Below are 141,577 nucleotides of genomic sequence, written 5' to 3'. Positions count from 1 at the left end.
GAAAAACAGCTAAAAGTCACCCGAAAGTCACTGTTATGAAGCCGATGATGGAAAAATGAGAAGAAAGTAAGCAAGCAATCTATGACCACTAGAAGCCACTACCATGCACACTCAGAAGGATATTAGCATACATTAATTAGTTTTGGGAAAGAATGAATAAGTATGCAATATATTGCATATGTAGGTATTAACTATTTAAATGTAGAACTTGAACTCTAGGAGGGCATGCATAATTGGTCAAATCACCCAGTATGCATTGTAAGGAATAAAGGAATACTGTTTTCTAACACCACATTGGAGTTAGAGTTCTTCCTGATTTTGGATGACAACTGCTATGCATGGCCAGCACCTGCTTCAGAACAACCTGAGTGTTTGTGAAATGTCCTGAAAATCTCAACATGTGTGTTGGCAAACATGATATCCTCTGCCACAAGATAGAGCAAGAAAAACTGTAAACTGTGTTATATCATGTGATAAAGGGTTAGTGACAACTGTGGCCAGTGGGGGGGGGGGGGGGGGGGAGGAGGGGGAGGAATTCTTATTTTAGTCAGATAGTAATTTCCAGTTCCTTTTGAGTGAGATATTCTTCACAGCCTGTTAGTAGAACTGCAGAAACTCGTTTGCCAGCATCTTGTTCTCCCATCAGCTCTGAGGATTGAGGAAGTCACATGTTGCCAGGGTCCTAGAAGGGAAGGGCATTGGTACAGCTGCTGGATTATGGATAATTTAACCGGTGTCAATTAAGTATGAAATCAGCAGCAAGTTAGCAAACCAGCAAGGAGCTGGGAGCTGCAGTTTTTTATTTTATCTGAACTTACAAACATAGTAATTTGGTATTACTCTTCAGTCTTGGGTTAACTTCACATTTGGAAGTAACAGAACTTTGCTTTTATGTTTAAAGCAAGCTGGCTGTGACCCACAGAACATGTTTATGAAACTCAGTTTTCTATAGATTGGTGTCCTTTGCAACACCTCAGTAGGGCAGAAGCCTGGGTGCTGGTCAGCCAGTCAGCTGCCAGCATTGTTAATAGCAGCTGAGTTTTGCTTGTTTTTCTTTCAGTTGCAAAACGAATTTTGGTCTCCCTCCTCATCCAGCTGCCAGTTTTTCTCACAGCTATTAGAATAGAATCATCTTTGAGACTTGAGTGCTAGGAAGCTGGCCAAAGGGATTTAAAAAAGGGACTGGGGCAGAAGAAATGACAGACAGATGATCAGACAGTCTAATCAAAACCATGTTATTTTCTTAGGAAACCTGCTAAAGTGATTGAGTAATTTGACTACAAAACAGAAAACATTATGAATTGGACTCAGCAGTCTTCTGGCTCTTGTGCACGATGTCAGATACTTAAATTGACATTTGGGAGTTCTACTTCCACAGAGTAATTTTTAGACAGCCAACAGGCAGCATTATGGCTCTGCGGCATCCTTTCTGGAGGTGGCCTGGCATTTGAGGTGGGAATGCTGTAAAATGCAATTTATTTCCTCTTCCCCTAGTAGCATCAGGGATTTCCAGTATGCCTCCAGCAAAGTTGCTGGATACTTTGTGCCATTCTTCCTCTCTTATTTGTACAATATTGCTCCAAGCAAAAAATAGAAGAATGCCATCAGATACAGATAATTAAACAATTGTCAGCAGAAAGGTGATGCTCATTAAAGGAGGGGGCTCCCAGAGGTGTCCCCACGCTGCCCTGGGTGGCACACTGGGCCAAGGACAAAGCACTGGTGCAGCTTTTTGCCTCCCCATTGTGGCTTGGGATGGGACCATTCCTGCAGCAGGCCCTGTGCTAAAGGGCTGAGGCCCAGGGGACAAGTCAGGCAGGAAGGTATGTCATCACTGGTGTGCTTCAAGAGGATAAACCTTCTGTCCTGTTTTGGTTGGATATCTGGAACACCAAAATAATGCTCTTGGTGGAGGGAGCTTTCGTGTCTCTGGCTTTTCTACGTAGGTTTTGAGAAGTACAGGCAAAGATAGGGAAGAACAGGCAGGAGAAGCTGACCAGTGTTTATATAAGATGACTGAATGCTAAGGGTAACTGTTCTGCAAGAAATATCATCTTCACACGTTTAAATCCCATATCTTGAAAGGACACTAGTGGGACAGACACTGCAAGGCTATTTCTGCCCTAAGTAGAAAACAACAACTACTGTTGTGTGATCAGTCATCCAGAGCCAGGTTTTGTTCTACATTCTTGAAGGCTTTTTGTTGTTGTTATATTGCAGATATAAATTGCTACTATTTCAGTTTAATATGACTTTGGCATTATTTTATCTTCATAGTTAATCCAGTTAGGCTGTGGGGTAACCTAATTGCAGCCTTTCAGTACCTAAAACGAGCCTATAAACAGGAGGGGAATCACCTCTTTGAAATGGTAGATAACAGCAGGACAAGGGGAAATGTTTTTAAGCTGAGGGAGGGAAGATTTAGGTTGGATGTCAGGGGGAAGTTCTTTACTATGAGGGTGGTGAAGTGCTGGAACAGGCTGCCCAGAGAGTTTATGGATGCCCCATCCCTGGAGGTGTTCAAGGCCAGCTTGGATGGGGCCCTGGGCAGCCTCGTGGGGTATTAAATGGGGAGGTTGGTGGCCCTGCATGTGGCAAGGGGGTTGGAGATTCGTGATCTTTGAGGTCCCTTCCAACCCTGGCCATCCTGTGATACTCAATAGAAAACACCTCCTAAGAGTGCTCCCCCATAATGAAACAGAATTTCAGGTAGAGTGGGATACGATTGCTACAGGGGCTTTAAATCCATCAGTTCATTTTTCAGCTGACTGCTCTGCATTTAGCAATGTAACAGATCCTCCTGCTGGAAGATGCAAAACTCGTTTCTCACATCTCTCATGTGACCTGGTAGGAGTAAATCCCACTCCCTGCCTGTGCAGGGAAACACGGAAGACAAAGCAATCTGTGTAACAAGGGAAAAAATGTTGATCAGCCTGCTGGCATTTAAATCTTGCTGTTCTTGCTCTTCTCCCTCTGACATAAGAGCTGACATATTGCAGGAGGGGAAGCCCCACCAAAGCGCCTGTCGCATGACAGTGCGTGGTAGGTGTGCCTACCTTATTGTGCAGAACAGACTGAAAACTTGCAACAGCACTGTGGGTTGAATAAGTATACAGCCTTGGACTGAGTTACTGATAACTAGTCTTTGTTCTTCTACTTGGCTGTCCTTATCAGGGAAATCAAGCAATTGTGTGTGAGAGTTTCAGAACTGAGAAGTGTATTTGCTGCAGTTTTAGAGAGCTCATGTGCCTCTTTCAAGTGAATGGGGAGAGGTTCCCTGTTCACATCCAGAGCCCTCAGTCTTTCCTAGCAGAGCTGGCAGGTACTCTCAACACTCTGCTTTGCACCCTTGTCACCCTTCACAAGTGCTGGTGTATTTTAGTTCAAAGGTATCAGAACTGCTTGTGTAGTGCTTGTCTCTGGTCTCTGAGGACTTGTGCTGCTAGCCCTGCAGGGAGGAGTTTGTTTCCTATGTTTTACTTTTGGCCTGGCCAGACCTTAACAGAGAGTTAATTGGACTTCCTGGAGGGAAATCTGCTACCTAAGATGCCTCTGAGGAAGGACTTCAGTACTCAGGTTTACTAGTCCAGGTGCTTTAAAAATTCCATTTCCCCTCTTCTGAGAGCATACACCAAACAGGACAGCCATTCTATCATGCAGACTTACTTTGCTTTCACCACTCATTTCTCTGCTCCTCTGCTTCCAAGAAAGCCTTGCTTCTAGTTGTCCATCACTTTGGCTACTCTCTGAATTTCTAGTTGCCAAGCTGCTCTACAACAACAGATTGAAGTGCAGCAGTCCTGAATGGCTCAGTGATTGAGATTCCTGTATCTCAATCTACGTTTTCCTCATCTAAACAACTGCAGGTTCTTCTACAGACAGTACCCTACAACTCTACATTTTTTTTCTGTCTCTCTGTAGACATCTGTCAAAGCTCCGTTCCTCACCCTTGCTCATTCATTTGCGTTGATACCCTGAGGAGACAGCCCAAGCCGTGGCACTGGGGCCAGTATGGGTGGGACAGGATGTAAAGAACATCCTCTACACTGCTGCTGGAGAGAAAGGTCCCACTTGGAGTCTGTGGCAAAGAGCCTCAGGAGAGGACTAAAGCTGACCCCCCCCCCCCTGGGGTTCTGGAGTCGAGCATATGGGGGTCTGAAGAATGCCACACTCCAACTGAGAAGATCTTAGTTGTCTGTGAGGGGGTTCATGGCTGCTGTTTGAATGCTTTTTTTTTTTCTTTTTTTTTCTTACCACCTGACTTCCCTTCCCCATCTCCCTAAGCAACTGTGATTGGTAGTCAAGTGGTTGAGCTAACCCCTTGTTAGCTCAACTGCTTGTTTAAAGGAAAGGCTCCCCCCACCCATCATGCTACTCATGCCACTTGGAGTAAGTGGATTGTGTTGATCACACAACAATCTCACATGGGGAACCTCAGTAGTCCAGGAATCTTAGAAGTGATCACAGACTGGCCTGAGGATATAATGTTTGGAACAGTACCAGGAGAAGTACTACATGCTACAGAGTCCCCATTATCCAATGAATTGTCAGAAAAATTGAGGGGAAGCACTGCAGATGGAAAGCTGCAGTGTGGAGCCCCACACAACAAGTTGCAGAAGCCACTGAAGGTAAGGGAGCATTGAGCCAATTTGCAGAGGTAATGGCTATCCAGCTCACCTTAGGTGTTATTGAAGAGGAGGAGGTGTGCGTGTGGGGAGGTCCTTATACTTTATACAGTCCTTATACTGACTCATGGATGGTGGCAACTGCCTTATGGGGGTGGTTACAGCAGTAGCAGAGCTGTAAACAGCTGGCAAAGAGGGGATAAACCTATTTGGGCTGCTGAACTGTGGAAAGACAGTTGCCCAAGTAAAGGATATGGTTGTAAAGGTGCATTGTGTAGATGCTCATGTGCCCGAGAGTTGAGCTACTGAAGAAAACGAAAATAACCACCAAGGACATAAAGCTGCCAAAATTGAGGTGGCTCAAATGGATTTGGACTGGCAAAACAAGGGTGAATTATTTCTGGCTCGGTGGGCCCATGAAACCTCGGGCTGTGAAGGAAGAGATGCAACGTGTAAATGGGCTAGAGACCAAGGAGCGGGCTTAACTATGGATGCTACTGCACAGGTTATCCATGATTGTGACATACGTTCCACAATTAAGCCAAGAAAATGAAACCTCTCTGGGGGAAGGGTGATGGCAAAAGTATAAATATGGTGAGGTGTGGCACCTTGCTATGAACTCACGATGGTAAGCGTTATGTGCTTACTGTGGAGGCAACAACCGGGTGTCTTGAAACATATGCAGTACCCCATTCTACTGCCCAAAACACCGTATTAGGTCTGGAGAAGCAAGTCCTACGGTGACGTGGCACTCCAGAAAGAATTGAGTCAGAAAATGGGACCCATTTCAAAAATTCCCTTGTAAATACTTGGGCATTAAGTGGATTGATCGTATCCCCTCACATGCACCAGTCTCTGGTAAAATCAAATGGTACAATGTATTGTTAAAACTATGTTGAAAGCAACAGGTGGTGGAATATTTAAGCATTGGGAGCAGCATTTGGCAGAAGCAACCTGGTTGGACCATACTCGTGGATCTATCAATCACAATGGTTCTACCCAATCCAGCTCCCTACATAATGTGCAGGGAGATAAGTTCCCTGTAGTACCATGTACAGAACATGTTGGGAAACACTGTTTGGGTCTTTCCAGTTTCTGGAAAGGGCAAACCTCTCCGTGGAACTGTTTTTGCACAGGGACCTGGGTTCACTTGGTGGGTAGTGCAAAAAAAAAAAAAAAAAAAATGGGGATGGTCAGTGTGTATCACAAAGTATATTACTACAAAAAATTAAGAGACTAAATGAAAATTTTAGTCAAAGGAAAGCATTCCAATTCATTACTCCATCACAACATTGTTTATTGGAGGTGTCACAGAACAACAACTAAGACATTTATGTTCAGAATAAACTTGAGGTCTAAAGATAGATAAGGTCTATGGGTGGTGGTTTAAGAGGTATCTTTCCTAGTGTGAACCTTTTGGCTTCAAACTGTTCCAACTCTTCAGCTGTTAATTCACTCCTTGGTGTATATAACTTGTCTGATGTGATACCGTTTAGGACTGCAGAAGGTGTGGCTGTGACGTTATGTCCAGAGGCACTGGCAGTCTGTGCAGCTGAAGCATTGCTTGCACCTGAGTGAGAAGTTCCTGTCGCTGCATTAGGGGTTCCGGAAACTGTAAGTGGAGCAGTGCTTGAAGAGTTTGCAGCAGCAGAATTTCCAAAGCCTGAGAGTCCAGAAGTTCCAGAGCTACTGGTTGTTCCAGAAGTTTTAAATGAGAAAGAGGCTGCAGATGGAGCTGAAGAATTGCCAAACCCAACAGGATTGGGAGCACTGTGGGAGGATGTCACACCGAATGTAGGAGGATTGGAGGCAGCAGCAGAGCTCCCAAAAGCTGGAGCGTTTCCAGATGGAACACTGGTATTTGCTTTAAAGGAGAAACTGGTAGCGCTGCTGCTGCTGCTCACTGGAAAGCCTGCAATTATGAAATGTATAAGGATGGTCAGAATGGGTACACCTGTGATACTGAAATACTGCTGCATTTCAATACTGCAGAAGAGTATACATTTCTAATGGGTACACCCGTGATACTGAAACACTGCTGCATTTCAAAAACACAGAAGAACATTTAAAAATATCCGTTTAAGTGCTGGTTGTTTATGCAGAAACTTACTTGGAAAACCAAAGCTTGAGGCTTGCTGTCCTCCAAATCCAAGAGAAGGTAAGGGTTGAGTGACCGCATTCTTTAACTGAGATAGCTTAAAAAATTCCAAATACATAAATGAAAACTACATTCCAACACAGGCAAGTATCTTTCAATCAATGCTTAACATGAAAACGTATGTGTGCCATCCAATTTAACATTACTCAGACAAAGTTAATTAGACACTGATCACAAACTATTGCAACTATAAAGAAAATGCTCTCAGGCTACTCTCTGTCAAACACCCTAGAAGCATAAATCTGTTGACTGACAGGCAAAAAGTAATTGTAATCACCAAAATCTCTTGGAGCTCTTCTTCTCATCTCAGTCTGCTCTCTTGAGCGTTGCACAACAAATGTCTGTGCTGAAGTCTGAACCCCACCTTTTTAGCTTCAGAGCTGAACAGAGCAAGGGCTCCAAATCACATTACAGAGACTTCAATGCACTTCACGCAGCCCTCACCTAAATCAACTTCCACCATCTCCCTGATCACTAAATACTGGCTTGAATTGTTCTGCTGAGCGTCCTGTTCTGACACACCTGATTCACAATTGTTATATGACCAAGACACAGACTGAAAGTACAGGTATTTCCATGCGGCTTACAACTGTAGTTTTCCAAAACTGAGATCCAGTTACTGCCTTGCTATATTGGAATCACCCTGATTCACTCCTTTCCTTAATTAACTAATGAGATTAATTTATAATACAACTTGCAAACAACTCATTGATTTCATGATTCTAGAGAAAGATAGATTGAAGAACCTAAGCTGTGTTCACAGACTTCCATGTTCATCTGATTTGCACAGTGCTCAAGTATTCACTCAAACTCTTCTATCACCTATAAAAACACACAGAAATAGGGACAGTGCAGATTTCAAGTTGTAATTACTTCCTTACGTAATTCGTCCTTCTAACCTTTCCAATTTCTTTAATGCTCCCAGGAGCACTCTAAGATTACTCTCAAGATCTTCGTGCCACTGGTCAGCCAGACCCTTTCATGCCAGATGTTTTCTCATGGCTGCAGTGCCAGAATAAAACACATCAAAGTTGAGATTCTCAGAACAGTTCACGTATCTACCATTAGAACTGCCACTGAATGTAGGAATTAAACAGTCTCAAGCCTCGGGTGTTAAGGCACAAACAAGGATGCACTATCATATATATTTGGTAGTAAGTCTGTGTCCTAAGGTGTTCAGAGCAATACCTGTCACCTACGTTAGCAGTAAGACTGCAGGAAAATCCTTTGATAACAGTAGCAGTATCTATGGAGAATTTGCAAGATGTCTTTATTAAAAACAAGGTTGCATATTACAACTATCATGCCTTAGAAATTGTTTCATTAACAGCCTTTCAAACAGAAACCAATGTTGGTGTAACCAAGATAACTTAATCGGCTCTGACTAAAAAACTGAGAATTGTCAGAAAAACCTCCACTCAAGACTTAAGAGAAAAGCAATATTAGGAACAGAAACAATTTACCTTTCCTTAACACTTACCAATGATGCTTTTCCTGAGGCATTTAAAGACTTCAGCTCCTGCAGCCTGTTTCTCCATTGCTGCACTAACTGATTGACAGAGTTTATCTAAACATGGGAAAACACAAACATGCTTTTAAGTGTTATTAAAAAAAAAAAAAAAGAACTAGTAAGATAAAAACTATTAAGATTTAAAAAATTTCCTGGAGCTTTCTAAATTGAGGCTCTATCACTATCTGAATAGAGTGCTTGCAAAAGAATGCAAAACACACAAGTCTTAAATGTAAAAGAAAGATAAAGCTTTTCTGTTCTTGTTTTATTTCTGGCCCGTCCACATATGCGTTCAATCCTTAAGCTCGTGCCCTAAGTTTGTCTTAACTTCTATCGTGTCTTTAGAGAAACAACAGCCATTTTCAAAACATAACACTTCCAAATATTTTAGCAGAATCACCCTAAAATCTTCAGCTTTGCAGAAATGAATTCGCTTAATTTAAATCAGTCCCTTTAATGCCAACCAACAGCTGTACAAAACATATGCAGCAATAAATAGTAACCGTGCCTTAGTAACTATGATTGAAGTGCTACGTGATTAAAAAGTGATTAATATTTTTCAGAAATTTCCACACTTAAATTTACAAAAACACCACAACTGAAGCTCAGCCTAGCTGAATTTTCCTGAAAAAAAAAATAAAGTCAACTCATGTTCTAAATGCCTCCAAGAGCAAAGTGCTATTTTTATTACTGGATTTCTTAATTTTTCCAATAGAATCTTGTACCACAAACGTCAATAATTCTTTTGTGCCTAGTCACATGCTAAGAGATCACATTGTTTGCTATCAGCTCTTATAAAACAGACTGGAAAATACAGATTTTGCTCCACGTTATGAACAGAAACTCATGCTTTGGATAATACATTTTGTACTTGCATAATTTGTGAGGCCTGTGTCATGCAGTGATCAGAAAGAAGAAGGTAGAATCATAGACCTGTTTGAGTTGGAAGGGACTTTTAAAGCCATCTGACCCAAATCCCCACAGTGAACAGGGACACCTACAGCCAGATCAGGTTGCTCAGTTATGGCAAAACATTCAGGCCGGCAGGTCTACCTACCTTGAATGCATCCACATGAAAGGTCAGTTTTAAATACTTACGTAGTTCTCAGTGTTACTGTTTGCTCTGCAGTTATAATACTCCAGACGCACCTCCTCAGGTGAGAACTCTTGAAAACCTGCAGAGAGGCAAACAATCAACATGCTCCAAAGGAAATACAACAAAGATATAAAATTGCCTTCCAGAGTTTTACAAGAAACTGCCCTTGCTACGCCACCTGTGACAAGCCAGTTCTAGTTGGAGACACGAAAAGGACTCCCGGCACAACTTCGGAGGTGTAAACGCACAAATACCATAATCCAGTGCCCCTAACTGTTGCATCGCAAGGCAAGTTGTCACCTTGCAAGTGGTTCCATTGAGGCACAGCAGTGTGGACAAGTATAGAAATACATTCTAAACAGTAGCAGCGCTCAGCAACGCTAAAAACGTTACCTACCTGAAACATTAGGCTTATCTTTCATAGGTGAGTAACATGAAAACATCCACTGTCTAGAAGATTCCCAGGTTGCCATGTCTTTTGCTATACAGTCACTAGAAAACAAAATGTAGCAACAAAAGAAGAAATCACACAGTCAGAAGCAAAACTGTGAAAAGCAAAGTCAAACTCAAATAGCCAAAGCCATTCAAATTAATTCCATAGGATGCTGCTCAGAGGGAACAACTGAAGTATTCAATTATCTGTGAAAGTCACTCTGCTGGACTTTCCCTACAAAGCGTTGTACTGTATCATCGAACCGCAAGTAAATCACATCAGGTCTTTAAGAGAAAGAAAACCACACAAGGCATTTTTAATCCTTGGCAGCATACACTGTCACGGGTTTTTCCCTGAAGCTGTTTGACCACAGTAAAATTGAAAACCTCAGTACCAGCTAATTTTACAATATGAATGAACACGTGTGATATTAAAAAGCAAAACTCAGTAAAGGGGAGTGGAGATGAGAAGTTTTTTTCTTTTAATTTGCTAAACAGTCAAGAGCACTGAAATACAAACTTGGCAAAAGCACAACAACAGAAGCTATAGCAAAAGAATGAAAGCCCAATGGTTAAAGTGGAGGTTAAACTGCAGAAGCAGGTTGCTAAATACTAATTGCAGGTATTTCAGATGTTTGCAATACTACATTCATATTTACACTTCAGAAGCCACGTAAATAATTTGTTAAACATTTTCTTAACATAATCATAAAAAGTAACCGCAGGTGCTAGTGCTGCTCAATTTCCTGGTTCCAAAACTCTATTTCTGCAGGAAATCACACTGCTTGTTGCATCTCACCACGTGCCTGCTAATGGGTGCGAGCATGCTGGTCACTTTCAACTGGTCTGAAATCAGGTCTCATTAGATTCGATATAGGTAGAATAATTTGTTGTCTTTAATATCAGGGAAACGAAGTCAGCTAACAACTTAGATTTTAAAAGGCTGAAATGCCATTTAAAGTGCTTTGATCCTCTAATTTCAAGCACTGAAATCTTAGCTTCTCCTTCATTACACTCCTGTGGGCAGCTTAAACACCATACTGTCTTCCTAGGATCACAGCTGTCCAGCTGCCCTACCCAGCCTCAAAGCAAAGATTGCTTTCTTCCTGCATCGCCAGATCTCAAGATAATTAAATGAAGCAGTGTTTCCTACGGTTCTCCCCACACGTCCCAGCTTCCATCCCTCAGAACACGTCCTCTCCATTATCCAGAGGAAGCCAGCAGGCAGTTAAACAGCTCATCGCAAGCGCTTTCCAGGGGACAGGGTCATCACTTACAGAAGTCTCTGTTCCTCATCACTGAAGCCATCACCAGGGTTTGCATTGCTTAACGCAGAGAATCTGTTCTGTGAGAAGACCGTGCTTTTGTCGCCCGATGATCCGAAACCGGAGGCGCCAGAGAATCCTCCTCCATCACTGCCGCCACCCCACGTGCCGTGCTTAAATATAGGAGGCTGGATAACGTTCGCGTATCTCTGGGTAGCGGCACCCCGTCCTCCTCCGGCTCCTCTGACGGGACCCGCTAAGGAAGAAGGACGCAAAGCGTTTCAGACGGGACGCGACTGGCACAACACCGACGAGGTCGGAAACGAGACGTTCTCCCAGCGAGTCACCCCGGCACGTCTGAAGCGCAGCCCTCCGCGCAGCCCCGCTACGGCGTCCCCGCGCCCACAGCAGCCGGCCGGCCGTCCCGCAGGAGGCGCACACGGGGGTCCCGTCCGGGCGGGCAGCGCCTGCGGCAGCGGCTGTGCCGCTCTTTGGAGGAGCCCCGCGGCGCTTCCAGACGGTGGGCCGGTGCGGGCACGCCTCCCGTCCGGCGGCAGCAACGCCGTGCCGCAGCCGGCTCGGTGCCGCCTCTCGGCGCTTCTCCGGCGCTCGGGAGCCGCTCTCAAGTCACGGCCGGGAGGCACCAGGCGCAGGTGCCGGACACGCGCTCCGAGAAGCGGCACTTCGCGAACGACCGCCTCACCTCGCAGCCCGCGGCGACTTCTCCGCAGCGCAGCCCCACACGGGAGCTTTGCCCGCCCCCCCACTCCTTCCGTGCCCGACTCCGCGCCGCCCAGTACCTGAGTGGGGGCGGCCCCCGCCGCCGCGGGGATGCTCGTTCCAGCACCTGTCGCCGAAGCGGCAGCGACCCTGCAGGAAGAACTGACAGATGGTCATCGCTGTACGCGCGCGCGCCGCCGCCTCCACCAACCGCCGCCGCTACCTGCCCCGCCGTGACGTCAGAGAGAAGCGCCGAGCAGCGGGCGGCGCCGAGCGGAGCGTACGCGCGTGGCCCCGCCCCCCGAGCGCCGCGCGGCTCCGCCTGTGCCGGGCCGGCCGCCGCTGAGGCGCTGCCGGTAGCCGGCTTCGACGTAGGCGTTCCTACACCGAGCCGAGGTTCGGCTTCGCCGGTACGCATCTCCGATAAGCAGGGAGCCGGAAGGAACGCAACGGCGGAGGCTGGACAAAACTTCCAGTACGGCCCCGTAGTTCAGGTACCGATTTCAACGCGGCGCGGGCCCGTAGTAAACAGTAAGTCGAGGAGAAAAAGACCGGCGCAGGGCCCCTTTCCGAATGAGGAAATGTACGCAGCGTCGCCGCCCACAGACCCTGACAAGTTTACGCTGGAAGAACCACTGTCGTCACATTTAATTCGTGTTCGCTGGAAACTTTTACAGTCCAACTGCTTACAAACCAGAACAATAATCATGTGCAACTTCAGAAGACTTCTATAAAATAACTTTAATGACTTGGTTCATGCTATTTTAAAAACAGCCATTTTCAAGAAGAAAAATCAGTATGTTTCTGGTACTGACTTTGGCTTTCCTATTCTTATTTCCCTCTTTGCTAACAGTTTGGCATCCACGGTACACCCAGTCGTTTGCCTGGGAAGGTGTTCTGAAAATTAACCCCAAAGTTCCTTGCTTATACAGTCTACAATTACTGCAGACCTTCCCCACCCACCTCCATCTACTACGAAAGTCTTTTTGTGACAGCTTTCCAAAATGCCAAAGATGATACTAAGCCAAGTATTCCTCAGATCTGTGTGTATATATATATATACACACACAGATATATATATGGACTGTCTGACTTGAAATTCAATTTGCAGTCATCCAGCTGAAGATGAAAATCACTGGCATAAGACAGCTGTATATCACTACAGGAATGAAACAGCTGTTCTTGGTCTTTCCTGAGCAAAATCTTCACAGCATCCAAATATTTTTGCAGGTACGTATAAATGAGAAAAGTTTGTGTTCCTAATGATGCAAGATATATTTACTCACCTTTATCAAATGAAGAAATATGTTTGGGTGTCATTTAACCACAAATGTTATCTTTATCAAATGGTTTGAGCTCTTCTAAATAACTGGGTTGGGTCTATTTTTTTTTTGACAAGGCCGCACACAGAGTCCTTTAAAGGAAGATGTGACATGTTCAGGTAGGTACGTGAATTCTCAAAGCACATCCCCATCTCAAAACAGACAATAAAATGGGCATCACAAAAATCCATGTTATACAGTAAGACTGCATTTCAGTTTTTCCTATTACTCGGTATAGCAAGATTCAGTAAAACACGGAAGCAAAGTACCAATGGCCATCTTTCCCCAAGTCCTTGAAGAATCTGCATATTTAACAGGTCTTCAGGTCTCTAAAGTTTCTTCATTTGCACCACAAGTGTCTACAACACAGATTAAACAACTTGTCACTGGGAAAGCACGGACTTTGGAGTTGGCTATCCACTTGTCTGTTTCAGTATTATACTCAAGAATGTGCCCTAATCTACCAACACCCTGAAAACCAGCCAGGACATAAACTATGGATCCCACAGCAGCACACTTCACTGTTACACCTTTCCATGGCATTGGAGACACCATCTTCCATTCATTCATCTTGATATCGTAATATTCTACATTATCAAGGCCACCTAAAAAGCAATGAAATAGAGAACTGCTTACTACAACATACTGCCTAGAATGAACGTGAGCACAGAATGCTACATAAAACTTTTCAGAGTTTGCATTAAAATATATAACAGACAAAATCCTTCAAAGGAAAGGTCACAATTTTCTAAACTAGCTGCTACCCACTCTTCTTTATATACAGAAACAGAAGGCAAGAAAGACCGCAAATGAGATGCACTGCTACAAGTTTCACATTGTAAAGATTCTAATGAGTTGCTCCACAAACACAACAATGCCTGATTTCTCATGGATTTGTGGGTAATATCCAAAAGTTAGGAATCCACCTGAAAAATTCTCTCCAGTGAGGCCATTTCATTCTAGTTGGTTCATCAGCATACCTTTACATAAGTAGGCCACTTATTGATGAAATTTAAAATATGTTTATATCATAAAAACCTAAGTCATTTTTCAAGGGCCAACAGTTTCAAAAGTTATTAAGGAAACTACATTATGTGAAGTATGTAAGAATTTCTTCTTTAAGAAACAGGCTAGCAGTCACACTTCACAATATCTACAAACATCTTATTATACTTACTTAAAAATAAATGACTACGAGGCACAGAGAAGTTTTCACTTCCAGTCCTGAATTATTAGATCTGAGAGATTAACTTCTATAATCACAGATGATATTTCATTCCAGGCATAACTCTTTGCCATTATATTAAGAACAATTTATCAGTGAAGTTGCAGAATATGAGCAGCAAAACAATATTTTACTTATTAGTTCAGCAACACACATTCAGCAAACACTAAAACCTTGCAAAGTGACAGTTCTGACTATAACTGATGAAGTGCATAAAAATTATACATACTGATATTTTTGAATAGGAGTCAATCATGCTGGAATAGTTTTAGTGACTAATTAAAATACAAGCTATATTCTAGAACAGCATTAATGTGAACTTAGATATTCTAGCCACAATAAATAGTAATTAATAAACCTCATAGCTGAGAACTTTCATTTTCAAAAGCGCTTCAGAAACCCTATGTAATTAAAATTGAAGTTCACCTCTCCTGGGAAATCAACTATCACTCTAGTTTTACAGATGATGAGACAGACCATGACAGTAAGTCACATTTCATTAACTAGGGCAGTCATGAAAATTCTCTATTTTTCACCACTCAAAAATAGCTGACTAGCTTTAAATCTTCAGACTGAAGTTCCTAGAATAGTGACTACACTTTTACCTGTTTTGTTTAGAGGAATGACAAAGTCTCTCAAAATATACAATGAAAGACTTAAAGCAAATAAACAATCTAAAAGATTGCCTTTTGTTAAGATATTTGACTTGGTTATATTAGTATGGATGCATTTCTGAATTTTACAGTACTAAGAGATTGGAAAACAAGATACAGTGAAGTATGGAGGTGAACAAAGGAACGCAACAATGTCAGCAACAGAACATATTTTATAGTACTGCTCAAAGTTTTTCCAGCTGTAGAAAGCAGAATTAAGGCCCCAGCAAAACTTTTTAAGTCCAGCTAGAGAATTAAAAGAACTGGAGTACCTAAGCCATTCTGTCCGCCCACAGCAAATATTTTGTCCTTTACAAACACCAGTCCATGATTCTTCCTGGCTTCAATCATTGGACACAACTCAGTCCATCTGAAGAAACAGATGAAAAAAAACAAAATCACAGGAAAATTCACTATTTGATTTCTTAAAAAAATACACATTAAATAAATCCTGGAGTTAGAAAAAAGAAATATGAAAGAAAACTGCTGGTTAAAATTAACTTTTTAAGTAAAACTACAAATTAAGCTATTACTGCTTAATTCAGGAATTACATCCAATTTATCGAATCTTAGAATCATTAAGGTTGGAGAAGACAACTAAGATATCTAGTCCAATGCCAACCCATCCCCACTGACCATGTCCCCACCCACACAGTTCTCAAACACCTTCAGGGACGGTGACTCCACTGCCCCCCTGGGCAGCCTGTGCCAATGCATCACCACTCTGAGAAGAAATTTTTCCTAATAACCAACCTGAACTTCCCCTGGCACAACTTGAGGCCATTGCTTCTCATCCTATCAGGAGATACCTGGGAGAAGAGGCCATCCCCCACCTCACCACAACCTCCCTTCAGGTAGTTGTAGAGAGCATAAGCTCTTCCCTGAGCCTCTACTTCTCCAGACTAAACAATCCTCGTTCCCTCAGCCACTCCCCTAAGACCTGTGCTCCAGATCCCCCATCAGCTCCACTGCCCTTCTTTGGGCACACTCCCAGGCCTAGCTGTCTTCCTTCTACCGAGGGGCCCAATTCTTCCTATTTATCTACATTACATTTTGCAGGATGAACAAGAGCAACCATAAATATTCAGAGTTGACACAACACTTACGTTTCTGTGGCCGGATCATAAACTTCACAGGAATTTAGTACTCTTCCGGAAACATTGTTTCCCAAGCTCCCTCCACACACGTAAATGAGACCATTCGCCTCAACCATTCCATGACTGCAGCGTTGAGTCAGCATGCTGGGCTTTGTATGCCAGCTTTCTGTTCTCGTATCGTAGCATTCAAACAAATACAGTGCAGAATTTCCTTAAAGAAATAAGAAACCCACCGAAGTGGCATTAATTTTGATGGTTGTCCTCCAAGAGAAGAGACTAACAGTAATTATCAAATTGGTGCTTTGTTAGTTGAAAAGGGAAAGCTGCTTTCCACCTCTAAAAACAGAGCTAACCAACTTGAAATTTTGGACTACTCAAAAAGCACATACTTGTAATTCTTTTCTTGACTCTTTTGTTCCAAAAGATGTGAGTTTATGTAATTGCTGTTTGTGTTTGAAAACAAATACAAATGATACAGATTTATTTTGGGAGGGGCAGGGGGTAGAAAAACTGAACAAAGTTGTATATAAATTACAGATCAAATTTCCATCATCTCATGTTACTCAGTACTGAGAATCTATGTACAGAACATGGCACCTGTTCTGTAAACCTAACAGCTTCACCTGAGTCTCTCTAAGCAAAGTGATTCACACTACTCCCAGAATATTTGGTGCTTTTGGGATTAGATAGCTAAATTATGTTGCGACATATTCCTGAATTATTAGCAATCGTAAAACAGCTAACCTTCACCATTTTACTTTCTTTCTACTGGCAGATACTTGTATTTTCGCAAAGTGTGAGGTCTGTGTCATCCCCTCTCATGGACAACAAACTTTTCTAATGAAGGTAAGTGGGAGTGTCAAGACTTGTCCTTAAATAACCAGCCGTACTTAAAACAGAGCAGACTGGCCACAGCTTTCTCAGAAAAGAACTAGGCGTGTTACAATAGCTGCACTGACTGCTAGCTGGGGAACTGAGCTGAAAAAAATCACACGGAACAGCACTACTTTTCCAGGTTCAAAAATACAGGAGTAGATTTCTGTGAACCTTGTTTGCTTACTCCTACCACAGTGCTCAAAATCAATAAGAACTGTGGAATTAGCCATATTTTTTTCCTGGATGTACATACATATCCATTGCTTGGAAGCTGTACAAATTCTTATACCAAAGAAATATAATAAAGCTGTCTTTAATGTCTTTTTAAAGGAAAGCTGCTGTTTCAGTACACTGTATGTGGCTCTGGGCAGCCTGGTCTAGTGGCTGGTGACCCTGCTACAGCAGGGGGGTTGAAACTAAATGATCATTGTGGTCCTTTTCAACCCAGGACATTCTACGATTCTATGAATTACAGCACTTTTAAATTAATAGTTTCACATAATTGTTTGCTCCTGTTTAGAAAAATGTGAGAATCAGTACAGACAGACTTTTCTAGACAAGCAGTATTCATCGGATTCCAAAGAAAAAATAGACTTGCAAAATAATCTGTTATTAATTTTTAGATTTTACTATTCTGTCTTAAATATTTATGGAAAGCAAAGTAAAACAGCACATTACAGCAAGCGTAGACCAGAAGCAACTTTGAAGTTAGCAACACTGTAATGGAGATGTGACTAATTAAAATGCATTAGAGAATACACTGTCCAATGCAAGTTTGGATCACAATTCCTCATGATTTGGCATGTGGGGAAACTGGGAAGCTTTAAAAGATTTTGCAGTTTTGTAGCGTTCCAAGCCTTAACCTCTTGCAAATAATGGGAGAAATGTTATGTCACATTTACCACACTAGGTGGCAGCTACAAACTATCTGCTGCTACATCAGACCTCTTAAAAGATATTAGAAGTCAGATAACTTTACCTAAATGTCACAGCTTTCTATTAAGTGATTTATCAATTTTAGGCACTCCTTATGATCCTTTTTTCCTCTTCACTTCCCTCTGCAGCGAGACAGAACTCAGAAGGAACTACTAAAAATTTATCTGTAGGCATAGCGGTTTTTTGTTCTTGTTGAGGTTTTTGGGGGAGGAGGTAGAACTTTAGAACTGTTTTGGTTTTTTTTCTTTTTTCCTTTAAGCTCTGTTTCTATGGATATGGCATATTTACATTTCTACTTTTGGTTTGCTCAAGATGTATAATTTAGACAAAAATTAACAAAAGCTGTACTGCACTGTAGTGTTTCTTTACAGATGTTGTTTTTCTTTCCTGGGTTGGGGAGAATTCAATGGTCTTTCTTCAACTACAATGAGTAAATGACATCTAAATTCTCCACTTACTGAAGCAAACCATCAAAATAATTAACAGAAGATAACTTCTGTTCACTTGACAGAAACAAGTCAGTTTACAGGGACAGGTATGATTTCACCACCAAAACCAGTCAATTACAAAGCTTTTTATCATCCCTTTTTTTCCATTGATAATAAAAAAAACCTCATCAGGCTCAACATATAAAATGAATAGCATAATGCAGCTATTCTGGCCATATGTCACGAAATTTTAAACCACACTGAGATCTGCGAATCTGTGTTCAGTAAACTGATAGCAGAGTGAGACTTTCAAACTATATTTGCTCATCCCTAGTTAACTCCTAGTGTGAATAACACAATTTCAATCAGAAACAGAACACAACAGAAATAGGTTGTTGGATTTCGGGGAGAAGAAAATTCGAAATATGGGAAAATTAACTCATGAGGCTAACACAGCAACGTGCAGTTTCTTTTCAATAGAGTCATGCAAAAAAACAGAACATTTTCCAGGTATCTTTCTTTGTGCTTTTTGGGGGTTGTTTTTAAAGATTTTTAGTGTCTTACCCACTTCTGAACCACCAGATGTATAAATTTTGCCCTCAGCAGCACAGGCTGCAAGGCTATCTCGAGGTGTTGGAGGTCCTAGCTTGGAATACCAGCTATCCTTCACCACATTGTAGCAGTCCATTCGCTTTATAGGGAAGAGCTGGGAACCACCCAAAATATAAACTACGTTGTCCCAGAAGACACAAGCTGCATCCCTGCGCTTTTCAAAGGGACATCGGATGTCTGTCCAGCTGTAATCCTGCATTACAAAGAACAGGTAATGTCTAATAAATTGTAACACTTACCTGCACAGTGAGTGTTTTTCAAACAGAGTTTTTCATAGAGATCTAGATACGGTCAGTTTTAAATTTCCTTTTCAAAACAAACATGAACACTGTTTATTGAAGAATACTCCTCAGGCGTACTCTTGAAAAATTCACTTAGACACAGACATAGTTAGCTGCAATGAACCATGACATAATCAATTTCTATTTCCTCATTCCCTCTGTACACCCAGTACGGCTTTCCTGAAAAAACAGGGCTTTTTTCCCCTCAACAGAATTGATGCCCTGCTGCTACCAAGTCAGAAACAATGCATGTAATCAATAAAGCAGAATTACTTTTTCTTTTATAGAAACGGAAAAAACATCTTACATATACTAGAAAACTCTTACTCTCTAAGGAAAATAAATACAGAAAGTAAAACCAAACAAAGGCGATGGAAAAAGAAGATAATATCCCAATTGACAAGCAACTCAGTTGAAAAGCTCCAGTACATACTTTATTACCATGACAACTAGAAGCTTATTTACAGAATTTGCAAAACACAAGTGATCTATAGCTATCCACAGTTGATAGCATGAGAAATGGTGTAATGCTTTATCACAAATACTGGCAGTCATGTTGCCTAGAAACTGCTTTTGCATGGGTTGGCAAAACCAGCAAGTATCAAATATAGGCATTAATGCTACCCAAAGCCTTAAAAACACCAAACTCAGCAACTGATGGCAGACCAGGATAGCATACAGCACAAGAAACACTTCTTGAATAATTGCATCTCACATATTCCATGCCATCATAAGCATAGCTTTTATCTTATGCTGAACAGGAAAGTTTGGGACCTTAACTGTTATCTGTCACCTCAAGATGGTCTAGCTAAACCAGCTGCATGACCTTCATTGTAATGAATCACACAAGACATTACAAGATTACATTTTCTTGGCAAGGACATACTTCAAACACCTTGGTCAGTGAGGAAGAACAGCGACTTCTACATGGGGGTTCAAAGAAAGAGGCAGAGCATGTTATAGTCCAAAACATCTTACAATCTTTTCCTGTAGCATCCCCCTTAGCAAGAAGAGCTGGCAGGTGCATGTGGCCCTTTATGATGAGAAACGCGTCCTGGGGCATCCTAGAAAGGAAAGCCATACTACAGCATGGCAAAATAAATAGCTGCATAAATCTTAAGAAAAACGTCTCAGTGCTTTGTGCAAGATCATCATATTTTCTGGCTCAAATTTCCAGCATTTTTACAAAAAAAAAAAAACCCAACAACAAAAAACAACCCTGTTGTTTTCCCTTATGTCGTAAGGGCTGCAATCTGACCCACTTCTGTGACTTCAGTTCATAACTACCCTTTCATCCACACCTTTATCAAAGAACCGCAGGCTCTCCCATAACCTGAGCATACTCAGCAGAACCTGCCTCTTCCAGCACCAGGCACTTCAGGTCCTTCTCTTGGAACGCTCTTCAGTGTTGGTCTGCACCACACAGAATTTATTTCAACATGACTTATGCATTTAAAAACAGTTGCCTTCCGCCACAGTCAAGATCCACACAACTCTGGGCAATGGCAAGACTCATTTTGGGAAGAGGGCCATTAGGAGGAAAGAAAGAACAAGATGCATGGTGACAGTTTGCCTGCTGACCTTGGCTCTCCACGATTGCTCATGCAAGGACACCAGAGGCAAAAGCTCAAAAGCTGCATTAAATAGTTTTTGAAAGGCTTTTTTTTTTTTTTTTTTTGAAAGACAAAACCAAACAAAAACACAACTTTCATGAATTTAACTTGCAATGATCTGAACTGTTGTCAGCTACAAGACCCCATGACAACAACTCTTTATGTAGTTACGGGCAATGAGAAAGAGTAGCTCGGTGTGATTAAAATGTTTTCCTCGATTTCAGTTGATGCCCTGAAGAATAGCAGACATGTCTACTATGGACAACCTTGCTATTAATAACCTAGTATTGACAGCTCCTTATCTCCTCCTAAGAGGCAAGCTGGTTCTCTTAGTTGTCAAGAAATAGCAATGCCAGGCACCTGTTACATTTCCATTGGTGGATTTTGTATTGTTGAAAAAGTTAGCACTACCAGCTACTTCTCCAAAAATATATTCCTGCCTCAAAATCCCATAAACTCACGTATAAATTTTAAATAAGAATTCAGGAAGTATATATTTTTGTTCCAATTTGGGAAAAAAACCCAACTTTTTTTGTTTGTAATGTTCTGTGGAAAATTCAACAAGAAAACGCTTCCCAACACCACAAAAATGTCATCTCAGACCTTTTGTATAGTTCTAAAACCAAACATCTCTTCTCAAAATAGTGCCAGATTGCTCCATCGGAGTTTTACGCCCCAAACTGCATCTGTCCAATCACTTTGCTCTCTTGAAGTACATGCATCAACAGAAGTATCAGATACAGCATAACAAGGACAACAAATATAGACAGAGTAATATTGTTAAACACTGACAAATAACACAATCTATTCATCCATTAAAAAAAACCCTTTTTGACAAAGAAAATGAAGATCAACGTCAGAGACTGATTTGTGTATGCAAAGCAGTGTTACTGAAAATAATTTTTGCACTAGCCTTGCAGTATGAGAATTACTGAAAGTTGTATCACTCAAACAAGACAGTATTTTCAGGAGAAACAATCTAAATTTGTCTTGAGCCACATCTTCACCTAATATATAAGATTGCCGAATTTAATTAAAAATAAAGGACGAGGTCACTAATCAGTCAGCTCAGCAGACAAAAAAAATTCAATTCTTTCCTAAGGTCCTAACCTTGCAGAAGTACATATATAACCTTGATTTTTGGCACTGTGACAGCTCCATTATCTTTTGTTGAGACTAATTAAAGCAAGCCAAACTTGTGATGTGGAGCCTTACATCCCACACTTCTTATCTTACATGCACATGATATTAATCCACAGGGGTTCTGGATCCTTGGTTTGTGGCATTTAAGCTACCGTATGGTTGAAGATCAAACTGAAATGCTCAAATATCCAGAAAAATATGTTTAAATAACTGAAAAGCTCTAAATAAAATAAGTAAGAGTGACTGAAGAAGACACAACAGATTAGCTAAGAACACTCAAGGAAGCATATAAGCACTAGAAATAGCATTCAATGGAGACAATGCTTATTAGAATCAGCCACTCACTTCTCTCCTTCTCCTTCCCTGCCCACCCCCAGCTCCCTACTGAACCCACATGTAAGGCCATAATGTTCCATCAAGTGAAAATTCGAAAAAATTCCCTTCAAATTCTATTTATTTATTTGTATTTAGCCTGGGCAAATAGTATAAGAAGAAAAAGAAAAAAAACGAGAGATCTTAATCCTGTGCATTATGCAGCTTTATACAGGCATGACCTTTCATCCACAAACCAGATTTCTGTAATATTATAGTTTTGATGACTGAATATCCCATAACTACATATAATTTTCCCTCCAGCTAACTTTGCCTCTTGCTCCCACATAGCATGCCCTGAGTTTATTATTTTTACAATGACATCAAGTTAAAAAAACAAACAAACAAACAAAAAAAACCCTAGTATTTTTCAAACACAATTAAAGCCTAAAAAAAAAGTCAACTGGAAGATTTTATATTAATGCATAAAGAGTGATGAAGCCACTAAGCCACTACTCCTACCTCTTCAGTTCTGACCACTGTGGACATTAGGCACTTATTATGGAATTTAGTGTGCCAGTTAGGTTGGCAAAGAGACCAGTATTATCTACACTGATAATACCCTTGCCAGCTAATAACTAGGACAGAAAGCCTCAAAGCTAGTTTCCACACGGCCTTAGAACAGCTTTGTTCCAACCTAAGTTACTGTAGATCAAGAGGAAGAAACATCAATCTAATTTTCTTCTAGTAGGAGAAAGGTCAGAGCATGTTGGGTGGATTACAATCTGTTAAAATGCCTAAACCAAATAACAATTTGAAGATGATGAATGCCCAGATCAAAGACTTCCCCACTTCAGATGTTGGAAAGAATTTACTGCTTCACAACAGGAAAAAAAATATCTTCTCAGCTCCTCCCACCCTCAGTTGGAGCACTATTTATATTTCTTACTTAAATAAGGAGGAGGAAGATGGACAACACTTAGGAATTTGGAATTCTCAATTAAAATACAAATTAAATGTCTCAAACTAAATTAGCAGATCTGGCAACTTTTTTCAAACTTGATCAGAGCTCAGAAAAGGTGGCTTCGATTCTATTTTACATACAAAAATGCAAATTTGTATCAGATGAGTTCAAAAGAACATCCCAAGGGTTCATTCGTCCTGAATTAGATCTGACAGGGCTCACACTGACAGTGTAGTTCACTCAGATAACACACTGAACTACTTAACTGTTTGAAACTGCAATGGGCATTAAATGTGCTGAGTTGGAAAAGACAACTTCTGTAACAAAATATATAATGTATATAATTTCAGAACTTATCAGAGCAGCATTGATACTTGTGTAGAAACTTATTTCTGTATTGTTGCAAATGTTGTCTGGTAGAACAGCATATGGATAGTCCTTCTGCAAGTAGCTGATGTTTCTAGACCCCTTAGTGTGCATAGCTGAAATAAACACAATTCCTGTGGCTTGATTTCTTTCAGAAAACACGGAAACAAATTCCAAGCAAATCCTGACTGATCTAAAGTGGTCATATCTGAGGTTTTTGTAGAAATTCACTTTTCCCCCACTTCTGGGGTACTTGGCTCTCAATTCTCTTTCTTACATATTCTTAACTAATAGAATTGTGAACCATTGGATTTAGAAATGTTTACATATTTAATAAGAGTATCAAAACTCCTTGGACTCTAAAACAGGTTCTACACTATCACAGAAGTAAATCTTTCAAATTACGCTAAGAAAAAATGTGCTCAGAGACTAACTCAAAGCAATAAGTGCAAGCACATGCATATGGATTTATATATTCCAAACTGACTGCTCGGTATTTCTGTAAACTTTTATTTCTTTCCAGCTATGGGATTCACATACCAATAAATTCTGACTCAAAGGCATTTCAGAACCCTATATCTAACACTGGCAACAGACAAGCACAATCATTCTATTCAAAATCAAGTATTACACCTAGAGCACAGATTTAAAAGCACCGAATTAGCTACATCTTCCAACTGTACACCCAAGAGACAGAGAATAATCCATCCTTCCCATTCCATTCTGCACACCATTATGCTTTAGTTAATATCACCAGCAAATGTAAAACACATAAGCTTACAAACAGTGAATCTTAATGCATTCTGAGGTAACGATTACCTTTGGATTAAAATATCTGCAGGACTGGGGCTGTGAGCCTCCAAACAAAGCAATGCGATAATCATGTTTCTTCCTTCTTGGTCGTGTACCTTCCACTAGCTCTTCTCTGTCTTCTGGGGAAAGAAGATGGTATCGCATCCCACCTGGAAGAAAGACAACTGTTGCAGACCCAGCCTAGTTCTCAAAGAAGGGAATGTTTCAGAGCTAGGAAAGGGAAAAAAGCAGGGACTCAGGTTTCTGCGGTACAGCTATACAGCTTTGTTTTCATTCTTAAATGAAAGAATGTGCATGTGAATGTGGCAGACTACATCCAGACTTGCATCTTATTTCAAATTTCCTACTCTGCGTGAAAACAGGACTTGGATATGGTCTCATGTTAGAGTCAGAGTCCAATTTATCAATCAGCTCGTTTACCTAATAACCATGTCTCCCATACCGAAACTGGCAAAAGGAAGCATGACTTATGAAAAATATTGGCAAAATTGGGTGTCTGAAAGCGAAGCATTTCTAGCATCCTGCATCTTAGGAAAAAATCCCACTGTTGTTCATAACTTGACAATGCAAAATATGACTTACAATTGCTTTAAGAAAATAGGCATTTTCTTTTTCTCTAAGAAACAGTCCAAATTATGCAAAAACATTACTGATCTTACAGGTCATTAAAACAAAAATCATTATTTTTTCAGCAGTGCACCTAATCCCATGTCATGCAGGAGTGTAACTGAAATGTTGATGGTCAGCAAATACTTACCAACGTACAGGTTAATTTGAATCTTACTTGTTGACCAATGGAAAAGAGTTGCATGTCATTTTTAGATCTAGACTAAAAGGAAGCTGACTAATCTCTACTGAAATTAAAAAAAAATTCTTCCAGAACACTTATCAACACATAAGCTTTATTCTCATACATGATAAAATGATAAAACTTCAAATTTGATACCTTAAAAGAAGAAAAAGGAAGCTTGTTTTCCCTTCTCATCTGTATATTAAGAACAAAAGTGTTTACAGCCTCAAATGTCACAGAGTGTGAGAGATGAAAACAGCGCAACTCAGGCTTAACATCCTCATTTGCTTAGGGACACTATAATATTCAAAACTTCAAACTAATTTTTAATAATTCACCTCTGAACAATAAAAGAAACTGAGATGCTATCCTGTCCCAAAGGCACATTTCCAGTTACACCAACTCAGCGGCAGAAAATTCATTCCATTATGCATCATGAAGTTAATATCATTTGCTAGGGATTCTCACTTCTTTTCTCTTATAAGAATAGATGTTGTGTTCATGACAATCTGCTAATGCAACTTCAACTAAATGCAACATCCTAGAAGGAACAGAGATGTTTTTAATGTGAAAGCATCATCAGAGCATTTGAATTAATTTATAAAAATTTACATTCCACATCATTTTATTTAAAATATATAGAACATTGAAGATTTCAACTAGAGGTCAACTTACTGATCACCATCTTAAGGCATTCTGGGTTATCCTGAATAAGTGGTTCAGCCTGAACTGTTTTACTTAGGAAGTTCTTTGATATAAGAGGAAATCGGACTTTAGCAAGAATGTCAACCATGTATGGCTGGCGATTTGGTTCATCATACTTCAGCCACCTGACTGCTGCATCATAAACCTTAAACAGAAGAAAATGAAAGAAAAAGGTAATGTACATCATCACAGACTAAGGCAAAAACTAAATATCAGTGCTCCAATCAGATTCTTCAATCCATTGGAGGGTAACTAATAATAAAATTGCAGTATGCAGAGACTTCAGTAAAAGTATCTATGCCACCATGTTCCAAAAAAGGCAGGACAACACTCAGGCACAAGTTAAAACAAACGGACGGATGCAAAATAAAACCCCTCCATGTTTTTTAAACCAATAATTTCTACTACCGTTTAACATTTTTCCAAATAGGAAGCGTGAGTCTGTAATTCATATCTATGTATGTTGTGCAGGGATTACATACAAGGCAAATACGCTTTGTGTTCAGTGTCACAACACTGCTAATGCTTCATCAGGAACGTTGAAATAGCTTGTACTTCACATAGTGTCCTTAGCTGACAAAATGTGTTATTAAACCATTCATAGGAAGTTCCAAATTGTGTCTTTGCATATCATTAAAAAAAAACAAACAAAAAATACCTCCTATTTTTTAAAGCTACAGACTGCCATAAGTATAGTATTCTGAAACTTTCCTTTGTATCTTCTCTTTACTGGAAAAGCTAATGGATTTTCTTGGCAGGACAGGGCTGGCAGGACAGGGAAGGTAACCAAGAAACCTGTTCTATTTATGATTGTCTACTGAGTCAGGAAGGAATAGAAAGGAAGTCCAACATTACCAACGTACTAACACTCTTCAGTGCTGCTGCAGACATAGCAAACTTATCTACTACACTGCCATGCCAGAGTCAGCACTAATTTTGTTACGGGTAATAACACAGTCAATACCTACTTGTTGAAGCTGAAACTGATCATGGCTATCAGTGAATGACTGAAATTAGTTCTGCCATTAAAAGTCTCTCTCCATGTTATGAGTTATTCAGAAAGACTGCTAAGCCTTCTCAGCTGAAATGACCAGAGAGCAAGGGAAAATAAATAAAGAAACTTAAGGCTTAAGTTCCACCAGCTAAGGAAATTCAAAAGAATGTTGGAATATAGCGTTCTTTTCTCAGTCACCAACAGAAACACTATTAGCATACAGGAAAAAGAGGCCAACTTTTTTTTTGCTAATAATGAAAGCTGTCCTTCCTGCTTCTGCTAAGTGAAAATATGCTTTATACCAATGTAAAAATGAAAGTACACTAACTTTCTATTGGTACTCCTGAGAAATAAGATTACTTTGGTATACTGTCCATTTATAAAAGGAATTTTAATCATGCCATGCTCCTACCTGAAATTTCTATCACCGCTGCCAAGTTGAAGCATGCTATGTTAGTTTGTCAACAGAACTTCAAGAATATAAATTCTAAAGCATAAATTCCACTGCAAGATAACAAAGCATAAAACACTCCTAACTCTGGGAAAGTTACCTGGGGCCTGAACTCTTCCCAGTCCACGCTAAGAATTTCAATCTTGTCACCTGATATTATTTCCCACCACAGCAATTACTATTTTCAGGTAACACATATTGAAGAAAATGCATTAATTCTGTGAATATTTAACTTCAGAGTCAGTAAAATTCCCATCTCTATTTAAATGCATATACATACCACCTTCATTACAAGATCCTTCTAATGCACTTCAAAGAGTGTAAATTCATAACAACATAGCTAAATGAATTTAAATTACCCAACACGAGCACCAGAACCAGCTAGAAAGGTAAAATTTCAGTATAGATGTGACTGAGAACCTCCAGGAAGTATCCAGCAGCTACAACCATCTCGCAATCAGTTCTTTGAGCTGCAGTGCAGACACACCTATACTCCATTTCCCTGCAGCACAAAGAATAAGCTGGCAAACACATTCTGGGCTATGGTATACTGAATCAACTGTTCAAAATGGGACAGCTGTGACTCATCACCACTATTCACAGCTTTTAAATGAAACTTAAGGCACTTCCCATTCACCTAAGCTTTTTTGTATCTATTCCATAAACAAGGGCCTTCCATCAATCTGTCACTGTCAGTGCTTCTAGTTTTGAGTGTTAGGTCCACTTAGTTCTTAAGTTTTTTTTTAATGTATACATGTCTCCATCAGCAGCAGCTCCCTTCTGAAAGAGGCTGACACTCAGCACACAGTCAGGTAGAGACGACAGATGCAGTTTGCTCCCCAGTTTGAGGTATTCACTTTGACAGACAGTGCCTAAATCCCAGGCTGGGAGCAACTGTTGTAATACATTAAACTTAATTGAACTCATGTTACATGGAATCAGAAGCCCTGTATCTCAATAAAGAAACTGTTCTGCTTACATCATTTATGACTTTTCTTTCCAGTTTGCTGATATTACGTGTATTATATCCAGACGAAGTGTGGATACTCATTTTATGTTTGGTTTTGACCAAGAAGGGATACACTTGCTAGCTGGTTGAGTGGAGGGATTGTACTGCTTTGCTCTACACTGGTGTGGCCACAGCTCAAGTACTGTGCAGGAATACCTGAAGTGAGACACTTGAAACTTTCTCTCAATTAAAAAAGAGATAGTGAAGTTCAATTTTCTTAGCTCATAGAAGAGCTCTTTTCACAATGAAACAGATCTCACCTGGTCTTCTGCCCTCACAGTCAGTGTATCTTGGTTCAAGAGGTGCGTCACACGTTTAACATCAAGCTGAAGAAATTCATCTGTTTTGTAAACTTCAGTGAAATGCTGATGGATAAAGTCATCTGCGGTGGCTTTCAGTTCTGGACAGTCTAAGCATTCTGCTAACACACTTATACCTGTGGAAGAAAAATTAAGAAAACCTTTCCAAACTTGCAATTACCTTTAATACATTTGACTCAAATGGTAACACCATAATTTCAGTGATATTTAGAATGCCAGTTTAGTACTTATTGATATGCTTAAAGAAAAAGATACTATCATAATTCATCTGCAACTCAAGACAAACTAAGATAAGCACAAGCATGTGATCCCTTGCTCTACAGGGCAAATTGGAGAGTCAGGCCTGTAGGACTTGCTGTACTATTTCTCCAGCACTATTTCCTCACCATGGAAAACACAACAGTATATTAACTAGGTCTGAGCCATGTAACACCAAAGCCTAACCAGAACGGCTTGGTATTTCCAGGTTTCATGACCTGCCCTGACCTGCTCAGGCAGCAAACATCACCAACCAAGCACAACTAAGAGGCACAGTGAGCTGGATTCTTCAGTGTAGGTAGCAAAGACTGCTGCAGACCAACACACACACAAAAAAAGTCAAGCTAGCACTGGAGCAAGAGCAGAAGCTTGGCATAAAGCTATAAGCAGCAACTGCTGCTGAGAATCACAGAATCACAGAATGGCCAGGGTTGGAAGGGACCTCAAGGATCATGAATCTCCAACCCCCCTGCCACATGTAGTGCCACCAACCTCCCCATTTAACATAGAGCAGGCTGCCCAAGGCGCCATCCAGTCTGGCCTTGAACACCTCCAGGGACAGGGCACTGGGGAGAAGTACTATTTCCAACCTCCTCTTTAGTTGCCAGGTGAGCACAGGGTTGTTCAGCGGAAACATTTTGCCCATCACGCTATGGTCTTCCCCCTCCTCCTCTTTTGGAGGATGGCAACAGATGGAATAGAAGCAACTCCAGAGTGAAATTCAATCCACAGGATGCAATTAGAGTGAGCTGCTCTACAAAGCAAAATGCGAGCTACGATGATAAAATTCAAGAGTATGGCCGAGCTGCTTTTCCAGTGAGGAATAACAAAACTTCAAGCGATTCAAAATAAGTCATGGTTTATTTCAAATATTCATTTTTATGAACTGTGAGCTTGCCTGTAATCTACACAGAACTCATAAGGTATATCTTCAGGAAAATTTGATTTAATTTCTATCTCCTTTTTGATATGAATTAGCAAAGTATGCAGGTGTTAAAGAATATAATTAATTTTCTAGTTAACAAAGACTGCAGAGGACTGAACATGCCTCAAAGCAAGTGTAAGTGGCATTTTCCTTAGAAAGTAATGCCTTCCTTCCAGCAGCTGTTTCAGAGCCACTGCTATAGTGCAGCCTCACAGCACATCACCTGAATCTTTTAATGTTAAACATCTGTAACATACTTAATTGAGTCGTTAGGAGAATTGCATAACTAACACCAGTAATTCTAAATATTTTTTTACATAAAAGACCAAAGATTAAGTACTCCAAATCTCTAAATAATAGTAAGCACCAAGTTCTGCTTGCTGTTTATATTTTTGTAATACTGAGTTTGCATTAAGGCTACAGGGCATATCAAACATCAAAATGGTGCAGATGATTTTCATAGATTTCACTCAAAAGGAGAAAGCAGCAGCTAAAAACATAAGTAACAAATTCATTTTATGTTTGTTTTGTGTAAACTACGACTGTCAATTTAGTCTCCAAGAACAGTAACAACAACTGAAAGCATCACCTTGTTAAACAGGCGAGGATCTGAAACAAGAAGCTCCAGGCTGTTGTTAAACTGGGATGAGACCTTGCAAAGTCAGTGGACCCTGACACTGGCCAAGACAACTGACAAATTATTTTGTTTATGGCAAGGGGAAACAGCTCAGATTCAGAGCAAAATTATTCTTTGCATGCATTTGGATTTAGCCAAGTACTACTGTCTTTTATACTATTATACTACATATTTTTCAGGAACAGAAAAGTTAAAAAAGTGACCAGTCCATATTTCTCTTACCAAGACAATTTGAAGCATCAACTTGTTCTTTCAAAAAGTCCACACACATTTTTTTCACAGGTTCAATTTGATATTGGTTTGCTGCATCTAGTAAAGACTGGACATTATTGCTGTTAACAGAAATTCTGCAAAACAGAAAGTGCAACATTAGCATCACTAAAACTACCTTCTTAGTCGTAGCCAAAACTCCAATCCATAAGTGGCAAAATTATTCTCCTGCTATCTCCCCAAGCTTCTTTAACTCACAAGCAGTTGAGACAACTTCCCTTCATAGTCTCTTCAAATTGCTTTAATTTGCTGTACATTACTGAGGAAAGACAGAGAGCAAACAGTGCAAGATTAGCCTGTTAAAGAATTGGCTAGTTAAAGAATTAGCCTTTAACACAGGCCATCTGGAACACCATGCTCTGATTTGTGTGGTTAGCCATTTTCACAAGAACCGAAAAGGAAAAATGCCTTCTCTTGACAGCCTCGCACTCCCAAATGCACATCAGTGAAATCTGCCTAAGCTCATTGTCAAAACTGCTATAGTTTATTTGCCTAGAGTGCACAAGCAGAACAACCATTCTGACTGCAAGGCACCAAAAGGGCTAGGGTGCCAGCATTGGCTGCATCTCACCACAGGTGAAGCATACAGAACTTCTCTCAGAAACCAGAGAAAAAGCCTTCATCCCATCACTACAAAGACGGGGTCTGCCATCCATCATAGGAGCTTGCAAAGTACTGTTCAGAATCCCAGTCTTTTGAACAAGCTCCGTTTAAACGTTACAGTGCCTGCAGTGCTATTTAAAAACAAACACATGGGAGTCTGAGATAGAATGGAAATGCATTTTGCAAAGCAGCTTCCCACTCAGACTGTCCAGAGGTGAAGGGGTAAGTCCCCAAAATAGCTATCTGTGATAGCTGCTAGGATCATGAGGAGAAGCCCCCGCTGATAACAAGAAGGGTCTACATTTCAGAACAATGGTGAATATTATTCAGCTCCAACACTGACGCCAGAAGTATTCTTTATTACTTTCTGATGACAATTACCACTCTCTTTAGTCCATAGGGCTTCCCTACTGATGAAATAAATAGGAAAAAGGAAGGAGGATATAAGTCTAGTCACAACAGACTTAAAACAAGTAAAGAATGGTAATAATATGAAAACTGATGAATTATAAAAGCATTGTTTTAAGATTTCATCATTCAGAGTTGGCAGGCTTTCTAGCAAAAACATCAGTTTTAAATAACAAAACTACCTTGCAGTATAAGCAAACTCCACAAGCTGTTCAATAATGTCAGGCTCCGCATCTTTCAGCTCCACCTCAAAGGACTTTGATTCAAGCATATTTGCTGCAAAAAGGTTAAAAGACAGACTACATCAATAAGCCACTCTAGTTATTCTCCATTTTAAAAACTAGAAAATAAAGTCATTCTAGACAAAATGGGAACCTGCTAAAAACTGCACACAGTTGATTGCTGCTTTTCCCTTACAAACGCAAGTCAAGAAAGAAAGGAGACGGTGTGATAACCAAAATAACTGGTGCGTGCACATGTTTGCATTGTGTCAATTTTGCTGAAAAGTGCCTTAAAGAGGAACGGTCAAAAATGCTGTCGGACTGCAATGCAGACTGCCAAGCCAGCATGACCAAAGATAGGAAGCATGCTCTGCACCACCAAAGGCTATTTCCATATTCAAGCTGATAACAGCAGAGCCAGCTCAGAGCTCCCACGCTGTCACAGCACTGCAAATCTACCCACAGATGGATACAAGCCAACCACCAGAAGGCACAGACATTTTACTTCTTCTTGAGTTTAACATGTGATTTATAGCACAGCAATTTTACTTCTGCATACCTTACCTACGACTTGTAAGATACATACTATGCAGTTGAATGTATAAAGGCAGAACAAGTGCAATAATGTTCATATTTTTGGAAACAAAAATAAGAGGAGTGGTGAATAGAGATGAGTGGAAGATGGATAAGAACTGAGGAAATCTTCACTTACACCTATCCCTGAAATTAATCACTTCATAAAAAAGAAACTGTGACTGAGAAGCTGTTTATCAAGATGTGTCCATGAAAGAATAAAATTAAGCAATTTGGAAAATACTTACTAGTAAACATCAAGTTAAAGAAGTGGCTTGCTGAGGCGAGCACAACACGGTGAGCTGGGATCCTCCTTTCCTGAACCATAAGAATAACATCACAGAGCGTTCTCTAAATCAGGGGAAGAAAACCAGATGGAAAAACAAGATCAGCATTCCTGAAACACTTTCAACAATATTTCTCTAAAAACAGCTTCTGAAAATTCACTGGTTTCCTTTATCTGCATAAACCAAAATAATATCACACAATAAAAAGATTTTCTGAAAGTCAACAAAGCTCAACAACCTGAAAAACTAAGGAAGCTCAATTTTCCCATGACCTTGCACCTTCAGGCTGGTCACTGATAACATGAGCTGTGATTAAAGCTTTTCCAGTGGCATTTATATCAGCCTCCTATGCTAAAGGCTCCGCAGCATTGAGCAGGGACTACATTGACATTCCATCCTTTTCATCCTTATCTACTCAACTGCCAATCTGTTTTTAAGCTTCTTATAGGATACTCATCAGAAAGCATTCACTGAATAAAATATAAATAACACATTTCAAAAAGAAGAGTTTGAATTACAAGTGTAGATTTGGGGAGCGTATGCATCGCTAAACTTCCCTCATCCATCCATGACTTTAAAACATTTAAGATCGAAACAATAACAAAAAAGACCATGTGAACAGAGTTTCAAAGGAAATCTTTTAGAGCTGGAATTCCCAGCACATTTGGCTCCAAACAGATACATTAGCAGTACAGGACATCATAGAACACTGTGGCTGAGCTGAGCTTTGCTACGACACACAACTGCTGCTTTAACTACATGCTGTGTTTCTAAGGCATGTTTGATGCCTCAGCTCAGTATTTGAAGCATCTCAGATACCCTAAAACCTCACTGGATGTGGGAAGAAATATCTGTCAACCAAACCGGATCATCATTCTCCTTTCTTTTCCTGTGACATTTCTGGGTGTAACTGCTCTGTTTCAACCATGGTACAGAAATGCTCAGAAAGAACTTTCCCAAAGGACCTATTTGCATCACTGAGTAACTCTGATGATGCAACCCATGACTACTGCTTCATCGACCAAAGCACACACCCAAGCGTCACCCTGCATTTCCAAGCTTCATTAACTCAATGACACCTGCAACTCCATCCCAGCTTCATTCTCAGCTACTTCCTTTTGGCCCATTTCCACTCAGCTACGAAGTGGCAACAGAGGATGCATGCACATGCTGTCATAAAGCTCATTACATCCACAGAGATATAGCCATTTCATTTTTGAGGTCAGCAAGAAGTCCTCATGCATTGAACATACACCCAGTATCTCACCAGAACTGAGTGCCGACGCCCACAGTCTACTCCAAAATCCCACACATGGCAGCTGACTCTAGATCACAGTTCACACACACACAAAAAAAGCAGCCTCTTCAAAATTAGCTGTGCTTTATACCTGTCCCATTTTCCTACATCATTAAACAAATGCATATGAACAGGTAGTGCTCTGCACACAGGCTGCTGTTTCCATCACAGGAAAGCTTTAACTCATAGTGCATTGAGGTTTTATAACCATAGCACAGTTCTCAACTTACCAAAATACAACAGCAGCTTCCTGCAGCACAAGGAGCAAGCTGATATAACACTTTCCTATGGCTGCTGTTCCTCCTACACGTAGCTAACAGAAGCAGGAATGTCTCAAACTACACAAAAGTTTCTAGACTGGTTAACTGATGGGGGTGAGTGGACATAAAAGCCACCATCTGAAGTCTGACTAAAAGTAAAATAAAAGGTAGCAGGCAAAATTTGGAGTTGCATCCCCAACCCCCCAGGCAAAGTTAGTTTGAAGACAACCAGAAGCGGCACAACACTTTGGTTTGATCCTCTCACACTGTGGGCTGTATCTCCTCTGCCTGCTTGATGTCTCAAAAGCTGACTATTTGACATTTTTGTGTGGCTGAGGGATTTTGCTCAAGGTTGAAGCTCTGCTTTTAGTTCCAGATGTGCTGCTTATTTAGGATAATTAAACCTCCCAAGACGAGCTGCTTCTCTTCAGAGATCCAAGATGGCCATAAATGAGAAACAAAAAAAGACATCTTTGAGATGAGACACAAGTCTAAAATAGTAATCAATCAGATGAGACTAAGGATTATGGTCAAACACAGATAAAGTGAGGAGTGGGATAGCTCCCCCAATGATCACTGACGACCACCAAAGAACCCCGCACAATCGCAGAAGATTCAAATGTTATGTAAGCTTACATAACCCTATGAATATGTCATAGGTAGGTGTGACTTATGTATTAGGTAGGTGGATGGTGAAAACATTTTGGACTATAAATAGAAGTCAGCGTAAAGACTTTGCGTGCTTGATTTTTGGGCATTTCACACCTTGCAGCCCATGTAGAATAAATGCCTCTTCTAAAAACACTTGTCTTTTCAAACATATTTTGGGAGACTTAATTGACAACGTCTGCAAATCATAACAGCACCTGGCATCCCCTTATCAACAAGAACAGAGCTAGGACTCAACAATTTCGAGCTGAGCTACACCCACCAGAACAGAAATCCTACATCAATAGGCAGATGACAGAATGGCTTAGGTTGGAAAGGGACCTTAAAAATCATGTAGTTACCCCCCCTGCAGTGGGCAGGGCTGCCATCCAATAGGTCAGGCTGCTCCGGGCCCTATCCATCCTAGCCTTGAATGTGTCTAGGGGATGGGGCATCCACAGCTTCTCTGGGCAGCCTGTGCCAGTGCCTCACTACTCTCTGTGTAAAAAACTTCTGCCTAACATCTAACCTAAATTTCTTCTCTTTTAGCTTAAAACCATATTCCCTTGTCCTGTCACTATTAGAATGTGTAAAAATTTCGTCCTCCTGCTTATAAACTCCCTTTAAGTATTGGAGGGTCACAGTGAGATCTCCCAGAGCCTTCTCCAAACTGAAGAAGCACAGCTCTCCTCAACATTTCTTCAAAGGAGAGGTGCTCCAGCCCTCCCATCATCTTTGTGGCCCTTCTCTAGACCCGCTCCAACAGCTCCACATCCCTCCTGTACTCCAGACCCCCGGGATGCAGTACTCCAGATGGGGCCTCATGAGGGCAGAGCAAAGGGGACGATCACCTCCCTCTCCCTGCTGTCACCTCTCTCGAGATGTGGCCTGGGATACAGCTGGCCTTCTGGGCTGTGTGTACACTTCTGGCTCGTGGGCAGCTTTTCATCCATCAGGGTCCCCTGGTCCTTCTCAGCAGAGCTGCCCTCACCGCTTTGAGTCCCTGCATAACTCTTAACATTTCATTACGTGAAACCACCACAAAGTTTTCATGGAGACCGACTTAGTCCTTCACACACCGCTGAGCTGCGTGAAGTGCTACAAGTACACGAGCGTAAATGGCAGCCCGTCAGATAGGAACGAAGGGAGGACCAAAGCAGAACCAACGCGGCGCTGCCCGCTGGTTTCTGAAGGCAGGACCCAAGCCTTCTGAAGGCTTGTCCAAGGCTCGCACCGGGAGAAGCGCACCGAACGGCGGCACGTGACGGCGCCACGTACGGAGCCCCCCGCCCCAACCCCCGCCCGGCTCCGAGCGCTGAGCGCCCCCGGCCCGTACCTGCTTGCGCATGCTGTTCATGACGCCCATAAAGCCTGCCAGCAGCTTGGCCTCCTCGCGGGCTGCGAGCTTCTTCTCCGTCTTCTTCTTGCTGCTCTTCTCCGAGCCGGGGGCGGCCATGGCCCCTCACCGCCGGCACCGCGGACCCGCCACCTCCGTCCACGGAGGGCATGCGACGGCGGGCGACGAGCGGTCGCCTCGGGCTCTCGCTTCGCCGGGAGCGGACGGACGGACGGACGGACAACTGAACGGACAAAGCCGTCAACCAGCAACGCCGAAGCTCTCCGCGGCGGAAGCGGACCTGGGCCGGTGGGCGGGATGGGGCGGTGCCGCGCATGTGCGGACGCCGTGGACCGGAGCGCTGCCCCCGCGCGAGGTAAACAAAGAGCGGAGAGGCCTCGGCGTGTCACGTGGCGCCGGGGTAGCGTGCGTGCGTCATGGGCAGGGATGCGGCTGGGGTGTCTGCAGCCCAGAGAGCTGGCTGTATCCTTGGCTGCGCTTAGTAGTATACGCTGTCAGCCAGTTAAGCGATGTGGTTCCCCCCATTATCAAATCCTACCTGAAATGCTGCATCCAGCTCAGGGGAGGCGCGGACCGGCTAGAGTGGGTCCAGAGATGGGCTGCCAAAATAATCAGAGAGCTGCAGCACCTCTCCTGTGAAGACAGGTTGAAGGAGCTGGGCTTGCTCAGCCTGGAGAAGAGAAGGTTCCAGGGAGACCTTACTGTGGCCTTTCAGTAAAGGGTGCTTCTATGAAAGGTGGAGAAAGATGGAGAAAGATTTTTAGAAGGGCTTGAAGTGGTAGGACAAGGAACAATGCTTTAAAACCAGAGAAACAGGTTTTGTTTGGATATAAGGAAGAAATTCCTTACTTGGAGGTTGGTGAGGCACTGGCACAGGCTGCCCAGAGAAGCTGTGGATGCCCCATCCCAGGAGGTGTTCAAGGCCAGGTTGCGCTGCCATCTGAAATCTGGGAAGAAAGCTGTTTAACTCCAGTGTGCTGTTAGAAAATGACATTCCTTTATTCCTCGTTTTACATACTGAAACAGAATCACAGAATCACAGAATTGTAGGGGTTGGAAGGGGCCTCTAGAGATCATCGAGACCAACCCCCCTGCCAAAGCAGGTTCCCTACACCAGGTCGCACAGGTAGGCGTCCAGGCGAGACTTGAATATCTCCAGAGAAGGAGCAACTTGACAAGTAAGCACACTTTCTCAGAGTTCAGGTTCTACATTTAAACAGTTAAGACATACATATGCAGTACATGGACATACATATTCATTCTTTTCCAAGAACTCTTTAATTTATGCTAATGTTCCTCTGGGCATGGTTGGTAGCATCTAGGGGGGTCATATCCCCACTTACTTTATCCCCTTGTTTCCACCGTGAGCTTCATCACTGATACTTTTGTCTACCCTTTAGCTGTTTTTCTCCAGTTTGGCCAATTTCCATTGCTTGTTAGGCCATAATGAGCAACTTCCAGAACAATGCATGTGAACAATATGTGAAAATTTGAGGAAAACATCCTTGCACCTGGTGAAGTGCAAGGATAAGTAGCCTATTAAGACTCCAGTGCTTCTTGTGAAGCAGAATTAAGAGAAAACAAGGCTGTTCACACACCAAGCAAAGCTGAAAGTTTCAGAATTAGCACTCATTGATTCCTTTTGCTAAACAAATATGTTGGTCCTTAAATTAATATGCTAATCCTTATTGCTAAACAAACCAGCCTATATCAGCATGGGATCATGGGCAGCCTGACCTACTAGAACCTATTGCAGGGGGTTCACACTCGGTGATCTTAAAGGTCCTTTCCAGACTAGACCAGTGTATGGTTCTGTGTGTGGGGTAGCAGAAGCAGGACCCTGAGGTGAGGAATACCTCATCTTGCCCACGATCTGGTTTGTCTTCAGTGATTTGAGCTCATTTCCTCTCCATAGGGGACCTGAAGCTTTGTTGTCCAAGGGGAATTGTACTGCACATGTGTGAGCAATGAGTGAATGGTTGCAGCCCACATGCAGAGGCTATGCCAGTCCTTGCCTGAAAGCCCCTGGGCTTGGTCCCTCTCTGACAAGGTATCAGTGAGGCTCAGGCCTGTGTGGGCTGAGTAGGGGATTGCAGTGCCTTTATCATTTATTTCATTGAAATAATTATGCTGACACTCTTGGCTTTCTATATCTTACTAATGTAAAAATGAGAAATCTGTACTTTTCCTGCTGTGATAATAGGGTATTATCTCCAATCTTAGCATACATCTGCCTTGGTGACGAACTGGAAATCCTGGGACTGTGCCTGGCTAATTTCATATTTCACAGATGAGGTGCTGGTATGGGAACGGTGGGGGCTGACTGCTCCAAAAGGGTAGTGAGCTGTGGGTGGAGCCATGTGGAAATAAGCAAAGCCATTAAGGGAGGACATGTCAAGATGAGAAAAAAAAAATGGACAACAGAAACTGGTGTAATCTCGGGGACTAAATCTCTTAATCCAAGTTTTGAAATGAGTATTGGTGGAAGTTGGCTCCTCTTGAAATCTGAGAAATTAAATTCAAATCATTTAAATGAAATGGGCAGTCTGTAACATAAATTGGGAGTTTCATACAAATGAAACCATCGTAATGTGTTGTGTCTCACCTAAACATATTATTCTCAAGGGACTCTATAAACATTAACAACTGAATGATGTTTTAACCTCTAATTCCCAAACAGAGGTTAAAGTTAAAAACGGAAAAGGATTATAATTTTTTTCTAAATTGCATTTTACCTGTGAGTTTGATAGGCGAACAATTGGCCTAGCATAAACAGTATCATATTTGTCATGGCTTTTAAAGTGTATCCAATTATATTTTGAGTGATAAACTAATGCTGCTAACCAGGTTAGTGCAGGACAGCTGGGCCCTAAAATGTTTTAGTGAACACTGCATGCTTAATCCAATAATCTCTAATCTATAGCGTGGAAGAAATGTTTCCATCAGGAAACATTTATTAATTTAGAAGATTAGCCAGGCCTGCCTCTGCTGTATGGTCTCAGAAAGATGCTGTGTACCAATCGTGTCCAGCTCTTTGCTAGGCTGAGTCCAAATCTCAGGATATTTGAAGCAGAGTGCTGTTCTGTCACCTTGGCACCAGGGTCAGATTAATTCTCCTTTTGTCACACTAGTGTTAATAACTTCTTACATACGTCAGTAAATGGTAACTGTTGTCCCTTGTCTTTTGCAATTCACAAAGCAAGGCTGGAATAAAAGTTCTGCATCTAAATGCTTGTGACATCACCTTACATCACCATGACATGGACTCATTATGGGAACTACTGCCATGCTATTGATAGACCTGTCATTCTAACTTTGTGTCTTGATCTCTCAAGCCTGTCTCTGCTCACCCTTCTCATGCCACTCCCGTATTCAGATGAGACAACGCTATTGCTGCTTCCCCGTTACCTATCTGCAGAGCTTCTGCCTCCTGTGGGCGAAGTGCATGTTTGGGAAGAGGAGGAAGATTAGGAGAGCTGTGGGTCTTTAGGGAAAAGCAAGAGGGCAGGAGGGGGTTGTGCTGGACTTGGAAAATATCTCCGGTTCAGTGCAGATTTTGCCATGAAATAGAGGCTCATGAAAGAGCTCTCATCCCACTGAGACCAGGATGCAGGGAGAGAAGTCCTTAATGTGCCAGGTCACTTTCCTTCGAAAGCAGAGTGATCCTCTTCAAAAGATTTGATGCTACAGCAATACTTAGCAGTTTTACAGTTCTATTCTTGGCAGCCCTGTAGTGAGAGATTCAAGTGCCCTGGTTTGGCTTTTGTGGCAGGTTGAGTGCCCTCTGCTTATGCTGGCGTGAATGACTGATGGATGTGTTTGGTGCTGCTGTGTGTAGTGCTGACAGTTCTGATGAAGCACTGATGTCAAACAGAAAATCATGGCTCTAGGGAATGGCAACAGGCTTAGTTCAGCATATTTGGACTGAAGCAGAGCAGGCACGTTTGGCAAGAAAAAAAGATTGCCCAGATGAGGGTCTGATTACATATTTAACAGACAGTGCTTTTAAAGTCAGTTCTCCTCTTGAGTTTGTGATCAGTTCAAATTCTGTGGATTAGAGAAATACGAGCCAACATGTCACAGCAGAGAACAAAAAGATCGATAACAAGCACTCACTTCGGACATAGCTGGATGACTGGGACTATGACATCAAAGATGAAAATAGATGCTTGGCCGTGGTTGGTATTAAAATAGGGATTATCAGCAGGTTTGCCTCTTTGTAAAGGACTGTGTGTGGGTCTCAGTTACATTATTTGGCGAAGTGGCAAAATGCTTTCTAAATTGTATTGTTTCTGATTCTTTTTAACTTAGTCCATGCCGGACATTAAAATATATATATATCTCAAGGCTGTTCTTCATTTATCCCACACCAGTTCATTTTCACAATATAGCTACAAGTAAAAGTCTTAACTGTGTTCTGGCAGAAGAAGAGCCAGGACAAGCCTCGGCACTGACACTCACAAGAGGCACAAACTTCAAGCAGGAGATGAGCTTATCACCACGTTAGCTGGCACACCTTACTGAAAGCATTAAGGAGATCAAACAATGTTTGTTTTCTTAGTGGACAACTTAGTGGGACAACTTAGACTTGCTGAAATCAGCATTTTTGGTTTGAACTGATACATTTTTAAGTGTTACTGGTCTCCTTTGGAGAATTCTCTTGCTCGCTGCCAGCGGTCTGTTCTGCGCAGGGACTCCTTGTCCCCCTTTGTGAGCCCTTCTCAACTGTGCCAAAGTGCGGTCTGAATTCTCTCTGAATTATTTCCTTGGGTTTGAAGTATTTCCAGGGTGCCCCTTCCTGAACAGTTTATTAGAAATCCTTCTGCTTTCTTGGCTTGGAGAGTTGTTTTACTGTTTTGGATGAAGGCTTTCTCGGTGCTGTTTTCTTAAATCCAAGTGCCCCTTTCACATGGTTTTATTTCCTTTTTCTTAACAACGTTTTCCCTGTTTTTCCCCCATTACGATGAAGACTTGTGCCTTCAGTGTTAATGGAGGGCAGGCTTACAGCTCTATGAATGGTGGCTTACAATGCCCCCTGCTATTCCAGATTTTCTCTTCTGGTAAATGTCAGTTGAATTAAAGTGTTCAAGGCAGGGATAAAAGAGCCTAAAATTGGTTTATTCTTTATTTGGTGGTTCATGATGTGAGTTTGCTTCCTTTTTGCATTAAAGATTAAGGTACCCCTGGAACACTCTGACCACAAAATAATTAACAAGTGAAGCCTCATCTGATGATTTTTTTTCTCCATGTAACAGCTGTGTTTACTATTTATTTTTTGTTGCATGATAACCTAGGCAAGGACACTTATCAGGCAGTGCACTCCCTTGCTGAATTTTATGCTGTTTGTTTGCACTGTTGTAACACAACTCATCTGTATCCTCGCAATGAGGTTTGGGACAAGATGGGTTAATAACCAAAATGCAGCTTTGCCCTATCAGCCCAGGTTGGAAGTGCCTTTTCTCAGTTTGTCATCCTTCCTTTGTCAGCACTTCTATTCTAACTCATTGTGGAATAATTTATTGTCAGAGCCAGCCAAAGGAGGTGATTATGACAAATATTTGTAAATATTCTGAAAACAATCTCAATTTTGCAATGGATAAAACAAACAGTAGAAGAAGAAAAGCAGAGGACTCCAGATCCCCGATCCCTGTCTGGCTGACCTTCCCCCCTACCCCCTTCCCACGGGTGAGATGAAGTTAATTCTGCTGCAGGACGCATTGCAAAAAGTAATTTATTTAGTCATTAACATCTGTCCTATACTGAATACATCTCTTGTATTTTGTTAATGTTTGGAACTAATTTCAGGCCTTCAATTTAGCTTTTCCACTCTGAAGAATGATAAATATTTAGACTGTCTACAATTCTTGCCCCTTTCCCAGGGAAAAAAAATCATAGAATTATAGAATAATATTTGTACATGTACTTGAGCCAGTTCAGTAACTATTCTAGTGCAGGCTGTAATAGTGTATCAGTAGGACAGCAGAGCACAGCAGGACTGTGTCTGCAGCAGCAGGATTTTGGAGTTGGCGTTGCTGTCTGCTGGCAGCACTGCCCCTGCTCTCTGGAGCTGACCCGTAGGGCTGGCCTGTGGAGTCTGCTCGTTCTGCTGGCTGCTGGATCCCACGTGTGCCCTGCTCTTCCTGGTCTGAGATAGGAGCAATCAGCTCCCGTGTGGGAGATTTTGCAAGGTCATAATAACCGCAGATTTAAAAAAAAAAAAAAAAAAGAAATCTAGAGTGGAACCAAGCGTGAAAAAATAATCTTTTTTTGATTTAATTGCTTGAAGTTAGCGGGCATCAACTTGATGAAGGCTGGAATTGAGTTTTATTGAGTTTTAAATACCACAGCCTTATAGTGACAACTTGTTATAGGGTTGCACCTGTTTCTCTCCAGCACTTACTGTCCTTCCACGTGTTCTAGCAACTGGAGCCCCCAGATGCCATCTTCTCCTTAGAACTGGTCTTCTGGTAGAAACCCAGAAGATAAGAAGGATTACCTCAGTATCTCCTGTTGGGGATGGACCTGTGCCTGGAAACAAACATTAATGCTTTCAGTAAGGTGTCCCAGCTAACGTGGTGATAAGCTCATCTCCTGCTTGAAGTTTGTGCCTCTTGTGAGTGTCAGTGGCGAGGCTTGTCCTGGCTCTTCTTCTGCCAGAACACAGTTAAGACTTTTACTTGTAGCTATATTGTGAAAATGAATTGGTGTGGGATAAATGAAGAACAGCCTTGAGATATATATATATTTTAATGTCCGGCATGGACTAAGTTAAAAAGAATCAGAAACACTAAAATTTAGAAAGCATTTTGCCACTTTGCCAACTGTAGCTGAGAATAAGCCAGTAATTCACTTCTTGTTCAACAACAAAACAAAACAAGCAAACAAAAAATACAGGCTTGGCCATCTGTGGGGAAAACCCCTTGTAAGATGAATTTTAATGTTGGTTTTTTTTTTTTTTTTTTTTTTTTTTTTTTTTTTTTTTTTTGTGGCAGCACACATGGAAATAGCAGAACTGCCTTCATGGTGATGTTGTGTTCTGCCATCAGTTGAGGGAACTTGCAGCCTCTGCACCCCTGCAGTCCATGTGATTATAGTTCTATATATACATTTTTAAACAAATCACATTTTTCCAATCCAGAGGCTGCCTGGAATGTGATGCCTTCAAGGAAACAATGTGTGAGTCACCCTCAAGAGACGTGCAGTTGAGGCACCTCCTTTGGAACAAAGTCATGTACATTCAGCTAAAATATCCAATTATAAACGCTATTATGTTACTTGCATAATTGCCCAGTGGCTTTGTAAGCAATCTATTTCGTTAATGACAGTAAGAATTAGTGTTGACTTGTTGTTAAAAGTTAGAATAACATTACATGAAGATTAAAATGCTATTTCAATGGTAGTTTGTTCTGGATTATGTTAAGAAAAGAAGCATGAGCCTGTGATCAGTTAAAACTCGTAAAACTTTTATGCCTTATTAAACACTTTGTGTTTGAATGTCTGAACGTAAGATATACTGTCTGAGGGTTGATTCTAGTGGGAACTTCAAAGCGGATGGAGAGCGTACTATGGATTTTGAAGGGTAAGACAGCAACACTCACAAACCTATGAATTGTTTTGTTCTGTGTCTGTATTATGAAATGCTATTATAGATTTTCACAAATTTCCATTCATACATAGGCTTAATGCTGGCTGTATTTCTCAGCCCCTTGGTGCTAGTTTCTATTTCTCCCATGCTGTGAGATAATGCAAGAAGAGAACGGTTTGAGAAGAGGTAAGTATATGCCAGAGCTTGCCTGTTTCAGGTGTGGAATGGAGGGTCTCACAGAGCCTCGGATTAACTGCCAAAGGGGCAGCAAGTCTTGATGTTTTGAGAGCTAATGGGAGCAACAAGCTCTGGGGAGTCATCTTGGAATGACACTGGTACGTTTGTCATTTTCATTTGGCTAAATATTTACTTTATGGCTAGCAAGAAGCTGGTTTTGAAAAAAAAAAAAAAACAAACCACAGTGATTAATGATGATTAAAGGCAGCTGCTCTGCAGTTGACTTGTAACTGGCCCTTTTGGGTTTCAGCACATTTAAATGTATCTAAAGAGTCTGCTGTTGTCAGGACAAACACAGTTTAAGAAAATAAAGCAACCATTTATTGGCTAATACACACACACAATAGCCAGGATCTAACAAGCTACCAGACTTCATGTGCTTACATCCCTCGAAAGGCACTGAAGAGTCCATGCAACACCAGGCAGGAGGGCTGGGCTGGCCTCTGCTGCTTTCTGTGCAGATCGCAGGGATCATGGAGTTGCTGTCTTTTACTGTGCCTTTCAGCTTTTGGCCACAACATTGCGATCCTGTCAGAAGTGCGAGCCAAGGTTGTGCAGTGAAGCTGTATCAGAGTTAGACCTTGGCACACAGATAGCAAAATCGATGCTGTCTGAAGAGGTGGCAGAGGAGGTGACAGAAAATGGGCTGCAGGACGCATGAGATGTGCTGATCTATCTGGACACAAGCTTGGGTAATGTTAAGCGAATGCATATTGCAAGGATGCTGGGAACAGCACTGCTGCTTTCAACAGCATGTGTTATTGCCACTTTAGAAAATAATCCAAATTAATAAAGAACTTATGAATAGCTGAAGGTCAGACGCACTTCAGTGCCTTAGTTTGTCAGTCACAGCAATACATTGGTATCTCCCCCATAGCAGACACACAATTGCATAGGTACAGTGGAACAGTCCCTGGTTTCCAGCAGTCAGCAGGGGGGCTGTGACAGTCTCCAACCCACTTTTATCTGAAGTACTGAAATACTTTTTTTTTGCCACACCTCTCCTGCCCACAAACCATATGATGATTGTCAGATCCAAGGCCAAATTCATGTTGTTGTGAACAGCTGCAAGTCCACAGATGTCAGCAGAGGTGTAACCACTCAGTAGAACAGCAAGTCCATCTCGGGTGGAATTTCAGAGGAATGATTGTACTCAATCCTTCTGACATTCTCCTGAAGTTTTCTTAAGCTGGGTGGATTTTCCCTGTCCTGTGCAGCCCTGGCTCATGCTGTCAAGTGGCTGTGCTACTGCAGTGCCATGCAAGTGATGGTATCAGCTCTCTACATTGTGAAGCAGGTGAGCCTACTACATGATGGAAATGAAACTGTGAAAGATGAAATGAGGCTTTGGAACTCAAGGGCCTGAGAAACATGATGTATCACAATGAGGGAACTGTGGAACATAACAGGGAGGCTCAGGCCCTGCATGACCAGCAAGAGTCATGGTTGTGATGTTCAAAGGGACTGCTCTAACTAGCTTTAATCCTGCAGAATGGATTTCCTCTGTCTTGGTCTTGCAAAGTTTCTAAAATCATCATTCTCATTGACATAGATTTTGAGTTACAGGGATCCACATGAAGTGGAGAGCCAGCCCTGCAGAAGGTCTAGCTTAAGAACAGACAGTGAAGATCGCAAGGGCTTATTTTTGTATGTTCTGCTAAGAAAGGAAACTAAATGGAAATCTCCATTCCCATAGGTCTTGAAGGAGGGCAAACATGTCTAATAGCTTCTGTACCAGCTGCTGTGCCTGAAGGACAATGGGGCAAGTTGTCTGAGTTTTGGCACAAGAAATTACTTCTGATGGGTTTTGCCTGTTGTAGATGAGGTTGTACTGGCATTTGTATAAGTAAGAAATTCTGATAGCATAAGAATATTCAGTCTTAATCTTCTACTAAGGTGGACTGAGGCTGACATGAGCAGAGCAGAAGATAAGTGATTGGGGGCTGCTGGTGATCTTTCCACAGCCACCTCAGCATTTAGGCTGATCTGTGGCCTGAGCAGTGTGAGTGATGACTGGTTTGGGATGCTCACAGTGGGTAACTGATGAAAATGAAGAGATAATAAAACTCTTAGTGCTGGGATGCAGGAGTTTGATGAAAGGTAGATGTCTGAGTCATGGAGAGAAAATGAGTTTTGTGCAAGCTGAATTCTGGATGTCTCTAGCTTAGCTTGGGGCTGTGGGAAGGGCAGACAATGAGCACACAGTTGGTTCCCACACCGGGTCAGCCAGGCTCACAGTGAGAGATAATGGACAAAGGCAGCAGGCTCAGGGACCTTACATGCAGACTCCAAAAAGAAACAACCTTCAGTCTGAGACCTTGATGATCAAAAGGAGTCAAAACACTTAAAAACCTTTGAGAAGAGGCGGAAGGGGAAGATTGCTTATCGCGAGCTCCCTGTGGGGACAAACTGACAGAGGAGGAGGAGGGAGGTTGCAAAAGGAATTAAAGTAAATCCAGTCCTCCCAGAATGGCAAGCCTAATTACTGTATGTACGGACATTTTCAGTGTTTTAGAGACACAATTTATCTGAAGGCAAGTAAAAGTTAACGTTTAAATTGGCAATTCATTAGCACTGCCATTGACACTGGGGAAAACAGAAATAGTTATGTGTGAAAGACTAGGGAAGTCATAATTAATAGTCTGGAAAGTGGAGACAGGGCCCTGGCTGAAAGCAGAAGAATTGTATTTCAGCACACACACACAAAAAGAAAAAGACAGCTAGTGGCTTTGGATGTGGGAAGAAACCTACTGAGACTGGTGAGAGGCATTCTTCAGGTATGCTAGGAAGCCACTTTTTCTTTCAAAATAAATTTGGAGTTTTTTCTTTCCTTTCTGCTCTTTTTCCTGCTCCATATCTGTGACTTTACCTTTCTCTGCCTCCACCATTGTGACACATTTAATCCTCCCAAGAGTAGTGTTTTATGCAGGAAAATGTTTAGTAGTTGTGCACACTGCTAGTTCTTGTACTCCAGTGAGCTGGGTGATGTCCTGTAAAGGAATCCATGTTTCCTAAAATTGTGATTTAATTTAATTGTTGCTGGAATTAAGTTGTTTGAAGAAGTCTTTTGTAAGATCCTTTTGAAGCACTATTTTTTGACAGAGGTACATCATTACTGTGGGAGTGGTGCTCTCTTTCAGCTGTGTGCTCCTACCTTTCAGCACACTCCAAGCCGCCAAGCACTGACAGCACGTTTCTGGCGTACCAACCCTAATACCATCGTAGATGGCTTCTTTTAGCAGCAGCCATCTGCTGCCAAATTACTTTGCCAGTGCTCTTCTGATTTCTAGGCAGCTTGAAATCCAGGACAGGCATGCTCAAGAGGTTTGGCAGAGGGCATGTCAGGCTTGCCAGTTCGCAGACTGTACAACAACTCAGCATATGCAACACATACTGCTCTTCCTCCCTGGCCTTCCAGCCGTAGGCATTGCTTCTTTACTGCCAGGAGCAAAAGCCTTATTTTGCACTTTGGGTCCCTGAGTGTACCTTTGCCCATTGCTGAGCCTGAGTCACAGGGCTTCACCCTCTGAATCCCCGGCGATGCCCACACCAGGCTGCCCCAGCGCTCTCATTCTTCTCATCACGGATGCCACTTGCAATGATTCCTTCATTGTCTTCTGTCCTCATCTCTCTTTATTATTCCAGTGAATTTCCTTCTTATGGGAAAATTTCCTGACTTTGTATGTTGTGGATTTTCTGAAGAATTTGTAAGTTCCAGAACACCTACTCATCTGCATTACTTTGTTATTGTTGCTATTTCTAAGCTAGAAGGAAAGGGAGACTTTGGAGACTAACAACTTTATTTTGTTAAATTAAAGGCTCTTTTTGGGTTTTCTGGTTAATCTGAGTTTGTGTAATGTTGAGCTGAAAGTTTATATTGTTTGGTTTCCTGGCATAATCTAGCCCAACATGTTCTCTTCTTTCCCAGGAAATCCTTCCAGAAACATACTCAGTAGCAATAGCCAAATGCTTCCTCTCCATCTCAGGCACAGACTGAGTCTGCAGGCATCACAAGTCAGCACACGTTTGCCCTGCAACGTCATCCTCTGCTCTTCTCCATGAACGAGGGCAGAGCAGCGTGAAGAAGAGGACAATAGATGGACACAGCGTGTGCCCTGCCCCTTGTAGGTGCTGCGACAAGGTGCCAAAGTGAGGCTGTGGTGTAGCACCAATGAATGGCTTCAAAGGAAAGTGAATGTTCTCCCATTCAACATTTTGTTTTGAGAAAGCATCTTGCAATCTTGGCTACTCCAGTTCCATTTGAAAAAATTGAAGAAACTCACTGCCAACCAAAGAAGTTTGTATGTGGGACTTTAGAAAACATATTCACTCTTAATTCTTATTTTCAAGCTTTGTAACTATATATTTGATTTGCAAATATGAAGTGAAAGTGTAGCAAGGATATCATTTTCTATAATGTAAACATACAGTACTTTTATTGTGGAGAAAATTAAACACTTCATATTGTGCTGGTACACATATATACAAGCATTGCCTTGATTTTCTTTTCAATTTATACTGTCTTGCATAACAAATTGCTAACATCTCATCTGTTTTAACAAACCTATGCTTCAGAGTGCCACAGTGACATATCCTTCTACAATTAGTGCTTGTTTTTATCTTTCAAGTGGTATTTAATGAGTTTATTTCCTTTCCATCTAAGCATTTAAAATGTCTGGCTGGGTCATTTTTATTTACAAATTGCAAACAAGGTTTGAATCATTTCCTCTAATTGTTTTTTTTTTTAAATCATGTTTTTCTTGAGATACAATTCAAGATAGCCAGAACAATGACATTCTCATGTTGTTTTCTGTATATTTCAACACCTCCTGGACAGACAAATCTGTGTTCAGCCTCGTGCCTCCAGTAGATGTCATCATGACAATGGAAAATATTGCTGGAGATGCTTGTGATGAGATGTCCTGTGCCAGGGGAGGAGAATAACTTTGCTTCCGTAGAGTTTGTTTCTGTTGAGACGGTAGTTCACATTTAGAGAGAGTATTTAACTTTTATAATGCTTTCAAAAGCGTGATGAGTATCAAAACACAGTCATCAGTCAGGTCACAGGGCTGTGGTTTGTGGCAGTGTTGTTATATACTCGGAAGGTCACAAATACAGATGTATATGTGCATACATGCACACACAATACACAGATTATCAACTGCTTGGTTTTTTTTTTCCCCAGCAGCTATATGGCTTCCTTCAGTTGGCATCCCTTGCTCAAAGCCATCACACTCTTACATATATGTATTTCTTTTTTTCCCCTTACATCCTCCTTAAAAGTAATTTCTCCAAAGGAAAACCAAAATTCTCCTCCTTCATTTCTACAGCAATGGATCTCTGCACCTGCCAGCTCCTGACCTGCTGGGCATCCCATCCACTCTAAGATTCACAGCATCCTGAGTGAGTGATGAATTTTACCGTCGTTATTTAGCAGTGAGTAAATCTACAACCCTACAGTATAACTGGCTATAATTTTAGTCTGTCTAACAGAGAGCAAGTCCCCAGAAAAGGCAAAAGACAGGTCAGTCACTGGCAGTGACGTGCACAAGAGCTGTAAGGCTGGAACATACGCATAGAGACAGGAATTAGAAAAATGTTTTGAAAATGCGTTTAGCTATTGTCAAATGCTGGACTGATTTTCTCAGGCAATAGTGTCTAAGATCAGGATGTCTTGGTGTAGAAAAAGGGCACCTTTTCCCCCGTTGAAAGCCCCAAGAGTTTGATTGCGTACGTACATATCTAACGTGTATGGACCCTTTGTAAATTCAGACAGTGCTACACTCATGTTCTTTGTGACAGAGTGATATTATGGTAAGATGCCTTCAGATAAAATAGGACACAAACTGAGCCGTGTGAACCAAGAAGGCTGCTGGTCTGAAATACAACTTTCTAAAAATCAACAGGGTGCAGTTATATCAAATACCAAGCCCATAATTTGAATGTTCTCTTTTCTCTACATTATAGCCCTATGAATAATAAGTTTTTCTTCTTTAAAATGTCAGGCTTTGAGGAAGTACATAGCAAGAAAGCAGGGCATTAATGGTGTGATTAACTGAAGAGTCTGCTTCTCCTCCTCTGTGATCAGCATTATTAGTTCTGGGAAAAATGGCTGAATGATTAGACCAAATTTGTGACCTCCCACACTAAGAGGAAAGATCTTTTTATTGTTCACATTCTTTAAAAAAAAAAAAAGAAGTGGTGGAAATTTTCTCCTTGACTAAGTAGAAAGGCTCTCTGCTGTGAGGAAAAAGAAGTATTTAGTCAAAATAAACAGCTGATGCTCTTGTCCAAGGAAGAACAGAAACCTGGTCTAACCGTTTGAGTAAGTGAAACCTTCTCTTAAAATAGCAGAAAAGCCCCATGAGCATCTATAAAGATAAATGGAGAGAGAGGAATGCAGAAACTTGTTTAAGTTTGGGCACTATCAAAGTAGTATGGAGCTGGCAAAAAAAAGGAGGTCCTTGTCCTCATGAAACTTTGGACATTTTATTACCAGAATTAATAATAAAAGAAAATAGTAAAAAAAAAAAAAATCCCTAAACAAACATGGTAACATTGTAAGAACTGGGATGATGTAGGTATTAACTTGAAAAGCAGAAGTCATTACTTCATGATTCGTTTGCATTTTGCTTCAAGTATATGACTTCTTTGTTACTCCTATTTAAGTATACTTACATTCCCATTAACAGTGATCCCAGTCTAAAAGCATTCCATAACACTGTAATTTAGCACTTGAAGTTTCACTTAAGTCTTAAAATATTCAGTCTGTAACCCGTTACTTTGAGAGGAGAGGATAAGTGTTGCTGATAATAGCCCAAAAGATCACAAAGAGCTATCATTCAGCTCTCTGCACCTGCCTTAAAGCAGGATCAAATACAGCTGAACTGTTCTTAAAAGCTGATGGTAATTCCATATTTTCTTCCCACAATCTGCTCCAGCTGCAGTGTGTCTGCAGAGCTGGGGCAGGACTTCCCTGCAGCTACCTTCTGCCTCCTTGCTGAAGTTCAGCCTTGTGATATGTTACCCTATCTGCTCTATAATAAATACTACCCACTCTCAGCGTACCACACCACCCTTCTCATCAGTATGCTGAGGAGGTAGCAGTGAGCTTGGCCCTGAGCACTATCAGGGCAGCCCTGTTCCAGCCTGGTCCCAGGGGCAGGCAGGTGGTGGAACGTGGCTGGGCTCACTCCCTGGGAACAGCACGGGGCTTCTGACTCACACCTGACCGTCAGCATCTTCCGAGAAGAGCACACAGCTGACAGCCCTCAGGGACCCAGCTGTTATCTTCCTATAGGCAGGCAGCAAGGCAACGCGTACGCACGTTTGCTTACTGTCAACGTGCTCAGGCACGCATAGTTTGGGAAGGGAATTTTCTGTAAAGGTAACAGTTAGCAAATATCTGAACAACCATGAAAGCACAAGAATCCTCAAATTGCTTTGCATCTTTTTTTCCCCTCTGCCTTCCTTCTCCCTTTCCTTTCACATCTCTACCAGCCCTCCCTGCTCCTTACTTACGCAGCAAGAAGGAGCCCCACACAAGCACCACAAACAGTCGTAGTCAAGAAGAGGAAATCTAGCTCAGCTGTGATAATTAGAATAGCTGTGATACTTTAATTGAGCTGCTAATACCAGTGCAGGGATGTTGCATAAAAGCCTGGTGTCTGGCAGCCTCTCCTTCAGCCCTGCTTATAGGTAGGGCTGTGGGGCACACATGTGTGGATGGGTGTCTGCTGCTTTCCTTTCAGCTTTCTCTTCCCAAATACAGCCCCTTCTGGCTCCATTGTAACGCTGTGCAGTATGTGTGCATGTTCTCTGAGAGGAACTCCATGTGGTTGTTTTTTTTTTCTTCTCTTCCTCTCCTTTATCTGGTTTCTACAACTCCAGTCTACGTGGGCCCTGGTGCGAGGTCTGTGCCAGTCCCCTCAGGCAATTAATCTTAGAAGTGAATGTAGTTACAACCCAACGTATGTGATTTCAGCCACTGCCTGGTGCTTGTGGCAAGCCTGATGCAATGGGTTCTCAGAAAAGTGTGAGGAGGAAGTAATGGGCTTCCTCACTCTTCTGCAGTAAGAATAGCTCATTCATTATTTATATTCACTAGAGTTTGGTTCCTGTATTTTTGTTGAACTTTGCCTTGCTGCAGTGGCAATCTTTTTCAGTTGTTGAATCCTTGTAGTAGCTTCTTAAAGCTTACCAAAATTGAGGGCACATCGTGTATTATTTCATAGTGTTATAAACATTATTCTTAGTTGCAAAATAGTGATATGGAATGTGTTTAGAGAACTGGCCTTCAAAAGCAGATTAAACTTAACTTTGCATTTTATTTATTGCTTTAAACTCTTTGGAAGCTCTCTGTATAGTGTTCATGTAAAAATATTTCTCTGCGAGATCAGCAAATTGAGGTGTGATAGCGTAAATTGAGGAAATTTAGGAAAGCTAAAAAGGAAACCTATGGAGAACTCCAGGTTGCCTGCAGGAGTTCAGGTCGGTAAAAATCGTAACATAAAATTGTTTATTATTTTGAGTGAGTGAAACTTAGCATACTTAATAACGTAAAGGAATTTTTGAAGTTCTGTGCCAATGTATCACTTTCTTAATCTGAGGTTGTACTAAAATCATAGAATCAGAACATCCTAAAGGTTGTAAGGGGCCCATAAGGATCATTGAGTCCATCTCCGGCCCACCACAGGACCACCCGAAGACCAGACTGTATGGCTGAGAGCATTGAAAATGATTATATTCAGCCAGTTGATCAGTGCAATGTTTATAGAGGCCTTCTTTCTTGAGCATTTTTCTTTGAAAGGTTTTGTGATAATATGAAAAGTTGAAGACTGAGATCTTGAATGTTTGAATCAAACAGATGTTAATGATTTTTCACTTTCCTGGAAGGTCTGGTATAGAGCTTTCTGTCGCAGCAATTTTCTGTCAAAACATGGATTTGATGAAACTTAACTTCTTGTAGGAGCAGAGAAGTTTCATTTATGTTTTCAGGAAAAAGCTATCAAAATATTTTATTCGTGGTTAAAGCTAGAATATTAAGAAGAAAACTGTAAGTCAAAGCTGAACGTCTGACACTGTCAAAATAATCTGTCAGTCAGTCGTTTCCCAAAATAAAAATTGCAGAATTTGTGTTCTATAGAAAGTGTTGTTGGTTTTTTTTTATTTCCCTTTTGAAAGGGGATTTCAGAATATCTGTTTTTTCTTCCTAGGCCTGCAATATTACTACTACATATATATATTTATTTTTCAGGCTTTTAACATGTAGTGGTTACTGGAACTGTTTTCTAGGAGAACATCGCACCAGGAGCCTCCAGAGTGCTGTGTGTTTGTTACCAAGTTCTTGCAGCTGTATTGATTTGAAGGATGACTTGGTGCTTGCTCATGGTCCCAATTAGAGGCTCCTTAGCAGAGCAAGTTCTGGATATCATTGATAACGCTAGCTGATTTTTCTAATCAATATTAAGATGCTCTTCATTCTGAATTGAGCATTGTTCCACCTTGACTGAAATTGGATTGCTCTTCAAAGGTGCTAGCAGAGAGTAGCCACAGCAGGGCTAGGACAGAGGGCTGCTCCTGCAGTTCTGTCTCTGTCCCTAAACAGTGCCCTTCTCAATATCTTACAGCTATGGATTTGGTATCAGCTCAGATGACTGGAAATATCTGCTGTTTTTTCCCTAATGTCCAGATGTGCTGTTTTCTTTAAACACTGAATTGTGCTTTAAAAACATGGTCATATGACAGAGATTACAATTGTTAAGTATTCACTTATCAAGGATTTCTATTTTTGAAGAGGCAAACAACTCCATTATAGCTTCCAATCTAAATGTAAGAACTTACAGTGAAAAGCACGTACCAAAAATAGCAAAGATGGGCTGAACCTTTAGGTTTCAAACTATTTTCCTGAGCAATGAGAATATTTTATGAAATCTAAAGGAAATTGCTTCCTGGAAAAATTCTCTGAAAAAACACTGAGCTGCCCTGACGGCTGGGGAAGTGGGACAAAAGTTGAGATGCTTTGTAGCCCTCCCATTAGAGGACAATTTGAAATAGATTTTTAATGGGGGGGAAAAAAGCTGCCACAAGCATAAGGCTAAAAGGGAGTAAAATGGCATGTGCGTCTGTGCACAGAATTATCAACAGTTATTGAAGGGAAGATGTACTGCAGTTTGGTGCATTTAAAGTATTCAAGGCTTATGTCATAAGAATGCCTGAAGCACTACAGTAATTTAAGTATAAGTATTAAAATCTGCTGAATGAATACCAGCTGAATTGTTTTATTTAGATAACGTGACTTGGAGTTGCGGAACTGTCAGTGTATCTCATATGCTGCATGTGAATTGTTTGCCTTTTGTGTGTGATTCATTACTTTTACTAATTGTTAGAGCTGTAATGCATCAGTATCATTAATAACTAATGACAGCATGATCTCACTGCCTCTCCTGCTACTAACAGGGTCACTTGGTATGTCAGCTGTGTCACAGCCCTCATCAGCACTGGGATGTGGTGCTCCCAGCAGTACCCATTCTCCTTCCTGATGGTGTATGTGTGCCAGGTCTGAGGATACAGGCTAACAAACTGGGTTTTAAGCTCCTTTTGCATTGTAGCATCGCATGCTCCCAGATCTGCAGGACTGTGTATGAAACCAGGTCTGGAAACAGAATCCTGTTTTTAAAACAGAGTTTTTTTCACTTGGTTACCTTCATGTTGAAGTGAATTGGTTTGTCTGTTCAGGTAATTGTTTGGTCACTGTATGGGAACTGCTGAATCACGGCCTGAACCTCTGATTGATCACCTGAGGCGAGCACTGAGTCAGCCACAGGAGCACAGGTGAAGGCAATTCACCTGTGCTGCAGGAAGGGGTGGAGCCTGGCTGCACCTCTCCCAGACCCATTTAAGAGCTGACTGCCAGTGGGGAAGGATCTCTTCTGAAGATCCCTCCTCTGGAGTTTTGCAGCGAGCCCAGAATGCAGGTAAGCTTTCTATCTATTCTGTTTTGTTATTATAATCTGCTTTGCCGAACTCTGTTTCATAATTATACAGTCTGTATCAATTAGACATTGATTATACAGTCACAGTAACTGTGAGGGTCTTAGGAATAGATAGGAAGTGTGCTGATGGGAGCTGCTTACACCTGCACTGTTATTGGCAGAAAGTTGTGGAGAAGCACTCTGTTACTTGATGATAAACAGAAGGGAAAAGATTCAGATGTTCTTTCTAAGGTTTAAAAAAAAAAAAAGCCAGCACACTTTTCATTCTATTTAGTTGTTTCTGAGGTTGTCATTTAATTGTCTCTTCATCATGCTGTAGTACAGTGACAAAGTTCCCTCACATCTTTGTTGGAACCAATTCCATCTTTCTTTTCAGACCTTTCTATCCACTGTTGTAGAAACTGATGCTGGAATGAATTTAGACCACGAAAACAGTAGGAGTAACACAAAGAGAAAGGAATTAAGAAAGGCATTTATGTTCTGAAAGCAGTCTTTTGTCTTTGTATTATAAAAGATCCTTCAAAATAACCCATATATTTCATTGTCAGTGCATTAAAATGATACAGAAGACACATAGAGGGATACCCTGCAGCACCGAGTGCTGTGTGGGCTCTGTCAGGGCGCAGCGTTTGACACTGACCAGCCGCTGCAGTCTCACCACACTGCAATTAGATTACTGATTAATTTAATCTTTATTAATTCTGGAGCTTATCACAGACATGTGCTTCTGAGGATTACTGAAACTTAATCCTCAAAGTGTGCCTGCAAAGAAACTCTGTAACATGCAAAAAGAAAAAAAATTATATATATATAAACTGTTCTATAATTGAAACAAAAAGTAGAGAATTATACTGCATTCAGCTTTATTTTAAGTTAATTCTTCGGAGCGGTCCGAGGCTTAAGACAGTAAATAGCGTCCGAAAATGGAGAAAAGGGATAAGCATTCATAGCCAAGAAAGGCCGTGGGGTGGCGAGGCGCGAGGATGCCACAGCCCCGTGAGCGCTGAGCGCAGCACGAGCCCCGGGCACAGGGACACGCCCGGAGGCAGCGGAGCGGCGCCCAGCACGACGTGCTCCCGCTGGGGCTGCCCTCGGGGTTCCGGAGTCTCGGTGGCATTCTCCTCCCGCATGCCGCTTCCTCGGTGGGCTGGGCGGCTGCCCGCCGCCTGAGCCGCTCCGGTTTAGCACCGCAGAGAACGCACGCTCAGCCTCCCACCGCCCCCTCTGCGAGAGGCCGCGGCGCTACCCGCCCCGCCGGGCGCCCTCGCAGCCCCGCGGGCCGTCCGCCCCACCCCGCCTTCCTCGCGGGGCGGTGCCACCCATTGGGAGAGAGGAGGGCGCGAGCGCCCGTCCGCTCCGCTCTGCCTCCTCATTGGCTGGCGTCACCGCGCTCCGCCCGCCCATTGGTTGCCGTCGCCGCCAGGCAGCGGCCGCTCGGGCGGTGCCCGCCCGCCGGCGCCCGCCTTCAGCGCCGTCGCTCCCCGCGGGCGAGGGAGTCCGTGAGCGGCGGTGGCGGCGCCGCGGGGCGGACGGGCTGAGCGTGAGTAGCCGCCCGCTGCCGCCGGGCCAACTTTTGAACGGCGCGCGGGGCGCCGGCAGCCCCTGGCACCGCGTGGGACGGTGGCGGCCGTTGGATAACTAACGGCGGCTGAGGCTGAAGGGAGCCCGGCGGTCCCGCGCGCCTTCTCCTCTTCCTTCTCCTTTTCGTTAGCGGCCGGGCGGGGCTGGGCGGGGCGGAGGGGCTCCGCTGGGCCGGCCGCGGGCATCGGGCGGGCTCTCTCCGTCGCGAGGAGGCGGCGGGCGGGGAGACAAAGGGGCTGCCCCGCGCGGGGCACGGCTGCGCGGCTGCGGGCTGTGCCGCTGCTCGGGGGAGAGCGGATCCGCGCGCTGCCGGCGCGTCGCTTCTCACGCGCCTCTTCTGCCTTATTGTTAAGGGATCTCTATCGCGGCGTCGACTTCGGCGTGCCCGGCCGGGGATGTGAGGGGCGGCGGCAGCAGTTCTCGTCGCCGGGAGCCTGCGGTTGCGGTCGGTGAGTAAGAAGTGCCGGCTGCCTGCGGGACGGCCGCGCTCTTGGGGGCTTCGCCGCTGAACTTGGCGCGCGTCGAATCGCGGCCGCTCGTCCGGCGCCGCGTGTGCTGACGGCTGTGGGGAGAGCGAGGCGGTGCCGCGGCGCGTCTGATCCCCGCCATCCCGAAAGGCGGCTATTAGGGTTTCTTTTAAAAGCGGCGAGACGCCGCTGGACGGTTTTACATGGCAAAGTATAGGGCAACATCAGTGCTGGGCTTTCGGTGCATCTGAAAGAGTTGCCTCCAAGAATGCATTTAGGTGCTGCAAAGCGTCTCTTCAGAAGCTTGTGCTTCTCACAGGATGTCTTTCTCTCTGGTGGTGCCCTGCCTTTATTGTCTTCTTCTTCCAACAAGTAATTTTCTGTTCAAAAAGCCAAACACGGTCCAGTTAACGAACAATCGACTTTACTTTTTATCAGTGAGGCACTTCAGGTAATAACAACGTACTTCTGAGTTGAATGCATCTGACTTTGTTCTTGGATGTATTTTTGACTAAGGTGACGACGTGAAAATAATACTTTTGAGATGCAAAGCTCAGCTTCTCTTCTGTGATGATCTTTTTGATGAGCAGAAGGGTGCCACTTCTGAGGAACTGCAGTCTCGCTTTGAATGATCTATTAATTTTACTTCCTGACAGCGTTGAGTTGTCTTAAGGTACTATTTGTTCAGAATACTTCTCACAGGGAAGAAGGCTTTCGTGAGGATAATCATGCCAAGCTTCTGCCATAGACTTATGAATGGGAGGGTTCTCTTTCACTCGAGTGAGTCCATGGTAGACATGTTCACAGACATAGCCGGATAGTTAAGTCACTCGAATCCTAATTTGTAAAGACTTGTATTGCAAACAAGCATGTGCATAACATATTGCTAGGCTAGGCCCTGTAAATGCTATGTGTCATGTGTATTTTACTCAACACAATGGGGCTGGCACTAAGCTGTGAGCCTTCCTAGTGACGCAAATGTTCTGGCTGTATCAAGCCTGATAGTAAGCCACAGAGTTGGTCTGTTTCTTAGTATATGCTAATGTGCTATTTTGAATGCCAAAAAAACCCCCACAAATATCTTGAACTTTCCCCTTAAATTCATATCAATAAATGCTTTTTCATTAATGCTTACCTTATGGTAAGTATTAGGTTCTCTCTAACCTATGACTAATGTGTGCAAAGTGAAAACAACCTCATTCCTTCTGGGAATTTACCTTGTTGCTATTAGTTTTCAAATGTTGGCTAATTTAATTAGAAAATAAATACACGTTTTTGTGACCCAGCTTGACACTGTTGCTTGCTTCAGTTTGCGTAGAAGATGCACAGTCTGCAGGGTCTGCATGATTTGTAAGAGGAAAGTCACAGTTTCCAAGCTTTCCTTTGACACTAATAGCCAGTGGAGTGCTATGTACATTTGAGGCTTCCAAATGGAAGTTGAATGAAGCTTAAATGTTGATAGTATTAAAATGCAGTAGGTCTTAAATGCTTACAGAGATCACCTGCGTGCTCTGCAAAAGCACAAAGCCTCTATCAGGGACAGCTTAGACTTTAAATCCGTTAGCTGGATCACCAGGTTTCATTCCCAAGCCTTCATTTAGGCAAATGCCCTCTCAGCATGAACTGGCATGCCTCCCATCTAGCAAATGTGAGATTGAGTACAAAGCTTATACTTCAGTCTGCTGCGGGGTTGGTGCAGGTAGCTTTGTTAACATACGTGTGATCTCCACCTGTGATGTATACAATGGCACAGGTATCAAGTAGTCAGTCTTCCAGAAGTAACAGTCATGAAGTTTAAGCAGGAGATCCTGTCCCACTGTACAGGAAATGAGAAGCCTGATGATGTGACCTTTATTTTGTGTATGCTGTCGTCTTTGAGGTTAAGAGATATCGAGTCCAAAACTCTTATGCTTAAAAAAACAGAGCCAAACATGCACACACACACACACACACACACACACACACACAAAAAGCCAAACGGAAGGCCGTGCAAATGTGCATTGGTCGTCTTATGTGTAATAGCTTGATCATGAGAGTGGCTTGTGTGTAACCTCCAAGACTTCTTGTGTGATTTTATGAAAATAGGAGGTACTTAAAGCTTGCATTTTGTATGCGGTACTTCTCCTTGTATTGGTTTAGCTATGGTAGGACATACATGAAGGTTCTTAATGATATACTGTAATCTCATAGTTTGCATGACAAGGTTATGGCAAGCTTTTGATTTGCTAATGCTGTTCTGTTTCATTATGGGAGTATCTGAAAGTCCCCCCAGCATCCAAACCCTAAGTAGAACTGTAAGAATGCTATTTTTTCTTTAAATCCATATAATTAAAAAAAAAAAAAAAAGCCTTTTGGACATTCACTGGCCTCAATCGCCAGCAATGCAATGATGGGGTGCTAAACGCACATTTGAGAGCAGAGAATGTGTTAGAATTAAAGCACTGTTTTATCAGCATAAATCAATTAGGAACTTAAATTGGGTTAGTGTATCTGAAATGCTTTGTGAGATAATCTTGGAAGGCAATAACAGAGTAGCATCAGGATGGAGACTGAAATCTGTGTCAGGTCAGTGTGGTTGGAGGGAAGTAAGTACTCAGGTATGGAAAAGTGCTTTTGCGTGTCAGGGCTGCAGGGCCACATTGGAAGCTTCTAAGGCACTCAAACTCTGCATGTTATTAAAATGCATTCCTAGTTCATGCAGGGACCAAAATCTTCCCTATCTTTATAACATACAGGTTAAGTGGGCTCACACGCTTTTAAGATGAAATGCTTCTGAATGCTCTCGGGTTTATCTTTAGAAGTAACTGACGCTTAAAATACGTGACATTATTTGAAAACATTGGTGAAATTCAAGAAGTTTTCTCTGAGGCTGAGGGTTTTGTTTCTGCACCAGTTCTTGCTGTGCATCGCTGGGGTTCCACCAAAATTAGCGTTGGAACTTTGCTGGCTTGTATGCCCAAAGACTTCTGGTTCAGATAAAAAAGCACCTGACAGAGCCCCCCGCAGTGCTAGCTCTGAGAGCATAGAAGAGAATGTGGGGTATGTCGTGTTTGCTTGTACACCTGGCAAATCTTTTGTGAAACCCTTTTCCTAATTAGGCCCAGGCTTAAGAGCAGCCGAATAAAAATAGCCTGTTGGCTTAGGCTGGTAAGGCGACTTGTAGCAGTGACTTCTTTAGTTGCATCCCCACGTGAACTTGCATGCTTTGGTAACAACTGGGGAGCTGTGAGTGAAAGTAACGTGACTGACAGCCTGGGTGAGTGCTGAAATAGTCTGAATGCAGCCTGGTCTCATTGCAGTGAAGAAACAGGAGAATGGTGCTGCACTTGGTGCAGTGTGATGAAGGACTCTGTTTATAAGGCCACGGTGTTATTTCTAAATGGTGCACAAATGTAATGCGTGCTCAATGAACAGTTGTTACCAGGAGGGTTATTTATTAGAATTGGAATCAATAAGGCGTGTGGAATGCAGATATGTACTCAGTAATCATCACTCTTGTCTGTGGAGAATGCAATGAAGAATGGGGTGATGCACAAAAACATTTTTTACCCTATTATAAATGACCAGCGTTGCGGAAAATACAGTTGCATATCACCTGGTTGTTGAGAGGGAGATTGGAAATGGGTTATCTCTCCAAAGCAGATGTATGTTTATGTTCTTCTGTCTCTATCTGTGGGTGAGAAGAAATGCTGTGCAGCAAGCAAAGCTCAGCAAAGGCGTGTAGGTAAAAGCAATACTAGCTGAACAGTCAGAACACACCCATGGCTGATGCACAGGTCAGAGTATCTGCTTTCCATCGTGATTGGAATAAGTACTCCTATGCTAAATTTAGTGACAGAAGCTTTGTATGTTTCGAGTTCTTCTGATAGCTGTTGAAGACAGCTCTCTTAAGTAAGAGATAAGATATCCTTTGCTTTTTGTTACTTTTTTTCTGTTTGGAAGCTAACCTTTAATTAAAGTAGCATGGCGTGCTCTGAAGCTGCACTGGATACTAATTAACTCACTTGAGTGCTTCAAGCCATGCTGTCTCCTTAAGTTTCCTGCTGTTGGCTCTGGATAAATAAAGCTTCAGCAAGGTGTTCATTCAAGCTGCTGAATAGTGCATACAACCTTAATGTTTTTGTTAGTACCAAAGACCACAATTCAGTACTATTACTGTATTTATTTCAATCCTTTTTTTTCTTTTTCGTTTAGAAAAGTGGAGAAGCAGCCCACTGCACTTTGAATGTGTACTTTGTGCAAAACTGTATAGATTCTTGTGGGAAGATTTTTGATTGGAGTTAGAGAATTAAGTCTAATACTCACTAATTAAGCTGTCTAGCACTCTGAGTGTTGTATGTTAGCTTGTGTTGGATAACCACGTGTGCCTGGTTAATAGACAGGGCTGTACTGAATCACTGTGGTTTGTTTTCAAGTACTTGAATCCTCTTCTCAAACCAAATACAATTGTTTTGTAATTTTAATTCTTTTAATCCTGATGTATTTCCTGTATTGAAGGAAATGACTCGAATATGAGAAAGCTTTAAGTTGACCTAATAAATATTAAAAATCTCTAATAGTTTTTATTGCCATATGTCATCCATAATCTTAGGGTATTTGCATGTTTTCAAACAGTCTGTTCTTTAAGGCATGCTGAGTATGCTATGTTAACATTATCCCTCTGTGTCTTTATAGGATGTTCAGGTACAGAATTGGAAACTTTGTTCCACAGAAAGATTTTTTTCTGTGCCTGCTGGCTGAAGGAATTTATGCAGTTCTCTTCCAGAGGTGAAATAGATTGTAAAGTCAGACTGCAATTTCATGTATTTTGTGTTAGAAGGGATTTCCACAGCTCTTGGTACTTAGTACTAGAGCAGCAATTTACGCTGTAAGCAAGTTCCTTACAGTAACTTTACACTGGATTTTGGCAGTGTCATTCTGACTGTTGTCCAGTTTATGGTTATAGCACACCTGGCTGAGCCACTTACTGCCTACTTAGTTTAGATAATACCTTTCTTATTGCCTCTCTTTAGGTCGTTCAGCTGTTTCATGCCGTGCTTTTAGGCTGTAGTCTTTCCTCTTACATCTCTTCCACTGCCAGTTGTATTTATATATCAGACTGAGAAAGAGGAAGAAGTTCCTGCCTTTTTTTTCCCCTCCTTTGAGCTGTATTGCCGTTGCAGCAGCCAGAGAAGCATGTGATAGCTTTTTGAAAGTAATTCTGTACATCTGCTCACACAGCTTTGTGATCATTGGTATGGTATTTACCAATTTCTCTCTTGCTGAAGAAAATGTGTTTTACATTTAACTGTGAAGTTTGTAGGAGAAATAAAAAATCAAGCTGTCTCTCTCCCCCTATTATCTCAGCAGCATTTCATGTAATTCCTGTAAATGGCAGGTATTTTCACCTCACTGTTGTTGTGCTGTCATGAAGCACTACGTTTCAGACAATCACTTTTGTCACCTCATGTAGTGAAACACAATCAAAGGAAACATCTGTTTGGCAGAGTAATTAATGATGCAATTTGAAGGATCTGGATTCTGTTTTCAGCTAGAATTGGTTGAACTCGGCCAAGATACTTTGTAGACTTGATTTCAAATTGTGTTGCTTTTCCAGTTGTTTGTGCAAATATAGCCGAACTGCTCTTGCAGCACTTGGGAATCTACTCAGTCAGTCTCTAACATGATGAAATCTCTGCCAACTTTAATTTCTTTGCTTTCTTTGCCTTTTTTTTTTTTTTTTTTTTTTTTTGTGTATGCATTTTTAACGTGACCCTTTTTGTCCTGCATCAAAACGATGAGTCTCCAAAGCAGATGCATTAGCAATGATTACCAGAAGGTCTTATTAGGCTGTAATGGTTATTTTGACTGATATGCCAAACTGTTGGTACTGGCAAGCTGTAGATGTATTGGGAAAACCCAGTAAGGATTTTCCACCAGAAATGTAGCCTAAGTGGAAAAGATTTCTCAACTGTGCAGCTCCATATGCATACACATTTATTCCTTAAGGAATTAATCAAAATCTTTGATTCATTCCTGTTTCAGTGGTATTTAAAAATGTCCTAGATGCTTTGCCCTATTTTGGTAAAGCAGTGGATGATAGTCCAGTTTTGTTCCCATGAAATAACGTGACAAGAGCTAAATCACTTAACCATTTATAACTGCTTTTCAGTGTGGTGAAATCAAAGTCTCGTATAAATTTAGTAATTTTGTAGGGCGTGAGTATGCTTGACATCAGAGGGAGGAGAAACCCTTACATGAAGTCTCTGCACAGTAAACCAAGGACTTGAAAAATGTGAATAGGAAGTTAACTGGATGATGAAACCAACAGGAACCAGCTGATAAAACATTCACCCTTTAAGAGGTTCCTCAAATGTTATTGCTCATTTTCAATGATGGGAGTGCAGTCCTTTTACATTGAGCAATTATACCTCTCTCTCTCTCCTTCAAAACAATGTCATACTGTTTGCAAAGTGACCAGTCACTGATTTATTTTCATTTTGTTATCTATCATTTCCTCTCACGGGTTAGCTTGCTTTGCTTTTGCTTCACTGCAACTCCTCTTTGCTATGGGTTTGACAGTGTTCATGAACGTAACGTTTTGCTTCCTAGGGCTATTAAGCTGTCCTGATGTTCAGCTCTGGTTCATTTGAGTCCACCGTGTCCCAAATCTTTGAGCAGTCAATGACCAATTTCATGCATTGTCATAATCACATCTGCAGTTCAAATGATTTTTCATTTGCCTCTTGGAACTTGATTTAGTGCATTCTGTTTACAAGTCGAAGTCCACAGAGTTGAGATTACTATAGAAACAAATTTTGACTGCTTTGTTTTCAGGCTGCAGACGTATTTATTAGACTGAGTCCTCAACAGGGAACAGGGCTCTGAATTTGTAACCAAACGTTAACGTACTGATCCCTATTTCTAGGAATACCACTTCAAGCAAACAAAGTCCTAAGATTTTCAGTGTTGATGTACCTCCCTTTTGGAAAATGCAGCTTCCTGGAACTTGTGTATGGCTTCTGTTAGTCTGTAGGCAGGCATCTCTGCCTTTCAAATTAGTCAAGCAGTAGCTACCTAGACTGGAGTTGGAAATGGGCAAATCTCCTGAAATTGTGCTCTGAGAAAGGAGAGCCAAGAGGTTTTGGCCAAGTGTTGCATTCTTAAGGTTGCTACTGAAAAGTGGAAGGTGAAAAGCTTCCTCTGATTGCTGCCCCTTTGGGAACTGAGTCTTTCTGTTGGTAAGAGCCACTGCTTAACTCTTTGCTGGATACTCTTCTGCTTTCTCTAGCTTTCCTCTTTCAGAAGTAGCTGTTACGCTAGAAGGTGTTGGAATTGTGCCTTTAACAGTTGATGCTGAGCACAGCCTCTGCTCAGAACTCTACCTGCTTTTTAGGTCATACTCAAGCTGTTGTGCAGCATCTGCTTATTCACTCATTACATCCACAGTCTTTTCACAACCGCTGAATTACCTGACACCTTTCTTTTTGATCTCTTAAAAAGGAACTAATTGGAAGTGACTTCCAGTTTTCACAGGAGGGAAAACTTGTTTTTGAAATTAGCAACAAGCAGACTTTATAAACAGCTAGATGAAATGAGCAACTGTTAGTAAAGGGAAACTACAATAAAACTGAAGTTTGATGATGCAAAGAAGGTAACTGGAGGTCATGGCATTGCCAGCATAATAATGATTAGTGTTCTTGTTAAGGTTTTTGGTTGGTGATTCCAAGCTTGCACGTGAAACAAAAGCTGCAATGTGACTATTCTCTCTGCACAGTTTATTCTATTTCACCATTTGTTTTAGGGTTTCAGGGGTACTTCCTGGCTTCATCATGGTGTAGCATTCTTTGGGCTTAGGGGAAAGAGGTCCTGTGAGAACTTTAGCTTTGCTTGTTTTGAGCTGTGTGGAGAATTCTTGGAAGTGGATAACTTCTGCAGCCCCGTGTTCCCTTACGGAGGCGGTGAGAGCCCTGGGTCGTGTACTGTGCTGTTACTTACTCCTGACATAAGATACAGCAGTGCTGACACGTAAGAAAAGTGGGTAACTTTTTCTAAAGCTTTTCAAATCTTTCAGAGAGTAAAGATAATACCTTTATTTTAATATTGTGAAATTTTCTGGCTAGAGCAAAACCTGGAAAACCAGTGTGGTTTAGGTGACTTCAGTGGTATTAGCACACGGTTCCCTTTCACATAATTCTCTTTGTTAGTTCAGATGTTTGGTTGAGCTTTTGATTGTACTCCCTTTAGCATTGCCTTAGTTTAAACTCTCTTTCCTTGTGATTCATGTAGTTATTACTTTGAGTTTTCTTTGTGATTGTGAAACTGATAACTATTAAGCCAAAATAAGTACAGACATAGTTTAAGACAAGATTTTTCAACCAGTTTTCTTATTTTGTCTGAGGCTAGTTTGTTTATATTTGCTTTTTTTAAGTGATTGGAAGAACAGTGTTTGCATGGAACAAAACAAAAGAGGAGGTAAATATATTTCGGTTGCTCAAAACTACTGTTTTGAAAGCGATAGCTCTTGCTTTATTTTCCTATAAAGCATGGAGGTATTGCTTTATTGGAAAACTTACACTTGAGGATGTACTGCACATGAAGTAGCTTGAAACAGAGGGCATCTGCAAGCTGGAGAATGGAAAGTAATTAGGATAAACTGGCTTACTGTGGCTGGTTTGGGCTGATGGTTTTGTTTAAGGTGTGGTTTTTTGCAGAAGGCAGCAATGAAGAAATGGCAAAGTAGAACTAAAAAAAAAAAGTAAGCAAGCTATGGAAGTTATTTAATTTTACTCCAGTTTGGTACTGTACTATTAGGGTGCTTTTGTGCAGCTTTAACAGTTTAACTGTGACTTATTGTGGCTTGTATAAATTCAAGGGACTATATCAATATTAAATCTTACTTCTGTATCATGATTTATTTAGCTGGAATGAGTCATCTGGTTGTGTTTGAAGAGTTATCTTCTGCCTGGTAAAGGGCAAGTACAAAGCAGGTTGTGTACAAAGCTGGTTTATAATTGTTGCTCTCTAATCAGAAACCGAGCGAACGTAACTGCCAGGAGTCAAAGATCAGAATAAAAATCTTCTACAGCACGTGCTTAAGGGACCCAACCACTGCTCAAGACTATAGAGAGCTTTCTCCAGAACTTCCTACGGCCAGCCTGAGAAATGGCACTGTGACCTCAGTTGTTGCTTCCCCCAGCTGTGTTTATAGAATTTGAGGGTTGTAGAAGGGTGAGTTGTAGTTTGATACACCCAGTACTTGTGTGTAGGTTTTTGGGCAGCATAGTGTCAGCATTCTATGGTGCTGTATCCTTAACACAAGAAACAACTGCATCTGAGGCAGCTTTCTGTCATTTCCGTGCAGTCTACTGTACACTTTCTTGCTTCAGTATAATTATTTTTTTCATTACCCATGAGTGCCAAACATTATCATATTTCAACCGTGAGCCATTCAAGGAGCATGTAAGTACAAGATCAGGTAATCTTATTTAAGCCTGTCGTGGACAATACCGCTGACATTTCAAGGCTGTTGTTCTCTGGTCTATAATAAAACTTACTTGTTAGCTGCAAGTAAGGCATTTGCTTCTTGTGCTGATGGACTGGGTGCCAGAGGAGAAAAAAGGCACAAAACCAGAGAACAGTTCATGAAATTCACATTCATTGCACTTTCAGCTCTTAAGGTTCTGTAACCTTTAAAGAAAACAACAAAAACCAAACACGCTGGAAACAAGCTGAGTGTTGGTGTGGGTTTGGTGCTGCACTTTTGAAGATGGCTGGGGTACTGACCATACTGAGTCAAACTAGAATTTCTGAAGCTTGTTTGTCTAACGTTGTTAATGGGCTCCTAGACAGGAAAGCCAGGCATGCAGCGATAGGGAAAGCTAGATGAGTAGTCAGCTTCTTGGGGATTAGCTTCTGACGTGGACTTGCTGAACTAGAAGATGTGTTCCTACATTTAGTGGCTGCTGATGGTTTCTTCTTCCCTGGATGCATCTGGGCTTTTTCTGTGCGTTTGTGTAAACTTAATGTACTCTGACTTGGGAATCAATACCTGCTTCCTTGGCACTGTTTTTGGTAACTCCTTCTGTTTTGAGCCTTAGCACTTGTTACTTACCATATTAGAAGCTGCTAAATGGCTGTCTCTTGTCATTTTAGGAGTTTGTTTGAGCCTGGGTCAGTGAGCTTGGTGCACCTTTTGCTATCTTGTTGACAATGCCTGCTTTTACAAGGAAGGCAGCAATTACAAGAGAATATTTGATGCTGAGTCTGTGAGCGTTGCATGCATTGAGCATGTGACTGTTTCAGGCTCAGTACAATGGGTTTTTTTTTGTTTCTTCCTCTTTGTGCAAGTTTGAAAAATGTCAAGAAGTCAGACCTGGCCTTTGTGGTTTTTAGAACGTTCCGAAGTGGTTTTCAAATTCCAGAGCAGCATTGGTTTCTTTTCTTGACAGACTTTGAGTAATTTGCTATCCACTACTGCAACTGCAGGAATCTGTTTTAAGAGGATAGTTTGACAGTATTTGAAATTTCATAATTAGTGAATAGATCACTGTATCGCTAAAATATGCATTAGTCATGCATTAACACCAGGGGAAAATAAGTTTGCTTCATTGCTGGTTTAGTTAAGGATACACTTTCCTGAGTGCTGTGTCCTCTTCTGAGGACTACCACGCTTTTGTCTGTCTTTGAAATGAGCTGGGAGAGAAAAGGGCTTAGTAACTTGAGCTCCAAGTATAGACTGTAATCCTTCAGTGAACTTGACATAATATACAGAGGTGACCAAAAATTTCTCCCCACCCAAAAATGTTGAGTGGGCTGTTCCCTACTTCTGAAAATGAACTACATTAAAAAAAAAAAATAAATTAACGTATACCAGGGACTTGGTTTCTCATGGGACTGGTGTAAAAGCATTGTAAAAGAATACTCAGAATTTTGTTTTGCTACTTTTCTGAGTTGAATACACAGATTTGGCTGGTAGTTGATAAAAAGTCACAATGTTTTGCAATTTTCCCATAGTTCTGTTTAACTGAATACTGAAAAAAACCCTGTTTCTTAGCAAGTGTACAAACTTCCAAGCAGATGCTTTTCAGATTAGGTAAGGGCACAATAGATGCTTTTCCTCCTCTTCCAGCAGTTCCCAAAGGATGGGATGTGATCAGTTTTTGGATCCTGGTTTTGTTTTTTTCCACTATCGAATGCCTCACACTGTGATTCCAGAAGGTCACTTCTGAACTCGAGTGCTCATTCTTCATCCAAGTGCAGCCTGCTTGTACTTCATCCAGAGTTCATTCACACACACGCACACACGTCCTGTGGATAAATTCTCCAAAGGCTGGGCAGCTTTAAAAAAATAGGAAAGCCGCCTATTGTGGGATTTTCTTCTTTATTTGTTAAGAACAGCCTGTGTGTCTGTTGTTTGATTTCATTCAAGGCCATCATTTGATATTACTGCATGAAGAAAAACTCTTGATACAGAGAATTGAAGCCATTTGAGTAGATGAATCCATCTGTAGATTTGCCAGAGAATATACTTTCATTGATCTTGGCTTGCCCTCCGCCAGCTTGGTGCATAGCAACTTCTCCCTGCCTCTGTTACTGAAGCAGTAAGTTCCTGGTGTATTTGTGCTAAAATGGGTGTCTTCATAGACACTTTGTAGAGACCTTTCCAAATAAGACTTGGCTTTTCTCAGGTAAGCTTACTTTATATCTTATTCTCAATGCGCTATTTATCCTGAAACAAAGCAAAAATTGCCATCTCCTATCAAAGGAGACTTACAGTATTAGAACAGAACAAGATCAATTTGCTGCTCTTACTCAGCTTATTGCTTGGGAACACATCAAGCAATGTCAGAATGGATTGCAGACTTTGAATGGAATGTGAGTTAGATTCTTTTCTTGTTGATGTTAGTGCTCAAGTGGCATAGGGTTCTAATGTTAGAAATTGGTAAGGTCTATATGGTTTTATGTATGCTTATTTTAAATAAGTGTTCTACTAGCCAAGCTTGTTTGTTACTTATTATTTAGTATGAATCCTATTTCTTATTGCTAATCCGGGTGAAAGTCTTGTGGAAGGTACTCCAAAATGCTTTTAAGTCACAGGTCCAACATAAACAGTTAAATCTGCCATGTGTTAGCTGGGCTGCTGTACTTGTGCTCGTTTTCATCATGTGACGAGTAGGAAGTAATGTGGTAAGTCTTGCAATGAATAAGTCTTCTAAGGTTGCTTTGCTTTGTGCGTGGCACAATCTAAGAAAATGTGCCCAGTGCTAAGAAAAACTTGCACTGTTAAATTAGTTAGTCCTTCTTTTAGAGCAGTCTCAGTATGTGCTTCCCAAATCTGTCCATTGTTGAAGACCAGCATGGTCTATCTAGCTAGTGCAAAACTTGGCAATCCTCAGCAAAACAGCAGGTTGTCTGCCTGTTTAAATAGACCTCGCATAGTTGTCGTATGAAATTGGTGCTGCTTTCTTCTGGAGCCATCAGCCTAATAAGCAATCATAATATTTGTCTTCAAGGAAAAGAAGTAGACAGTTAGGTTTTATGTGTGACACTTGTAAGTGTATTGCTGTAGACGCATGTGTGCTTAAGTTTAAAACATTTATTCAGAAGGGTGTGTGACTTTTTTTTTATGCATCGAGATAAAATAAGTACAGTCTGCATTTTCTGTGACCCAATCAGCAAAAATGCTTCCTTTTTCTTTCAGTTCAGCTTTCTGTAGCCTATGCTTGTTCCTGACATACCAACAAAAAGACTTACGTCAAATACAGTGTCATTAAGTTTTGAAGTGTCATTCTTAGCCCAATGGATAGTGCCAGGCAAAGATGCTCTTATTATTTTCAATGGTCAAATAAATTTTGTGTCCTCTGGAAGTCTTTAGTCTGAAAATAATGTTTGATAGATCAATGTAAATAGGTAAAAAAAAAAATAATAATTATATACTGCATGTGTAATAAAGCATAAACTTGGTGTCAGCTATGAGCTGGAGTATCCAGGACTCCTGGATGCAAACGTCAATATTAGTGCAAGCATTTATGCTATAGATGAGGCTCAGTAAAGAATGGTTACTATTGCCAGCCCTGCTGAAACATAAGGCATTGCAGAAGCCTTTGTCTGCCTTCACAGGAATAAAAGTAGGGCTGGCAGATGTGACTGTAGGGAATGATGAGGCTGCTGGTTCAGTAATTGCAGTCAATCTAGCCTTTGTGTTCGTTAGCACACAGAGGTGTTATCATGAAAGCTACGCTTTTGCATCGGGGTTTGGCACAGAAACCTGATTGGATTCAGAGGCTACTAATCCATATCTTCATGACACCTTTAGAGATCATCAGAGCTGGTCACAAAGAGCTGATACTTAGCTAGGTGAGTTTCCTTTGTGGTTTTTCTCTCTTGCTTTTCTGGAGCAGCTAGCTGCACTAGCTGTTTTCCCAAAGAGTTTAGGTTTCTTTCCCTGACCAGACAGTTGATTTACTAGGCTAAATTCTTTCCCAGTAATGCTGTGAGTTCTTATTTTTTGCCTGTGCTAGCTGTGTCAGTATTCTAACTACAATGAACTGTTTTTCAGTCGTCACTTAAAAGAGAAAGCAAAACCCAAACATGACTGGGTTTCAAAACCAGAAACAAACTTTTCTTATGTTTTCTTCCAGAAGAGTTTCTTCTCTGAATGAGAGAAGGAAGGAACTGTGTTCTTAGTGGGTTTTGTGGTATGCATTGGGTCTTTCTAATGCGGGTTCATAAAGATGATAGCTGCACCTCATGGTCATTTAAAATGGATCTCATTTTCATTGTGCCTCTTTATTGAATTTTAGATCGTTAAGAACTTGTGACTTCAACTAATGATTAAGCTGGTTATCTGTTCCTCTCCTTGCCTTCTCCCTTTCCTTTGGCATAATCTCTGCTATGCTGTTGTTTTGTACGAATGTGATGCAAGAAGTTTCTAGATAGCCTGCCCAGTCTCACTGCTTTTGCAGTGCATGTTGGATGGTTATTCTCTTACAAACCTTAAAAGATTTCAGTACTTCTCTGTTTAAGTGAAACCTCTCTTAAGCAACTTTTTCCTCCTTTTTCTGGAGGCCTTATAGCCCTATAGCTCTCAACATTATCATGCCTGGTTCTTGTCTTAATTCTTAGATTCTTGACATTTATTTATGTTATGAGACAATTCTTCCCCTCTTTCCTTGTTTGTAACTTCTCATATACGCCCATACTTGGATATCAGAACTTAATTTAAACTGGAAGAGTCTGATAAGGTATCTCATGTCTGAATGTTTCTTTGAGTAAATGTTAATTTTCTCCTGAGATGAGCGTTTGTCATCGTTTGAAATACATGATCTCAATTTGGTAAGTTAATGTAGAATAATGTACATATGCCTAGAGCACCCTCCATAGCATGCTTTTAGCTTCTAGTAGTTTTTTATCTTAATGGTATGCTGCCTTTAGCTTCAGAACAAACTGTTCCAAAGAGCAGTTGTTGTAAGATGTTTTTTACATAAATTAAGGAAAATAAGGGATGAGTTTCAAAAGCCACTCTGCATCTTTTGTCTTCATCTGAGTACCGCTGGTCTTGCTCTGACTGAGGAATTAGGCAAGGAATTCTACCTTGGGCTTCATGCTGAGGCTGCGGGCTCGTTGTCTTGTCTTTCAGCTGTGGTGATAGAAGTGGATTGAAAGGTTTTCATCATTCTTTCAGTGTCCTCCAAGTTAAGAAAGCAGTTGTCTAGAAAAAGCTTGGACAGTAATTTCTATTCAGTGAGTTCATATAATTTTCTCTCTTTCTGTAAGCTGAAAAATAAATAGAAATTGAGAAGGTAATATTTTCTGTTTCCAAAATGCCCCTTCTGCAAATGTTTGACTTGTTAAGCTTCCCACACACTAAGTATTTGGAATTTATTAAACTGCTGTATATGACGACTCATGCTTAATGCTTCCAGCAGCTCGCAAAAGCAAAGTGGAATAAAAGTTCAAAGTATGTCAGCATGTGAAATGTTAATGAGTAAAAGCACGATAAGATTCTTAAAATATTCGCAGGAACTTAATCTAATCATGTACTTAATGCAGTGATTGCACAGTTCTTACAAACTGTTTGCATATTCTTTCAGGCTGAAGAGTTTGGAACGGATGTTGGAAGATGTTAGCTGTGGATACTGGGCTTGTGGAGGAGTGGTTATCGGAGTTCAAGGTAATAATAATACACCACCAGATAGTTAACCAGTGGTATCTGAGTGCTGCTGGAGTGGTATGCAAGAGTGTGTGACTGCTGTAGAAAATGAAGATGATTAGCAACCTTGGATTTTAAGGTAATCTGATGTATACAACTATCAACTTGAAAGATGTCTTTTTTTTCATTGTCTTCTTTGGGATTGCCTGCTTCATGAGCCAGGAAATAATCTTCAGTGGTCTATGGCCAAAAATGTACTGCAGGCTACAATGTTGTACCCCAAATCTCAGGCTTTCAATTTTTTCCTCTCATTTACCTTTTTATGGACTACATGAGTGAGTTTTTCATGCTCCTTCTTTCTGGTGTACCTTTGTTCTATTATTAGAATTCAGTGCTGTGTGATAGTTGCTGTGATAGCTGCTGATCACTTTACCTGTTGAACTTGCTGAACTTCCAGTATGTGCTGTGGTCTGATTGCTTATTTTTTCCATTCAGAGCACTTATTTACAGTCAGATGTCCAGGTCTGTTCCTTGCAGATGGCATTCCTCAGCCATTGTGCTGCCAGTATGTGAGGTCAGTTCTGACTCTGAGAGGGGCAAATGCTATGGAAGGGAAGATCTGACAGCAGGAAGTGGATATCTTGCATTATCTCTGCCCATCTTTACCACAGGAAAAAATGTTTGGGTTTAACAAGTAAAGCCACAATTTTTTTTTTCCTTCAGTGTTGTTTACTTCCACAGTGTTCACTCTACCAGCAGTAGAGACAACTTTGAAGTAAAGAACTGTCAGTTTTCTATGTCCTCAGGCCTTTATCTGGCAAACGCAACAGCAGATAGAAACACTGGTTTCCTTAAAACTAACTTATCTGTGTCTTTGTTATGAAGCCAAGATTTTCTGTTACTTCAGAACAAGTTTGTCAAGCTTGCCCAGCACTTTATCAGTGTGTAAATGTTCTTTATGTAACCTGAAAGAACATTGCGAGTGGAAGTAGCATCTTTCTTACAGCATTCTGATTCAGTGTTTTCTGTTTAGAAACTTGATAGGAATTTTGTGGCACAGCTAATGGTCCCTACCTTCAGAGAGGCATGAATCATACGGCTCCCTTTTATTAAGTTGCACTCTGGTCTGCTAACAACCAAAAAGTGGAACATATCTTTGGTAACATATGCTTTGCAACAGAGCACAATACTTTTGCAAGCTTAATCACTGGAAAGAAAAGCTTAGGATTATAACCCTAGTTTACTAAACCATACCTAATCGTGGTCAAACTGTGTTCTTGAAACACCCTGACTAGAAGATTCACATGCTGTATGTGTTATCAGTAAGATGCTGAAATTAAAGACATTAAGAATGTCGTGACTAGAAGAAAATGCAGCATACCTCCATTTTGGACCCAAGTAGATTCTAGATCAGCCTTATTTCTTTGTGTTAGACTTTGTCTTGAGTAACTCCTGGGATGGCTCTTGCTGTTGTTGAAATGTCCTGTGAGTCCTCAGCATGGTGTTCAGTAATCCTGCTACTGAATAACTGGAAACTTTTTATAACAGAAATTGAATGTTGGATGCACATTCACAGGCTCAACCCCAGAAACTGCTAGCTGGCATTTGTGAAATCCTGCTGGATTTCTTTTCAAACTTTGGTACTGGCTTTTTGTTCTGTTCTTTGTTTCTCCTCCTGATATTGACAGTGTGGTGTTATCTTGCTGGTCTGAGTATGGGCTGGGGCTTATTTGAGTACATATTTTTGTCCTGGTCTAATTAGATACACTCTGTTTTCCTGTCTTTATAATGGAATATGATTTCCTTTGAAGGACTGCAGAAAAGTAGTACTGTAGGAGCTATGAATAATAAGTTTAGATGTACAGCTTCCGAAGGATTGTCAAAGAGATTAGCTTTTTAACCTCTTAAGTACTGTAAGGAAACCCATTTATATTAAAGGATAGCTGTTCATGTCAGCCTGAGTTTATGTTCTTTCAGGTAATAATGTATCCTGTAATAATATTTACAACCTGTGTACTGTCAGTCTTGACAGCAAAGCACAGGTCTGCAAACAGTGAGCTTTCACAGTATTTAAATTTCATAGTGGGCTTGTGTTGTCGCTGACACCAGCAAAGAGTGGGAAGTGCAGTGCAGTTTTTTTCTGGTTTCAGAACATTATGTATTTTCAGTGGCACTGCACTTCTGAAACTCCCCTTTTTCTTTTAACCATTTCTCATGGAATGTCATTAATCTCTTAAAGAAGCTGTCTGCTAAATGATAGTGCTATGTGTCTTCTGGCAACTTTGCTGCTGTGAAAAATGATGATTTCTATAGCAAGGATTTCCTTATGAAACAAGTTTTAGTTCACTGTAATCTCTGATAAATAGTAACCTCTAATGGAAAACAGTTGTTGAAATAGCTGCTACACTTCAGTGATTAAACCTTATTTTTCTAGTAAGTAAAATAAATATCTATGTATTTTTCAGACGCTGCCAGAAGCATCCATATCCAGCTATGCTACAAACCTGAAAGACAAGAGTGCTCTGATTTCATCTCTTTACAGAGTAATTCAGGAGCCACAAAGTGAAGTGAGTGTGTTGTGTATCTCATAATGTCTGATGTAAACCAGCAGAATAGAGTAAAACCTTGCATGCTGTGAAATAGTTAATTCTGTTCTAACTATGTGAACTATATGAAGAATCTTCATCACAATGTTTTCCTTTTAATTTTATTGGAATGTGTTCTTAGCAAGAATGTAGTACTATGGAAACTATCTGTAGATTTGTTTCTTACTTGCTGATTGTAACTGATCTTGTAGATCGTAATAGGATCTGTGTATGGAAATGAGAAATATGTTAAGGAATTGAAAAGATGTTTGACTGAATTATTTTTGTGATTCACCATAACTTGAATGTGAATCTGTAGCTACCAGAAGCTTGTCTGTTTATATGACAAGAGATAAATGTTAGGTAGTTTTGCATTCCTTTCATATTATTGCTTTGGATTATTTAGGGTTTTATGCCTTTCTTCCATCACTTCAGCACTGATCTGTCACTTCCTTAGAAATTTTGAGGTGGAATGGGGCAGATTTGCACTGTGCCCATGTAAAGAATGGTTCATGCACCATGACTGTGCTTCTCTTGAAATGTCTAGATGAGAACAGAACATCCTGAACTGGTGTTAGTTGTATCCTGGTCACACTCTCTACCATCCAACAAACCTTTGTGTATTATTTTTGAAACTACATGGAATCCTTATGCCTCTTCTGGAAAAGGTGCAGCATAAGGAGCCTCTCCAAAGTTGAGATAATGCCAACTGTGGGCAGAGGGTAAAATGCTTCCAGTGTTCGTACATTTTTAGAGAGGGTGCTGGTACAGAAATACAGGTTGTACAGCAGAGAAGAAATGTCATTTCACTTTTCTGTGCTGCTCAGGAAGGCATTCTGAGTCATTCCAAATACTGAGTCAAGCTTGCCTGATCTTCAGAATGCATATCAATCTGTAAATTACTGCGATGAGTCTCCCTGTTGATAGCCAAACTGATACTTTCATGTTCTGTAATTTATTACTACTGATGGCTATCACTACTTTTGTCATGGGCTTTTGCAAGATGGTTGCTAAGCCATGAAAATCCTGCTCAAAAAGATAATTTTGAGAGGGGCTAAGTATCGAAGATTCCCCTGTTAACTGAATCTTGAAATTGAAATGCCAGTGCTGACAGTGCTCCTAAAATTTTTATTTGTGCTATTCTTACTGCCTGAAACTTTGTGGAATGGGGTACCTGGAGCTTTCCACATAGAGGAAATACTTCTAAACTAGCAATTTAATAAAGTAAGCAACTTCTTTCTGTTTTTGAGAGTTATTACCTACATTGTACGTTTGCTTTTCATATACCTTGTTTGCATTTCTGAAAATATACCATTTGGTGAGAGAAATGAACTACTTGTGTTTGCTGTACCAAGAAATAGCAGTTTCATTGTAGCTTTATTAGCAAAGGCTTTGTTGGTTATTTCGAGGTTACTGGCCCACTGGTATGGAAAATATATTTCAGTAGAAGAGTCTTCAGTAGATGTGAAGATTTAAAGGACTTTTAACTGAGTAGACACTCGAGAAATTCAGTGGCAAGCTTTTCTTCTGAAACACTTTGTTTCTTCACAAATTTGAGATTGTTTATTGTGTTCCTAGAGCTGTACTGCTGTCCTTTCAGATAGCAGCCATTCAGGTATTTGCATTAGGAAATATAAGCATTTGAAATAGTGAATTGAAATGTCCAACGTGTCTGGATACAACTTCAAAGGAGGAGGGATGAAATTACTTCAGTGTTCTTCTGTTCCAGCATTAGAAGTTTTCATACTTTTTAGAACTGGTTTAGTGTGAAAACATTATCTTGGAACAGCAACAACTCGTGTGTTTTGATATTAGCTTTTAGCATGTGGTGGCATTTCAAGGAAGAATATCTGTTTTTGTACTGATTACGCATTGAAACGTGCTGATACAAAGCTGTCTCAGCTGAGATAACGATGTGAACGTGGATACCTGTCAGAGCTATTTCTGTGCCTTCTAAAGTTCAAGCACATCATTCTGAACTGATACTTCATTAAAGGAAGCATGCAAATTTTGTGAAATATGTAAGCTGAAGATGGAAAGCGCTTGTGCTGGTAAAGTCTTCTAAAGGATCTTTGCTAACCAGCTTTGGGAAGAGACTAGTTGAACTTGGTATGCTTTTTTTGCCTTAGGTTTTCACAGTTTTCTGAGCTAAACTGAATGGAAAACATGATCTGCGTGTTACTGACAATAAAATACATATCTGTACTTTATATCTGTACATGTCTGTACATGTATCACAATCTTTAAGAATTTTCAGGAAGATGCTGGATAGTACCTTCCTTTCTGAAGTGCAGTGGCAATTCTCATGATTACAGTGTCTTAGATATGCATTTTAGAGACTAGCCTGTTTGATTTTCATTCTGTCACTTTCAGGTTGAAACTTCTGGGGATTTTTGTGTAGGAACACATTTCAATCTATTACTATCCTTAATGTTCCTGCTATTGAAATTAATTTAGAGTCTGTTTCTGTGAGTCATATAAATGAACCATTGAGAGATGTTAAGCCTCCGAGGTAAGAAACAAAGCAGTAAAACTAATCCTTCAGATGTGTTGCATTTAAATCCAGTCTTTTGAGATTTGCAGTTGGAGAATGTCACATTTTGTGTAATGATTTTTAATATACTAGCTGAGGTTGAGGAATTGAATTCTAAAAAGCTGGACTCTAAGATTTCAGTTTGTAAAATTTGCAAGTACAAGTGCAGCTACTACCTAGTTCTTTTAAAGGAGTAGTTTCTGCTATTTGTTACTGCTTAAAAACACTTGAGTTACAATGTTTAGTTAAACATCTTTTTTTTTTTTTAACCCAATTCCATTTTTTTAGGGGCATTTTGAGGAACGTAGAGAACAAATCCTCTAACAGTTGCAAATTCTTATGAGCAATTTGCCATGTTTGCTGTCAAAAAGCGTTTTGGACTTTTTGATTTTTATATTGACTGAGGCCTCAGCATCCAGTTCTGCTCACTTTGAAAGCATCTGCTGTTGTGGACAGTCTTTACCTCCATGTAGTGACACATAGTTAACACTGTACATCTACCTTTAGCAGTGGCTTTTTTTTTTTTTTTTTTTTGTCTTAACACCCTATGAATACATTGAAGCTTCTGGAAGAATGGAAGGATTTAGCTGATCTACTGTACACTAAGTTGTTGCAGTACTTTGAATACAAGTGTCCTGTAGTTCTTCTCAGTTACAGAGTAAAATCTTTAGACTTCTGTGTGTTCGTTGTTGGAGCTCTAGAACAACAAGACCTTTTGGGCAGTTGTTTTTTCCATGCAGATGATGTCATAGTATGAGATGCAGTGAAAGTAAGCATCCTTTACTTACTTAAGCTGGTGAGGCTAGAGCAAATGAGCTAAAATAGGAGGGGATGGAGCTGTTGCAACAGTATTTCTGTTGTGATGGAAGACTCCACTTGTATCATCTGAAGTGTAGAAGACTGAAATTGTGCCAGGTGACCTGGGTAGTTAGCAGGCTGATCACTCCCAGGTAGCTACAGTGGAACATCTATCAGCTTTTCCCCTGCTGAGTGATTATATTTCTACACAAAGTTGCAGTTTCTTGTAATTTTTTTACTCATTAACAATTGTAACCTCATTGTAATTTCAGCTTCTGGAGCCCGTCTGCCATCAGCTCTTTGAGTTCTATCGCAGTGGTGAGAAGCAATTACTACGATTCACACTGCAGTTTCTGCCTGAACTGATGTGGTGCTACCTTGCTGTCTCAGCCAGCAGAGATTTGCAGAGCAGTGGATGTATAGAAGCCCTTCTTCTAGGAGTGTATAACTTGGTTTGTATTTACACCTAATTATTCAGGCCTAAAAATATTAGTGTTCTTTTAAGGGGATACTGTAAAGTGTCTATGGAGAAAGGATAAGCTCTTTTATTTCAGAACTGAAAACAAGTGATTGAGTGTCGTACTTTTCTCTCTTTAAATTTATGTTAAAGTTGGAAATCTGCAATGTGAACTTGAAAAGGATTCCTCTTCAGTTCTTGCTTTCATTAATTCTTGGTATGGCAATTAAATTTGCATTTTGCTGGAGAGCCTTTGTAGGTGCTACATTTGAAGTTGTTGCCTGTGCTTTCTGTGGTATTCTGGCCATCTTGACTAGAGATCATGCATAAAGGCACTTTCAACAAATTCTTAGTACTTGATGGTTGAACAGATTGCTCACTCTTGAGAAAATGAAAGTCTTTCATTTTGTAATAACCTTGACTTTTTTTGTATATTTTGCATGAAAATATACTGTTTGCTGTTAAATTAATTCTTTGAAAAGCAGAATTCTGAGGGAACATTGAAAAGCATCATATTTTAGCTGTTACAGGCAAAATGCAATTAGTCTGTACTAAGAGATGCTTTACTGAAACTCCTTTCTAATCTCTGCCTTTGGATAAGTAAAATTTGCTGCTGAAATTTAAAATTAGAGGCTGTGTGGTTTTGGTTAGGTCTGCTTCAGGAGTTGTTGCTGAAGGTTTTGATCCAGAGTATTTCAGTGCTCTTCTGTGATATTTGGTCCTTTTTGTTGTTTCTTTGCCTAACTCATTAGCTTTCTGCTAACTTACAGATGTGAGAAGCCTGCCAATGTTCTACTCCAGTGATATACTGCAGGAAGGTATCTTCTGTCTGGTTTCTGTAGAACAGTGTAACCCTTGGTGTCTTGTTGTCTTCTGCCTTTTTCAGGAGATAGTTGACAAAGAGGGACACAGCAAAGTGCTGAGTTTCACTATTCCATCTTTGTCCAAACCTTCAGTATATCATGAAGTAAGTGACACTTACAGCATAAAGTTGTCACTGATGGTGAAAGGCAGTGTGATTTTGGGGTCTGTGCGTGAAGAATGAAAGTGAAAATTAGTCCTTGCATTTTGCATGACCTAGTAACACGTTTCTCAGTCTACTCATTGCTGCTAACTGGTCTTTGGGGCCTGAAGACTCAGTAGTCATAACTCAGCGATATGCATGTACCAACTGTATTTTTTCCTGTTCTGAAACCTTATATTTTACCTGCTGTTAAGTGATTTCTTAAGTCTAAGGTGTTCAGATAAATTGATGTAGAAATATGATGATGCTGATCTCTTGGCTATTTTTACTTGCATTGTAGCAAGACTTCAGTTTGGATGTGTTTTAATTTTTTTCTTTATTTTCCCCCCCTGTAGCCTTCCAGTATTGGCTCCATGGCTCTTACTGAAGGAGCTTTGTCCCAGCATGGTTTGTCCAGGGTTGTGTACAGTGGACCTCATCCTCAGAGGGAGATGTTGACAGCACAGAACAGGTGAAATTGTATAATAGGATTTATCTTGATAATCATTTAAGAATCTTCTAAGAGTTTTTAATAATTATAGACAGAAGGTGCATGAGTGTGTGCTGTTTTTCCTTTCATTTGTTTTTCTACGTGTATTAAATTTATATGGAGGATGCATAGGAAAAGGAAAGGCTTGCCATCCCAAGTCATTGATAAATAATTTTATTGAATTAAACCAAGTTTGTTCAAATAACCCTTGCAAATTTCTCCGTAAAACAGTTTTACTTGTTTAAAAAAACCCATAAAATTGGTAATATAATCTGCTGTTTTCTGTAAACTCCAGGTTTGAAGTGTTGACTTTCCTTCTGCTCTGCTACAATGCTGCCTTAAGCTACATGCCTGCAATTTCTCTTCAGTCATTGTGTCAAATTTGCTCAAGGTAACTTCTGTAGGCTGATTATACTTGAAATGTTATCAAGTTGAAATGTAATTTGTTTGAACTTAGCAAACAGTAATGAAAAAAGTCCTTTCATTCCCAAAAGTTGCTTGTAAACTTGATTTTTTTTTTAAAGTATTTATAGCTGCATTGCTTATCTTAAAGTATCTCTTAATTAACTGTGGACTGAGATCTCAGAATTGGAGAAGCAATGACCTGGTTTATAAGCACTACTGTAAACTGGAGGAAGAAGTCAAATCCAAGGAACTATGTTTTTATTGAAATAGTTCTAGGTGTTTTATCGAAATAATTCAGAAATGTTTTCTAAAATCTTGGTTAACTTTGCACTGCATGCTTACTAAGCATTTCAATGGTGTGGAAGTTGAAACTCAATTGAAAATGTAATGATTACTAAAACTAGAAATATGCTCATTCCTACAGATGTTTTGGATATTCCCTAAATCTGGTGTAAAAACAACTAAAAAGACAAAGCTGAGGCATTCATCTTTTTTTATTTCTTTCTTTTTAAAGAGAAAGAACTACTAGTGAACTTGTCTCTCTGGCATTTTGGAAGCTGACATTGAATCAAGGAAATTAGAGCATTCTTGTTAACCCAGGCAACCGAGGAGACCCAGAGCAGCTGTTTACCACTAGTAGCTCTGAGGTTCTAGATTCTTCATACAAGTAAACAAACAGAAACATCCAGAAAAACAAATGAGTAATGGGTGCTTGTTTTTTCTTGTTTTGTTCTGTTTTGAATTAGTCTTAGCAGAAGATGCATTGCAGAATAGAGAAGAAAAAAAGAGTAGTAAGTTAGTGGCAAAGTTGTTATTCATTAAAAAAAAAAAAAAAAAAGAGTCCTGAAAGCTCTGTTACAGCTGTAATTTGAACGTTAAGAAGCAATACAACCTTAATCTGTTTTTTGCTGGGGGCCATAAATGAGTTTTAAAGAAGTGTTTTAGGAGCTCTCTGGTTGTAATGAAGCTGAAGAATCGAATCTTTTTGTAATGGAAACTTTCTGTGCTATAAAGAAGGAAATTCTTTGATTAATGTCATAGGAGGTCATTCCTTAAGTCTGGAAGTAATAGTTAATAAGTTGAATATTTAACTACACAATATCTTTGATTTCCAGAATCTTTTGACTACAAAAGCTGATGTGAAATTTGGATCAGAATTAAATTCAAATGCTGACTTCTACTGGAGTTTAGAATGATTTTTTTTAATGTGACTGTTCTAGTCTCTGCTTGAAATTTTTGTGCTTTTTTCATACTTTTTTAATGGCAGTTTTCAGTGTTCAACTGTGGTATAAATGTAACGTTACCATCTAGGGTATCTCTATTTTGAAGGATTTGAACGCTGCCAGTAGAGGGCATAGCCTTCTTCCATACTGAGAAAGAATCCGCTTTAGCACTCAGTTGTTGATGGACACTGTCCTTGGGTCTACTGTTGTTAAAGCACACACCAAACATCTAGTTCAGTCATGTTCTATACAAAGGTGGTTCTTCATTATTTACTAGTGACAAATGCATTATTTCTCTAGAATTTGTGTCTGCGGATATCCTCGCCAACAAGTCAGAAAGTATAAGGGAGTAAACAGCAGGATTCCAGTTTCATCTGAATTCATGGTGCAAATGCTAACAGGGATTTATTATGCCTTGTAAGTGAGTAGGTTTTTTTTCTTTATTATTCACACACAATAAAGAAGCACCAGCTTAACTTATACGTTCATTTAGGCATGCTACTTTTGAAGTGTTTTATTTTCTAATGGACAGATGCTGGGTGTGGCAATAAAGACCTCAGGATTAGAACACAGTTCACCAACTTGTTAAATGACATTTCCTGTGTGATACTGAGGAATGAAGGCTAGCATAACACTTAACAGTCATAACTGATGGTGTGAAAAAATACCTGAAAAATCTTTTCCAACTTTTGTCTGCTGTCCACGTTTTTGACATCAATCTAGTTAAGGAAAAAAGTCTTAGCATTCTTTCTCTAAAATGTTGAATGTCATCCATCCTTTGTTGATGTGTAAAGCTCTTTCATTAACTGAAATAATCAGAGGCTAGTAACATGGGGGTATTCAAAAGGTGGTTTAATATTAAGACGATTCTATTGGAATTTCAGAATATTTCATTACTAGCTGATCAATAACTAGCAATGTTACTTTTAAACTGCTCAGAGTGGTCAATGAAAATAAAACTAGTGCCTCCATATGCGCTAATTCAGAACAAAATTTTTAAGTAGCAGGCTTACTGATAATAAGCACAAGTAGTTTAACTTTCAGGTGGGCTCCCAAGGGACACTAATTTCTTGAAGGTCATGACCAAGAAAGTTCATCCATTGATACAGGTGCTTACTTTTAAGTATATGTTTAACTTTGCAGTTATAATGGAGAATGGGATCTGGCTCGTAAAGCTATGGATGACATTTTGTATAGAGCACAACTGGAACTGTATCCAGAACCTCTGCTGGTAGGTAATGTAGTCCAACATTTTTTAAGTAGAGTTTTTAGTTCAGTAAATGCTTTCTGTGAACATCACGTGAGGAACCTAAATCTCGTGAGGTCTATGTGTCTTGCTTGTTTGAGTAGCTAGATCTGTAAGGATATATACACACATTTTCAGTGTACTTAGTTATTTTATCATTCTCCCAAGTGAATAAGTGGTTTACAGTAGAACATTTCTAAGACTTGAAAGCATAATGATAGTGGAGAAGCACTCTGGAGTTAATATTAAGTAATAGTCATTTAGTCATAACTGAAGACTGCTTTAAATAGTGACAGATTTTAAATACAAATTAATTCTAAAAGCTAATTGCACCACGTATTCTTTATAACTTGTGCAAAATGCTAATGTGCTTGCTTGACCTTAAATTGGAGTTGTATGCAATAACCTTTATAGACTACTAGCGATCCTGTGACATAATTATTTTCTGAAATTTCAACCTTCATGTTAAAAACTTCATAGAATTGTAGAATAGCTCAGGTGGGAAAAGACCTTAAAGATAATTAAGTCCAACCCCAACGTAACCATACTGCCCTAACTCTAACAACCTTCTGCTAAATCATGTCCGTGAGCACCACATCCAATCTGAGCACCACCATTTTTAAACACATCCAGGAACGGTGACTCAACCACCTCCCTGGGGAGCCTATTGCAGTGCTGAACAACCCTTTCTGTAAAGACTTTTTTTCCTGATATCCGGCCTAAACCTCCCCTGACACAATTTGTGGCCATTTCCTCTTGTCCTGTCACCAGTGAGAAGAGACCAGCATCTTTCAGATATTGGAAGAAAACAGTGAGGTTTCCCCTCAGCCTTCTCTGCCTCAGACTAAAGAGCCCCAGTACCTTCAGTTGCTCTTTGTAGGGCATATTCTCCAAGCCTTGTTGTCCTTCTTTGGACCTGCTCCAGCACCTCAATGTCCTTTTTGTATTGAGGTGCCCAAAACTGAGCCTAGTACTCGAGATGAGGCCTCACTAGTGCCGAGTACAGGGGCAGGATGACTTCCCTAGTCCTGCTCACCACACCATTCCTGATACAAGCTTTAACTGCATTTTTCCTTGCTCTAGGTTGCTAATGCAATAAAAGCTTCACTGCCTCAGGGTGCCATGAAGTCTAGTAAAGAAGGTACAAAATGCATTCAGGTTGAAATTACACCTACTTCATCCAGGATATCAAGAAATGCTGTGACTAGCATGTCTATCCGAGGGCACAGATGGAAAAGACACGGTAAGAGGCACAATTTACAATGGTTTCTTAGCTTCTTAAACCTGTTTAAAAGAATATTGAGGGTTTTGTCTTTGTGCTTGTCACTGTTAACGAGAATGCCTTTAGTGAACTGACACTGTACATTTATTCTTAAAATTATATGATTTCTTTTAAACGTACATTATTAACGTGGGTCTGGAACAGTGCGAAGATGCTATATACTAGATGAAACATGTCACAGTTGGGCATTGGTGCTATTCTGCTGCTGCTGATAAGCAAGTGGCTGGTAGTTTGATAACTGGTAAATGAGAAACTTAGTGGATCAGAAAGTATATTCTCTATTTCCTCAATCCTGTTTTTTTTTTTTTTTCTTTTAATGAAACACCTTTTTGTTAAAGGCTGCTGTACAACATTTTTGATTCTTTCAAAAGACTTATGTTCTTGTTCTCTTCTGAAAAGTAGTGTATGATATTTGAAGCAAAGCAAATATTTAATAAATATGCTACAGTGCCTCATTTGTTTTAAGTTATCTAAATAAAAACAATATTTAAGGCTTGAAGAGGTAAATTATTACTTTTGAGGTGAAGTAGTATAAGGGCTTCAACAAAGTGAAGCACAGGTCAGTGCTGAGGAGTAGAAAAAAATGGTGCTTAATATACTGCAAAAGGACAATCAATGTATTCCACTTTCTCTACCAGATTCAGGTGGGGGAAGAGCTGCTGAACAAGGGATCAAAACTTCCAGCGACTTGCTGTGCTGTGTTTGTAATTCTGATGAAAGGGAGGAGTCAGTGTAGATAAGTGTTCTTTTAATAGGCTGAATAAAGACTTTAAAACAGTATTATGATGACTTCTATATGATGTGTGCTATATGAACTTTTTTGTAGTATATATAAAGTTCAGTTCAAAAAAAGATTGCAAAGATCTGTGTTACTGAAAAAAAAAAACCAAAAACAACAATGCACCACACGGGGATATTTCAGGTAGCTGTTGAAGATTATAAATATTCTGATAAAAGAGGGTTTAAAAATAACAATAACGATTTCTGAACAGTGATGATACATGCTGATATTAGTTCCAGTAGTAAGCTTTTGAATGTGAGGAAGGGCAAAGGAAGTTAAAATAGTTAAAGTTCTTTTCATTTCAATAACATGCTTGATTTATTAACTTAAACTGGTAGGCAAAGACGAGGAGCAGAACATTAATGTCCTTGATATGAGTGTGGTTCAGTAGTAAGAGCGTAAGTCGTTTCTGAGATTTCAAGACTGCTAAGGAACATTTTAGCCATTATTGTTTATTTTCCTTTCTGCCTGCTTAAAATTTTTGAGGAGGGAATATTGACCTGGAGTCGGGATACTGTATAATAATGGCTTCTAAATGCAGATGTCCTCTAAAGCTTGGCAGTTTTGCTATTATTTTCAAGTGGTAAATGGGAACGCAGATCAGGGATACTGAGTGTTTACTCATTCAGAAGAATTGGAAGTATTAAAACAAAGTTTCCTTTGCTCTTGCATTTACAGAAGAAAATGAAATATAAAATTATCCTCATGGGAATCCAACTTTTTCAGCAAATACAAGAATGTGAAAGTTTTTACAAATATTTCTTCTTGGAGGGCCAATACTGAGAGAAAGTCAAGAACCAATGGTGGGACAAGTGTTCACTGCAACCGATGGCAGTAAGGTGGAAGGGAAATAAGAATATAAGTAGGATTTGTAGAAATGGGGGGAAGAGAGCAGCAAAAGATAAACAGTGATACTCTAGTTAATATGACAGAAGTGAGAAGTAGTGAGTATTTAGGACAAGGACTGAAGATCAAGGAGCACCGAGGATTTCCACTAACAAACTCTTGTCATCATTCTATTTGGGTTATTGAAAAAACTTTGTGTTGGTCTAGTGGTACAGGACTTAAAGAAGGACTGTATTTCTGACTGATCAGCAAAGTCTTTTTGGTTTATGTGGCAGGTGTTTCAAGTATGTAGCACTTGAGCCAGGCTACTCAGAAACTTCATTAGAAAATTCTAAAACAAAACAAGAAAACCTGTTGTTTATGACTGGAACAGAGGCCTTTAAAATCAGAACAAAATGTCTTCAGATTTCACAGTTCCTCATAAAACTCAGTGTCCCACAATCCCCTATGAAAGATGTGGAATAGATCTTCAGGGTAGGTGAATAATGAGGCTTGTGCTTACAGATGCTTGTTTGAATTAAAATGAATACTGGAGCAGGAAGAAATAAGCCGGCAAACCTTGTACCTCCTGACCCACTGCTCTGCCACAGAGAGAAGGAAAGGATCAATTCAGAGATTTTACTTTTGTATTTCAATACAAAGTGGGTTACACAAATAGATTTTGAAGCTAGGGGAGGCAGCTGAGAGGTAGTTTCTTATGCGTGATGTGGACCATGAGAACTCACAAAGCAAAGTATCTCTTGGGCTGCAAGGGCAGCAATTTTAGATCTGTCTATTTGTATAGAATAAAAAACAAAAGAATCTCAGCTGATCACATTTCTGATTGAGAAGCATGTGGGTTGTTTATATTGTTATTTTATTAAAAATAACAGTTTATTTCTGAAGTTTTGGGACACTGGGTCTTGCTAGCTTCTGTTAGAACTGTAAATTGAAGTCTCTTGGGAAAAGATCAACTTAATTTTTAAATTTGTTATGATACTTAACAAGATTGTAATTCTTGTTACTGAGAAGGACTTTTGTTTTTAAATCAAGTTGTTATCCTTGATTTGGGCTTCTGACAGAGGTAGTAATTGCAAAAGTCATTTGCAAAATGGACCCATTACTCATGAACAGGATTTAGAGCTAATTGATTTCAGCCACCACTTACCAACAGATTACTTGGAGCTACTGCATTGGGTTGGCTTGACTTGAATCATACAGCTTAAAGGGAATTTGATCTAATGGTAGTTTTTCATGCCTCCGTGTTAGTGTTTAAAAAAAAAAAAACAACAGTTTGAGTGGCATCCATGTTTCCATTCACAAGTAGAGGTCGAGCAGAGAAATCAAGCAGTCTATGTAACTTTATAAACACTGAAAAGTTATTTACAGAAGCTAGGGCAAAAAAAAAAAACAAAACGGCATCTGCTTAGCAATGCTTTTCTTAGTAATCTAAATCTGAGATCTCTCCAACTTCCCCACAAAGAGCTGTTGGGAAAAACTTGTGTGCATGTAAGGCATGCTGTGATGGGACAGACTGAGTAAATGGAGCTGAGCAGATGACAGTGGAATATGTAACAAAAGCAAAGATGTTGACTGGAGAATAAAGTCAAGCTAATTTTTCCAACTGCAAGAATTGACTTTGAGGTTGTACACAAGGCATAGGAGAAACGTCAGTCTTTGAATCTGTGTGGAGAGAATTTCCCTTTATTTTATTTATTTTGAAGCATTATTAATACCTGAAATAATTACAACTTTTTTGGGGAGGGGGTTCTGGAATGAATGCTGATTTGGGGAGAAAGGAGCTTGATACTCCTGTGCATAATTCAAAATGCTGATGTTATTATGCAGGAAATGCAGCTCGAGTCTGTGATGATTAAAACTGAGTTTCATTCCAGTGGGCAGTTTCATTACACAAGATGTAAGTGATAAAGGCAATTGTAGCAGTAAGGTGGACTACAGTTGAAACCATTTTTATTAGTCCTTAGCAGCTGGTAATCGTGAAATGCAAATGTTAAGGTTGTTTGTACTACTCAAAAACTTCAGAAAGCATAACTCAAATGCATTTTCCTACAAATGCTACAGCATATCTCTGTTAGCTTTCAAATCGGTGTAACTGTCCAGTTTTGTCTGTAAGACCAGTTTTGCCAGTTTTGCACTTTTTCTCTTTTGTTACGTTGCCTTGTGCATGGGATATTGAGATCTCTTCTTCAAAGGATAGACCTACGGTGTTGTCCAGCTTGAAGCAGTATTATCTACAAAAGCCAAATACTATGATGCTGAAGGTTTGTTTTAGGTGTTCTTAAATATACATATATATACATATGTATGTATGTATAAATAATTAAGGTAGAAGTATGGAGTGCTGCTGATGGGGACATGGATTGTGTTGCTGCCACAGGACAGTGGGTACTATAATGTTAACAGTCTATTTTTCATTAGTTTCCTCCTGTAGTTCAGTGTTAAACACAGAAAGGTATATTCCCCTTTATCAGAAAATAGTTAAGAGAACTTAACTGGAAGATTAAACATGATTATGCTAAGACCTATTTTTTTCAGTTCCTTACTGTAGTGGTGACACAGCTGTGGGAATGCAGCAGCAATGGGTAAAGTGTTGGTACACAATGGGGTATTACATTTAGAGATGCACATCACTAAACCACAATAATTAATTATTGCTATTATCACCAAATGTGTGATGTAGGAAGTTCTTCCTCTTTTCCTCCAGCCTCTGCTATGCTGTGGACTTGGTGCATTCTGAATCTCCGTTCTCTGGAGCAGCTGTTTGTTAATGCTTTTCTGCTCTTAGTGGGGAAGGGACTGACTGCAGGCTCTGTTCTGCCCTCTCCTCAGCCTGGTTTCCCAGCTGTAAATGAAGTTTCTGGAATAGACTTGTGCACGTGGAGTTCAGTGGATCCGGGGAAGTAGCTCTGCTGAAGTGCTCCAGTAGCACGGACAGGGGAAGAGGAACTGGTTTGGAGATTTGCTGTAGGAGAGGCACAGCTACCCCACCCCTGTGTAGTGAGGCCATTGAAGCCAATGAGTGGTGGTCTCCTCACTAATTTTCCACTCCTGCGTTTCAAGAAAAAGTGCTGTATATAATGGTATTCTAATATAGCTGCAGTTCATAGCGCTCAGATGCAACTGTTACTGTGTTACTGATGATAAAAGTACTCTGTGGAAGGGATGGCCTCTTGGAAGGAAGTGTAATTGCAACTTTTAATTTGTTTCTTGACAGATATTAAGAAATTAGTGGCTAAAGACAGCAGCTATTAATTCCATTTGCATTGGCTAGTGCAACTTGTTAAATGAACACTTCCTTAAGTAGCTGACTAGTCAGTTAGAAAGAATCACGTTAACAAATGATGACAGGTAAAAGCAGGGATAGCTTCTTAATTGAGGGATGGTGATGTCCATCCCTGTCTGAATATCTTTCTTTGTCTGGGGCTGACTTCTTTTCTGTGGTGAGTGCAGACAGCAACAGTGTTAGCAGAGAGCCAAGGGCTGCAGCATGCTGCCTGGGAATGCACTGTGCCTGCACAGGGATCCTCAGGGTGGGAGCAGGGGGAGGATCTCCTCCAGATAAAATAGTGTTTCAAAGCTGAAATGTTGAATGTGGGACTTCCCAGTATGTGGGTGATCATTGGTAGATAGACTCTCACTATTTAAGAAGATAATTTCATACTCACTAATGTTGCTGATTAACAAGAGGTTAATGTGTGAACATCTGCTTTAATTCATAATGCTTTAATCATCTGTTTCTGTTGCTTTTTGTTCCATGTTTTGTTTCAGGCATCATTTTTGTCTTTTTTTTTTTTTTCTTATCCATCTTTAATTCTAGAACAAGCAGAGAATGGTAATGATGCTACTGAAATTGGCAACTTTATCATACCTGAAATTAGTGTCACAAATGTGTCTGGAGAGAAAACCGGGAATGGGGAAAAGAGCAGAGCACTAGCAGAGAATGATGCTCAGCATATACAGGGAGTACAGGAAACAGCTACAGATCCTAGAACTGACAGCAAATGCATGCCAGAAATCAGGAGGCAAAAATCTGTAAGAAAAATGATGGAGGATGGAATAAACTCATCTGGCAGAGTGCAGTTTTAGCAGACCACTTGTAGCTGCACTCTAAGGTACCACTGATTGAAAGGATCACTGCTGCATGTTTGAAGAATTGAAGTATGCAGTTAATATATTGCATGTGTAATAACACAAATGCATGTACTGCACACAGCTTTGTCTGTGCCACGGACAATGACAACATACTTACAAGCAGATATTTTTAATCTGGAGACTGTACACTGTGAGACTCAACATTTCTTTGAATATCCTAAACATATTTGTTGGATTTACAAAATCCAGTGATGAACATTATGAAGAATCAATCAAAATGGAAGTGAAAATTGTCTCCCTATATACCTAAAATATTCCAAATTCCACTTGTTGTGCTATACTGGAGATTTCATGTTCCATTGTGCATGAGTTTCCAGCTCATGCCACGAAACCTATAGTGCAGAATGTGACCTTTCAGTACTAAAGCACTCTTGGGTTGCTGAATGAACAGCTGCCATACTGGGTTTTCTGGAGCATTGATCACAGATCATTTATAATTACTGAGCTTTGCAAAAACTTGTATTGGAGCACTTGCTCAAAATGAGATTTGCACTTTTGTGTGGTATTTTCTAATCTGTTTCTAATCTGCATGAATTAACAATACTGCTTTTTTTTTTTTAAAAATCAAAATCACTACAGAATGAAATTTTAGGCATGCTTTTTGATCTAGTTAATGCAGCATTATTTGCTGGAATTTTATATCCTAATGATTCTTGATTACAAAATGTAATAGGTAAGTTCTGGTCTTCTACTCTCTGTGCTGTTGCTTTATGGCTTCACGCTTGTAAATATCAAAGTCTAGTAATGCATAAAGTCAATAGATGTGAGAAAGGCAAATGTTAATTTTTTTTTTTTCTTCTTTTTTCTACCACACAGGAAATACAGATTTAGGAATTGAAGAAGAACTGATAGAAGTATCTGAAACTGATGAAGGGTTTTACTCTAGGGCTGCTTCTAGCACAAGTCAGTCTGCCTTGTCTAACAGCAGCAACACGAGCAGTAAGAACCTTTTAGGGAAGAGCCAACGAAGATCTGGAGGAAGCAAAGCTGCAGGAAGAGAAAAAGAAGGAGAAACCTGTAGAGAACACTTGTCACGAAAGCAAACTCAGAGAGCCCTGAGTGAGAACCTAGAGCTTGTCTCTTTGAAGAGACTGACACTGACAACAAGCCAGTCCCTGCCTAAACCTGGTAGCCATAGTTTGGCCAGAACTACCACGACTGTGTTTAGTAAATCCTTTGAACAGGTCAGTGGTGTCACAGTTGTGAATAATCGTGGAGGTGTATCTGGTACAGAGGCAAATAGGTTCTCAGCTTGCAGTCTCCAGGAGGAAAAACTTATCTATGGAACAGAAAGAACAGACCTCCCAGTATTAAGCAAACAACCTAATCAACAGCGACCTCCCAGTATTAGCATAACTTTGTCAACAGATTGATATCATTACACTGGCAAAACGAAATATGGGGTTTTATGCAGATATTGGTACTGTACCTTAAGCTCCTAATACGTCCTATGTTACTTTCTTAAATCTCAAACCTGTAAATTCTTATTCTGCTCACGTTTGACAGTAGTGGTAAATAGAGTTCTAATTATTCTGCATCAGCTTCAAATAGGTTGGAAAGTTCCTCTCTGACATCCTGCATTTATCCTCCAATTGTTTATGACTTCATGCAGTTTGCATCTTTACCAAATTAACAAATATTGTTTGTTTAGCTACTGACCAAGATGTCTGGCTTTTTACAAATGCACTATTTGGGAACGGAGAGATCCTCTATCCCAGATTCTACTATTCACTACTGCTTAGCATACATAAAACTGCAAGCATCTCTTTTAAGAGGAGCCTTGCAGCATGAGCATAACATTTTGGAATGGCACTGTAAGAATATAAGTGCTCTTCTGTGAGTTACGAGGAAGGTATACTTATATGTAAGGTTAAAACTAGAAGCATCAGTTAGTGTTTGATGTTATGGTGGTTTTTGTTAGTATACACTGCAATGTTCATACTTCTGTACGCCTACAAGTATCTGAGGTAAAGGTGCATTTTGTTTTATATGTGAATCTTTGAAACTGGCCAAATGTCACAAGGTAGCAGTACTTGTGGATGGCAGTTCTTACCACCGACTGTAATAGCCACTTTTCAGACAAGTGTGACTGACTCCTTTCAGTTTCTTAGATGTTGAGCACGAAACTTCTCATGGAAAAGTTGCTGTCATCGGTATTTGTATTACTTATGAGGAAGAGATGAGCTTATGTGGAGGTATCATGTAGAAAATAAGGTATGAACCCTTTGCACTGAATCAAACAATTCAGGAGTGTAACTGCAATTACCATGAACTTGTTACTTGAGACTAATAGTACCAAAGGATGTGTACTTTCGGAAACTTGCAAGCACAAAGGGAAATTACAATGTAAATATAACTAGCAATGTAATTGCTAGTGTTTTGTATCTATTATTTTTCTAGTTAGAAATTGTCAAAGTGTAACATGTTCTAAGTTACCTGACCTGTATGGTGACCTTGTTCGATACCAATTTTTATAAGCTTCAGGCTTTAATTAAAGTAAACATTAAAATGGTTTATGTGGAAATTTGGAGAAGCAAAAAATCAGTGGCAGTGATGATCTGATAGACAGCAAATCATAGTGCGTGTGGAATCAGGGTGAGGATCTAATGACTGGTAATTCCCAGCAGTCCTGATTTCTGCAGCTAGTGATCCTTTGTTGTCAAGGACGTAGGAGGACCTCAGAACAGACCCAAGCACTAACATTAACATTCTGGTAGACATCTGCCTAGAGATGAATGTCGGTGTCCCTTTTTAACTTAAACTGAAGCACAAGCAGCTAATGTTATTCAGGTTTATAGTTGATTAATTAATGAAAAGAGATGAGAAGACATAACTGATAGGGGGTTAGTTGTATGATTCTACTTCTAAGACAGCAAACTAGTCGTGCACATTTCATAATGTTCCTTCAACTTGTTGAAGTAGCTGCAGCAGTCTATGGATGTTTGTCTTCAGCTGAGTCTGAGTGTAAATGAATGTACCACGCTTTCTCATGTTCTTCAGTTCGCTGAATGACACTGTTTTGTTTTAGCAATGTAGTATTTCACCTTCTCACAGTGAAATGTCTTTTGAATTGTAATGAAAATTTACATTCCTGTTGTACAAACTACGCACTTGTCTTGTTTAATGTTTAATACCTTGGCCAGTAAAATAAACTGGTAGTTTTTGAAATTATATGCTTTTGTAAATACTTCTTACGGCAGGAAATTTGCCTGTATTGTTACTGGGGTGGGTTTTTTTTTTTTGTTTTATTTTGTTTTGTTTTGTTTTGTTTTACCAGACTGTGTTGAAATACACATTCGATACTAATGTGTTTGTTTCACATTGACCAGTATGTCTGGACTAACATAAATGTAACAATAGAACGAGGCAGAAGAAGGGCTTTTCAGGCAGCTGGAGAACTGCACAACACATACTGAATGTAGAGTTCTTCCTTTCCTTGACATTTGTGTTGGATATGATGAAAGATAACCTGCAGAACTCCCAGCTGCCACCTGATTTCCTCTTGTGGGGTTCTTGGACTTAACAATATCATGGAAACACAGTAACTAGAATTGAAATAAAAACTAGAATAGGTGGATAAAATTGCAATTGGCAAATGTGACTGCACTAATTATGAGTTAGCACTGAGGATCTAGAACTACCATGTAATTCTTTTGGTTTGGGTTCATTTAATTCATGACTGTTCTAATTACTGTCAGAGTAGATAGTGCTTCAAACTGGGTGTTTGTGTCAAAGGCATCCCTTATATTTGGGAGATGCAGCCACCTCAGCAGCAAGTCATGCCAGTTCTGAAGCATCTAAAATGCCATCGAGTGTAAATACATAACATGATTGGGATGCTGTTAAGTCAGTAAAGTTAGTTTATCCTTTTATTTTATACAAATAATGATTCTAACTGTGGTCTCACTTGAACCTGAAACAGAAACTCACGTTGGTACAACCAGGATTACGTGAGTCTTCATGCTTCCTTTAGAAAACGAAGGGAAAGTTTCGTGGTACCAGAGGCTGCTGCTTCCATACGTGTGTGTCTTTGTAAGTATGTATGCTTAAGTCTCTGGGGTGACATAGGCAATAAGCGTGTCTTAGTGAACAGACATCACTCCTTGATGCTGAGAGAGTCTCAACAATTTTTTTACTGATGGAAATAATATAACTTCCAGCTGTGCTGCTTTCCTTTCTTCAAAAGTATGCAAAAAAGCAGTGGGGGAAGGAAAGCAGAACTGTTAGTTGTCTGAATGTCTGCAGTGTGTTCCAGAAGATGTTCTGTACTGCTTCCAACGCAGAATTGAAGGGAAGGTGGGACCAGAAACAGAGCTATTACTTCTTTCTTGTTACTTCTGAAATATTGAAAGCCTTGGGTTTTTGAGCACTATCTGATCATTTTAGACTAACGAAAGAAAAATATACTAAAGAAGCAGTTCTCTTTTTTTTTTTTTCCCCCTATACTAAAGAAGCAGTTTTTTTCCTATTTTCGGGATATTCTATCGTTCCATATTGTAGTCTACCCGGTAGTAGGTAGTTCTGATGAATGCACTCCAAATGTCATACGTAGTTGCAACATTCTGCAGGAAAAAAATGTTATGTAGGAGTGAATCATCTCAAATTATAATGACAGAAGTTGTTGAATGCTGACATTTACAACTGACCTCATTGTTTTGAATCAGAGGAAACTGTTTCCAATGACAACTTTGAACAGCAACATTTTCAAAACTCTTAAAAAAGCTGAGTAGAATTGTTTTTGTTTAGAAAATCTATAGCACTGATGCAAAAATTGTATGGCCTCCAACCACTTGATCTGGAGCTGCAATGGGTTTTCTGAAGGGAGTAAAGTGCCACTGAATTGTCTTGAATACCCGACAGACTTGATGAGTATAAAAATACACAACTTGTTGCCACCCTTCTCAGTAGGTCTGTGGTCTATGAGGATTTTAGAAATTTCTAGCTGAATTATTTGACAACTTTTCTCAGTGTTTGAGGCTTACATTGCTGCATATATATCTATATATAATTCTGTATAATTCTGTAATTCTAAAACAGCAAATTAGATGTGCACATTTCACAGTGTCCACTGCAGCCAGCAGGATGACTGTAGCTGGATGCTTCTTAACCTGAGAGTCTGAGTCTGAATGTGCCACACTTCCTCAGTTTTTGGTTTGCTGAGTGATGTTTTGCTTTAGCAATTTTTAGTAAAGGTTTTAACCTTACAGTGTTTTCTGAATTGTACAAGAAAATTTACATTCCTGTTGTATCAACTAAAGACTTGTTTTGTTTGGTATTTAATACTTTGGCCAGTAAAATAAACTGGTGGATTTTGAAGTTGCATGCTTTCATAAATACTTAATACAGCAGGAAAAATCGTTTTTTTTTTGTTTCTACAGGCTTTGTTGAAGTACACTGTAATATATTGAGCTTTTTCATTATATGTGTGTAGAAGCCCTGGTAAGGTTGTCTTCATTACTTTCAACATGCCAACCAGGTATCCTGCACAGAGCATGGGCTCTATGGAAGCAGGCAAGTCACCCTGTCCAACCCACCTGGCTGAGAAGTGCTGACCCTCAGATGCCTGCAAGCAGGTGAGTTGTAGCCAGAAACACGGCCATCCTCGTCACTGCTGTGGTACTGTTTGGGCAGCTCTGTGATAACCTTAATATAGCAGCATTTTGATACACAACTGCTCTGTATCTTCTTTAGATCTTGTATTCAGCAGTTCTCACTATTTCTGTGTTTGAAGCACCAGCAATCCTGGAGGTCAGTTGTAACAAGTCTCTTGAGAATGATATGTTTGTAAAAGCCTGGAAGGGGAGCCAATGCAATTGGCTCTACAAGTGGTGTGGTGTTTCTTGTGCTGCTCAGCCAGAAGGTGTATCACTTCCCCAGCTCTGACAGTACAGAAGTAGTGCTTAGGTTCCTTTTTCAGAAAACCACAGTGTGGCTGAGGCTGGAGATCGTCTCATCCACCTCCTCTGCCTCAAGCGGAGTCAGCCAAGTCAGATTGCTCAAAGCCACATGCAGTTTGGTTCTGTGCTCACTGCCCCTTGCGCTGCCCCTGGGCACTACATGAAGACTGGATTTCCTAGCCCTACCTGTGCACACTCAAAGGGACTCTCTAATCCTCCGTGGTCTCCTGCTTCCACCTCCTGTGTGCTTCCTTTTCACAGGTAAGTAGAATGGAGAGCCTCATGTCTGTGCACACAGGCCTGCTGGCTCTGCTTGACTTCCTGTGTGTTGGGATGGGCCAGTTTGCGAGCCTGGAGGAGCCCCCACCCAGTTCTGCTGGGTCTCACTGCCCTCCAGGATGGCCTCCCTGTCTCCAAACAGACGAGGTCTGTTTGCAGGTATGGGGTTGCATTTTGCACAAAGTTCCTTAACCTACCCTTACAAATGTGGTCTCTGGTGCAACGCTGTGGAGGAACCTGCACGAATGGAAGAGCTTGTCTAAATAGCAGCTGTGAGAATCTTATGTTTTGGGAACAATGTTCACTTTCTTTTTTTTAAATCCCAAATCTTTAACCTGTTGATTCAAATGGTCAAAACATAAATTATCTCTATGTGTATGGACAAGAAAGGAAATCTCAGATTCTTAACAGTTCACTTGGTCTGGCAAGGGTCTAGTTAGGGATTCCCAGCTTGGAATTTTGGTTTCTGAGGTGTAGGGTTTGAGCTTGGGGCTGTGACTGTCCTATGAAAGTGTAAGATTTGCTATTTCAGTGACAGTGAGTGAAAGAGAATGCTTAGGATGGGCTCTTAACATGGCTTCAAGTAGGAATAGTTACTGATTAGTGGAAGAGAATTTGAATCTCCCTTTTCCAAAATGTGGCAGGAAGTACAAAAAATAGTGGTGCCTCCAAAGCACAGCTCTTAGCTGGGGGGGAGTGGGGAATATAACAGAGAGCCTCTCTGTGGGGAACTGTGGAGTGGGAGAGGAACCTGCAGGTAGCACAAGCATTGAGAATTTGGAATGGCATTTGTTCGTACTGACTTTACAGCTGGCCGCCTGCATTTGATTTGGTTGCTTTTTGTGTTAAGTGTTAATTTAGCTCTGTATTAAAGGGAACTTCAGCACGCTCGTGTTCTCTCACCCAGCGGCTGCCAGGTAACAACACCTGCCAGTTCTGGCAGATGGGAGCGTGTCCCTGTGACTGGGGCAACTGCTGTGGCACGAGCCTCTTTGCTGCAGGTGTTGCTTCATTGACTCTGAAATGAGGGCATGTTTAATTGCCTGTAACCTTGAATTTCCTGGGACAGTGCTGAACGTACTGGTGCAGAAGGGCTGGTGGAAGCGGGGCTGAGTCACACAGACAAGCCCAGCAGTTGTTAGTGCTGTAGTGCTGACTAACGCCGATGCTCCTGGCTGCAGCTTCTCAGGCTGAAGTGTGGTGGTGGATTTCTGTAGTGTGAGGATGTTCCTGTTGGACAGGATCTCGCTGCACAGGGCCAAAATACACACGAGTGTTTGGATCGATCATTTTAGCATAGCCCTGAATAATGCCAGAAGTGCCCTATTTTCACTATGGGTCTTACTAACAGGTAGAAGTCCAGGAGGAATAGACCTGACTTACTGGTGCTGCAGGCCTTGAGGCAGCAATTCATTGGAAATAAAAGGGATGGTACTGGGGGGCCACAATTCAGCTGAATCTGTTTGGATTTTTTGAGTAAGTGTGAAATAGCAGCACTCCTGAACACCTAAAGCAGGGATGGAGGGATAAAACTGGAGCACAGATCTCTTTACAGTGTTCTTGTTTCTGCCATTCTTTAGTCAGAATCTCACTTAAAAATATGCAATATCTTCAGCTGCTTTGAGGTTTAAAGGTAGAATAGCATCAAGGCTGTGAGTGCCTGTAACTAAGTGACAGCTATTCAGCTCCAGCTCAATCCTCTGACAAATGTAAGGTCTTTCATTTGTTGTTCAGTCTGCAAGGGAGCTTCTCACCTGCCTTGCAGGCTGCCTTTGTAACTTGAAATGCCTTCAGTTGTATGAGCTCTTGTTTTTGTGCTGCTAGTTCAGGAAACCTCGCTACAGAAGCGTTGTCACTGACCCTAATATGAACCTGGCTTCTTCCTGTGGGTAGGCAGAATTCTGCAGGGAGGAAGGGCAGGAGGCTGCAGGCAGCAACATGGGCTGGAGGGGTGAGGTCAGGGGTCTGGGATGGGACCCAACACTGAGCCCTAGCAGTGCTCCTGAACCACTGTGCTTTGGTCGCTCAGTGATTACTCCATTGCTTGGCATCATCACCCCAAAGCAAAAGTGTGTAGGGATAAATAGCCTGAAGAAAGGACTGGGTGATGGTGTTGTGTAGCATCCACTGCTATCGCCTGTCTTTTTGCCAGAGGTTGGCATAGGGGATGCAGGCAGCAGTGTGCTCTCAGTGAGTGACAGAGTGTTTTTGTGCCTTCAGAGGAGCATTGGGTGAAGCTGCTGTGCTGCCTGCGAGCACAAAAGAGTTTTGACGCACTCCAGTAATGCTGAGATGAATAACTTCTTAAATATGTCAACAAAATGAGTTACTAGGTAGATCCGAGGCAGTTGATGCCATAATTTGATTCTAGGCAGAAAGACAGTGCCTTAGGTGGAAGAATATTCTATTTCAAGATATTAAACAGCTTTAATATATGTTGACATTCAGCGTCAAACTCGTAATCCCTGTAATTACTCCTTCCTCCTTTATGAAAAGCTGGCATGGTACTGCTCAGCACTGAGGGACAGTTTTGTTTCATGCCTGAAAGAAAGAAGACGTTGCATAAAGCACACTCTGTGCTGAGCTGTGGGGAAATAGGTGACTGGAGAACAAAACAGGAGCTGTAAGAGCGGCTCTGTCTGGTTCGCTTCCTCTGTATCTGTCTCTACAGGCAGCTTTGAATGAATGAAGAAACTGAGCAAAACGAGACACAAAGAGGAGAGCTCTGCTACCGTGAGCCCCAGCAGACTGCAGCACGGGCAGCCCCTTCCCGTTGTGCTTTGTGCTGTGCCTGTTTCCTGGGGGCATCCTGGGCACTGGGGAGTGCTGTGGGAACCAACAGGGAATCAGGTGGGGGTGGCTGCGGGCAGTGCCCTGGCTCTGTTCTGCTCTGTGTGTGTCTGAGCATTGATGGTTTTCTTGATGGAAGACAAATTCTATCAATAACTGTAGATCCTTCTCTCTTCTGGAAGTTGTTGAACAAAATGTCCCTAGAAAAAATAAAATAACAAAAAGAACAGAAGGGGAGGAGCAGGAAAAGAGGCCAAGATCAGCAAATGCAGGAAAATGTTTTCCAGGAGATTGTCGTTGCCACCCAGTGGTCACTCAGTACAGCGATGCACGTCCAAAGGCTGAAGCGTGGCACTCAGTACGCCGCTCAGTGCTGCACCTGCTGCTCGCAGGGGTACGGAGGGGTTGGGGACTGCATGTCCAAGTGTGCCCCGCTTTGCACCGTGTGCCTCAGGAGGACCTCGGGGCTTCAGAGGGGTGGCCGGGTTGCAGCTGACCCTTATGCCATTGAGAAAAACTCCATGAATCACAACGTCTGGGGCTCATCTCCTGCCAGCTTTTAATTATCACAATGGATTAAATTTCCACGACCCTTCAGCTGTAACAGAAGCCTCCATGCTGTCTGCTGTGCTGTGAAGAAGTGCTTGCGGGGAGCTTTCATTTACTTATTAATTGCAGTTTTTCTTACCTGGGCCTGCACTGTGAAGCAGTGGTTGGACACTTAGTTTATTAATGACTTTAAGCTAAAAGAGGGGGGGATTTAGGTGAGATGTTATATAGAACATGACTGAATTATCTTAAAAAGAACAACAACAAAAAACCCCAATACCTGCATGGAATTCTATGGAATCATGGAATGGCCTGGGTTGAAAAGGACCACAATGATCATCCAGTTTCAACCCCCCTGCTATGTGCAGGGTCGCCAACCACCAGACCAGGCTGCCCAGAGCCACATCCAGCCTGGCCTTGAATGCCTCCAGGGATGGGGCATCCACAACTTCCTTGGGCAACCTGTTCCAGTGCATCACCACCCTCTGTGTGAAAAACCTCCTCCTAATACCTAACCCAAACCTCCCTGTCTTAGTTTATCATAGAATCATAGAATATGATCCTTTTCAACCCAGGCTAATGATCATCCTAGTTTCAACCCCCCTGCCATGGACAGGGTTGACAACCACTAGACCAAAAAAACAATTTAAACCATTCCTTCTTGTCCTATCACTACCCATCCTTGTAAACAGTTGTTCCCTCTCTTGTTTATAAGCTCCCTTCAAATACTGGAAGGTTACAGTGAGGTCTCCCCAGAGCCTTCTCTTCTCCAAGCTAAACAAAGGCCCATTCCCTTAAGCACTCTTCACAGGAGAGTAGCTCCAGCCCTCTGATCATCTTAGTGGCCCTCCTAACATATGTCAAAAGAGCAATGCTGGTTAGATACTTAAAACTGACAAATTTTAACTTTTTATAAGTTATTCCATTACATTTGTGGGATTATAGTTTTGCTGTCATACTGCTCAGTGTTAATGACAGCAATTACAGAGCTTAAGTGAAGGAAACTCGTCTAAAACATACTGTGTGTACTGTATGTGGAAGGCTGCTCTGCTGTCTGTCCGTTCCTGGTGCCCACCAATGTGAATAGGTGTGTGCAGACATGTGGCCATGCAGCTCGCTTTGGCTGGCTCCATTCTGGATGCCACACATAAATGTGATATTTTGTGATGACAGGAAAACTATTAGTCCAGTATGTCAGACTGCATGCTGTAGGCAATGCATTTGATGAGCTTCATTCTCTGCTGTCTTGAACAAAAACTGGTGAGTAGTGTTGAGGCATTATTTTGAAAAGGAGAGAGGTGACCTGATAACATTTAGTTGTTAGAAAGTGGGGAAATGTCCTGCTGCTTTGAGCCAGAGGTGAAAATGCATCACTGACACATTTATCCTCTGTACCTGGAGGAGGAGGAGATGACATTTCCACCTGATGCAGAGGACTCAAAAGCATAGATGGAAAATGGAAGGATAGTCAATGGTTTGCCCATTTTGCTACCACGTTCTCCTCACAATAACTTCAGTCAGAAAAGTTTGTTCCAGAAGGTCAGCACAGAAATAATCTGATTTCGGTAGATAGCAATCTCACTATATGTGCTGCCCCATGATAAAATGCACTTTTTTTTTTTTTCTGAAATCAATGCAATGTCCTTCAGATACAGTTTTGCTCTCCTCTGTCTCTAAGGAGAGGTGCAGGCATTTCCACACACCTGGAATGAAGATGGATTTGGGTATGTCTGAAGCAAAGAGGGGAGAGATATGAGCCTACTGAGAGTTGCTTAGGGTGCTATGCTCTAGCAGGCTGAGCTGAAAGGCACTTCTTGAAAGCATTTGCACTTCTGAAAGCACAGGGATCTATCTATGAGTTGCTATCTGCTAAAGCACCAGACTTTTCAGAGCAGCGTACCCAGAAATGCTGGTATTAGTGCTTAAAATGTAAGTGTTCATACATCACACCACCTGCGCTTGTCTCTAGTTGTGGTGTAAAAAAATACTATTCTGCCTTTTCCATTTTACCCAGAGATCAAATGCGGTATTTTGCAACACTGTCACTGAGCCACATGGATACGTGCTTCTCCTGAGCGCTGCTCCTGGTTGGTGGCAGCAGCTCCCATGTAGCTGTTTCTGCACATGGAAACTGCAGTGACAGACAACAAAACAAGGATGACTTTTGGGCCCAGTATTTTTATTTCTGTGCTGGCAGCTGTAAGTGCTCCCAGGAGCAGTTACAAGTAACTGGCTTACAGGAGCTGTCTTTGAAACTCTTTGTGCAATGCACGGAATAACCCAAATGAGCAGGGCGAAACCAAAAGCAGGACGCAGCAGTACTGAAAGCTTACACACAGGTCAGAGTCATTATGGCTTGTGGCCAAAGGAGTTTATTTTTTCTTGTCACAGGATGTCAGACAATATGAGGCCTTTTAGCAGCATTTCTCAAACTTTTTGCTTTCCTTTCGAGTCAACAGAAACTCAGCTGTTCGAAGGTGGGTGAGGCCAAACTGCAGCACAAACTTTCCTCTGGAGGAAGGGACCTAATCCCACTAACCTGCTCCACTGAGATGCTGTGCAGTTTCAGTGCCAAGACACTGATTTGGTAATTGTGGCTTCTTCTTACAACCTGGCTAGGGAAAGCTGCCTTGCTGCTCAGCAGCACTTTGTCTTCATGATTTATATGTTGCTTGATACAGCTAACCACGATGTTGCAGTGTGAGAACTGCTTGCTATCAGTACAGAGCTTGCTTGCTGCAGGAGCTTCTCCTCCACATAAATGTCTGTGCTGTGAACTGCTTTACTATCAAATGGGGCTTCTGCAAGAAAAGAATGCATCAGAGACACAAGAATATGTATGTTCGTTGTCATGTTCCATTCAAAACATGTAAAAAGAAAAAAACACTGTAATTAAAATTGCATTTGAGCCTGCTTGACTGTAGTAAGCATGACCTACAAACCCAAGGAATGCTACTGAGATTTCCCTGAAAAATGATGAAACCATTTGTCTACTGAAAGGTTCGATTTTAAGATATGAACGTGCTTCCCATCAAAAAATATCCTGAAATTTATTTCAGTTAATGCCATTTATGTTACTCGCTCTTCCCTGTTGAACTGGGTGTCCTGGATTTCAACACATGCTGGTGTGCTGTGTATTCCAGTCGTGACTGCAGCAGTGCTAAACGTGTTTGCTTAATGAAGAGCATTAGCAGAACTCAGACGTAGTCCATCTATTAGATGGTTCTCCAGGAAGTGACATTTCTGCACAGCTCATCAGTGACATCCCCTGTTCCTTCTCTTGGCCACTTTTGCAAGCTTCCAAGCATGTTTGTGAATATGCCAAATTCTGGCCTTCAAGATCAAAGATCTGTCCACATCTCTCTCTGGCACTATGGATCTGGGATGCTGCAGGCCAGTATCAAGAATCCTGCCAATCTTGTGCGTATCTGTGATTTATAATGTAGAATACCAGCTAGACTTTCATAATATGCTTAGTACTGAATAGTTTACAGAAGTGGAACCTACCAAGGAAACAAATGCCAAAAAAGCAGTGTGAACAAATTTAAGAATCTTCTATGTAAAGGGGTATGTTTCTGGCTTGGAGCAACTGGGGAGAAGAAGAAATACCTAAATATAGGACCCCAAAAGGTGTAAAAGAAGTGTTGGATGCTGAAGTACGTCAGGAACAAGATTTGTGATGAGTAAGAGCTTCAGCTGCTGGAAGCAGAGCCTGCTGGCAGGTAGCAGACTCCATGATCTTCTGAACAAAGAACAAATCCTTGCTGATCCTCTCCTACTTGTGACAGTAAGTATAAACATATGAAATCATTGAAAGAGGGAATGATGCCTGAGCACTCATTTAAGGATTCTGGCAACCTGACAGCAGTAAGCTTTACTTCCAAATGATGTGGAAGCAATTTTCAGTCTAGCGAAAACTCCTATTTCTGAAAGTACGTTGCTAAAATCACTGATGTTAATCATATGGGATTGTGTGTTATGCATGGCATAATACACTTGTTTGCTCTTATTTGATTTTGGTTTTATTTATCCAAAAAAAAACAGTATTTTATTGGCAAAGGATTCTTGTTTTTTTTGTCATAAGCATACAACAATGTAGTGGTTTTTTCACAAAGCATATAGCCACCCATGTGTTTCTGTGTCAAGAAATACAGAAATAACTTTTGTTCTGCCTGCTTACAGTAATAGCTACTGTTTGATGTCAGTTTTGTATTATTTGCAGTTCCCTCTGTCACTGAGATGGGCCTGCTCAGCAGAACAAATATGAGCGTACATAAGAGCAACATTTTACGTTTTTGAGGTAGCACTATCTTAATTACTCTTAAATCACGAGCTTCTTAAATATTTTGTGTATTACAAATAAAAGGGAGAAACGATTACAAACAAGAGAGAAGACACATTACCTAAGAGCAGTGTAAGAAAAGATCAGTGTGGAGATAGAAACTCCTGTGAAGCTTGCAGCAGGAAAGACCTGCCGTGCCCAAATGCACAAGTTTGTCTTCCCTTAACTGTCAATGGTTTTAAGATTTTGAAATGTAACTAGTTACAGAGATAACAATAGCAAGGTAAAAGTCTCCCTTAACTCAGTGTATTGAACAGGTTCAGCTACTGCTGTGGAACTATCCTTCCATTTTTCCCCATATTCAGAGCATTTTCAACATTAATTTTCATATACGCTTTATGTCACATAATTGCTTTCTCAACAATGATTTATTTGTATGTGATTTTTATGTTTACAGCTTACAAGCTATCTGCCACAAAAACTGCATTCTGCATTTAAGAATGCAGAATGGGTTTATTTACGGTTGTAATCCAAAGGGAATTTTGTCAAGCAGTTTCTGGTTTTGTTATGGAGCAAAAGGTAAACAAAGGCACCTAGAGACTGGGAAGATGGGCTTATATTTATCTGGGGCAGATGGATGCTGTCCTTACCATGAACCCACAGCTTTTCTCTCCACCTGCAGAATGTATCTGTTCTTCTGTTGTATTGCACTTCTGCACTGAGAATGAAGAGACTCAGTTCTGCTTAAAGACTAAGAAAAAAGATTAACCACACAAGCGAAAGATTCTGCATATTGAAATACAGTAGATCTAAAAAATACTGGAAGACACTGGTGGTTTATTGGAGGTAAGGTTTAATTCTGCACTGAAAATATGGCATTATGGTATGTATTCTGCCTCAAATTATAGCATTAGGCCTGGGAGCATTGAACAATTTTTTGGAATACGGATAGCAATTTATAATTAGGGATGAATTAAAGAGATCTAACAGAGAAACCTTGAATGTAAAGTAATAGGTTTTGGGGTTATTGCCACGTTGTACTTCAAATCCCTGCCAGATATTTCCAACTCCTATTTTAACATGATTTGTTTGGAAATAAACCAGAAATGAGTAACACGCTAACAGGTTATGCAGTATTTCATTCTGAATGGTAAGTGTCCTCGGAGTCATAAACTAACGACTAATTCACACCATCAGCATGTCGCCACTGCAAACTGGCAGTAAGAGGAAAAAAGGGGAAAAAAGCAGCGTGTAAAGAGCTTGCTCACTCTACAGAGTTTTTAATATGCAACACCAAACGTTCTGTGGTATATCTTATACAAGTCTTAGAAATGGGAGGCTTTGTAATGGTGTGCCTCCAGCCCTTTCTAGAAAGGGAAAGAACAATCTATATGCTGAGGCTGATTAAGGAAAAAAAAAAGAAAAAGAAAAAAAAAAGCAGAGCCGTTTTATGCTCTAGAAAGCTATTATAACGAATAATGACTTCATAAGAGCATACAGAGGAAGTGGAATACATATATTTAATCAAATAAAATTAGTGATTGTATTTAGCTATTAAACGTAGTGCCGTAATGAAGGATAGCATTCAATGGTGAGTCACATAAAGCCCATGAATGCTATTGACCATGGGTACAGTAGATACAGTGGGCTTGGTGAGTTCATAGGAAGCCTCACATTTTGCTCGTAATTTAAGATGATGGGAGAGGAGGAACAATTTTTTAGCATCTTCATCCTTCACCTACATTTTAAGTACACATTTCCTAGTACTGAGATTGGAATGGCTTTGAAGGCCTACATAGAAAAGTTAGAGTACAATCTAACTTAATGACAAATATACACAAAAACGCAGAGTACTTGTTTTAGTAAAAACACACTACTTTTAATGCAGACCTTTGGCCACCTGATCTGACCTCCACCTAGCTTTCTGAAGACAGTATTCTTCACAAGAGCTATGCTCTGTCTCTCAGGTTACCTGTCTATTTCACCAGTGTAAGCTCCTGAGCAATTTTGACTGCATCACTTCTATAGTGTTTGCAACAGCTTGACCTACCATCATTTATGCAAAAAAATGTGCTTGAGCACTAGACTAGATCACAGAAATTTGGATTTTGTTCTTGCATCTGCATGTCACCTAGACAGATACCTTGCAAGGCTACCTCCCTATGCCTTAGTTTCTTCACCTGTAAAGTGGGGATAATGATATTCACTCACTTTTTAAAACCATTTTAAGATATACGTGATTAATTGCCTAGCAGGGATTCTCCCTGGGGAATATCACACAGCTGCTAATAAACTGACTCATCCACTTTCATATTATTGTTTTTATTTAAACATTCACTATTTCTTTGCTGTGACATAGCAAAACACTCATTTTGTCAAACAGCAATTGTAAAGAAGCTTTTATCCAGTGCAAGAATAATTAGAATCGTGGAGAAATGATGAGACTGCCATCAGCTCTGAGCTTGAGGAACTCTCTTGTATTTTAATTTCAAGAAATCAAAGCAGAAAAATAGTTTCCAGTTCAAGTCTGCCCTCCACTGGTATTAATGAAACACTGCTAATAATATTTGAATTAATATTGTCTTTATATAATGAAGAAGGGGAACTAAATTCATAGAGGTTGACATAGTTTATTAATTGAGACCTTTAGAAGACTTCTATTTTTTTCATTTTTTATAATAGCTAAATACTTTGTAAATATATTTTTTTAAAGATTCATGTAGGCTCACTGCCTGATTCCTGTTTTTCGGGCTTTTAAAAGCTCACCAGCATTTCATTCAGATCAGACAGTTGTTAAAAGTAACATACACATGAGAAGTACTTTTCTGCACGTGGCTTTTAAGGGATTTAACAGAAAAACTACAGAAAAATATTACGCTATGATACAATTAACAATTCTGATATACTGAGCTATCTATGTCAGTCCAGTAATAATGTCATAAAAGAGACCAGTGTCAGTCTAGTCTAGCATTCTCCCTCTAGAAGCAAGTTTTCCTCCTAATATGTGAAAAACCAACTTCTATTACTGTTTATTTTAGAGAGAACTTTCCATCACAAATCCCACATGCAATTAACACATCTCTTAACTCAGGAGGACTCATTTTCTTTTCTGTATTTAAAGCAGGAAGGTAACTGGAAAATAATACTTACACAGATTCACATAGTACGATTTCAATCCCAAGCTGGCATTTGTGTCAGGAATATAAAATTTGTACTGCTATGAATTGGGAGATAAGGCACCTCTGGTTCATTTTTCTTGTCATCTTCATGCTTCATTATCCTTAACCGCATTTAATCTCCTGTGGCTGCTACTTAAGGCTAAAATGAAGGAGTAAAATGCAGTTTCGTTGGATATATAGTGTTAATGCAAACTTGAATAAATGTAAGAAAAAAAAAAGTGTTACAGAATGATAATTTTATTTTGGGCCTTTAAATGCTTGAAAATTAGGGTCAAATTTGTAGTCTGCACCAAGTACGGATAACAGACTTTATAATGCAGAACATAAGGAATTTTCAAAAGTTGCTTGAATATCCTATGCACCTGATAAAATTATTGTAGAAATGATTCAAAATAAAAACTTCAGGAGTACATATAACGTTTCATATGAAGCAGCGATAAGGAACATAGAAAATCTCTTGTAACCTCTTTTCTTCTTCTTTAGACAGGATGCTACGCCAAAGTCTACTCAAATCTCATTAATTAGTGCCATATGCACTGTTGCTACAAATCACCCTCCTTAAGTGGATTGAAAAAATAACCCCAGTATCCAGAATGTCTCAATTTTAGCCCTTGTAGATCAGCTGTAGGAGCTTTTTAGTAATCCCAAGTGAAAAGCAACAGCAATGCCACATTGAAACACCGGTGAGTATTTCCCCAGATGGTGACAGTGCTCTATGCATTACTGGAAAGAGTCCAAAGGAACATTGCAGATAAGTGTCTTAGGCTGTCAGTATGTCAATGCTGAGAGAAGATACTCTAAAAAAAAGAAGATGTATATGAATTTTAATTACAATTCTTATTTTTCAAATGCTTGACATCCATGTTCTGTACCAAAGAGAAATACCTCATTTTCATATACATTTTTCTGTAAACTATGACAGAGACCTTACATTCTCTGTTTTAAGGTTGCCTAACCTTAATTCAATGTACTAAGGTTGGAATTGGTATAAACAAACACAGTAAGAGCAAAGACTGTTGTAGAAATGGGAATATCATCATTCTTTTCCTCATTTGCTTCCATCATAGTAAGAATCTGCCTAAAACAGGCAGACCTTTTAAATCCTATAAAATCTTTTCAGATTTTTTCTCTAGATGAGATTGGTTCACAATTAGAAAGTATGCATTCAAATGTTTTTTGAGGAAAATCTTTCTAAAGCCATTGACAGTTTCTCTCCTCAGATGCTTTAAAAAACAAAACAAAAACCCAAAAGTTAATTTAAAAACAAAGAATGAGAGAATACGGATATTAGTTTTGGCCTCAGAAAATCCTTTAATCCATCAGACTTCTGCATATCACTATAAGTATGCAAGTAATCAGATGATTGTTTTCATCCCTGGCCAAATACCGCAATCACAGCAATGTGCACATAAGAACTGTTGTATTTTTAGAGTAACCACTTATAGAAAGATAGCAGTATCTTTAATGCAACGTGTCATTTTCATTCTTAAATGAAAATGGGGAGAATGGGACAGTCAGGTTCCAAATGAAAATAAAGTTGAGTAGCAGATAATATTCAATTTTTAAGCACAACAATACTTTTTTTCAGAGACCTCTGAAGGCATTTGATGAGGCTTTGCTGAATGTTGTTTAATCTCAGCTGCTGTTTCTCCTTCACTGGCTTCAGGAGCTGGAATGAAAAATAATGTCATTATTGTGTTTGCTCTCAAGTCCATATTAAATCTCAATCCTCTTGTCCCCCAGTCTGCATGCACAGCCAGGATTGCCCCAGCTCAGGTACAGAATGCAGTACTTGCTCTTGTTAAACTTCATGTGGTTGATTATTGCCAGCCCTTTAATTTGTGGAAGGCACAATCCAATACCCTACAGTGGCCAGAGTACAACCAATTGAGTATCACACAGAAAATTATATGAAAGAGACAGTAATCCAGACAGAAAAAAATTTATATGCATCTCTGCTCCGGATTTCAAATATGTTTTGAAAATATGCTAAATTAAGAAACCCAAACATATTTAACCCCAAGTAATATTGCTTTTACAACTACCAAGAGAAAATGAGATGTCGTAGAATTCTGGCATTTCCCAAGCAGCACAATTGCATAGCCTTAGTCTTTTTTGGCTGCAGTAGTGCTTTCCGTTTCTATTTATCTCTGTGAAATGTGGTCTCTGCAAACGGAAAATGTGCATTTCCCAGACCAGTGGTACTGCAGAGTAGCTGGGATGTACTAAATGAATATTAAAATGGAATGGAAGAAAAGGACCATCCTTACAAGGGCACAATAGACAGCTTAATTATCATAATAAAGTAAAATGTAATGCCCACTCACAACATACTGCAGATGCAAGAAATGAGAGCTATAGGGGAAAGTTTCTGTTCTCTGAAAATAATTCCTTGACTTGATATGTGTAGGAAAGGATGGAAGAAGGAGCACAGATGGCACATTTTTAGGAATACCCTTTCTCAAGAACATCCATACTGATGTAACTAGTGACAGTTAAACAGGTTTATACCTGAAGAAGACAGAGCTGTTAGATCATTTGGATCAATTATTTAGTACACTTGACCTTATGAATCCTACTTGCACTACAATTACCTAAGACTGAAGAAAACATCTCCTTAGAGGCAAGAAGTGGAAAGATCCAAATTTGTTAGTGCTATGCAATGGGTATGGCAGTCACAAAGGAACTGACACACGGTATGGTACGACAGGATTCACGATCTTTAGAAGTATTTTATAAAAGCTGTTCTTGGGAGGGAAGATGCCACTTCTAAGTTGAACATGAGAAATCATTACTGACTTCAAATTTCCAGCTTTAATAAAAGATAATTAAAAAAAAAAAAAGTAACATTAGGCATAAAGTACTCAACTTAAGGAATGGAAATACAGCAACATGCTGATGCAGAAATACCAAGCTAGATGTGACAAAGTAGGAATGTGCGACCACCTTGGTAAGTACAAAATAACCTTTAATACTAGTTAGAAAAAACAACTGACAGAACATTTCAGAAGCAGTTCTGCCTTGTATGGGTGAAGTGTCTGTATTATTAGCTGCTTAAGACTGCCAAAGAAAAATCTTCATTAATATGTTCCATAAACATGAATGTATGAAGGCACACTCTTTTTGAGAACATGTAGACTCACAGTCCCTTCATACTGACGTTCACCTACTGAACCATGACCTATTCCCAACAGGGATAAGCTGTTCAGCTGACAAAAAAGCCACTCATGGACTCTAAGCCTCAGCTTTACCTGTTAGACATCGTTAGGTATGTTACCATGCGATACTGACTTTTCCCCTCCTGTTTAATGCACAGGTGAGCACATATGCACTGGATTTCATGAACAAAGGCTGTTTGTGCATTCTATACCCTGACATACAGCAGGTTTGTCATCCCATCACCAAGATGCTCCTCCGTCCCCCACACTTTGACTATTGGTAGAGACTGGCAAGGTGGCTGCAGGCCACCAGGATCAGTCATGTGGCTTGCAGATTGTCACCTATCCATATCTCAGAAGCAAGGAGCTAGCTATGAACTTGTATCTTCATCATCACTTATGGGCAGAATATGCATCTGTGTACTGGAAGAATAAACATGGAAAAAGCTATGTAAGTGATATTACGGTCCTGGATTTCTATTATTTTTTATTCTAAAAGCACTGCCCTTTTGTTAATGTGACAAGTGGGCTGCTGAATTGCAAGCCATCTGTTGCCTTAAGCAAACCAACACATACGCAGAACTTTATAACTACGTCTAGTTGGTAAATTGTGATTATAAACGAAGCAGGATGGAGATTAGGAAAAACATATTTTCATAAGGAATGGTGATTGATGCCCTGGAATGGGCTGCCCAGGGAGGTGGGGGAGTCAGCAGCCCTGGAGGCGTTCAGGAAGCACACGGATATGGCACCGAGGGACACGGGCAGTGGGGATGGGCTGGTGGTTGGACTAGAGGATCTCGGTGGTCTTTTCCAACGCTAATGGTTCTATGAGGAACTATGTGGATGTCTGCAGTGCCACAAGCTGTGATTTATGCGGTAAGATATTTCCCCCCCAGTTTCCATGCACAACTAGATCCCCTCCAAGCTTCGGGAGCAGCCCGAGCCGCGCTGGCGGCCCTGGCACAGCCCGCTGCTCCTCACCGTGCCGCTCCCCAAGAGGCGCCGGGCAGCCGCAGGGCCGCGTCCGCCACGGCAGCCAAAGGCAGCGGGCCACGTGGGACACAGCGCCCGCTGGGACAGCGCCATTTTCGGCGTCACCCGGAAGCACTGCTCTCGGCGCTCCAGCTCTGCCCTTCACTTACCCGCAGCCGCGTCCAGCCTCGGCAGAGAGCGGCACGCAGGGGCACGTCGGGACGCAACAGCGGGCCGCGGGCAAACGAGGGCGGCCCGCAGCCTCCGCCCCCGAACGAATCCCGGCTCACCGCCTCCGGAAGGGCCGCCGGAGCGCCGCCCACCGCCGCCGAGTGACGTCCGCGGGCGGGCCGCTCCTCTCTCTACCCGCCGCCGTCATGCCGAAGCTCAGCAAGGAGGCCAAGCAGCGGCTGCAGCAGCTCTTCAAGGGCGGTCAGTTCGCCATCCGCTGGGGCTTCATCCCGGTAGTGCTCTATCTAGGTCAGTGACGGCGGGCGCCGGCGTGCCGCGGCCCGCACTGCACGACCGCGGGCCGACCCCGGTCCCGGCCTGGGGAACGAGATGAGGGCGGCCGGGGGCGAGCGGGCGCGGGAAGGGCGGGGTGCGGGGGACACGTGCGGGCGGGGGGGGCGCCCTCCCTCGCGCTGTTCTGTCCGCGCATGCGCCGCTGAGAAGCGGGCGGGTGTTGGTGCTGGGGCCAGTCGGGCTTTCGCTGGTACAGGAGGTCGCTTTGAACTCTGCCGCGTTAGGCAACGTTAGGGTATTACGTTCCCATCCTTAGTTTATTGATTATTTTAAAATTGATGGGTTTGGGGGGAGGGGGGGGGATTCCCGCAGCGTTTCGCGACCTGCTTCGATCCGGCGGGGGTTTGTGAAGGCTCCGCCTTTAGGGAGGGATCACAGGATCACAGGATGGCCAGGGTTGGAACGGACCTCAAAGATCACGAATCTCCAACCGCTCTGCCACAGGCAGGGCCACCAATCTCCCCATTTTATACTAGAGCAGGCTGCCCAGGGCCCCATCCAGCCTGGCCTCGAACACCTCCAGGGATGGGGCATCCGCAGCCTCCCTGGGCAGCCTGAGAGCTGCTCTGTGGGCACCGCGCGGACTTATGTAACACGAGGGTTACGTCCTGCCGGTGTGCTGTGTGGGCAGTTGTACCTCTGCCTGGATGCCCGGGGTACTTCTGTCGTGTAACTGTAAGGACATGGGTTATAGGAGCTTCGTTTTATGCCTCCAACAGGTAAATGTGCTGCTCCTCCAGCAGCCTGCATTGCCACCTGAGCAATTTTCCTGTTGTGATTAATGAAGGGACACCAATACAGGTGCCACCCTTGCCTGACCCCTGGAGGTGGCACGGACTCAGAAGTCTGTAGAACTGAACCCTGTGTTACAGTTACAGGGGCTCTGCAGTGCTTGGTGCTGCTGATCCCAGTTTATTTTGGCCCATATGAATGAAATGCACTTTAACCAATGGAATAGGTTGGGGTGAGGTATTCAGGAGACATATGAGGGAGTGTGCTTTGTGCAATTGCAGCTTGTTGGTAGGTGTTTTTATGCTTGCTTTGAAGTGACTGCTCCTGTGTTAAGTACGTAAATTAGGCCGGTACAGTTCTGTGAAACTGGATTGCTTATGTAATATTTCTGGCCCTTATTCCTCAGTACTGTTTCCTAAATCTGTGTCACACACACACGTAGTATGACTGCTAACACAACTTCATGTATTTTAAAGCAATTTTATTGGAAAGTGCGGCCACAAAAGGCAATGGACCAGAATATTTAATAGTCTAAGTCTGACAAGGTTATCTTCAAAGAGGTAACCTAGTGCCCGCCATGTTAATGGAAGCTTTTCCATTAACCTTTATGGCCTGTGTTTTAGATGGGCTGTCATTACTTGTAATCTGTAAGGGAGAGGAATAATATGTTTTCCATATAGCATCTATTTCTAGCATATAGCATTTGTAGGAAAGCATGTTGAACAGCGTGTGTCATATATAATCGTGCTTCAAGACTTAATTTACAGTCTAGCAAGAAAGCTGTTTGATAAACTGAACCTTGAATTACTTATCTAGCATTCGCTTGCCTTTGTGAATCAGTAGTTAAGTCATTAGCTGGAGATGAACTCTTTGTAATTAACTTGCCTGCAAGGCAGTTAGAACAAAACGTTCTAAGTTTAATCAATTGAACATTTAGAATTCTTTCACCCTGAATTAAATAAACAGTTATTGAAATAGTACTGCAAGTTCATTACAGAATGTTGCCTGTTAAGGCTCACAGAGGTTGCTTATACCGGTCACTGCTGGTGCTGTCTCATTCAGTTGCATTCTAAACAACATTTAAAACCTCATTGATGCATGTATGCATGCATTGATGTATGTATGCATGCATGCAAGTGTGCCGTGATCTTCAGGGTAAATAATTTCCATCATCTCTCACAGCTTCAAATTCAGTTGTTCCTGAATTTTAATTCAGATAGAGATATAGATAAGAGTTAAAAAAAAAAAAACAAAACAAAGAAATTAAAAATGGTACACTTGTATTTATTTTGCCTGCTTTCTAACCTTGATTAATGTTATATTTCTGTTGAGGTGAGTCTACAACTTCGTGAATCACAGTTCCCCCCTCCTTTTGTATCTCAGTTTAATGAACTGGAATAATCTGATACTGTGTAAGCTGTGTAGGAGTCTACACATACATGTGTGTGTTTATCTAATGTTTATTTCTGTTCAGGTTTTAGGAGGGGTGCAGATCCAGGAATGCCCGAGCCAACAATCTGGAGGTACGTGTTGTGTCCAAATGTACGTGCAAAAGCAGAGCTCTCATAGTCACAGTTATAGGTGTTACCTCTGGTTGTTCACACTAAACAGCAAGAGCTGTTTTATCCACTGTTTTTAATTGGTTTTGGGTGATAGTATTGCTGGTCAGGTTATTTTTTCTTTTAAAATCAAAACTAGAAAAAACAGCAAAACACAAGTTCTTGGAAGAGCCTTAGTGTTTTGCTCTGAATCTTCTGCATTTTTTTTTTTTAATATATGGGACTTCCTGTGCCTTTTTGAATGGAACTTGCCCTTGAAATCTGTTTTAGAGGTGTTTTATGCAAGTTTCTTTCTGCACCTAGAAATAATTACTTAGATTTCTAACAGGGATTTTAACCAAAAATCCGTTCTCCTTTCCTCTTTGTAAATATAGTAGCAAAGCTGCTTAAAAACGACATTAAATACAGAGATATATCCTTCAGTATTTGTCCTTGCAGTGAATCAAAATGCATTTGCTCATATTGCCTCTTTGTTATTGGACAACTTGTCACCGCTGCAATGTCTTGGCATGAGTAATACTTAAATTCTTGTGGTGTTTGAATTCTGTTGAAGTGTTTCCATGGGACAGACTTCTAAAATTAAGATTTTGAAGGAAATGTGACTCTTTTAATGACCTTGAAATTTGACAACAGCACAGAGCCAGGTACTGCTAAGACAAATAATTTATGGACTGCATTGTTTGCAAAGTTATATATTAATTATTTTTGCCTCACACCATATAAAGGAGCTACTTCTAACAGTAGAAAGAATGAGAAAAATATCAAGGTCATGTTACAGTTTCGTTAAAACCTTTTGTCTTGTGGTGCCATTTGCTCGAGTTGTTTGTTTGCTGGCAGTGTTCTTGTGTTCAGTTTCACTGGCAGCTTGAGGCTTTTTTCTTGTACTGAGTGTGTCTGCAGAGCATAAAGTATGCATTTGATACCAGAGTATGTGTACAGCTAACAGAAATGCATTTGGGTCTAGTCTGAGGCTTACAAGTTCTCCTTTTTCTGGGCAAGTAGCTTCGTTGCAGTGTTTTCTGGCTGGTTTTTTTTTTTTTTTTTGGTAGCATTTATTCTGTATTTTTATAGGGCTGTTTGTTCTGACTTGCTTTTTAGGGAAACTTATTTAAAAACAAGAACGTGCTGCAAATCTGACTTTCATTTCCTCCCCCCTCCCCTTTCAGTCTGCTTTGGGGATGAAAGATGTGGCTGTCCTGCTCTAGAACCAGCCGATGGACAGAGAAAGTGTTTGAAGATTCGTACGTTCCAGAGGATGAGGCGAACGCTTTCACCAGCTGACTCTGTCAGCATGCTGATGACATAGGTTGTACATACAACAAAATGGAGTTTATATGGACATAACTTATTTGGATTGTGGTGTAATTAAATCTAGTTTGAAATGGATACGTGTTGTCTTCAAGTCTTTATTACATAAAATGACAGTTCCTTTAACCATAAATATATTTAACCATTTAAATATAAATAAAACGATATTTAACCATAAATATAAATAACCATTTATTTTGGTAAATTTGGCGACATTCAACCCTCTTGGATCAACATAGCAAGAACGAATTTCGGGTAGAGATTTTTCTTCATAATGACCAGAATCAGAATCATAGAATGCTTTGGGTTAGAAGGGACCTTTAAGATCATCTAGTTCTAACCCCCCTGCTACAGGCAGGGATGCCTCCCTCTAGACCAGGTTGCTCACAACCCCATCCGGCCTGACCTTGTATGCCTCCAGGCAAGAGATATTCACAGCCCGACTGTGTAGCCTGTTCCAGTGTCTCACCACCCTCGCAGGAAATAATTTCTTCCTGAGATCTGGTCTAAATCTACCCTTTTCCAGTTTAAAACCATTTCCCCTTGTCCTCTCACTACGCACCCTTATATAAAATCCCTCCCCAGCTTTCCTGTAGGCCCCCTTCAGGTCCCAGAAGGCTGCTATAAGGCCCCTTGGAGCCTTCTCTTCTCCAGGCTGAAGAGTGTCATTTCTCTCAGCTTGTCCTTGTAGAGGAGGTGCTCCAGCCCTCTGATCATCTTTGTGGCCCTCCTCTGGACCCATCCATGTCCTTCTTGTACTGGGGCCTCCAGAACTGGACGCAGTGCTCCAGGTGGGGTCTCAGAGAGCAGAGTGGAGGGGCAGAATCACCTCCCTTGACCGGCTGGTCACGTTTCTCTTGATGCAACCCAGGGTACAGTTGGCCTTCTGGGCTGCAAGCACACATTGATGCTCATGTTTAGTCTTTCATAAACTGACACCTCCAAATCCTACACCTCAGGGTTGCTCTCAAGCCATTCTCTGCCTGACCTGTATCTGTGCTTGGATTGCCCTGACTCAGATGCAGGACTGTGCAGTTTGTCCTTGTTGGAACTTCATGAGGTTGGTGTGGGCCCACCTCTCAGGTCTGTCCAGGTCTGAATGGCATTCCTGCTCTCTAGAGTGTCAACTGTACTACTCAGTTTGATGTTGATGTTTTAAACATTTTGATGCTCTTGAAAGATTCCTGCTGAATGCAAGTAAGCCTGTGCTGCTGGTTGCTCAGTGCAGAGCCGGCGTTTGTTTTCTTCTAAATTTGTTCACCTCTGGATATCTTTGAATTGAGATATATTCTTCTCCTGCCATATTCAGATAATGAAAAAAGCAATAAGACATACACTTTTCTACTGAATTTACCTTCAAATGCCAATAAAATTTGCCATAGTTTGGGGAGCGATGGTAGGAGAATGTGACAAAATCACTGTGTGTATACGTGTGTCTATAGTGGAAGTTATTAATGTACAACTGAAGGAAGAAAAAACAATTATATTGTTAGATATAGATATATGCTTTATTCCAATCTTGCTCCTTGGAATACAGTTTTGGCTTCACTTGATGTTCTCCCTTTTAGCAATGAAATTCAAGCGCTGCAGTGACAACTGTTTCTCTTTATCAAAATAGAAGCTGAATTGGTTAGGTTACCCTCTTTCCACTTTACAGGCTAGGTTGTATTTGTGCAGGAATACTTAAGAAAGTAAAATCTTGTTTGCTCCCAGTTAATGCTGAAAAAAGTTTTTCTTGATCAGCTTAACCCAGATTTTCTGACTGTTTGTACATTGAGTGGTGAGTAGGAGATGCATCAGTTTCTCATCTTCTATTGAAAGTCATGGTAAAATGCTTAGGAGAAATGGAGAAACAATGAGAAATGAGCCAAGAGAAGAAATTAAAAGACAAGGATTAAAAAAAAAAAAAGTGGGAGATGGGGAAGCTAAGGTAACATAAAGCAGCATGTTCCTTGAAGTCCAATTGATCATGATAATTAAATGTCATGGAGTGGTGGAATAGCAGATAATGACTGATTGCTGATGGGCAAAGAGCAAGTTCTGAATGCAGAATACTTTTGTGATCCTGTTTCCTGTTGATATTGCAGCTTTTCTAATGGTAACTTGAGAATAATTTAACTGCAAGTATGTCTTTAATTATGGAAGGCGTTGAAATTCAGAGCCCTTTTTCTTGACTGATCCTTTTACAGTGAGGATGAAATAATCAGATAGTGGCTTTGATCACTATCGGGAATGATTTCCTTTCACTCAATCTGTTGGCATAACCTTAGATATTCAGTATTAAGAGAGAAGCTGTTCAGTGCAAAGTAACATGGATTTCTCAAAATTGACTTTGGCATTCCACAAGGCTACTCAAAATGCAACTGTGCATGTACCAAAACACCTGCAAAAGTGTATTTCTCATGTTCTATCCAGTGTCAGACATTTGCGGATGTGGTTTGTGGGTCTTAACCACCACATGGTTGCTCTGTGCTTGCCAAAAATTGTAGTATTTGGCAATAGGCAGAGAATTGGGAACTGTTCTTGTTTCTTTTAAGAAAAGTATATATGTAAGCATGGATATATTGAGCACAGACTGGATTCACCGCTGAAAATTTCCTGTATAAGTAGTTGCAGCTCAGCTTATTTTAAGATCTGGAATTATTGGATAAATATTGCAATCCTTACATTCAGAATTTCACTTCAAGCACACCAGATGGCAAACATTTGGTCGTTCTCTATTGCTGACTGGCTGCAGTTATTGTTCTTTTAAAAAATCAGATATGGTTCTGGAAAGTCATTAACATAGAACCTTTCACTGTTCAAATTCCTGCTTCTCTCTATTGATCAGTAAATCTCTGTCGAGTGAATCAGTGGCTTCTGTAGCCAAGCAGAGATTCTTTTCAGTAATGAGGCTTATGGTGCGCTCCCTTGAGACCTCTGTGAGCTCTCATTTGAAATGAAGTCAGTGATGGTAGTTTACAGAGAAGCATACTCTGAATTCCACAGCTGAACTTAAGTTTATGCTTGGGAACGTTTTTGCCTGGACCAGCTGTAGGAAGATCAAAAGTTGCTGTAGCTCACTGTGCTGCTTCCCAAATATGAAGGCAACACGGGGATATTAATATTAGAAGAATGTGCTGTACCTCATCTCTTCACATATGAAGAAGATAACATTTCTCCATGCCAGAAGGTGCTGCCCACAGGGGCTATGGCCTCTTCCTGCGAGAGTGACACGAGGTAAAGGTGTCGCTTCAGATTGGTGTCTGAGGAGAGCAGCTGTGAAGTAGCCAGGGATGAAGAACTTGGCTGTTTCTCCTCTGGTAGCCAGGCTGCGTGTGAAGCACTAGTGGAGTATTGGGAAGGCATGGTGGGCAGGGAGTGCTGTAATATCCTGTCTTCTTAATATCTCGTTCTCTGTCACACTAACAGAGTAAATGGGGATTGAGACATTAGGCTAAAGTAAAACAAGAAAAAAAACTTAGGTTCTGGGAGAAAAAAAGAAGACAAGGATTGATCAGCAGAGGATAAAAGAAGGAAATGCTGACGAGATTTTTGGAAGTGGAAAATATATGAAATGAGAGAAAAAGACAAATATGCATATCAGACAAGGAGCAGCAGAGTTCTGCGGTGCTTGGTGTGTTGTGCTTGGGGAGTTTGTGAGTTTGGGGGCTATTTTGGTCTTCGTGTGTGGTAATTTTAGTCTCCTAATTAAGTCATAAATAAAACTTAAAGTTTTATCATACGGTTTTAAAACATGTAAACATTGCAAACCAAAGCAACTTTCAAAATTTTGTAACAACAGGCCCACGTGTTGGCTATGTCTAAAACCATTGCTTCTTGTCTGTGCAGCAAGATGGCTGTAGATGACAGTGCTTTCCATGCTTTTATTGCATCATGTTAATGAAACAGGGATCTAACACATTTTTAACAGGAAAATTTGCTAAAACAATCTGGGTATTTTTGGAAACACCTCATTATGGAGTTGGAATTTAAGCTATGATGATACCAGTGATGACTTTTGGAAATAAAAGCTCATTACATCTGTTCTCGCCACAGGAGTAAAAACCACATCCTGGTTTAATGTCGTATGACTAATTTACTTTTTAAAACAGACTATTTAATTGCAATTTCTAAATAGTTTTCCATGATGGTATGTGATGCAGTAACTCTTTGTGGCTTACGTGCATTGTTTCTTGATTATGTTTATATTAATTTAGGATTAGGGAATGGGTAAGGCAGAGAAGATGCAAATCTGCTAAGTGGAAAAGAGGATTTACTCATATTTTCTCGCAATTAAGAAATCAAGTTTCTATCAAAAATTAGACAAAGCAAGTGCAAAGCAGCAAGCAGTTATTGACCTGGGAAATTAGGTAAACATGGATTTGCAATTACATCGTTATGCGATTTCTCTGGATCCACTTTATTCTCATAGAAACTTCCCAAATGGTGCAATTCATGGCACAGCAACTGGAAAACAGGTCTTTCTCAGCAAGACTGGAAGATCGTCTGTATATCTGCCTTCATCCTAAACAGTCTCCTTTCTCACAAATTCTTTTTTCTCTTATTGCCCAGTGCCAGGCCACTGAGCCATGTGAGCAGGAGGGATATGGGACTTGGAATTTGAGGAACATCTTCGAATTTCATCGTGTTTGTTAACATGTGCTAATGTGAGATCCACAAGTATGATCAAGGAGTGGTCCCTTTTCCCTCTACATCTCTACCCAAGTTATTAATGGAAGTGTAAGAAGAGGCAAGGACAGTTGCTGTGTGCCAATGGTGCCATAGCAGGCAGTTCATCCAAGCTGAGGAATGGACTTGGAACTTTCCATGGGTGATTTTACTTTTGTGTGTGTGTGTGCGACAGCAGGGATTCTCTGAGGTAATAAACCTGTTAATATAATTTGTGTGCATCATTTTGGCCCTATTTATATGATGCAGAGTTTAGAATTATACCTATTAATATTTGTCTACTGTGTTATTTTATAGCCCCCAAAGTATGCCTTGAAAGTATACCGAGGTTTGGGTAAATGCGTTGAAATTGCAGAAATTAGTTTGTTTGGTGAAGACTTTGGACAGGAAATGGTATTTTGGTGTTGGAGTCTACAGAGATCATATTTTCTGTGTGAGAGTGTCAGTTTTATTTTTCCTCTTATCAGAAAGAAGAAAACAATTTCAGATCTCTCAGTGAAATTCTGTTTAATAATTTAACTTGAAAAGCAGAAGTTTAAGGAAAGTGTCCTATCAAATACCCAAGGTTTGTAATAGTATATATATTCGACAGCAGCTCTGGAACTTTAGGTTCTGACTTGATATGTACTGTTGTATATTCACCTTTCTGCCATTTCATCATGTGAACTGAATGCTGAAAAATTATTAGTTGCAAGTAACAGTGCAAAAGTCAAGGGAAATTTCACAAGTTTGCTGAGCTCATCTGGTGGCTCATTACTCATCAGGTCCGTTGGTACTGTAGCTTCTTCGCCTCTGTAGCACCAGCTCTGTCTTGCTAAACTGCAGCCATCAGCCTTTATTAATGTCAGCAAAGATATGAGAAATGGAGACAGACTTTTTCAAGAATCTGTCGTGCTTTCTGCTTAAGAGGAAGCTTAAATTGGACATTAGGAAGAATCTTTTCATGAAGAGGTTGATCAGGCATTGGAACAGGCTGACCAGGGAAATGGTGGTGTCCCCATCCCTGGAGGTGTTTAAGAGACGTGTGGATGTAGCACTGAAGGACACAGTTAGTGATGGGACTTGGTAGCTCAGGTTCATGGCTGGATTTCAGGGTTTTTTCCGACCTACGTGATTCCATGATTCTATGGAGGTGTATGTGGAGGAGCTGCAGATAAAATGGTGGCAACTCAGCAACTGCATCAGCAGCATCAGTGATCCTCTTTCCTCCAGGAAAAGCTTGAGGTTGACCTTCCTGTCCAGTAAGCAGCGATCTTTGCTGTCTCTTACATCCAAAATGTAGTAACATTTACACCTTTACTGGAATGCTGGACAGCTTAGGCAGCCACCAACTGAAGGGTGCCTTTGGGGAATGTGGGTATTCCTCAGTCTGTTGTGTGAAATTTCACTGCTCTGCAGTTTAGATGCCTCCTGCAATTCAAGGAGTTCGACCCAAAGAGTTTGTTTAGCTGAAGTGTACACAGTAACTAAGAATGATCTTAGGCAATCGATCACCTGCTGCTGGTAGAGGTGAGACAAAATGTTTCTGTTTTTTTTTGTTTGTTTTGTTCCCTGCTACTGTCACAGTAATACAGTGCTTAAAGGGTCCAACTCGGGATCCCCACTGAGGTCTCCTTTGTGAATCAGAGGCAGTGTGATTCATACTGTACTTGTGAATAGACTGTGCTTTTCATAGCTGCTATCTAAGCCCTTATCTGTAGCTAAGAGGGAGCAAGATTGAGATCCTTGGTAGTAAACCCCTCATACATTACCTCAATCAGAGAACTTTATATTTTTAAAGACACTTACTGAATTCATACTGAAGATACTCATCAAGATCAAGATTTCATCAAAACCAGAACAGATTCAAATACGTTATTTCCTTTTTAAAGTCATGTGCATGCAGGACTGCAGCCCAGTAGCTTTAAGATAGATTGTTGCATATTACTCACAAAAAGCAAAATGATTTAGTCATTCTCATGGCTTTCCCATAGCTGTCACAGACATAGTAGGTGCCAGAATGCTCTCTCACCAAGTAGTCACTAAGAAAATCTCTGCCAAGGTAAGCTGTGAAAAAACCAACCAGATTTTTGTATTTTGATTCTATGATTTTATGTCTCTTAGACCACATGCAGGACAACTAAAGTGCTATCTTCTGTCTTGCAAGAAAATCTCACTCGCCACAGACTTCTTGAAAATGACCACTTTGAGGTCTCTTCATTCTTTCCTGCGGCGTTGCACAATTTGAGCCTATGGTTTTACCATATTGGGCAAAGCAATTGCAGTTTGCTTTGTTTTGAGCCTCTGAGATGCAGGCTGTGAGCTGACTGCTCACTGTTTTGGCATCCCCAGCAGTGGAATGTCTGTGTGGACGATCAGAAGATCGCTCAGAGGAAGAGAAGAGTTTACTGACATCCTTATCCACATTCCAGAGCATACCTTTCATCTCCTCAGTGTGCTGCTCCAGAGAGAGTAATGTTCCGCTGTTCATGCTGGAAGAACAAGGCTCAAGGGAGCCTATCCTTTGTGTGTGCTATGAGCTGAAATTCCTCTCAGTTTGGGTATATGAGGATGTTCACAGCCACAACAAAGGAGGTGATAGAGCTAAGGAATATTTCAGTGGTTTGGTACTCAATCTAAGGACCTATTTTTACCTCTGCATTGCTCAGTGACTTTCATTCATGCTCTGTGACAGATGGATTAGATCCCAAGAGTCACTGACATTGCTTCAACAATACATCAATTCCTCCCACCTGGGGAACCTAAGATTTTTTCCACTTCTTAGAAGAAAGGAATATCATAGAATCGTAGAATGGCCTGGGTTGAAAAGGACCGCAATGCTCATCTAGTTTCAACCCCCCTTCTATGTGCAGGGTCACCAACCACCAAACCAGGCTGCCCAGAGCCACATCCAGCCTGGCCTTGAATGCCTCCAGGGATGGGGCATCCACAGCCTCCTTGGGCAGCCTGTTCCAGTGCATCACCACCCTCTGTGTGAAAAACCTCCTCCCTAAATCTACCCTAAATCTCCTCTGTCTCACATGTTTAATCCAATTTGGAGAATTCCCTTGGCAGACATCAGTGTCTCATCAGATGATAAAATCAAACTTGTTAATTTGATATCTGACCATATTGTTTGTTTTAATTAGATTGCTTGACTTTTAGGCATATATTTAAATACATTTACAGGAATGGAGTGTTCTATATTAAATATAAAGAACTCATTCATTTGTTTCTCAAGAGCAGTGATGCTTTATCATGCTCGTACTGCTGTGCATGCAGTGAAGTACATACTGATGTGCAGTACATCTATGTACATTACGTACACTGTTTTAAGAACTGTATGTTGATTGTGCTGTCTGTGTATGTATGTATAGATGCCCTGTGTAGGTCACTCTGAAAGTAATGTCTTCCACATATTTCCATGGAAACTACAACAAAAAGCACAATAACACTATTTCATAGAGCAAATTCTCAGCTACAAAACATTATATTTCAGTATAGCCACCACCATTAGCCAATGCATGTGGATGAGCTGATCAGGACACTCTTCATTTTGTAGTGTGAAAGCTGTGCATTGATTGTCTGAAACATGGCTTGTCTTTCACACTGCTGTTGCCATTGCTGAAACACACCACCCACTGCCTCACTGTGCTCACATCCACTTTTGGTCTCCACAAACATTCAGCAAGTGTTGATGAATGTCAGTAGGTGCCATTCTTTCCGCATGAAGGGCACACCTTTGCTTCATCCTCACTTCCATGTCAGATGCCATTCTGTCAGACTATCCCTCTGCTGCCATCTGTCACATGGCAACATGTAATGGGATATTGATGGGAAGGTTCAACCTTTGCTGCCTTTCCACCAACATCCACCTTTGACATAGCGGACTGACATAATGAAATAGGAGGCATTACTTTTGGAGCAGCCTTCATAGATAGCTGATTTAATTATACAGATTACATTATTTAAAAGGATTATTTTGATAATTCTGGGCATTAAATGCGGAATACAGTGGAGCTCTCCAGCCTTATTTAAAGTTCAGACAGGTTGGTTTTTTTTTCCAGTGAGCTTTTATTTGTTTAAAAAATATAAATAGATAAAAAATACAATCTCTCAAATATTTTAAAAGCATAAGTTATACAATAGTCTGGCTTCTGGGCATTTTCCTTGGCATTGAATACGTAATAAATAAGTTGATATTCTGAATAGTACCGTAAGAAATGAAACAGGTGTTTTGCTTAAGTTATTTCTAAATATTGAAAATATTTCATATAAATAGAAAACATTAGAAAAGAATAAATATTTTAAATACAATAAATAGGTTCCTAGAAGGAAATGAGAATGTCTATAAATGCAAACCATTGTTACTATCTGGTTCCTGAAACGGAACAACACTGCCATCTGCCACGTGACAGATCGGTAACAGAGGACTGTGCCCGAACTAAAACATTCAGGCACTGAAACTCCTGGTGTTTTTCAAATAGCGAACGGCCCTCACGGTCTTCTCCATAAACGAAGTAAAGTCTCGGAGGATGAGGTGCGTGGTGATCTTCTCTATCCACGCCTTATCTGACTTCAGCTTGGCGAGGAGGGATTTCTGGGTGGCTGAGTCTGGGATGACCACTTCATCGGGATTTATCACCTGTGGGAAACAGAACGTTGAGTCAGACTGTAGGTAAGAATGTGTTCCACCAGCTTCGTACCCCTCCTCTCCGTACAGCTGCCGGCAGCCCCACCTCTGCGGTAGGTTTTGAGGTACGTCTATCCCTGCTCTTCCAGAATTCCAACTAACACTTGTTGGGGTTGGGGTGGCCCAGCCCAAAGTGCCCGCAGTGTCCGCTCCCATGTGCTGGCTGGGGACATGGGATGTGGCTCGGTCTAAACCATACTGGCTGCTCATCCTCGCTCACAAGTGTGTTAGGTATCCAAACAGGGAGCTTGCTAGGGGATGGACTGGAGCACGAGTAGCAGATTGTCTCCACCTGCCATCCTCATCTCAAACAGCCTTACACGGACTGCTTTCATAAAGAGGTTTCCACCCTGCAAGCCAAAGCTCCTGATTTTCTCAAAATCTCAACAGTCCCTACAAGCACAGAGCTCCGTATACCCGCTCTGTTTTGTGCCACCTGCTCTGACTGCCTCAGCCCTCATCATTCCTCAGAAGGCCAGTCTCACCCAGCCCTTGAACAAACTTTCTACAAACAATATATCAAGTTTGAAGCCGGTAGTTGCCTTAAGCCAGGACTATTATTCTTAGCAAATACAGTGTGAAAAAAGCAGTCCAGCTCCCTTTCACTTAAAGAATGAGGAACATAAAAAAGTGTGGTAGAAAAGGCACACAACGTCCTTCTCAGTTGCTGAAAACACCTAGCAGGGAATCACAGCCAGAGAGCTCTGCAGTTCTTAGTTCCCCCTCACCTGGGCAGCCCTCACTCACCCGTAGTTTCACTGCTGACAAAGTAGAAAGGGTTATAGGAAGGGAAGGGTTATGGGCGTGAGTAAGTGCTGCAGGAATGAAGCCAGTTTTGAAGTGTGATCTTTTAAAGCACTCCAAAGCACAGAAAACAGCAGTCAGAAATGGATATCATTCCATCCACCAAATTGAAAGAAAACCAGCTGTTTGTATTTGCAGTTATTTCTTTGAGGTTTCAAAGTTACAGCCCCTCGGTGCTGGGACCAAACTGCAGCTCTGAGCAGAGCGCCTGAACACACTGTTTTTAAAGGAGTCTGATGAGTTTGTTGTCTGGAAGGTAGGAATGGAAACAGAAAGTGGAAGAAGAGTAAAGAACAGGAGCTTGTAAAACTTGAAAGTTAGTCATAAGGGAAAGCAGCATAGGCAGCCAGCACCTGCTGCTGATGGGGTAAGTAACAGCAGGAAATGCTCAGCCTCGGGCAGCACCTATTCGTGACTGCACATCACTGCACGTCCCAGCGGCCGTGGCAGTGCCCCACACACTGACTCACCATCTGCCGGATCGTGGCCGCCAGGTGCTTTGTGCCGTAGCACAGCGATTCGACATTCTGCTTTTCGCTAGCAAAAGTTTCTTGAATGAATTCCAGATAGGTCTGAAAGGCGAACAGGCCGCTGGAGAGCTTCCTCAGGCATTTCTCCTGCGGAGAGAGAAGTGAGAACATCAGCAGCAGTTCGGGGTGCCCGGCACGTCGCGCTAAATTCAGCGGCGCTCGGGTTGGGCCGAAGGCCGCCCAAAGAAAGAGCAGAGCGGTTCCTTGCCTCGTCGAAGCCGGCGAGCAGGCAGCCGTCCTCCTCCGTCACCTTGGGCAGGTTGAGGTTGTTCCGGACGAGCATCTCCATGCTGTTCTCGCAGACGGAGAACTTCTCGCACATCTGCGGAGAGACACCGAGAGTTGCCGTCGCGTCCGAGCCCCGGGCGCAGCCCGCGGGTCCCCCGCCGCGGCCCCGTACCCACCTCGTCCTGCAGCCGGGCGGCGCGGCTGTGCAGCAGCCAGGCCAGCGACTCGCAGTCGGGCAGCGCCCGTCGCGCCCCCGCCTCCTCCTCCAACCCGGCCTCCCCGGACGAGTCGGCGGCGGCGGGCAGCGGAGCGGCGGCGGCGGGCGGCAGCAGCAGCGGCAGCAGCAGCAGCAGCGCGGCGGGGCCGGGACGGGGCGCTCTCCGGCGGCGGCTCCCGGCGCTCCCCGGCCGCCGTCCCGTCAACTCGCAGCCCTCGGTGAAGTTCATGGTGCGGCTTCTCTGCTCGTCGGGGAGGCTGGCGGATCGAATGAGCTCCGGGCATCCCTGAACGTGTATTTATCGAGGGGGCTTCGAGATTATTCATGGTCCGGGAAAATCCGGCATGAGAACACGGGGGTGTGTGCCCTGTGCTTGCGCTGGGTTTGACACAGCACTCACTCGTCCCGTCCGAGAGCATTGGGATTGTGAAACGGGGCCGGGGGGGGAGGCGAGCCGGGCCAGGCAGAGGCATGAAGTCATTTTTCCTCCCCTTCCGTAACTCCTTGCGGGCTGCGCCGCCGCTCACCTGGCCTCGACCGGGGGTCGGGGCGGGGAGTGGGTCCGGCAGCCGCCCGCAGAGCCCCGTACCTGCACACAGGCGTGGCGTGTCTTATGTTTTATTGTATTTTATACGTCTTACGCATTGATACCTGTTTTCACTACTTTTATTCATTATGCATCTTTATTCTCGTTTTTAAGAACTTTAGAAATTCTTTCTACTTGTGTTCTATTTTCATTCGTTCTGTTTTTATTACTTATAAACATGAAACTGGATGCCCTGGGTTCAGGTGCTGCACAGCCCACGTTACGCGTTGTCACACGCACACCTTTCTGTGAACCACACCTGGGCACGTCCCATCGCTCCAGTGTTTCCAGCACACAACGGTGGAGGAAGGTCAGAACCCAGGGCTCCCCGGGGCAGCAGGCGCAGGAAATGCCACGCAGTTATTTACCTGCTATCTGCAGCCTTATCTCCTTCGCCACACAGGGAGGGGTGCTGGGAATTTTGGCATTTTACTGAGGGATTCTTTGCCCAGAATGAGCGTGTCCATTCAGCTCAGGCACAGGCTACCATGGGCTGGGGCAAGCTGCTCAGGATGTACTGCTGGTCAGCTTTGGGACTGTCACCATCTGATTTTGCCAAATAGAGAAGAACAGAGAAAGAACTGATCCTGGTTCTGGAACGGGGAGGGCATAATATGGGCACAGGGAGACGCTGACACAGGAATTGAGGTAGGATGTCCTCTCTCAGACTCTGCTTTGTAAGTAAGCCAGATGTTGGCAGCTCCAGGACAGCCTGGAAAGAGCTGTAGAGTCTCAGGAAAGAGGCAGAATACTACTGTTCATGTAATGTCCCATTCTGCCCACAGCGCAAAGGCAGCTGTAGTAATTTTGCCCACTTGGGAGATATTAGCACTGAATTGCATGCAACACAGTGACTTTCAGTAGCTGCCATCAGCGTATGCCTGGCTCCCTGAGCCATAGCAATCATATTCTGTTGTGTTCTCCCCAACCAGAGCTGTGGTACGAACCACAAGAAAAAAGCACACAGCCAGCAGCATGTTTGGCCAACGGATCCAGCTGCAAGGTGCCAAAGGCAGGAAGAGCCCAATGAGGTGGGCACAGGTTTTGCCTTCTGATACCACCAGGAGCAAATGCAGCAGGAGGGGAGCTCTTGCCTCCCACTTTCTATGTGTGGTAGCACACAGAGAGCTCTTTCTTTCTGGTTCTGGATGGCTTGTGTGCTGCTTTCTGCATACAGCCCAGCTTCTCTATTCTTGCCAGTGTGTTTGATTAAACCTTCAAAGTGAAATAAAATGAAATTTCAATTATTGTTTCTCACTTAAAGCTCCCAAGCCTTCTGCCATTGCTGTCCTTTATGTTATTTTTGGTTTGTTTGCTCTTTCTGTCTGGGTGTGTGAGTGATTCCAGAAGTGCTGAGCATCCTTGCATGCTCCCATGGCAGATGCTCGTGAATGCTTTACGTGGCATTCAAGAGAAGGAGGAACCTGAATTCACACTTCTGCTACTAGTGCATTTATTTTCTTAGGGAAAATCTCTCTCCCTCCTCTCTCTCTCCATTTTCCCCCCTTTTCTCTCTGGTACTACATTTAAAATAAATAATTTGCACTGATCTATCTATAGGAATGTTTAAACTTTGTGATGGACTTAAAGGAGTTACTTAGTCTGGTCTATATTGCTCTGAGCTAAGCTGCTTCATCACCTTGTTCAGAAAGCAGTAAGCCCTGGACAAGCAGTGCTGGGTCATCAGTTAACTGTGCATCAGGACGTGGGGCTGTTGGGACTTTAATATGTACAAGCAGTACTACTGAGACTGTAAGATATAATTTCTAGATACAGAAACAGTTTACTATTCTTCTACCCTTTTATTGCTACTGTTCTTCATTTCACTCTGTGGGTTAGTCCTCTCTTATTGTCATTTACATTACAAAACAGATGGCTGCCTCCCACTGTGCAAAATTTTCCTTAGGTGGGATCTCAAATATTGTCAGCATTCATTCAATTCTTTTGTCAGGGCAATGGGCATTACTACTGTAAAGCTCTGTGGGAGCAGAGAGGCCAATTATGAATGCTGTAAAAAACCTCTCCCTCAGACTCTCTGCATGTGAAAACTACTCCTAGCTACAGTCAGGGATGAATTCATAGCCAGAGAGCCAGTCCAGGATAATGCCACTTGTTGAATGCTCAGCTTCTAGCATCAGTATGGTAACTCCGAGACTCAAAAAAATGCTCTGGGTGCAAGCAAGCCCATGCCACTTTTGCTCCTGATAACAGGGAGATTTGCAAGCAGGACGCTGTTTTCAGGTGAGATGGGTGAGACCATCGGGGTAAATGCTTTGCCACCAAAGAGCTTAGCAGACTGCAGAGCTGTTTTGGTCAAAGTGCATCACCCCTCTTCTGTTGGCTGTCAGATAAGGGCCTGTGAGGAGCTCCACCATGGGCTGAGGTAAGGCCCAGTGCTGCTCAGTGCTTAATGCTGCAAGCCAGCTGGCTGCATATACATGGCCATCCTGCATAGAAAAAATTAAGATTTTGAATAAAGGAAGAGGATTATTAGGTTTGTGGTATGTTTCACTCTGATTTATTCGTGTTTTTCCTTTCTGGTATTTTTCAATATTTTGCAGTATAAATGCAAACCACTAACGCTTGATCAGAGATTGTTTTTTTAGGCTGTAGTGTTTGCAACAGGAGAAGGAATATGACTAAAATGTAATAGTCTGCTGTAAAAGTTTAGTCCATGTGTGGAAGAAAATGCCAGCTGCTGGTGGACTATTTAAGTGGAATCATAACAATGACTAAATGAAATAACGTTAAATGTCATGAGTGAGGTATAAAGCTGATGTCCAGCTCCTCCAGCATGCTTTTAGTGGATACCCTTAAAACTGTTAATAAGATCTTAAGTTCCTATAGCTCTGTACAAGATGGGATTTCTGTTGTCCACCAAGATACAAACACATCATCTATTTTACAGCTCCTTTCTTCTTAAGGTCCATTGTATTCAGCATTCACTGAAATTACAGTATTTGAGAGTGCTTGTGTGTCCCTAATTCACAGTAGTAATACCATCTTCAACAGTCTGCATAAAAAATCCCTGGCTTCAGAAAACAAACTTTTTTGCCCCAAATGTTTCCAAGTAGAAGGACACTACCAGCTCAAGCACTAGGTGAGAGTGAAACCAAATGTCTCTACACTGTACTTGAAATGAACATATTGGGCAGGATGCTAAGATACCGTGTTCATGTTTCTCATAACCAAAAACTGCTTTGTGGACTTGCACATGACTCCCAGGAGTACTGACACCCTGAACAATCAGCCCTTTACTATTGCTATGTTGCAAGTTCTTTGGTTCTCTGTTGGTTGTTGGCCAGCAAGGAACAACACAGATATCTGGGGATTTTTTTTTTGTGAAAAACTCTGAGGATTGCTCATTTTTTTTCCCTACAGGCAGGCTTGCATCATTTTTAAACAAGACTAGGATATGTAGTAACAGACTTAAATTTTCTTCTCAAGCATATCATATGCAAATACTGTGATTTTCCATGCCTTAGGCTAAAGTAGAGGTCTAGAAGAAAAATTCATAGTTTGTTTTAATTTGTATTCCAATTTTCAGCCTTATCTAGTTAGTCTTGAGAAGAGAAATCATGCCATGGTCTTCTCTAGTCAACCACCATGATGGCTGGTACACCAAGCTCTGGAGAGAACTATCCTTGGGGACTATCTGAATGCCACATATCACTCCAAGTAGACACATCCCTGTCAAATCAAAAATATTGCAAGCAAGTATCCGTTTGTATACCTTAATGAGATTAACATAGCATTCATCAGGGAAAGTAGATTTGCACCAGGAGTAATTAACTGCTATGGGTGTACCAGTAAATGCCACCAGGGTGTGATTCCACAGCCCTTCCTCATGGGTGGAAAGCAGCTGTTACTATGCCTCTATTGTCATGCAGTACGAAAATAGAAAGTCTCTGTCTCCTTTTAAAAACAAAATGGCTGAAAGTTCCACTTGCGTTTAAGGAACTTCCTTGTTCCCTTTTAAGCGTGAAAGATGAAGTTCGAAGAAGTTGTATGACAAAGGAGAAGAGGGAGGTTTTTCAGTCATCGGGGAAGATGACAAAGCTGGAAAGAGAACGCAGTGAGGAGTCAGCATATGGGAGGTATGAATGTCATGTTTTAATGTAGTACCTCAGATTTAGGTCGTATTTTACAAAATCTTCAAAAGGTAAGGTCTCCCTCTAAGGAGCTTGCTCAACAGCAAAGGAAAACCAAGCAATATCAATGTTTGTCTAGGAAGTAATCACATTTGTGAATGCATACCAAATCTTGTCCAGTTCAGGAAGAATGGGAAGATGGCTGAAGTGGACACTGACGTAATTTTTATCGCATTTGAGTGTAATGAGACACACCAACTATCTACCTGGAGCATTACCTGTGATACAACAAGATGGTATGCTTTACAGGGCCACTGACAAAAGCATTATAATTCCATTGCCAGGATCATGCAAGGCATTCTTTTGGAGATTCAATGACAATTTATGTATTTTGGAAATTTTTCTTAGGAGATGAGTAACCAGAAAAACAAAACACGTTACACACCTGCAGAAATAGTAGTGTGGTTTTCATAAATGTTCTGTAGCTCAAGGATCCTGTGGTGATATTGGGGAGCTACTAGGGAATTTGCTGCTGTAAGTGTACATGTGGTCTCAGTCCTGCCAAGAAACCTGAAAATCATTGCTCAGAAATTGCCTTAAGTGCTGATTTTTTTTTGGTCTTTCTTTTTCTGTGCACATTTTAGCAAAGTCCTTTATTGTTCTATACTGAAATTGTTAAAGGGAACCTACTTAGTACAGTGGGAGCCCTTCATAATTGCACATCAAAAAGATATAACAACAAGGATTAAGAGGTTGTGTTGAATCTGTATCCTTCACTCTTCCCACAGTGCTACTATTGAAGCAGAAGCATCCTGGGGGGGCCAGACTGGCTCTAAGGACTTTGGTCCAAATCACCAGATGGTTCAAGTGGTCTAGGCCCAAGCAGATATTTCTACCAATCAGCTAATTAGATAGCCTGATGTATTTTGTTTAAATTGCTCAATCAGGATGTGTGGGAGATATGAATCATATCATTCCATATGTAAAGGGGTTGTGAACCAAGATTTACTACTTTACAGGAAAGTTTTCCAATGCCTAAAAATAATATTGGCCAAAACATTTTCCATTCTCTTCTCTTCAAGTGAACAATTTTTCTTAAGATGGAAGAGGTCGGGAGCTGTGCTGCCCTGGTGGACTGGCCTGGATTCCAGGCAACATTTGTCCCAACAAAAAGCAGAAGAATTCTGGCCTTTGAGCAAAAATAGAAAGCGAATCCCACGAAGTGCTGTGACCTCAGAGTTCTTGGGTAAGCCTAGACAGATGTGGAGGCCCATAGCATTGTCTTTGCTTCCTCCATAGTTCCTCTTATGTGTTTTGGGAGGAGCTGGTCTGTACTCCCAAACCCAGCAGAGGGTGGGTGCTAGATCTTCCCCAGAGCAGGATCTTGGCTATCTGAGAGAGGTGCCTGCTTTCTGAGGGGGAAACGCTCCTTTCCTTGGAGTTTCTTTTTGGTTGATGCAAGAGTTCCTCATGGTTTGTTGAACAGTTTCTCACTTAGCCTCTCTCATGGGAGCACCACAGCTCTTCCTGCCCCAGTTAGGTGCTGCTTAGCGTAAAGTCCCAGGGTATCGCTTGTCTTGAACACAGCGATTTCCCTGCTGGTTTCAAAAATACATGTGAAACCAAAAGAAAAAAAAACAAAAACCCACACAAAAAACAGAAGCACTCTAGATGAACGACTGGAATCTGAAAAACCCCATCTCTTCCCTGTGCCTGAAGTAGCATGTGACAGTGACAGATTTGGTGTGGAGAGGGAACATGTTGGGTATCTCCCTAGTCATCTTTGTACCTTAGCTCTGCAGCATCAAACGTCACTCCCTGCTGCTCGTTCTCTGATCTCTGTTTCTATTCGTAAATGCCCTGATTTTGGGATTTCTGTGGGCAATCTTCTGATGCTGCATGTCTGGGCATATCAGGATGAAGTGCCTATACTTTTGAAATGTGTGACAGCAAAATGTATTCTCTTTGTTCCAGTAAATCCAACAAAAGTTGGCAAACATGAACAGAGAGGAAGGATTTTGTTGAGAATTACAGATGTTTTTAAGAAACAGTATATTAATTGTGTTTCATTTAATAATATTTTTGTTATGTGTTATGCATTTGTCTATGCAAAATTTCTGGTGCAACGTTTTGTATTATATACATATTATAAAATTGCTACATTCTGAAACTCGATTTTCAACTAAATTTTTGCAAGGAATTTTTAAAAGTCAGGTAGAGGATTCCACGGAGATTCCATGTTTCTTGGACAGTTCTGTGCTTTCCAGCAAGATGCTATCCATGTTTCCTACTCACCCAGATGCCATGTAATGAAATCTTCTTTCTGCCTGGTGCTTCACGTGTGGTTCCATTACTGTTGTGAGTTGATATTGGTGTGGGAAAGTCACTGCCAAAAAGAATATCACTGCCATGCAGTAGCCTGACCTGTGCCATGAGTCACTTTTTCTCACTGTTCCCCACATGTGTTGGCATTTGAGCAGCTGGAGAGAGCATCTTGTTGGAAACCAACCCAACAAAGAAATTGAATAAAAACAGGTTTTGGTGGGATCAGTTCTACGATTTAACTCTGCCCAAATGGTTGTGTCAGTGTGGTGGAGACAGGCACAGGAGTGTATAAACTACAGACAACAAGATACATGTCTTCAAGTCAAACAAAAACATGTTTTACCTCATCCCAAAATAACATTCAGTTCTCACTTCTCCAAAGTAGTATATACTCTTAAAAACAGATTTAAGAAGTAGTAAGTATTAAGAAACCAAAGTGTTATCACCTTTTCATGACAGGCAAATTTAGCAGCTAAATTCAATTTCTATATCTAAGGTATTGTGACTGCTCAGCTGCTTTCAGCTTTGGATTTTATTTTGGATGTTTTTGCTGTTCCTTAATTAGTCTTTTTAGCCGGCCATACCTACTTGATCTCAGAAAGCAATTGCATGTGTCTTATTCTATTGTAACTCCATTGATAACGGCAGGATTCCTGATGCCTGTGAAAGAGAAAAAAGGAAGTCAAGCTGAAGACTTCCACTGCCTTAGACAATTTTCAGTGCATGTTTTGCCATCTGTATAGATAAGTCTGCAGCCGATGATTTTTTTATACCAAGCTACTGAAAGGTGGGCCCACACCAACCTCGTGAAGTTCCAACAAGAACAACTGCACAGTTCTGCATCTGAGTCAGGGCAATCCAAGCACAGATACAGGCCAGATGGAGAATGTGACCAACCGGTCAAGGGAGGTGATTCTGCCCCTCCACTCTGCTCTCTGAGAGCCCTCCTGGAGCACTGCGTCCAGTTCTGGGGGCCCCAGTACAAGAAGGACATGGATGGGACCAGAGGAGGGCCACAAAGATAATCAGAGGGCTGGAGCACCTCCTCTACAAGGACAAGCTGAGAGAGATGACACTTTTCAGCCTGGAGAAGAGAAGGCTCCAAGGTGACCTTATAGCAGCCTTCTGGGACCTGAAGGGGGCCTACAGGAAAGCTGGGGAGGGAGGACAAGGGGAAATGGTTTTAAACTGGAAGAAGGTAGATTTAGACCAGATCTCAGGAAGAAATTATTTCCTGCGAAGGTGGTGAGACACTGGAACAGGCTGCACAGTGAGATCGTGGATGCTCCCTTCCTGGAGGCATTCAAGGCCAGGCTGCATTGGGCTTCAAGCAATGTGAGCTAGAGGGAGGTGTTCCTGCCTGTAGCAGGGGGTTTAGAACTAGATGATTTTAAAGGTCCCCTCCGACCCAAACCATTCTATGATTCCGTGATTTGAAGAGGTTGCAAATAGGTTGCAAAGACCCTTTGGACTATAAATTTCATGAGATCCCAACCTCTAGAAATCAGAACATTCAAAATGGTCTGTGGTGAATGGGCAGGTAAGGTAGCTGCAACCTCCACTGCTTTTTGCTCTACCAAGGTCTTCTGCAGAGCGAGAGGCCTGCCAAAACAAAGATGACATTTTCTGGTGTGTGGGAGGGTCCTTTAGCTTTCTTGGAATTCCTTTATTTTTGTTTCATATTTCTTAGTTTTCTTACAATGTGTATATTGAGCAAATATTGTGTATTATTTTAGAGTAACAGCCACAGGGGTAAAGAAAATATCTGCTTATCATAAGTGAAAGATCAGTGTCACACTGGGGGAAAGTTTTTTATATTTTCTTTATGATAAAATTACTGTAAAAGGATGGAATTTGTTTACACAGAGCTGAATGGCAACATTTCTATTGATTACATTATGAACCTGACACTGTCTTGCAGATGCCATCTGCTTGGAATCCTTTGCTTGCCATTGACATGGGACACTTCATTGCCAGGGGACAAAGTCACTTTGCCTGTTCTGCCAGTTCTTCCTCTGAACTAGCCCTGTAAACACTAATAATCTTGACACAGCCTGGAGCAACAAGAGGAGTGTAATCACAAAAGGTCATATACTACCATCTGAGCATGAAGTTTTATAGTTCTGAAATGAAGCCCCAGCTTTTTCTGAGTGACAAGCTTTGTAATAAATTTATCTGTGGATTTAACAGAAAAGATACATTTTTTTTCCAATATATTGTTTTTAAAAAGTTTAAAAAGTTTAAAAAGTAAGTTTTTGAAGCAGTTTTAATTTATTCAGATGGACTGAATCATCCTGGATAGCTCCTCACTTCTGTAGAGATCCACAATTCCATAGTACAATGTCTCTTGGTAATCCTGAAGTTTGTTGTTAATTCCCTACTGATGCGTATACTTTTTGCATCCTCAAAACTCCCCCCAAATGTCTCTTTCCCCCCAAATCATCTTTTGCCTGGGATGTTCCTCTGTGCCCCTGTGGGAGGCTTTCTTTCAGACAACAATTCACTGTGGACTATTTCAGGTTGCATTAATCTTAAATGGGCAGAAAAGGCCACGGGATAGCATTCAATCAGCATCAGAGAATGTACATGTGTTTTTTTTTTCCGGGGCAATATGCTGACAAAGTCCTTTGGAGCCGCCTGTGTGGGTAATTCTACCTCTGCTCTTTTATATTTTCTTTTTCTCTTTTGCTTCTTGCTTTACTTCTCAACAGCCATTTTCAAATGAGGAAGAAAAAGAACACATGAAAAGCATCCTTATGTTACACTACAGTAAATAAAGTCTATCATGCAGCCTTGCAGAAAAAGTGCAGTTTTGCATCACCCTTTAATTCCCTTTAATGATCTTGAATGGTTTAGAAAATCAGGAGTGATTCACATGAAATAGAAAATATGTTTTATCTGTAAATGTTCCAAAGATTAGGGATGGCTCCTTGTGTTTCTAAATTGCAGGCAGCTGTGATAGCTGCCCGCTTTCTTAGCTTGCTGAGTGTATCAGGTGAAAGGTAAGAAACAAATCACAACAAGGAAACGTTGGTCCTGACATCCCTTTTTCTGAAGCTTGGTAGCAACACTGTGTTACACCTCAGGAAGAAGTGCCTTGGGGCCAGAGACTGCCGGCATCAAGGCCCAGTCATCACCAAGTGCATCCAGAAAGTAGGTAATTAACAAGCCACAATGACCGCCTTTCTGAACCACAGCTTTGTCATCTTGAATGCTGTCCTCAGTGACATCACTCTCCTCTGCCTGATGCAGAAGACAGATTTCTCCAGCTGTGCTATCTGTATTTATACCATAGTCACTATATATATTGTACAGTATACTACCACCTATACTGTATGCCAGCTTTACTGACAGTGATAGGAGCTTGCCCTGGGAAGTGAGGGGGGAGCTGGAGCTGGTTGGCCATCCTGGGGCACTCTCACTGCTCTGGGGTTCAAGCTCCATCAGGATGATCCACAGCAAAGCTGCCAAAAACTCAGCAATCTTTTTTTACAGACTTAGAGCAAGGAGAAATCTATTTGCTCCTGCCCCTGCTGCTACTGTAATCACACTCTGCTTCGTAGTGGAGAAACTCTGTACAGAGTGGCATCTCTAATGGAAATTTTAGTCCTGGCTCTAAAAGAAGCCGTGCAATGGCCTCAGGCACTTCACGTGGCCTGGAATTGTTCTTAAGTACTCACCAGAGGGTCACATTTTGAATGCTAACTTGTAACTTTCTGTTTCACAAGCTTCTTTCACAGTATTTTCACAGTATTTTCTTAGACGTGGAAGATCTGCAGATAGGTGCTTGACTCATGTTTCTGTTACACAGGTGATGACACTACGCCTGCACAGCAGTGAAGCATAAGAGAATGCCCACTGGACCTGCTATTGCCATGATAAAGGTTTTGGGTTTTTTTAGGGTGTATTGCCTGAAACCTTCAGTTTCAGTGTACATTTCTCAGCATACACAGAACTGGCAGATGTAGATACCTCTTTCTCAGGCAGAATTTTGTGCAACGTGGCAGGAATACGTTACATGTTTCCTGGAAACAAATGAAATCTTTCCAAGAGACTGTGCAAGAAAGCACCAGGCAAAAGACTCTGACATAAGACAACATGCTCAGGCATAGAAAACAGTTGGTTTTACGTAAATAAACTAACCTTATCCTATTACAAATAACCATTCACATTCTCATGGTTTCTCATTTCTCTCTGCTAATTTATAACTTTCCAATCTTTTGCATTGTATTAATTCCAGTTGGTTTACTGAGAAATCTCTTTTTTTCTCTACCAGTTCGTACCACGTAGGTACTGTTTCTCTTAGGTAAATAGCAATGTTCACACCATTTGAATTTTAAGCTTAGTGGTCTTATCTTTGATTTGCAACAGAAGGCTATGATTATTGTTGTTGGCAGTGCTTTTATTGTGTCTTTTTTTTTTTTTTTTTTTTTTTTGTAAAGATTTTGTAAAGGACTGAGCAGATGAAAGAGTTTATGTGTAGTTTAAACTGCTAGAATGTATTTTCAGAATTTTGACTCAACGTGCTGGAGAATATTTGCAGTATGTTTTGAACAGAGTTTTGGGGATTTTATTCACGATTGTGTTTGAAGTTATAAAGTAAAACTGGCTCAATATGGAGTATCAAATTAGGATGTTTTAGAATCTATTCCTATGCATAGATTTCTCAAAGATTATAGGAGATTATCTCATGCAAGCAACTCCTGTACCAAGGGATTTTGCCTCTGTTTTCAAGAAGATTGGGAAGAGGCCAACAAAATCCATCCTGTTGATTTTCCCCACATTGCGAAACTGCTATAGCTACGGGTACTCTAATAACAGTGCTGGTAACCGTTTTACTGGGAATGCTGATTGAAAAGGATAAAGTAGCTGGTAGTAACAGAAATCTCTTAACCACGAGATTTGGAAAGGAATTGAAATGTTGCCTATTCATAACTAACTCCTCATTCATGATTTCACCTTTCCTCCTCGTTGTTTTCCCAGCCAGCAAATCCAGAGCTATTCCCAACAGCAAGAGATAGAGTGATGGTGGAGTTGGTTGGTGATCCTGGGCCAGGCTGAGAGCTGCAGAAAGTGTGTGTAGGCATATGCCAGCTTCTGGCAGCACCGCAGTGTGATGGAGCAGAAGCTGCAGCCTCTGGCACACAGAGAAAGACATTCATTGACTGATAACCCCCACAGCCACCTGCTCCCATGCCAGAGAGTCCCAGCCCTTCTTTCTTTGCACTGATAACATCCAGCCAGCTTTCTTCTCAGTTTCTCATCCATCTTGCAAACTGCTGTTTGCAGAGGGAATGTCGAAGGTAGTTAGCTTTGAATATACTGCTGGCTGTTGCTCAGGTAGGCTCTTTTTGCACATTTGTAGGACGATCATACATGCAGGTCATTTGGGATCACAGATGCACCATCATTTTTCTAACCCTTCTTTTTAGACTTGAAAATACAGTGAAACTGACTTTTTTTTTCCTAGAGAACTCCTGGTTATTATGGGGCAAAGTATGCTTATGCACTCTGTTGGGATTGATATATGGAAGCACAGCCCTGGACCAAGTATTTTTTTTTCTGAGTGTGAACAGAGCTGGCTAAAAGGCAGAGAGCGCCGTGGAGTGTTAATGAGTATGTGGGGAGGAAGAAATTAATGAACTGGTGCTGTGATAGCAGCAAAGATGCTGGGTGGTAACAACTGTGGAAGGGAAGGATCCTTGTGTACAGTGACTATCTTAAAGTAGTCTGATGAGGTATATACAGCAGAAATGAAGGAAGCATAGTGCCTTTGTTCCAAGATGTTTGTGAAATTCCATTTAAATATTGCTTACACTTAAGCAAAAATGGACTGAGACTGAAGGTACCCAGTGATGGCTTGAGTGGTCAGAGGGATGGGGAGCTTTGTGCTGGAGAGGAGCTGGGGAGTGGATGCTACATTAAGGCTGGCAACACAAAATTACAGAGGCGACAGCAGTGAATGCATGGAATAAAATAATTGTGAATAGAAATGTGATTTTCAAGTGAGAAAGTGCTTTGTGATCATGGAATCACAGAATCACAGAATCACAGAATTGTAGGGGTTGGAAGGGACCTCTAGAGATCATCGAGACCAACCCCCCTGCCAAAGCAGGTTCCCTACACCAGGTCGCACAGGTAGGCGTCCAGGCGAGACTTGAATATCTCCAGAGAAGGAGACTCCACAACCTCCCTGGGCAGCCTGTTCCAGTGCTCCGTCACCCTCACCGTGAAGAAGTTCTTACGCACATTCGTGCGAAACTTCCTGTGCTGCAGCTTATGTCCGTTTCCCCTCGTCCTGTCTCCATGTACCACTGAAAAGAGACTGGCCTCACCGCTATGGCCGCCACACCTCAGATATTTATAAACCTGGATCAGGTCCCCTCTCAGTCTTCTTTTCTCAAGGCTAAACAGACCCAGTTTACTTAGCCTTTCTTCATAGGGGAGATGCTCCAGGCCCTTCACCAACTTTGTGGCCCTCCGCTGGACTCTTTCCAAGAGATCCCTGTCTTTTTTGGAAAAAAGTTTGTAACCTGAAAAAATTTTGCAGTGAGGTGGTCAGGGACTGGAACAGGTACCCAGGTGGGCTATCAAATCACCAGCCCTGGATGAGACACTGAGCACATGTTCCAGCTCTGAGCTGGCTGGGTATGCAGAGGATGGGCCTAGGTGACCTCCAGAGGACCAGGCTGTTTTGTCCAGGTTTTGTACATGGAAGACAGATGGGAACAAAGCAGAACATGTCTTGCCATCTTTTTTAGTATTTGTTCACAGTTTAGCAGCAAAAATGATGCCTCCCCTGCATTTTTGAAACAGAAAAACCAAGCAAATTACTTATTATCTTCCTCTTTATCACTCATTTCCTTGGTTAAGTTTTCACAAGATTCAGGGTTATTTGCAGGAGAGCTGAGAATGACCACATTAATGAACAAAAAGAAGTGCTGATGATTGAGAAAAATATTATTTTTCAGTGAAGAGTACAGAGGAGGTAGAATGGAGATAGAGAAAATAGCTGGGGAGGGAGGAAAAAAATTGAAAAAGGATTTGAGAGAAGATGGAGAAAAAAAGAGGTCAGGGGAAGTACAGTTTGCTAGAAGCTTTCACAAATTCCAATTGCCTTGGCAGTTCCAGTGGCATACTCTCTTAATGATTTAAAAAGCAAAATGAAATGTGGAAACAAAGCTGACCTTGCTTTCACTTTTGAATCATGGAATTACAGAACTGACAAAAGAGAGGGCACTTGTGTGGGCAGAGGCAGCAAGAACAGTATGACTCAACCCTCTTGCCCCAACTCCTGTAACCCAGTGAGCTGCACTTCAGCTGGAACATTCCTATGAGGAAGAGGCAGTGGATCAGGTCCATCCATCCTTGTGACTAGCAGATAGATTCCTTATTTGTAACTCAGGATATCTTCTTCATTGCTTTTGTTTCTATCTGAAAATAATTTTCATGTACTGGCAGTCCCTGTAGGTTAATGTGATTTTTTTTTTTTCTTTTCTAATGTTAAAGAGATAATGAATCAATTGCGTGGCTTCCAGTGACTTCCAGTCAAAAGGGCAGTGAAGATTCAGTTTGCCCTAAGCTATGTGCACCAAAATATAAGTATAAACCTTCACCAAGCCACGTTGTAATTCTCCTAGTGTGGCTGGTTGGATGTACCCTAAGAGGCTGTAATGGCACAGATGTCCTGATGCCCTGCAGTTTGCTACCTCCCAGGTGACCTCCATGACACAGGTGACCTCAAGTAGCCTAGGCCTCTCACAGCACCCAGCAAGTATCATTGCTGTCAGCCTTTGCTGTGAGTTCTGCACTGCACTGCCCAGGTGAAGGGGACATGTGCTGAGATGGAAGGTTCCAGGTCCCAAGGCAGGGTGCTGAAGGGAGTCACATCCATCTGGAGAAGGGGTAGGGCACTTGAGGTCAGGCTGCCTGATGTAGCAGTAGGGAAGTATGCTGGCTGGG

General features: G+C 41.3%; 6 protein-coding genes, 1 long non-coding RNA gene and 1 other non-coding gene across 18 annotated transcripts; 3 read left to right on the top strand and 5 right to left on the bottom strand.

Annotated features, from left to right (window-relative positions):
• Window positions 1-5,897: 5,897 nt before the first annotated feature.
• NUP42 (nucleoporin 42) lies at window positions 5,898-12,403 on the bottom strand. The gene is made up of 7 exons (XM_085226183.1): window positions 11,887-12,403; window positions 11,099-11,342; window positions 9,787-9,881; window positions 9,392-9,468; window positions 8,264-8,350; window positions 6,736-6,820; window positions 5,898-6,537 (listed from the first exon to the last, which is right to left on the bottom strand). The coding sequence occupies exons 1-7, from the start codon at window positions 11,981-11,983 to the stop codon at window positions 5,981-5,983; spliced, it is 1,242 nt and encodes a 413-aa protein (XP_085082309.1). The 5' UTR covers window positions 11,984-12,403; the 3' UTR covers window positions 5,898-5,980.
• Window positions 12,404-12,532: 129 nt separating this feature from the next.
• KLHL7 (kelch like family member 7) lies at window positions 12,533-36,790 on the bottom strand. 2 transcript variants are annotated; one of them, XM_003207127.5, is made up of 11 exons: window positions 36,440-36,790; window positions 32,860-32,962; window positions 32,000-32,093; window positions 30,759-30,883; window positions 28,657-28,832; window positions 25,913-26,087; window positions 24,454-24,596; window positions 18,908-19,148; window positions 16,113-16,314; window positions 15,279-15,376; window positions 12,533-13,733 (listed from the first exon to the last, which is right to left on the bottom strand). In XM_003207127.5, exons 1-11 carry the CDS (start codon window positions 36,557-36,559, stop codon window positions 13,450-13,452), a joined length of 1,761 nt encoding a protein of 586 aa, XP_003207175.1. In that variant the 5' UTR covers window positions 36,560-36,790; the 3' UTR covers window positions 12,533-13,449. The 2 variants fall into 2 exon arrangements, with proteins under 2 accessions (XP_003207175.1, XP_085082304.1); XM_085226178.1 differs by lacking the exon at window positions 36,440-36,790 and having other exon boundaries at window positions 32,000-32,116.
• Window positions 36,791-56,660: 19,870 nt separating this feature from the next.
• Window positions 56,661-93,429, top strand: HYCC1 (hyccin PI4KA lipid kinase complex subunit 1). 4 transcript variants are annotated; one of them, XM_085226182.1, is made up of 12 exons: window positions 56,661-56,816; window positions 57,211-57,306; window positions 72,399-72,478; window positions 74,923-75,024; window positions 78,646-78,825; window positions 79,717-79,797; window positions 80,190-80,305; window positions 80,619-80,714; window positions 82,252-82,368; window positions 83,095-83,182; window positions 84,281-84,440; window positions 89,924-90,217. In XM_085226182.1, the coding sequence occupies exons 3-12, from the start codon at window positions 72,428-72,430 to the stop codon at window positions 90,190-90,192; spliced, it is 1,260 nt and encodes a 419-aa protein (XP_085082308.1). In that variant the 5' UTR covers window positions 56,661-56,816; window positions 57,211-57,306; window positions 72,399-72,427; the 3' UTR covers window positions 90,193-90,217. The 4 variants fall into 4 exon arrangements, with proteins under 4 accessions (XP_085082308.1, XP_085082306.1, XP_085082305.1 ...); XM_085226179.1 differs by lacking the exon at window positions 89,924-90,217 and adding an exon at window positions 91,075-93,429 and having other exon boundaries at window positions 56,662-56,816; XM_085226180.1 differs by lacking the exons at window positions 79,717-79,797; window positions 89,924-90,217 and adding an exon at window positions 91,075-93,429.
• An 8,504-nt stretch (window positions 93,430-101,933) lies between these two features.
• LOC104911485 (uncharacterized) lies at window positions 101,934-111,678 on the bottom strand. Of its 3 annotated transcripts, XR_002116057.3 has the most exons (4): window positions 111,538-111,678; window positions 107,206-108,903; window positions 104,706-104,806; window positions 101,934-102,574 (listed from the first exon to the last, which is right to left on the bottom strand). It is a non-coding gene; the product is annotated as an uncharacterized LOC104911485 (long non-coding RNA). The 3 variants fall into 3 exon arrangements; XR_014883882.1 differs by having other exon boundaries at window positions 104,706-108,903; XR_014883883.1 differs by having other exon boundaries at window positions 101,934-104,806.
• LOC116216782 (small nucleolar RNA SNORD93) lies at window positions 108,529-108,616 on the bottom strand. Its single transcript, XR_004160234.1, has one exon. It is a non-coding gene; the product is annotated as a small nucleolar RNA SNORD93 (small nucleolar RNA).
• Window positions 111,679-111,705: 27 nt separating the features above from the next.
• Window positions 111,706-115,569, top strand: TOMM7 (translocase of outer mitochondrial membrane 7). Of its 2 annotated transcripts, none has more exons than XM_085226185.1 (3): window positions 111,706-111,847; window positions 114,099-114,147; window positions 115,350-115,569. In XM_085226185.1, the coding sequence occupies exons 1-3, from the start codon at window positions 111,745-111,747 to the stop codon at window positions 115,363-115,365; spliced, it is 168 nt and encodes a 55-aa protein (XP_085082311.1). In that variant the 5' UTR covers window positions 111,706-111,744; the 3' UTR covers window positions 115,366-115,569. The 2 variants fall into 2 exon arrangements, with proteins under 2 accessions (XP_085082311.1, XP_085082310.1); XM_085226184.1 differs by having other exon boundaries at window positions 115,282-115,569.
• Window positions 115,570-124,195: 8,626 nt separating this feature from the next.
• Window positions 124,196-126,842, bottom strand: IL6 (interleukin 6). Its single transcript, XM_085226186.1, has 4 exons — window positions 126,573-126,842; window positions 126,377-126,490; window positions 126,109-126,255; window positions 124,196-124,786 (listed from the first exon to the last, which is right to left on the bottom strand). Exons 1-4 carry the CDS (start codon window positions 126,840-126,842, stop codon window positions 124,595-124,597), a joined length of 723 nt encoding a protein of 240 aa, XP_085082312.1. The 3' UTR covers window positions 124,196-124,594.
• LOC146544123 (uncharacterized) lies at window positions 126,713-137,777 on the top strand. Of its 4 annotated transcripts, none has more exons than XM_085226188.1 (5): window positions 126,713-126,843; window positions 127,403-127,509; window positions 128,132-128,230; window positions 131,180-131,296; window positions 132,373-137,777. In XM_085226188.1, exons 1-5 carry the CDS (start codon window positions 126,841-126,843, stop codon window positions 132,587-132,589), a joined length of 543 nt encoding a protein of 180 aa, XP_085082314.1. In that variant the 5' UTR covers window positions 126,713-126,840; the 3' UTR covers window positions 132,590-137,777. The 4 variants fall into 4 exon arrangements, with proteins under 4 accessions (XP_085082314.1, XP_085082313.1, XP_085082316.1 ...); XM_085226190.1 differs by lacking the exon at window positions 126,713-126,843 and having other exon boundaries at window positions 127,385-127,509; window positions 132,373-132,536; window positions 137,427-137,777; XM_085226189.1 differs by lacking the exon at window positions 126,713-126,843 and having other exon boundaries at window positions 127,385-127,509; window positions 132,373-132,536; window positions 135,537-137,777.
• Window positions 137,778-141,577: the final 3,800 nt, after the last annotated feature.

Source organism: Meleagris gallopavo, chromosome 6, assembly GCF_905368555.1.
Source record: "Meleagris gallopavo chromosome 6, MGAL_WU_HG_1.1, whole genome shotgun sequence".
Classification (NCBI taxonomy): Eukaryota; Metazoa; Chordata; class Aves; order Galliformes; family Phasianidae; genus Meleagris; species Meleagris gallopavo.
The sequence above is the reverse complement of the archived record's forward strand: the minus strand, read 5'-3'. Positions and strand labels throughout refer to the sequence as shown.

What these genes read in the sequence shown, in the direction of transcription:
- HYCC1 (XM_085226179.1), top strand. Translation starts at nt 72,428, where the DNA reads ATGTTAGCTGTGGATACTGGGCTTGTGGAGGAGTGGTTATCGGAGTTC. An exon ending in AACCTTCAGTATATCATGAA is followed by an intron (nt 79,798 to 80,189) that starts GTAAGTGACACT and finishes CCCCCCCTGTAG; the next exon opens with CCTTCCAGTATTGGCTCCAT. An exon ending in ACAGGGATTTATTATGCCTT is followed by an intron (nt 82,369 to 83,094) that starts GTAAGTGAGTAG and finishes TTAACTTTGCAG; the next exon opens with TTATAATGGAGAATGGGATC.
- NUP42 (XM_085226183.1), bottom strand. Translation starts at nt 11,983, where the DNA reads ATGACCATCTGTCAGTTCTTCCTGCAGGGTCGCTGCCGCTTCGGCGAC. An exon ending in CCTCAGGAAAAGCATCATTG is followed by an intron (nt 6,821 to 8,263) that starts GTAAGTGTTAAG and finishes GAATTTTTTAAG; the next exon opens with CTATCTCAGTTAAAGAATGC. An exon ending in CTCAAGCTTTGGTTTTCCAA is followed by an intron (nt 6,538 to 6,735) that starts GTAAGTTTCTGC and finishes TCATAATTGCAG; the next exon opens with GCTTTCCAGTGAGCAGCAGC.
- KLHL7 (XM_003207127.5), bottom strand. Translation starts at nt 36,559, where the DNA reads ATGGCCGCCCCCGGCTCGGAGAAGAGCAGCAAGAAGAAGACGGAGAAG. An exon ending in CTGTGAGGGCAGAAGACCAG is followed by an intron (nt 26,088 to 28,656) that starts GTGAGATCTGTT and finishes CTTCTGTTTAAG; the next exon opens with GTTTATGATGCAGCAGTCAG. An exon ending in TATGATCCGGCCACAGAAAC is followed by an intron (nt 15,377 to 16,112) that starts GTAAGTGTTGTG and finishes CTGTTTCTTCAG; the next exon opens with ATGGACTGAGTTGTGTCCAA.
- LOC146544123 (XM_085226187.1), top strand. Translation starts at nt 127,388, where the DNA reads ATGCCCTGGGTTCAGGTGCTGCACAGCCCACGTTACGCGTTGTCACAC. An exon ending in GCACACAACGGTGGAGGAAG is followed by an intron (nt 127,510 to 128,131) that starts GTCAGAACCCAG and finishes CTCCCCAACCAG; the next exon opens with AGCTGTGGTACGAACCACAA. An exon ending in GAGGAGTCAGCATATGGGAG is followed by an intron (nt 131,297 to 132,372) that starts GTATGAATGTCA and finishes CTTCTCTTCAAG; the next exon opens with TGAACAATTTTTCTTAAGAT.
- TOMM7 (XM_085226184.1), top strand. Translation starts at nt 111,745, where the DNA reads ATGCCGAAGCTCAGCAAGGAGGCCAAGCAGCGGCTGCAGCAGCTCTTC. An exon ending in CCCGGTAGTGCTCTATCTAG is followed by an intron (nt 111,848 to 114,098) that starts GTCAGTGACGGC and finishes ATTTCTGTTCAG; the next exon opens with GTTTTAGGAGGGGTGCAGAT. An exon ending in CCCGAGCCAACAATCTGGAG is followed by an intron (nt 114,148 to 115,281) that starts GTACGTGTTGTG and finishes CTTGCTTTTTAG; the next exon opens with GGAAACTTATTTAAAAACAA.
- IL6 (XM_085226186.1), bottom strand. Translation starts at nt 126,842, where the DNA reads ATGAACTTCACCGAGGGCTGCGAGTTGACGGGACGGCGGCCGGGGAGC. An exon ending in TGCTCGCCGGCTTCGACGAG is followed by an intron (nt 126,256 to 126,376) that starts GCAAGGAACCGC and finishes CTCTCTCCGCAG; the next exon opens with GAGAAATGCCTGAGGAAGCT. An exon ending in CGGCCACGATCCGGCAGATG is followed by an intron (nt 124,787 to 126,108) that starts GTGAGTCAGTGT and finishes TGTTTCCCACAG; the next exon opens with GTGATAAATCCCGATGAAGT.